This window comes from Phyllostomus hastatus, unplaced genomic scaffold (assembly GCF_019186645.2).
Source record: "Phyllostomus hastatus isolate PE091 unplaced genomic scaffold, TTU_PhHast_1.1 phas_scaffold_216, whole genome shotgun sequence".
Taxonomy (NCBI): domain Eukaryota; kingdom Metazoa; phylum Chordata; class Mammalia; order Chiroptera; family Phyllostomidae; genus Phyllostomus; species Phyllostomus hastatus.
In genome coordinates, this window is record NW_025334018.1 from 15,894,297 (window position 1) to 16,032,934 (window position 138,638).

Here is a 138,638-nt window from a genome sequence, read left to right on the forward strand (position 1 = left end):
GATTGAGGCTGCAGAGTAGGGATACTGTCTCCAACAGGAGCGGGACAGCCACCCACAGGCCCCGCTGTGCAGAGGATAATGAGGCCACGTATGGGACAATACAGAGCAAAGGCCCAGAGCACAGGTGGAGGCCTGCGGTGGGGGGTCCAGGGAGAGCAGGTGGTGAGAGGGAAGAATTCCCAGGCAAGCGATCCGCCTCACTGGCCCCAGGTGCCCTCAGAGGCCTGCAGGGGAGGGAAAGTCAGGAAAGGACGGCCGAGTGGACAGGTGCCGGGCAGGTGAGGCGCCCGGCCCCCGGGCTTGCCCCGGCCCGCTGCAGGATCTCTGCAACCAGGGTCGGGGGAAGGCTGTGCCTGGCTCCCGAACTCAGGGCCTGACCTGCCTGCCTGGGTAGGATGACGGTGGAGGAGTGTGAGGGGCTGCGCTGGGGTTACTTTTGCACATGGGCGTGCGTGCACACTCAAACACACAGGGCTGCTTCTAATGCAGCCTTGGAGGCTACCAGCCAGCACGTAAGTTCGTGAAATGATAGTGCAAACGCTGATACACATACATGTAGCAGTCCTCGGGCACATGCCCAAGGACAGATTCATCACAGACACGCACACAGAGGCACACAGCACACCACACGCCACCCGGGCTGCCAGGAGCTCGCAGACGAAGGGCAGACACAGACTCCAACACGGACAGTGGCCACAGGGTGTGGTCTGAGACACGTCGGGGACAGGGGACGGTGCCCAGCTCAGAGGAACGGGCTCGGGGAGGGTGGGCGTGGGCAGCGCAGGCAGGGACAGCCCGACAGAGGCAGGGACAAGCAAGGGGCAGAGTGTTTCAAAGGCCGGCCGGGCTGGAGGCAGCGGGGCAGTGCTGAGCGCGGCAGCCTGGCGGGGGAGGAGGCTGTGGAGCGGGCAGGGCCTGGTGCAAGGGCCGGGCTCCGGGCTGAGCTCCCCGGGAAGCTAGCAGGGCTCCAAGCAGGGCTAGGGCCTGCACAGAAATACTTTTAACATTCCTCGGATGCCAGGAGGTGGGGGGACTGGAAAAGGAGAGGCGGCTGGTGGCTAGAACCCCAATATATGTGTGCCAGCACCTCAGAACCCCAGGCCACGGAGCACCACGACACCCTTAGCAGACACAGGCTGGAGAACCAGAGTGACTCAGCCTGGAGACTGGAGGGGGTAGTGGGGGGCGCTCTCCCAGGCTCCCCTGGCTCTGAAAACCATGTGGACTGACAAGTTCCTGCCACTCAAGACCCACCTCCGGGAGCCAGCTCCCCACCCTGTGCTCCACGAGCACCAGCTCTCTCCCCAGCCCGCTGTACTCCCCCAGCTGCTCTGTCACCCCTCACCTTCTACCCCCGCCCCCAGGTCTGGTTCCAGAACCGCAGAGCCAAGTGGCGGAAGCGGGAGCGTTATGGGAAGGTCCAGGAGGGGCGGAACCCCTTTACGTCTGCCTATGACATCTCTGCGCTGCCCCGAACAGACAGCCACCCCCAGGTGAGACCCCTCCACGCCCCCAGTCTGGGCTTGACTGCATCCCAGGGGTAGCCAGCAAGAGTGTGAGCTCTGGCCCTGGGGAGCCCCGGAGTGCCTCTGTCCTGTGCAGCCGACTGTGGGCAAATCTCTTCCCCCTCTGCCCAGTGGGCCGGTCTCCCGGTGATGCCTGCAGGGCAGCTGGCACACAGGGATCGTGGGAAGAACCCCATCCTGAGATGCGGCGGGAGGGGCCTCCTGTGAGCACTGGGGGCAGGAGGGTGGCAGATTCTAGACCTGGGCCGAGTGGAGGCCTCTCGGGAAAGTGTTGGGAGCCCCAAGGGCAAAGTGAGCCCCTAGTTAGGGAGGCAGCCCCCGGGGCTACCGATTCACGGGCCTGCTTTGTCTCTCTTCTCAGCTGCAGAGCGCCCTGTGGCCCGGTCCGGGGTCCGGGAGCCCGGCCGGGCCCTGCCTCGTGTCTCCGGAGGGCATCCCCACCCCATGCATGTCCCCGTACTCCCACTCGCACGGGAACGTGGCCGGCTTCGTGGGGGTGCCAGCCTCCCCCGGAGCCCACCCCGGCATCTACTCCCTCCACAGCTTTTCCCCTGCCCTGGGGGACCACAGCTTTGAGCCCTCCCCGGACGCTGACTACAAGTCCCCCAGCCTCGTCTCGCTCAGGGTGAAGCCCAAGGAGCCACCCAGCCTGCTGAACTGGACCACGTGATGATGTGTGTGGGCACGCAGACTCAGCTGCCACCCCCGTCCTGCTCCTGGCTGCTCCCGCCCACCCTGGACCGGACGCCAGAGAGAATGCACCTCGGCCTCCCGCCCCCAGTGGCTCCCAGAGGCGGGCGGAGCAGCTGGGACCCTCGCCTCCTGCCGAGTCTCTGCTCTCAGAATAAGGCGGGGCTGCCCAGGGGGAGAGGGGGCTTCTCTTCCCCCCACACACTAGGTCCCCTCATCCAAACGCTGGGCTGGAGAGAGCTGCCGCCCTGCTTCCTTCTGACCCCATCCAAGGCCCACGGTTATCCCTCCCGCTGATGTAGCTTCGTGGGCTCCTCACTCTGGGACGCAGGAGAACGGGAGGACGACGCAGGTTGAGCCAGGAGTTGTTCTTGTGACTCAGGGGAAACCGGAACCTTTGGAGGTTTCCCTACGGGGCCTCACTCCCTCCTCCCACCACCAGAGGGCGCTCACCAGGGCCTGAAGCTGGAGGTCAAAGGCACCAGGCCTCCCCTTACTTCTCCCCTGTACCCGCCCCGCCCACCCCCCCACACACTGTGGAGTCCTCTCCACCCCGAGGGGGAGGGGGCAGGAATTCCACCAGAAACCACCAAATATTTGGATTCTCCTCCGTGGGACCAGGCCAGAGGTATGCCATGGGAACCCTGGACTCGCTTGGTTTACTCACTGGGCGTTGGTAAGCATAAAACAGATTCCCAGCCTCTGAGCCCGAGATCCCAACCCCCCCTTTTGTAAAAATGCTTCTGTAAAAAAAAAAAAGTGTGCTGCCCAGCATAACAATAAAGGTGGCGGATCTTCAGGGTTTGCCCTCGGGCTGGTCTGCGCTCAGGGTGGTCAGGCCATGGGGGGGTGGCTGCAGGGACCCCTGGGGCCCGGGGAGGGTGGGCCTGCAGCAAAGCCCTTGAGGCCGGTGCATGCCCTGCCCCGGGTCCCTGGGGCTTCGGCAGGCACGGAAGGCAGGGAGAAGGGCCTGGCTCTGGGGCGGCTGGGCTCCCGAGGAAATGCGGGGTGGGGAGGGCAGTGGAACGGGAGGCCGGGCAGCCCGCGGAGGGCTCTGAGCTCCCAGCCGTGGGGGCGGGGCAGATTCCGGCCCCCAGAGGCCCCAGGAGTGTGTCTGAGCCGTGGGGCAGAGACGAAAGCCAGGACTCTTCCCTGCGGTTTCAGAGGATCACCCATCCTATCCTTCATCCCCGCTTTCTGCCTTATCTCCGCAGCCCGGGAGGCAGGGGAAAAGCCGTCCCGGCCTCCCACCCTCCCGGGGGTGTGAATAGCACACCACCACAAGCGCAGCTCAGACCTCGGCCTCTGAGGCTGCCCCGCCACCCCCAGGCACAGGGAAGGCCCAGCAGGCAGACACCAGCACTGGGCTTACTCCCAGAGCGTCACGGCCCCGTCAGATGCGCCTTCCCTCCGGCCCGTCCCTGTGACCGGGCTCACTGTGCCCGAGGAAACCTGTCCTCCTCTTCCCACCCGGTCACTGCCTGGCTCCTGGGCACTTCTCGCCCGGCAGTGCTGCTGCTGGCCGAGCTGCGGCCGAGCCCGGTCTGTAGGAAGGGAAGAGGCCGGGCGGGCGGGAGAGGTGCCCAGCCGCCTCTGGCCCGCTTGTCGGTGATGGCCCGGGGCTAAGACCGCTGCACCAGGTCTTCCCAATTCCGAGAGCAGACAGCGGAGTTCTGGACTTCCTGCCCACCCCCACCCCCAGATCGGGAGAGGTACAGGGACAGCAGCTTGTTCTACGAATGCGCCCACTCTGCTACAGAGAAGGGGCCGTGCTCTGCACGGCTCAGAAAAAGACGGAGAGGGGAGAAGGACATAGCAAAGAGAGCAGAAGCAGGGAAGAGACAGATAAGAAAGGAAAGCCGGGAGACTGCGGCAGCCGGAGCGGGAGAGGCGGGCAGGGGCCAGGCGGGGCCCGCGGGGGAGGGCACCAGCAGGCTGCTGGCTCCCATCCAGGGGCATCTACCCACAGCTCATATTTTTCTGCCCAGTGACAGCTAAATGAAGGGAAAGCTAACTTTACAACCGCCTGCTTCGCACATAATGAATATGAATGGGCATCCCGGAGCCTGTTCCCTGGGATTATCTGTGTGCTGACGGCTCCCCCACTGCCTGGGCCATCCCGGCCGGCCTGTCCCCTGGTGGGGACCCGGGCAGCCCTTCCACCTGCTTCCCATTAGCCCCCCCTCCCTCCCCCTCCTCCACACTCCAGGCATCTCACCACTAAGGCGCAGCCCCCAGCCTCACTCCAGAGGTGACCTCGGCCCTCGGCCCAGGCCCCACGCTTCCCCGAGGCCAGGCTGCAGCTCTGGTCAGCCCTTCTGGACAAGGAGAGGGGAAGTGGCCTCTCCTGGAATCCCAACCTGAGAGTCGCTGGCCTTTGCTAAAGCCCCTCCCTGCCCCAGTGAGGCCACCCAGGGAGGCCTAGGTCTTGGTCCCAGCGAGGGGCCCAGACCCCAGGCCCAGCGTGGAGGGCCCGAGGCGGCAGGCCCTTCAGTCCAGGCTTTGGGTCTCAGCCCGGCACCGGGAGATGTTTCTCATTAGAGGGACTCGATCTCCCTTTCTGCCTCCCCCAGCCGCTCACACAGCGACCTGAGTGGCAGTCCCGCTGAGCCACACTGCCTGCTAAGGCCCCGGACCAGAGCAGGCCCAGTGCCACAGGGCCCTGGGCACCAGGGGGACACTGGCCACGGAGCGTCTGCTCTGGGGCCCTGTTCCTGACGCTGGGGTGCCGCCCACCTAGGCTATTTTCCAGCGGGAGCTGGGGCCAGTGGGACCCGTGGGACCCGTGTGGCCCTGCAGTGTGTGTGCCACATCTTCGCTCCGACTTGCTGTTGTGGCCATCTGTCGACCGCGAGCTCACAAGGGCACCCAGAACGGGGAAGGGGCCTTCGAGGCATGAGGGCAGGGCTGCCGGGTCAGTGGCTGCCCCTTCTGAGAGACTCCTGAATTCACAGCAGAGCGCTAAGGACCAGGGATCTAAGAAGGCCTAAGACGTGCTTCTGGTCCCCGGCGGGGGGGAGGGGTTCTGTCTTCCCAGGGGACACAGGGAATGAGTGCAAACGCACAGGTGGTCAGAGCTGGGAGGGCCCCTAGCAGTGCTGAGGGCAGCTGCCGTCTGTTGATCAGCTGCGTAGCTCCTCGCCAGCCAGGAGCGCAGGCCCGTTATCCCTCCCTCGGGCCCCTCACGACCGTGCTGCCGTTAAACCGGCTTTACCGAGGAGTCAGCAGGCGGAACCTGACGAGCTCAAGTCCCTGCAGCGACCGAGGCTGACAGTGCCCAGCACCAAACAGTGGCATGGCCGCCGCTTCTCTGGGACGCCTGTTCGTTAGGGGACGGCCGGGAAGCCGGCCTCCAGGGAGATGGACCTCACAGGTAGGGCAGAGGCCGCCACGCACGCAGGAGCGCGTGGGACCTGGGGGGGGGCGGGCGGAGAGGACGTGCCGGCCGGGACAGTGAAGAGGAAAAGGTGGCGGCGACAGCCCCCGAGTTACCTCGCAGGGGCGTGCCTCTGGACGCACCAGAGGCCATGCCAAGGCCAGGCTGGGGCAGCCAGTGAGGGCCTACCTCAACGGGCACTTGCCAAGACCCTCTCCAGGGACCGCACCCGAGCAAGTGTGGGGGAGCGAAAGGGGAGATGTGAGCAAACACGCGCTCAGGTGGCGAGCGCTGGGCAGTGGCACGGGCTGTTAGAAGGGAAAGTGGGGGTGGGGCGGGGGTGGGGGGGTCCGGGACGCACATGCACTGCAGGCAGAGACCTGCGTCTGCACCCGGCCCGGCTCTCGTTACGCTGCCACCTCGGGCAGGCCCTTCGCCCTTCCTGTGCCAGTTCCTCGTCTGCAGGGCAGGCCCTGCAGTGACACCGCCTTCCAGGGCTACGCCCAACAGGGAGACTCAGCGCGCACAGCGCTCCCAGCAGCGGCTGCCAGCTGCTGGCTGCCGCGTGGACGATGGGCTCGGGAAGCACCGATACGGGCCCTGAGCCTCCGTGACACCCAGCGCATGGCAAGTGTTGACTAACCAGGAAGGTCCCGTCCTCAAAGCGATGGAAAGAGCACTGGGCCCCGAGCCCGGTAGCAACACTGAGTTTTATGTATCTCAGCCCTTTGCGAGGGGTCACGGAGGGCCCTGCCCAGCCCGTGACCCACACGGGTCACAAAGCCGCAGAGATCGGTGGTCACTGGGTCCACAGGGCCAACCTGCCGCAGGCACCCTCTGGCTGTGCTAGGGCTCACGCCCTGCCGGGAGGGTCACGCCCAGCAGGGTCACGCCCAGACCCTACCTGGCTCTGCGGCCCCTGCGGCTCCCGGTCCGTGTTCCTGTCTGCACAGACTAAGGCAGGTGTCTGGTGCTCACAGACCCCTGCACGCCACGAGGGAAAACGGCCCCTCTGGTGAAGGGAAGCTTCGGGGGGCTGGGGAAATCGGAGGCACAGAGCCCAGACTGCCGGTGGGTAAGAATGAGCAACTCCCTCTCACCCAAACCGACCCCTCACGGCGCCAGCTTCCCGGAGGCCTTGGTGAAAGCCAGCAGAAAGCCCGCCACGCACACACCAGTTGTGTCAAATCCCCACGTCCTATGCGAGCTTCGTTGGGGCAAAACATCAGTCACCCCAGGGGGCGTCCACCTCAGAGGCTGCGTGACTTACGTCAGGAGTGCGCTTGCTGGCTGCCGCCCCGCGGGCACATCAGGGCCTGGGCTCCGTAGGACCCGGGCAGGACAGGTTCTTCTGAACCTGAGCTTCCGCTCAGGCCCAACCGTCTGCCCCAGCGAGGGCCCAGAGCCCCTGACCCCCGACCAGCCCTCCCCTCCAACGCTGAGATCGGCGCGGCCGAGGGCAGCTCAGGAGTGCGACCCGGAGGAGCCCGGGGCTCCCGCCACGGTGCTGTCAAACTCAGGGGTGCAGGACCACGTGCCGTTCCAGCAGCCCGAGGCCTGGAGCTGCGGCAACTCCGGCTGACCGGGGGAGGGGACACTTCGGAGGGGTGCCCGCCCCCGCCCGGAAGGAAAGGGCAGGCAGCTGGGTAGAAGACAAGTGGGGGGCCTACCGATGCGGGCAAGAAAACCCCCTTTCTGGACCTGGAGGAGACACACAGGAGCCTGTGTTCTGCAGACAAGGCCACCGGGATTGTTTTTGCTTCCTTTTAATGTAAACAGAGTACACAAACACGTTAAAAACCCCGAGACGGCACGAGCGCGCACACACAGACTCACGCACAGGTATTCACGGGCCGTGCACACCAGGGGACACGCGGCACCACTGGGGAGGGGACCTCCTCTGCCCACCCCAGCCCCGTCCGGAACCGGAGCGCCCGAGAGCCGCAGGAGCCCCGCTCCTGCTTCGGGGGGACAGCCAGCGGGAGGCTGGGACGGCACCACGAACCCCAAGGCAGGACCAGGACTCCGACTCCCTGGCCCTGACCCTCAGCCCTCCTCCTTGGCAAGCTGACCTGCCGAGGATTTGCACGTCTCAAGAATAGTCGGCATGACCCCCGAAATTTGGATGTAATGGGTTCCCAGCCCATCCCAGCTTTTCCCAGCCTTGGGCTGAATGAGAAATAAGCTGTAACCAACCATGTCCGAGGGAGGGGGTGGGGGGAGGGAAGAGAGAGGGTGCCAAGCAGAGACGGCTGCTCCCAGGAGGCTGGGCATCAACCAGAGGCCTGGCTAATGCTGTCAGGGGAGGGCGCGGTGGGGCTGTGCTGCCACCTGGAGGCGGACGGGCACACTGCAGTGACCAGCGCTGGGCCCTGGGCACCTGGACGTCACCTCTTTCCTCTTCAGTCCCCTAACCAGGAGGCTCACTGCAGCAGCTCCTCCCAGGAGATAGGCTTGGAGAAGACCTCCCTTTCCAGCCAGAGGTCGTAGTTCATCTGGAAATCCTCAGGGAGGTCCACCCGCTGGCCCAGGACGCTCTGCAGGCAGTTGTCCACAGGCAGGAAGTCGGGGTTGCTGTGGGCCCGGTCGTAGCGCCGGGCGTTGAAGCGTTCGATGTTGGCGCGGAGGGCACACTCCTCCGCCTGGAAGTCCCACGGCCGGGCGTCCAGATCTGGGCAGAGCAGGAAGGGAGGTCAGAGCCAGGCCCGCGGGGCAGCGCCCCTGCGATGCTGATCGTCAGCCTCCAGGCCCTGTCCGTCCTCGGGGATGCCAACGGGACTTCTCCCCTAGAGGGCACACGCCAGGGAGGGTCGGGTGAACGGAGGAAGCCAGCTCTGAGGAGCAGGGGCCACCTGCCATCCGCGTGGACGCAGCGAGGACAGACCCAAACCTTCCTCTGAAAGCCACCTTCTCCCTGGCACTCCTCGGCCAGGGGAGGAGCCTGCAGGTCCCCTCCTGAGCCCTTCTCTCCATTCCCTGCCCAGGCACAAACACACAGGGCTCTGGGAATGCAGTCACATGGCCACCGGGGAGAACGCACTCTGCCCAGGAGGCTGAGGCGGCTGCCCAGAGGGGAGGAGACACAGCACACACAGACACGGGACAGACGGGGGGCCCGGGGGAGGCACCTGCTGGGGGAGGGAACAGGAGCGGGGACAGCACAGGCTGACGTGCACGGGCTGAGTGCTGTGTGTGCCCAGAGCCCTGGGCGGGACAGAAGCTGGGCCCGGCCATGGAGGACAGGGAGGGATGGGGTGTGGGCCTCAGCTCAGGTGGTGTGCTTGGGCGCTCGGCTCTAACTCTGAGGGCCACCAGAGGGTGAAGAAGGCCCTGACTAGGGCGGTGCCACCACAGATGCACTTTGGAAAGATCCCTGCAGCACAGTTCCGGGCACTGATGGAGGGCAAGGCCCTGGAGGCGAGAAAGGATCTGTGGCCAGAACCGAGGCAGTTGCAGGGGGAGGGAAGAGACGAGAGCGCCTTGTGACGGCTTCTGGAAAAGGAATGGCTTCCAGGGAGGCGCAGAGGAACGGGGGCTGACCAGACCCTCCAAGTCCTTCCTAGCAGTCCATGCGGCCCCTCAGAGGGCACGGGGCAGAGCGGGAAGGCACCCGCGCCCCGCCCCCTGCCTGCCCCCGCCGCCCCCGGTGCAGGGCCTCACCGTTGCCATAGGCCCAGTCGTCGTTCAGCCGGTGCCGGACCTTCTGGTAGATGGCAGACATGGTCTTCATGTTGCTCTTGCGCCACTGCCGCCCCAGGTACTTGGTCTGCACCTTGAGCAGCTTCAGCACGTACAGCTGCATCATGGCCTGCTTCACCTTCAGCGCCCGCTTCAGGATGGGGGCGGACTTGAACACCACCAGCATCTGCGAGGGGCACGGGCCGGCCCAGTGGAGAGCGGCACGGATGCCTGCGTCAGCACCCGGCCGCTCACTCCCTCTGGGGTCACGGCAGGAGGGCCAACGTCCCAGTCCTCCGCAGACAGAGGTATTTCCTGGGACGTCGGACTTCCGCTGCTAAAACCACCAGAGTCCTAGGCAAACCAGGGCCGCTGGCCACCCTCATTATGAGTCTTTCTGGAATATGAAGAAAGCTACAAATTCCTTCAGAAGTACTGCTATATGCACGGACCTACAATATCAGAGGCTTCATGGACCTACCACCCCAAGGCACCCACACACTCAGGGTTAAGGGAAACCCCCAGAACCCTGGTCAGGCAGAAACCCCTCTGCAAGTGTGAATGATTCCATGCACGACTGAGCTCCAGCCTCCAGCTCATCTCATCAGCAAGCAAGGAATCAGACCTTAAAATGCAAGGATGTGGCTGCAGGGCAGTTAGGAGGGGAGGAGGAAGCCATAGCAGCAAGCCCACCCTGGGGACCCCTGCTCCCCTGTGCAAGGGACGGTACAGGGTGTAGCTAGCACTCAGCTGGGAGCTCCAGGTTCCGGGCCTGCCGCCCGCGCTGACTCACCATCGTCCTGGAATGCTTCCACTTGGTCAGCTTGTTCAAGATCCGAAGAAGATTGATACAGGAGAAGAGGTTCCTCCAGCAAAACTGGTTATTGTCACCTGCTTCCTGCAGGGCAAACCCAGGTGCAACCGTGACGCCCACAGCGGCGGGGGCTCGGCAGCCTCCAGGGCCCTCGTGCACATGATCTCCCAACTGCGGGCCTCTCTGGCCTGTACCAGGAATGCACTCCTCTCCTCAGCCCAGGGGAACTCCACCCCAGAAGCTGGCAGGGGGTGGTGGGGAGCTCCCTAAAATTTTCCTGCAGGAAACAGCATGACAGAGGGGGGTAGGGCCTCGGCCCCCACAAGCTGGGACATCAGGCTCCCCCAGAGCTGTGGACCCAGAGCTGCAGTGCGGGGAGAAAGAAGCAGCTCGGCCCGGTGACCCGCTCCCGAGACAAACTGACCCCCACATCCACATCGTTGTGCCCTTGCACGCATGCAGTGCTGTAAGGGCCAGCCAGACACTTGCCAGTGACCTCGCCTACCCCAGTGTGGGGGAGGCCGGCTCCCAGCCACTGACCCGCACACGGAAGGGACACTGGGGAGGAGCCTCGCCACTCACCAGACTCTCGGCAGTCAGCTCCGGGAGCTCGTGCACCACGCAGTGGGGGTAGTCCAGGACAGAGATGCTGCGGGGGCAGGAGGGGGCCGGCGCCCGCTGTGAGCCATGGCCGGGGTCTGGGCAGCCGCTGTGAGCGGGCTGGCCCCGGGCTCTCCCCCTCACTTGCTGGGACAGAAGGGGGACTCTACCCTGTCGGTACTGCCCTGGTTCCCCCAGCTAAATACCTGCTCCAAGGGGACTTCTAAGGCCCCTCAGGCCAGAGACCAGCTCGTAATCTCACAAGGGATGGAGACCCTGCCTTCCTAGCAGCAACGAATGTGGGACCTGGGGGCTGGGGGACGGGCAGGAGGTGGGGGGGACGTCTCAAGGCACTGAATTTAGGCCAAGCCCCTGCGGGAGACAGTGTCTGGCTGACAGCTCACCCTACGACGCACCGCACTGACATGCAGGCACTGTCGAGTACAGCCGGCACCCAGAGAGAGGGGTGGGGGTTCGAGTCAGCAGACAGGGCCTGGCAGTGCACTCGGCCAGCTGAGCTCCCAGAGAGAACGGGCAGCCTGGCCGGCCTCCTCGAAACAGAAGAGCACAAAAGGGCAGCGAGGGCAGCCCTGGAGCCCAGGACGGGCCCCTTCCCACCCAGGCACAGACTGAATCACCGGTCCCCAGACTAGCTGGGGAGCTGGACTCGGATTTCACGGGGAGGAGCCGTGTCTCACGCTTCTTTGCGCCCTGAAACCCAGAGAGCGCTGGCTTGTGGGTGCCGAGTGGGCTCAGTGGGAGGGGCCTGTGGGGAGCCCTGCCGACTGGCCATGCTCACCCCTCCCGATCCCTGGGCCCTGTCACCTGTTCTTGGCAGTGATGTAGGACATGATGTTTTGATTGAAGAACTTTAGAATCAAAGGGATGCAGTTGGCGAACACCAGGTGCTGGGCCATGTATTCAAACTGAAACCAACAGGAAAAAAGTAAGCATGGCCCTTAGGACCTCACTGTCCTTCCTCCAGTGACAAAGGCCTTGCTTGGAAGCCTGAGTCTTAGAGCATTCACACAGAGCTCAAGGGTGCCCACTCTTCGGGGCTGGAGGAGCAGCACCGCCCAGGGCCCTGGCCCAGAGGACAGGAACAAGGCAGGCCTTACAGGTACCTGGTAGACGTGGTTCAGCTTAAAGTGCTTCAGCAGCAGCAGCAGGACAGCAGAGATGGCCTTAACAATGACCTCTTTGTGGCGGTTCACGTCCACGCCCAGCTTCATGCTCTGCAGCACTGTGGTGCTGGAGGCACAGGCAGCAGGTGAGCCTGCGGAGGGGCAGCGCCCCCACCCACCTCCGGCCCTGCCCCCGTCCCCAGCTCGGAGCGCCGTTCTTCCTCCTTGGGGCGCCCCAGTCACGCTTCTGGCCTATTTCTCTGCTTTTCCTCCAGCACTCCAGCAAGGAACCTCTTTTTCAAGGTCTGCCCTAAGCTTCTGCCACCGTAGAAGCTGTCTTCCTCCAGTGTGTTTCGTGAAATAGCTCCACGCTGAGATATTTCGTGTTATGGGGAGACAGGTTCTGGGGTCAGATAAACTTACGAAGCTTCTAAAACTTATTTTTCAATTATACTTGATATACAGTAGTATATTAGTTTTAGGTGTGTGACATAGTGATTAGACACTTAAATCAGTTTCTGAATTCAGGATTCAGGACTTCTCACTGTCTCTGGCACCCCCGGCCCAAGGGCCATCACGATGGCCCAGTGTTCTGTGCCACCCCCTTCGGTACTAGCCAAGTCCCACCTCCTCCCCCACCTGGCTCTCACACCACACACTAGGGGCCCAGCCGCCAGGGAGCCAGCCGTCTCGGCAGCCCAGCAGGGCACCAGGTCAAGGCCGGGAGAACACGCTCTGGGCTTGTGCTCGCACATCAGAGGTGCAGTCTGTGGCCCAGGGAAGAGCCCCTGAGGATTCCACCATCGCCCTGAGATTCACAAATGCCCTGCGCACCAGCCCACTGGGGAGCAGGAGGGAACCGCTACCCAGCTGAGGTCCAGCTACTGGCTGGCAAGTCATCCAGACGCTGACCCCACTCGCCCGGGATGTCCCAGTCTCACAGCCTTCGAGGGAGGGTCTCGGGACTGTCGGACACAGCCTGATTCACTCTGCAGAGGAGAAACTGCCTCTCCCCAGCACCACCAGGCCTTCGCCTAGTCGCCGAGTCCACGCTCGAGTCCAGGCCAGCTGGACTAGGCCTTCTCCCCAACCAGCAGAACTAAGTATTTAATTCGGTACTTATTTTTTCTGCTGAGCCAGGAACACCCTCAACCTAACCTGCAGAGAAGTTGAGCCCAGAAAAGGAGATAACTAGCAAACACTGGGACCGATCACAAATACCTCCCTGCTCTGCTGCCCCGACCTGCACCCTTCACGGCACCACGGCACTCACGGCATCTCCTCGGGCAGGACGTCCGCCAGGATGTTGATCGAGTCTGTTTTGGCCTTTGAGGTGGGAGCTGCGGCCAGCAGGATCTTCAGCAGCGCGATCTGGGGAGGAGGAGACCCTGAGACAGCCTGCCCCAGAGTGCCTGGGTGCAGGATGAAGCAAGCGGGCGGGCGGTCCTCCTGGAGAGGCTCAGGCAGCTCGGGGAGGGGCCGAAGGACGCACTCCCAAGTCCTGTGTGGCGGGGAGGGCGATCCCACGGCAGGCGCCCACTGCTGGCCCCCGAGGGGCCCAGGGCCAGGGCCCCCTGGAGAGGCACTCACCATGTACTGAGGCAGGCTGGGGAGCAGGCCTTGGTACAGGGTTTCTGCGGGGACTTGCTCGACTTCCTCTTCTCCCTTGCAACACAGTGGGACACATACAAACCCCAGTCCAACCACGGTCTCCCGAGCCAGCTTACTGGCTGGCTGGGGGGGGATCTGTAAGTGTCACTGTCAGTAACAATGCTGGTGGTGACAGCGGGACCTGCCAGGCACTCGCTACCACTCCACTAGTCCTCACTAGCGCTCTGTGAGGAAGGCACTGTTATTATGCCCACTTTACAGGTGAGGACACTGGAGCACAGGGAGACCCGCCTTCTGCTGGGCTGTCACCCACTGAATAGCAGAGCCGGGACTCAGAGGCAGTGGCTGGCTCGGAGTCTGCATTCTCAACCCCTGCACTACACACAGGTCACCCCGACCCCCACCCCCCGGCCACAGGAGTGAGACCGGGCGGGGGCTTTCTGAGGGCAGGGGCCAAGGCAGCTTCGAGGGCTGGGCTCAGCACAGAGCCTGGGAAGGCTGGGGACCCTGCTGGCGGAGGAAGGCTCCCGACTTACCCCCGAGAGAGGAGAGCGCAGGTACTCCTCCTCCATCTGCGCCTGGACCTCCGCGATCGACGTGTACTTGTGCTGGGGGGAGGGGAGAAGGCACTGCGGGCTGCGTCTCAGGCCGGGCTGGCCGCCCACACACTGGCCCAGGGCCCACCCCACCTTCCTCCAACTCAGTCTTCCCCAAGAGGGCTACAGCTCCACCACGATCCCTCACTACCGTCCGAAACCCAAACCATCTTCCTAAGTGAACACTTGCCTTTAAAACCAGTGCAAAAGCACACAAAAGATGAGAAAAAAGCGAATTAAAGGAGAGAAAGGGACTTTCAGGTGCCAACAGCGACAGAAAAACTATTAAAAGCAGAATCAAAGAACTTAAAAGTACTCAGAATCAAGTACCCAGGTACTCAAAAAGCCCAACTACATGGGCCCACTTAGTGCTAAAAACCTTAGAAATGTTTCAAAAACATACACATTTACACCCCAGATACGCTGGGAGGAGAGACCTCTCTTCCTTCCCCACCCCTGGAGCCCCCTCCCAGCTGGAGGGACATGCGAGTGCCCACACCTCAGTCCCTCCCTGCCCTCACACCCGCCCCCCCCAACCCCGCTGGCCCGTGAGTGTGGGAGGAGGAGCAGGGTGTTCTAGGCCCAGCCTCCTTCTCTTCTCTCTCTCACAACCACGGCAAAGCCGCCGCCGTCCAACCGCTCGTCAGCAACAGAGCTGGAGCTGCAACCCTGCTCCTCTATCTCAACTGCCTTAGCACTGGGGCAAGAAAAGGGGGAGGGTGTTTAATGGGCCCCTTAAAACTTCAAGAACTCTCGGGTAATATAATCTTTTTTTTTTTAAGATTTTATTCTCTTTTAGAGAGAGGGGAAGGCAGGGAGAAAGAGAGAGAGAGAAACATCAATGTGTGAGAGATACATTCATCAATTGCCTCTCACACGCTCCCCAACTGGGGACCTGGCCCGCAACCCAGGCATGTGCCCTGCCTGGCGGTCGAACCAGCGACCTTTTGGGCACTCAATCCACCAAGCTGCACCAGCCAGGGCAGGTAACACAATCTCGAGCCACCGGTAAGTCCCCAACAAAAGCTCAGCTACAACAAGTAGGACCTACAAAGCAGAGCTGTCGGAAGGCACAGCCGCAGGCCGCCCATCCCTGGGCCCGGCGCCTCCCTCCAGGCAGAGGCAACCAGGGCAGAACGGCTCCTCCCAGCGGGCCGGGCTCACTTTCCTCGCTGGGGACCAAGCCAGGCCAAAAGCGCACCCGAAGCCACTACCTGTTTCAGAGTCCGGATGCTTTCGTGGATTGGCCTGGGCAGCCCCACCACCGTGCTCGTGTCGCTGGGGAAGAAAGGAGGCCCTGTGTGAGGCCCACATGCCTATCCACCCAGGGCCCCGAACACCGAAGGCCGAGAGGGCGGACCTCTCGCCGCCTCTCCTCAAAGGGACTCAGGTGGCGCTCACCTGCCCAGAGTGTAGCCGATGAACTTGCTGCGGCTGCACTCGAGGAACATCTCGATGTCCTTCTCTCTGCCAAGGAAAGAGAGCAGGGTTTGCAGGGCATGCTACTCCGAGGAGCCCTGGCTAACAGACTCCCGAACGTCCGGGAACTGTGAAGCCGGGAGAAGAAACCTCCCACGACAGTTTCTCTTTATGGGGAAAAAAAAGAAAAAGAAATAAAGAACTGAAACCTTCCATCTACTTTAATGTCCTTCATAATGATGTTGAATCTATAATCTGAAATTGCATGTAACCAGTTTACTTGCAAAATTAATGTTGTAAAATGATTTACAACATTGTCATTGGAACTCCTCAAATAATTAAAATTTTTACAACAGCGAGAGCCATAAGCTACTGCTTTTCTCACGAGTCACATCTCCAGTCCCACACAAGCAGTATATCCTGCCTTTCCTGACGCTCTGCTGTGTATTCCCATCACGGGCCCCTGAAAACTGGGGCTTTACCTGGGTTAAGAAAATGCCTTTAGCCCTGGCTGGCGTAGCTCAGTGGATTGAGCTCGGGCTGTGAACCCAAGGGCTGCTGGTTCGATTCCCAGTCAGGGCACATGCCTGGGTGGCGGGCCAAGTCCCCAGTGGGGGGCACGTGAGAGGCAGCCACACAGTGATGTTTTTCTCCCTTTCCCCTTCCCCTCTCTAAAAATAAATAAAATCTTTAAAAAAAGAAATAAATAAGAAAATGACTTTATATCCTCTCACATGTTTACCTATTTCTTAAGTTAGTGCTTTTTCAAACCGTTACCATCTCTACATGTGCAGGTACCTTCCCATCCACGGGCTCACACACATGTCTCAGATCTGAATTACGGTTCCAAAGGATCTCTTCCTTCACCTAGAATTTTTATGTTAACCATATACGATGCCAGGGCGTGTGGAGATGAGCTCACTGGCACGTCCCTGTTTCCATTTCCCTCCCCCTCCCCCAGCCCGAGCCCAACCAAGAGCCAGCTCCTGTTGCGGACTCAGGAGCACACGAGGGCCCCTCGGCGCAGAGCCAGCAGGGCCAGCACAGGGCCCTGTGAGAGCGTCTCACCCAGGAGCCACGGCCGGCCCAGCCCAGTGGCAGACCTCGCGTGGAGACGCTGGCCAGGCGCCCTGCCGGAGGGTGGGAGGGCTCTGGTTCCAGGAGCCAAGAGCATTCTGAGGGTCCGAGGCTCACCTGACCTTGGGCGCCCATGGAAGCCCCTTCGGGCAGGTGAGCCTGTCGGTCTGGGGGTGCTGGAGCGGGGGAGGCATCACCTCGTCGCGCTCAAGGGGGAACGTCTCCCCTTCCAGACTGTTGTCATCGTCATTCTCCTCCTCCTCTTCTCGGGAGTCGTCGGCCTTGTAGGGGTCCCGCTCGTTGAAGGCATCCAAGTTGTCCTGCTTTATCAGGGCCTGCACACGGGAGGGGAGGGGGGAGCAGACAACAAGCGCCAACTGAGGACCTACAGGGGGCAAGGAAGCTGGCGAGGCTGGAACTCAGAAAGGTGGGAGGTGCAGAGCCAAGGGCAGTGGGAAACAGGAAGTCAAGGTTGGACCCAAATGACATGCCATTTCCTGTCCTAGTCCCTTAAAAATACCATGTCCCAGGTGCCCACTGAACACTGGGCCCCTGGACAGGAGACGCAATGTTCCTGCCCGAAGGCCTTCATTCGGACTAGCTGTTCAGAGACAACTCCCTACCATGCTTGTCCGAGGACCAAGCACCGCATGTGCACCTGCAGAACCCTTGGGAGTGGCCGGGACCCCTGTCGCCCTCACCTTGTGCTCCCGCCGACCCCGCTTCTGCTGCTGCTCGATCAGGTCGGAGGCAGAGGCCGGCGGAGAGGCGGCCCTCATGTTGCGGATCACTTTGATGCTGTCCTCCGGCAGCGGGGGCAGGCCCAGCAGCGTGCGCTTCTCCGCCTTCATGCTCTGCAGCTCCTCGAAGCCACCCAGCGTGCACTGCGTCAGACAGGGAGCAGGGCTGTGTCGGGTTCGAGAGCAGCCGGGACCCGCATCTCTGCAGGACCTCACCACCTCTGCACGAGGGACTCCCTGCACTCCCCGGGGAGTTCAGCGATGTCGGAAAGGGAGAGGAGCAATGGGGGCTGGCTGAGCCTACCAAACACACACACGTAGCGCTCTGTGTACGACTCGCTCTTCGGGTTAATAAAAAACGAACAAAAATGCAGACTGAAGAGCCTAACCCTTCCAGCTCCCAGGAAAACCAGTGAGCCTGTACGCTTCAGAAGGGGCACATGCCACACTTCCAAGTCAGACTGCAAATCCAGCTGACCCTGGAACAATGCAGGGGATGGGGTGCCCACACCCCACGCAGTTCAAAACCCACACAGAGGTGAAGTTGGCCCTCCACCGACTTCAGGGATTTGAAACCGCGAGTCAAAAACACAGCAGACTCTTGAACGTGGGTTTCAACTGCATGGGTCCGCTTGTATTTTAACAACCCACATATAACTGGACCCGCACAGCTTAAACCTGCGTTGTTCACGGGTCACCTGTCTATTGCAGGATATTCCAATTAAAAAAAAAAGCATCATCTAAACATCCCCCTAGAAGCCAGCAGTGCCAGCAATTTTAGGCCAATTACTTCCACTGTTTCTGAGCAACTCAGCTTTCCTCTCTGGCTTCAGGGAGGCTCTGGGAGGAGCGAACAGGATGTGCGGCCAAGACAAAACGTGCAGGCCACTGTGAGGAGGGCATAAGGCCCGGCCCAGGCCCCACAGGGCCGGCCCCTTCTGGAAGGAGGGAGGGAGGGTGAGTCCGAGCCCCAAGCCTGCCCCGTCCCCTGGCACCTGCACTCCTCCTCCTCCAGGAGGTGCTCACCAGCACTGTCTTCCAAAGCAGCAAGAGAACCTTCTTCATGGGGAAGTGAGGGGCGTGGCCACTGCAAAATTTGGTCACCATCCCAAAGAGCATGATGGCGAACGGCTCGTGGTTGTACAGCGGGGAACCTGGAGACAGCACGAAGGTGTCAGGGCCGCAGGCAGGGACAGGCCCCTCCCCGCCCGCCAGCCTCAGCGACCGGGACCCGGGGCCCCACCCAGCTCAGCCCTGAAGGTCTGCCGCATCGCCTTCCACTCAGCCGTGTCCCCCTCGCACTCCTGGTGAACGGTCTCCACAATCAGGTACATGATGTTGAGCAGGACCCTGCGGACGAGAAAACGGGGAGGGCGGGGGGGTCACGGGAGTGCCCGGCTTGCCCATACCCCAGAGGGCGTGAGGAAGCCGGAGCAGGAAGGCGGGCTGACGGGGGCGCTGCGGCGTCCAGGACACTGAGAGCCGCACGGAGCGTGCGGTGCCTCCTGCTCGGCCCCACGCTGCCAGGGCTGGGATCAGGCCTGTTCTGTGCCTCCGGAGTCTCGCCAAGCGCTTACTCAAAGCAGACGCTGGGAAAGTGAGTGCTGAGTGGATTACTGTGAACCAGAATGGCCGAAAGCACTTACTGCCCTGAGCTTCCCGGAATGAAAATGACACAGAGGCAGCAGCGAGCTGTGGAAGTGGGGGCTGGACCTGCCAAGGTAGAGTAGCGTGGCAGTGCGAACAGAGTGTGGGTACCATGGTGAGAGTCAGGGGCACACAGGATGATGCCAGGGACCCTGACTACAGTGGGGGCACCACCAACCCCCCAGTCTGAAAGCTTCGAAGTGCACAAGAAGAGACAGACCCTAACCCTCACAAGGAGGGGAAGGTGGCCTTGCCCTTGAGCAGCTGCTATTCCTTCTGCACAGCCATGAAGCGTCGAGAACGGTCAGGACTAACCGCACACAGACGGCAGTCGAGCTGTGCACGAGAAGGTGGGAGCCCACGGGGTCGCATCGGGCACTTCGTGCAACACGGAATGCCACAGCGAGCTCTCAGAGGCACTGTGGTTCTGTCACGGGTGGCTCCACCTGGGATTTCCTCTGGGAGACTCAGCCCAGAGCCACCCCCCCCCGCCTCCCCCCGAGCACCAGGAGAGCCCTCAGCAGGGCCGACGAACCCCACACGGAGCCCAGCACGCCTGCAGGGTAGCGTGTGAGAAGGAACACGCACACGCACACACACACAGCATGAAAACCCAAGGACGCCCCCCAGGCCCTGCTGCCCTCACCGTGGCCCATGCGGCCTCACCTCAGGTCCGTGCTGTCAGCCAGGGAGATGGCCGGCTTCCTCACCGCACTGCTGCACGCGGCGCTGTTGCTGTAGGAGAGACCGGAGTCAGCGCCTCCCCCAGAGGCAGGAGAGGGGTCCCCCGGCAAGCGCTGCCCCGTTGGGGGAGCACACCACCACAACCTGTGCTTGGATGGCACGGGATGCCACAGGACCAGGGGGTGAGACTTCAGGCCCTGGACCCGATCCTCAAGGCCAGGCAGCTCCGTAAGCCCGGCCCCCGCCCCCGCCCCCGCCCGCCCCTCGGGAGAACTCACTCTATCTCCATGTTCAGAAGCTCCACCAGCGCATGGAACGTGCCCACCTCCAGCAGCAGGAAGACGTTGTAGCGCATCCAGGTCTGCACTTCTGCCTCGGAGCCGCACTCCCCGAAGGTGCCTGCAGGCCCAGCGCACAGCTCACTGAGTCCCTCCCGGGTCTGGCCGGCCCCATCACCCAAGGGGAGGCAGGGGTCCGGGGGCCCACTCCGTACCTTGGGCAACGTAGAGAATGGCCCGGGCCACCTTGAGTCTCTTCTCCCTGGCGGTGACTTCCAGGCCATCCAGGAGCCTCATGGCATGGGTGCGGTGCTGGTTGGTGTCCAGCTCGGTCCACTTCTTGTCTGTCACTGCAGGGCAAGAGGCCAGTGACGCCTGAGCCCAGAAAACCCTCACAATGGACCTGACACCACGTTTGGCCACCAAATTCCGACTGCCACGGGACCAGAGAACTCGGAAAGATCAGTTACTCTCTGCGTAAGGGCAAGGACATACTGCTGCCTTATGAATTTGAATTTCCAGACTGAAAGAAAGAAAGCTGTTTTTGGTGCAAGTTCAATCACATCAAGTGCCCTTTCCCCCCAGCACTCACACCCTGAAAGGCCACCACCAGTGTTTGCAAGCCCACCCTAATGTTGCATCTGGCCTGGAACAATCACAGGTCAGCAGCCTTCGCCGGCCACCCCAGGACAACTGGGGTGTTCAGATACTGTGAGACGCCCTGCGGCCCTCAGGACACGGGCTGAAAGGAACCAAGAAGCGCAGGGCGCCGCTCACCGTGGGTCCGGAAGTCCTCCTCAAAGCACTTCCGGTTCATCAGGAACTCGGGCCCTTCCGTGTAGCTGTAAAGCTCTGTCAAGAACACAGTCTCGTCAGCTCCGTGTCCACACTCCCACCAGGTCCCACGAGCAGCAGAGACTGTGTTTTGTGACTGCTAAGGGGGCCTCAGTGTCCTGACGACCAGGACGGAGAGAAGGCTGGCTTCCCCGGCAGCCGACCACCGGAATGCCGGGCAAGCACACACGGGCATGTCCGGTCTGGGGTGTGTGACCCCCCCCCCCCCACGCCCTGCCGGCACGAGCACGCGTCTCTCACGTGGCGGCCCTCTCCTGGAGAGGACCTGGGCTTTGGGGCTGGAGGGGCAGCTCAGCAAACCCCAAGTCACACACGCGCGGCAGGCGTGCCCAGATGCAGGCACACTTGTGGGCAGTCCGCACGACCACTGCTCTAGGCGAGACCGCTGTCGGGGACAGTGCGCGGCCAAGGAGCCACGTGCACCGAGACACTTCATCAAAGGAAAGGACCAGCCACAGTCATGGGATGCACGAGGCCCGAGCCCAGTAGCTAACCCGTTTGCACACACCATTACTATACTAAGACCCCCCGGGGGGAACGGACTCCCAGATGGCATTCAGTCTTCATTTTATCGAAAACCAATAAGGAGAAAACACCCCTAAGTAACACAAAGGTGCAGGCTTTTTACCCGAGAGCTCTGCGGCCCACTTGTCCGTGTCGGCGTACTCGAACTCCAGGTCTGGGGACTCGGAATAGCCCTGTTGAGAACAGGAGAGAGAGCCGACAGGTTGCCGAGATGCCAGAGACACTGTCGTGTGAAGGGCCGCTGCCTCCACTTCTCCGAAGCTCCACCACAACGCTGAGTCTCCCGAGCCAGCGCAGGCCTGGCAGAGCCCCCGCCCCCACTCACGACTACACACAGAGGCACGTGTACGTGTGAAGCGCCTGCCTCTCCAGGAGACCGCACGTTCCATCAGAGGGGGAACTTGGTCCACTTTGCTCACCCACGGTTTCACAATGCCCGGCACACTATTTGGCATGAATGAATGATGGTTTAAACTTAAAAAAATACATGCTGGGTGAATAACACAAAGCTTCCATGCATTCTGGGCAGTGAATGACCGTTCCACGCAGCGCTGAGATTCCAGAAGCACCCCTTCTGTCTGGCTAGCGGGCTACCAACAGCTCAGGACGGAATGAACGCTGACACCCTCAGTCGTCCTGCCCCTCTCTCAGCGTTCCCTGAGAACTGACAGTCGGAGAAGGCGGCAGCTGAATGGGACGGCTCCCCTCCCAGCACAGGAGAGAATGTGGGCAAAGAGAATCTTTTTATTGCTGCGGACAGGTGATCACTGAGAACACGTTATCTTGGAAGCCTCATTCTCAGAGGAGAGAAGTGGAGAAGGAGGCAAGTCCTCAGGCTTGATTACAAGCCACCGGGGGAGACAAAGACCACCCACAAAGGGACACAGCACAGCCGCAAACACTGAGCAGCACGAGGAGCCCGACCCCCCATTCAGTGGCAACAGAGGTGCACTTGCGCGAGGCCCTGAACTTCAGTTCCGTCTGCGGGATGGGGTGACGGAAATCTGCCTGGAAGGTTTCCAAGCATTAATCACAGCACGGGAGCGCACAGTAGGCTCTCACCAAGTGTCCGCCTCCCTGTCCTCCAGGCCCTGCTCCGGCCCCCAGCCTGCAGATCTCAGCTGGGAGCTGAGACAGCCTTGCTACCTCTAAGAAAACGCATTCAGACAGGGCTCTGGGCTTAAATGTGCCCCTGACCGACTTTCCTGGTGCTGATCCCAGATGGGAAGTAAAGGGTAGAAAGAGAAATTTAAATGCATCAAAGGTTATTTATTTGACCACTCACAGCTACTTAAAAAATTGTAAAATTCCTTCTTCACGGATGTCCCCCACCCTGCCAAAGGGCTCCTTAAGAGGTCGGTTTCTTCCCTTCATCAAATAATTCTCTTAAGAGCTCAAGGAATGTCTGCTTTGGACTTGCCAAGTTTTGACATGTTTTCCCAGGGGTTTGCCCTTGCCAACAAAAACCAAAGCCTGACTTCACACGTCTGAAGGCAGTACCACCAGGTGTTGATATGACCTCGGGCGTTATGCATTCCCTCTCATCAATAAGCCTCTGACTGATGACCCTCTCAACTGCCTCGGGGGAAGGAGAGACCCCCACAGTAAGTACTCTGGGAACAAGAAGCCCTAAATCGCTGCAACGTGAGTGTGTTCATTCATGAATTCCACAATGGGAGGCAGTGGGAGGAATTCTTTAACTCAGGGTGAGGCGACTCACCCAGACTCCAGCCTCTCGAGAAGGGGAGGAACAGCCACGAGCAAGAGAGAAGGGCACGCTGAGCTCTCACTCCTGTTTAAAATGTGTATTTCTGATCTTTCACAAGAGTTCAGCATCGGGCGCACCGGGCGCACCAACCCCCAGGCACTGTCGCACCGTGGCCTGAACCTGCCCTGGCTCGGATCGGATGGAAGGATTCCCCCTCTCCTACTCTCGCAACCTCCTGGCGCCGTAGCACCATTGGTGATAATTACCTCCATCCGGCTTCCATGGCCCTTCCCCACCCGCACACGCCGGCCACCGCGCGCTGTGGCACCCACAGGACCAGAGGCTGAGAGGGTTCGGGACCGAGGGTCTGCCGCCCGGCCCCCTGGAGCGCAAGTGTGCCACCGATTCCTCACCCGCAGAACTGGGGTGGAGGCGGCTTCCCAGAGGCTGGGGCTCCGAGAGCGCATCCACAGCTCCGGTCTCGGAGGAGCCAACGAGCAGCCACCGGCTCCCGGAGGTTCTCCCGGGCGGCGGAGCTCGGGGAGCGGACCCCGGCTTCACGCCCCCGGCCCCGGAGGTGCCAGCCTTACGTCCTGCCCCTTTCGCCCTGAAATGACAACTCCCCTGTCAAACCCTAGCGAACCCTCCGGGAAACCCAGCTGAGACCCGAGAACTGCCGCTGGCCCGGGTCCCCAGACACAGCCCGCCGGTGCTGGCCTCGCCCCCCGAAGCTTCTGACCTCCGAGTCTTTGCGCTGGTTGCGATTGAACTCTCGGGCTTTGCCGCCGGGCAGAAGACCCCCGCCGGCCCGCGGTGCCCCGGGTGGCGGCTGCGCGGCTGCTGGTGGCGGAGGCGGCGGCGGCTGAGGCTGCTTGTTGTTCATGATCAGCGGGCCCGGACCGCCGGCTGCCGGCTCCATCTTGGCTCTTCCACACCCCCGGCTCAACTCCCGTACAGTAGCTGTGATGCAGCTCTCGCGAGATTTCTTCCAGGAACGCTCCTCGGTCGCCATATTAAGTGTGGCGGCAGGTGCTGAAGCCATCTTGGCTGCCCAACGCCTCGCGAGATTCTCTCTGCTTGAGCTCTTACTTTTTTCGGTCTTCTTAGGTTCCTATTTCAAGTCAGTCCCAGTTTAGATGTCCTTGTACCTGTGAGACCTCCCTTAGCCCCTTCAATCATTTTAGTCGTCCCCAACTTCCTTTAACTTGGCTTTGCATCTGTCATAGTGAACAAAATGGACATGTTTCCAGTCTCCAAGGAGTTTACTTTCAAATGTGGCTCAGTGGACTGAGCGCTGCTGGCCTGTGAACCAAAAGGCTGTCACTCGATTCCGACTCAGGGCTCGTGCCTGGGCTGCGGGCCAGGTCCCCGGTTGGGGCACCTGCGAGAGGCAACTGACTGATGTTTCAACCCATCAATGCTTCTCTTGCCCATCAATGTTTCTCTCCCGTTCTCCCTCCTTTCCCCTCTCTGTAAAAATAAATTTCAAAAATCTTAAAAAAAAAAAACCCACACACAATGTGAATGTGTTCAGTACCACTGAACTGTATAGTTAAAAATGCTTCAATGGCAGATTTTGTTACGTGTACTTTTCCACAAAATTTTCTAAATAAAAAAAATCAATTGAACATTTGTGGGGGAAAATGGTAGGGGTTAGAGCTGGTTCCTATTATTTAGTCATATTTGCATATGACATTTGATTTTGAGAGGAAAATTAGAAAAAAGACCTCATTCACTAGGCATGGGAAGCACAGACAAGGAAAAAGCCCCGAGTGCTGATTTGCTCCCATTGTACCAGTGCCAGAGAAAGACAGTACCTTCCGTATCATATCTTAGCATTGGAGTTGAGATGAAAGTCTTTGCTTGAAAAAAATTGGACACAAACCCATCCCCTCTGTTGACAAATTCCCTTGGAAGCAAGAGGGAAGAGCTAGTGCCGCTCAGAGAAGGCAGCTGGCCCTTGTTTGTGCAGCTCAAGCTCCTCACTAGACTTCCCGACTAGGCAAGTGACCCTTCGGAAGTGATGTGCCCAGACAGGAATACAAAGGTGAGAGATATTGAAGAAAATGACCCATTTTTGGTGTGGCGTTTATGCACTGAAATGGTGGAATCAGTGAGTACGTGTGAGAATTTTTGTGGTTGAAAACCGACCAAGTCTGGAGCGCAACGGCCCAGCCACGGCTCATCAGTGAGCCTGGGGGCCCCCGTCGTGGGAAAACTGCAGACTGGCCTGGCTTCCGGAGGCAGGTTCCCTGGGCTGCCAGGACTTGCATTCAAGAAGCGCGAGGAAGGTCATGGCATCTGCAGTTTGGGTCTTCATGCCGATGCCGTTTCTTCTACTGAAAGAGTCTCTGCTGAGAAATGGCACCCCTGGGAAAACTGCCTGAGTACCCTGGGGAGCCTCAGGGTACCTTAGGAGAAGGGCCGCAGGGAGCTGGAAAGACCTGGGGTCTAACCTTAGCTCTACCTCTCAACTGCCCTGCGACAGTGGAGATGTTCCCCTTCCCCACGGCCCTGAGAGTCTGTCTCTCCCTGTAGGGTCTGAGACAGAACACAGGAATTTGCATTTTTTAAAGATTTTATTTGTTTTCAGAAAGAGGAGGAGGGAGGGAGAAAGAGGGGGAGAGAAGTATCAGTCTGTGGTTGCCTCTCACACGCCCCCAACCACGGGCCCGGCCCACAACCCAGGCCTGTGCCCCGACTAGGAATCCAGCCAGTGACCTTTAGATTCTCAGACCGGCACTCAGTCCACTGAGCCACACCAGCTAGGGCAGGAATTTGCATTTTTAACCAACCCCACATGCAACTCCGACACCAGAAACCTGGTTTGGGGCTGTTTCCTACAAGCAATGTTGCCCAGGGTTGAGCATGGACCCTCGAGCCAGACTGCCTGGGTTAATTCCAGCTCCACCAACTTAGGAGCAGAGTACCTTGGGCAAGTTACTTCACCTGCTGCCTCAACGTCCCCATCTGTGACATGGGGACAGCAGCAGTGCCTGTCTCAGGGGGTTACTGTGAGGGTCACGTATGCTAGCTGTGAAGCACACAGGACGGAGCTGGTCACACAACACGATACAAGTGTTATTGTTCTAGAGCCACAAGCCTTTGCAACTTGAAAAAAATTCCAAACAATCAAAAACATGTCCCTGGTTTGGCCAAAACTACTTGGCATCGAAACGTGATCTGAACAGATAGGAGGCTATTAATAGTTGTTACTTATCCCTTTTTCTATAAATATCAATAAACTTACTGAAGAAATACGAGCTTATTGACATTCGATATTGAATGCTACTCCACATCCCCCCAATAGGCATTGCCTAATATACTGTATATTTATCTATTTCCTAATAATCTGAAATATTCTCAATTTCAAAACACAAGGGGTGCCCTGGCTGGCGTAGCTCAGTGGATTGAGCTTGGGCTGCGAACCAGGCATTGAAGGTTCGATTCCGAGTCAGGGCAAATGCCTGGGTTGCAGGCCATGGCCCCCAGCAACCACACATTGATGTTTCCCTCTCTCTCTCTCTATCTCCCTCCCTTCCCTCTGTAAAAATAAATAAATAAAATCTTATTAAAAACAAAACAAAATAAAACACAAGGGGTTCAGAAAAGGGATTGTGAATTTATTTTCCTGTTGGCCAGAACAATGAGAAGATGCGCCATCTGCTGGTTGAAGTGGAGAACCACAGTCACAGGACAGCAGGATGAGGGGAAAAAGCCTGAGGATCAGATAAGCACGTTCCAGAACAATTTTTAGAGCACATTTTAAAATGCCTTCAACGGCTGCTGTGTGGGCAAAGATGACGTCATTTCAGTTTTAAAAAATTCAATTTATTAAAGTAACAAGTTAATAATACTACTCTATGCTTTTTACAGTTCAATTTATAGGTCTTTATTCGTAAATCTAGCAAATGTTAATCACTATTAAGGAGACTCTGAATATCCAATTTATAAACTTAAACTCCTTTAAACATTTCCAAATGCCCTTATACACTTAATATATTTGACTTCCCTTTTTTTGAGCACTTCAATTCCAAACCAAACGCAAACAAAAACACAAAAATACTATTAAAAGTTCTAACAGTGTCTAGTTTCCAATAGTACATATGTGTGTATATATATGCGCATCATTAATTGCAACTTAAAACTGGTCATGAACTCTAAATTTATTAGTTACACATTCTAAATCAAAACCATACATTCCTTCTCAGGTAATTTTTAAGTTGCTTCATCCATTTGCGGAGACTCCCCGACCCCAGAGCAAACCCGGGCCAGGACGCAGGTGGGTTAGCCTCTGCCGCCCGACAGAGCGCTCTCCGCAGTCTCGCCCTCTCAGTGCTCTCGCCCTCTCGGCGTCTGCTCTCACGGACACTCCCTCTGCTTTCCTACTAGCGTGCAGACCCAACGCCTCCAACACGCCTTCCCTTCATCACCATGCCTCCCCATCCAGCCTTCACGCCGGGCTCCACGACCTTTTTTTGTTTAGGGCTGGAGTGAAAACACGTCTGACCTCAAGGGCCGTTGGGCTGGAACGACTCCACTCGGCCGCTCCGGCATGCGGTGGCCACAGACATCACGTCCCGAGCGAGCAGGGCCATGCTCCCAACTTCTGAAATCTGCACTTGGATTTATGTGTGTGGAGAGAGTCTCACGGAATTTAAAAAAACACCCCTTCTACCAGTCTGCACAGAAATTGTCAACACCGGGACCGATTTAACAAAATGGAAAAGGTACTACTTTTGAACAGTTTTTTTTTGGTAAGATTTTATTTATTTTAAACAGAGGGGAAGGGGAGGAGAAAGGGCGGGGAGAGAAACATCAATGTGTGGTTGCCCCTTGTGCATCCCACACTGAGGACCTGGCCCACAACCCAGGCATGCGCCGTGACTGGGAATCGAACTGGCAACCCCCTGGCTCGTGGGCCAGCGGTCCATCCACTGAGTCACACCAGCCAGGGCAGAACAATGTTAATAGATACACGTCACATCAGGAGACAAGGCAATGACTTCGGAGATGGGAGAGGAGCTTAAGCTCACGTGACTCTGGAGACATTCTTCAAGGTAAAGGTTAGGTCCAGGCCTCAGAGGGGGACTACGCAAGTGGGGAGCCCTGAAGTGTAAGCAGCAGGCCTGCTTCTCGAAGACAGTGAGTGTGAAGTGCCCGGCACAGAGCGGGCACTCAGGATACCGAACTGAAGAGATCACTGAGAACTCGGACTCCAGCCCACGGCCCTCCAGGCTGGGTCCTCAGCAAATCTCTGCTAGGTACTGCCGACTGGCCCGTGACCTGCCCCAGCCTAGAAAACAGGTTCTAGCGAAGTTTGCTGTTCAACCAAAAACAACACAGACACCCAGTAAGGTCTCATCATTTTAATTGACTTTAATGATTATTGCTCATCTGCAAGGATTAATATTGCATTCATAAAAATCATTCAATACAAAATAAACTTGATCCTCCCAAGTTGCTCTCCACATGCTCCCTCTGATGCCAGACATTCTTCCACGGTGTCCTTGTTGCATGGCTTGACAGAGACGAAGCCCTTACCTACTGTTCCTATGGACACAGTAACAGACACGGGAGCAGGGGCCGGTCGGAGGGCGGCGGGACCTGGGCCCCCTCCCTCCGGCAGAGCTGACATGATGGACACCCCTGTTGGCCAGGTTACTTCCCCTAAAGGATGTGGTGTTCTGATTGGCTGGTTACCTGCCCTGGGGAAAAGGGCTTGAACCTTTAGCATCTACAGAGAAGCGAGCATGGCCGTACTGGCAAGGAGTGGGAAGGGGCTGGGTGGGGAGAAACAGGAGAGGAAAGGGAAAAAAGTTTGGCAAGACCGTGGTGCCCTGCCGGGGAGCGGCAGGGCGAGCGAGGGCTCTCCTTTCTCATGTTCCGGTTTCCACGTCTGTCTCTCTGGGCAATGGCGGTAGAGAAATGTAAATTCCTAGTACCCAGCACTAACACCTGACCCAGTTCTGAAGGATCACAAGCGCAAACAAGTTGAGGATTTAGGATCCTGGATAATTATACAGGTAAAGCTCAGGAGCACGCAGCTCACGTGACCATGCGGAAGTGCTGGTGAGCGGAGGCAGGGCCAGGGACACGCCCCTCTGACCACTGGGAGCCGCCCTGCGGGATTCCTCCAGAGCGTGAGCCAGGCCGGACTGGCTGCTTTCTCTACACGCACACTTCCCTTTCAGATCCTAGCTCAGAAACGTTTTGTGGCACGTGTCAATCAAAAGTGGTATCACTTCTGTAAAACTAATGTTACGCGGGGCCTGAGGCCCCGGCACGGTCTCCGCAGCTGGCATCCCCTCACCAGGGCCAGGACCTCCTTCCTCCTCCCGCCACACCCACCTCCCTTCACGCAGTTCAGGCTGCAGAAGCACAGCTGTCCAGAAATTTGCTCTTGAGGGATAAATCCTAAAAATAGAGCTCAGTGCTTTATACTGAGTAAAGGCCCGAGGAATTCGCCTTCAGCACAAGCTGTGTGGGGCAGAGCTGACAGAACTGGCGGTTATGACCCCAGTTCATTTTGAAGCTATAAACTGCGGGCTAGGAACAGGGATTTATCCGAGTTTGAGACCAGCACTTCTCCAGACTCAGCTCTGCCCTCTTAGCTCCAAAGCGTTAGAAGAGAAACTGAACCGACTAGCCACCCACGCAGTTCCTCAGCGTTAGGACTAAACATGTGTCTTACGTATTTTTTGAACAACAGAAATAAATGCTGGGGGACGAAATTCAACTTAACAGAGGGCAGTCTGGTTAAAAACCTGAAAAATGAGAGGGTCTGGTGGGAGTGGAGGAAGGGCTGTCCCAATCGGGGGGGCCCCCTGGGTCTGAGCAAACACCACCCACCAGCACGCATCTCTGGGCCAGACGCAGCCCCTCCACACAGGATGCGGGGCGGCGGGGGGCAATCTGGGGGGGAGGGCAACGTAGACCACCTACGTCTGACCCGCCTGGCCGGCAGGTCCCTCCCCTGCTCCTCTGAGGAAGTCAAAGAGCACTGACTTCAGCAGCTACGAAATGGGCTCTTTTAAGGCAATTTAGACACTGCAGATTGTTCCACCTCGAAGGTACCTTACGTTTCCTGCTGATAAGGTACCCAGTTAAGACTAAGTCCCCAGAAACAGTGAAGGAAGAGTCACCTTTCTGGGCTCGGAGAGTAAAACCCTTCTTTAGTGACTAGAGTGAGGACCCCTGAACCCCAGTTTCATCTAAAGAGCCACGAAGCAAGTTCCTGTGCCGTCTGCAGAACTTGGGCAGTGAGATGAGAAACAAGAACGAAATCATAGAAAACACATCGAGAGGAAAGGAACAGGACGAAAATAAAAGTGATCTTTAAAAAGCTTTCTTTGAGAGCTGTGTGGTTCACGTGGGCTGGTCCTCGGGGGTGTGGTCCGTCAGTATCTGGAAGCAGAGAGAGGGCAGCTCAGCCCGGCGCCGCACCTTCCGCGCTCCGAGGGAGGGGAGAGTGCGGAGCAGGCTCGCGTCCAGGGCTCGCTCCAGCCCGGGCTGGGGATCCCTGCCGTCACCTCCCTGTGCTTCCGCAGAGGCTCTGACGCTTCTGACAACGTCACCTCCTGCTCCCTGATAATGAGGGTCAGTGGTTTTCGGCTTGGCCACGCATTCGAGTAATCTGGGGAGCTTTTACAGAATAAGCCTCGGCCCCGTCCCAGACCAATGGTATTAGACTCTCTAGGGGTGGGGCCTAGTCTCCAAAATGGCAGAAAATGTCTACTTCTTCGCATCTGCTGAGAGAGAGAGACTGCCCCTCTGCCTGCCCTGTTAGCTCGGGCGGGCTCTGGAGCGCTTCCGAGCGGGGTGGAATACCAGCTCCGTCCGAGAAAGCTGGCTAGTCGGCCTGGCGTAGTGCCGGGGGAGCGAGAAGAGCTCCTCACTCGCTCTCCCCCAAGTTACCTGTAGTAATTCGGCTTGAATGGCCCGTTTTTGTTGAGTCCCAGATATTTGGCTTGGTCATCTGTCAGCTCTGTCAGGTGGGCGTCGAAGGATGGCAGGTGCAAGCTGGCCACGTACTCGTCTGGGAAGAACAGTGACAGGGGAACAGACTCCACTTCGAACCTGCCTCTGGGGGGTGGCCACTCCCATTTCCATCTGAAGCTTTTCGAGAACGGATGAGGGACGGAAACACTTTGGAAGAACTGACAACTCGAAAATGCGGTTACTTAAAAAAACCTTGACACACTGCCTTTCTAAAGCAGGGTGTTTCTCTCAATTTCCCCCGGGTGCATTTAGAAAGCCACTTGCCAAGGTGATAAACCGGGATGAACTTGCTCCTCCCCAACTTTCTCTGGCAAAGCTTTTGGCTCTACCTCAGTGGCCAACACACCACGCACTACTCTCGCCTTCCGGTGGCAACTTCTTAGCTGGGTCACAGTCACGTTATGCGTCCAAGTGGCCTCTGGGAAGCTCCAAGGGCCTTGTGTCGTTAACATTTATTCAGGATCAGACACAGGCCTCCCATCTTAGGATCAAGGATTTCTAAGCGGCTGGCACAAATTTATTACATTTCCACGGATAAAGTTCTTGGGCTTTACTTTTATGAATGAATTTTTTACAAAAACCAATGTGAGGTAATAAGAACAGTAAGTTTTTCAGCTTTGAGAGGACAGGGCTTTGGGCCGATCAGTTGTAGTTGGGAAGGGGGCGCCACAGAGCAGGAAGGTCAAGAACTGGACGGGCTGTAGTGTACGTCACAGCAGCACAGCACAGCCGTCCCCGAGAATGACGAGAGGTCGTCTGCAAGTCAAACGGCCGATGCACAACCAAGACCACACTTGTTTCTCTGTGTCTCCTTTTGGCCCCGAGCGGTGCTCAGGTGGAGTGGGCAGCGGGAAGGTCACTGAACTTCCCCAGGCCGCACAGAGCCAGCGCATCCCCTCCACCCCTCCCGCTGAGCACTTCCACTCGCCAGCTGCTGTTCTTACTACAGCTCTGAGACCCATGTAGTATTATTCTTGCTTCACTGGCTAAAGAACAAACGGAGGCTCATAGAGATGAGAACTGTCCTGAGGCCCAAAAACGTCAGTGCCAGACCAGGGATTAGAACTCTGACGCTCAATCCCATGCTTTTCGTGCCGCTGCTGCTACCGAACCACGCAATGGGCTGGAGTCAGGAGGGGCTTCTCCTGTTTCCACTCACCCATTTTCTTGGGCAGCAAGTACACATCTTGCTTGTAGCGCCCCTCAGGTGCATTATAGAGCTCTATCAGTGCCAAAGCCTGAGTTGGGAAAAGAGGGTCAGAAAACCCCAAAACCCTTCTTAGTGACACCGCAGGGCCCTCTCCTTGGCGCACGGGTCGAGGCCCAGTTCCACTCATCTCAGGCGGGATGAGCGGGCAGGAGGTCACGTACCTGTGTGGTGGCTGTGATGGACAGGACAAAGGTGGGGACTGTGGAGCAGCTCAGGTTGAGCAGACGGCCCTGAAGAGGGAGAGGGAGCCGGGGTGAGTGGTGCCGTCCCCCTGTCTCATGCCCCAGAGTCATGCCAGTCACACCGGTGCAGGGGGAGCCTTTGTACCCCCGGGCTCAGTGGGCAGAGGAAGAATTAGAGTTCTAGATCGGGTTTCATCTTACTTTCTGCAAGCCCCTGAGCTGACAAGCTGAAGACTCACGTGCAGCCAGGAAGCAGTATGTTACTTGGTGAGAAGTAGGTATTTTTTTGTGTGAGTCTATTTTGGGGACCAGATCATCAGAGAAATGCTGCCACCCAGAGACAGAGGTCAGGGAAGCAGAGGCCCCCACCCCCCACGGGTCTAACTACACAGCCCGGGCTGCGCTGGCGAAGTCCCGCCGTGTGTACCTCTGCCAGGAGGACGACGCGTTTGCCATCGGGCCAGATGACGTGGTCCACCTGAGAACGGACTCGCTCCCACGTCAGCTCCGGGGTGCGGAGGCTGGTCTGAAAGGCACATAGCACGGTGAGGGGCGGGGCCCCCGGAGGCAGAGGGAAAGGCCCAGCCGCCGCAGACGCGCGGGAAGGCTCACCACATCGATCTCCGTGTTGGAGTGGCCCATGTTGCACACGATGCAGCTGTTCTTCATACGGTCCAGGTGCTCCCGCGTCACCACGTTCTTGTTTCCTGCAAGGGAGGGGCGGGCTGAGGACAGCGGTGCTGGGGAGCAAAGGCGCCGGGCAGCTGGCAGTCAGAACACGGGCAGGAGGCCTGCCAGCGCTCCGGAGCGTGGGCACGCTGGGCGCGGAGAAGCGCGCGCCGGGCGACAGCTCTTCGGGCTGTGCTACCTGGCTGTAAGGTGGAGCAGCACAAAGAGCCACCGGGGGAAAAGGCTCTTTGTTCTGGGAAACGTGCGCGGGTTCCGACGGCCTCCTCTAGTTGGGAGGCTCTCACGCGGAGCACGGGTCTCACCTTACGTGAAAGCCGGTCTGAGCTCTTCAAAGGCCCAGCCGAGTGGTCACTGCTCCGGGAGGAGCAGAATGCCGACACTCACCTGTGCAGGTTATCACGACGTCCACCTGCCGGATGACCTCGTTCAGCTTCACCACCCGGAACCCGTCCATGCTGCAGAGAATGGAGGGCGCCGTGAGCACAGCCCGGGGCCAGGGGCAGAGTGCTCACAGGACTAGACGAGCGGACCCCTTTCTGCGGTCAGGCCCGGCGCTCCCCCTCAGGGGCAGGCGGTGAGTGACAAGCCGTGCTGGACTACACGCACCGGCCTCGGACCCCACGCAGGGAGGGGAGGTGCCAAGCAGCTCGAGGAGCGCCCTGGGGTTACATGGAGGGAGAGCAAGCCCAGCCTTCTCCTCCTCCCCAAGGAGCGGTCCCACACCCGACGGCAAACCCAGGAGCTTGGGGTGCGGGCCTGGGCCCGGGCGCTGTGCTCACCAGGCCTGGAGCGCGCAGATGGGGTCGATCTCCGTGATGTAGACGATGGCTCCGAGGGCCTTGAGCGCGGCGCAGCAGCCCTTCCCCACCTGCAGAGCACGGGGAGAGGGCCGGCCGTCAGGCCCCCCGAGGCCTGGGGCCGGGGCTGGGGGCTCCTGGGGAGGCGGGAAGTCCTTGAGACCACCCATCCACTGGCGGCCCGTGCAGGGGGCGCCACCCCAGGCAGGGCAGAAACGGATCCAGATTAGGCTGTGACTTTTCGTCGGACATTCCATGTCTCACAGCGAGGGCTGGGGCTTGGGACAGGAGAAAAGGGACGAAGGGAATGCAAGTGTCACCACTAGGGAAACGAGGCCGGGAAGAGTGACTGCCACCTCTCGTCTCTCGGTCCAGAAGGACCCGCTAGCTCCCTCAGACACACCGCACCCAGCGGCTCCGGAACCCTGGCTGGCCGTCGCCGACAACGGACGACGGACGACGAAGCCCCTGCGCCCGCCCTAGTTCAGAGAGACCCGGCCACACGCCACCTCGGAGTCTGCCCCCGCTCCACGGCCGGTCGCTCGCGGGGCAACGAGGGGGAGTGACGCCAACTCGCCGTCCCACCAGAGCAAGTGGTAAAACCTGGAAACCCCACTCGTTCTGTGTGTCTTTACCCAGGAGTCTGCATGAAGGACTTCTGCTAAATGGAGCACGGTATCTAGGAGATACGTTAAAGCTCGGATCGGCGACGCTCCCTGCGCGCGCCCCCCCGGACAACCCCCAGTGAGTCCGGAGAAGACAGGCACCGGGCGGCTCCTCACCTCGCCGTAGCCGCACACCACCACCTGTTTCCCTCCGAACATCACGTCCGTGGTCCTCTTCAGGCTGCAGGGACAGACAGGGCTCAGTGCGTGCACTACCGGCTTGAACACAGCCCCTCCGCGCACAACGGAAAGACCTCCAAGCGGAAGCTGGCTGGGCTCTGTGTGAAGTGGGCCGCCCCCCCCCCGAAGCCAAAGGAAAACTGGGGGACAGGCCCGGGCCGGCACAGACCGTTCCGCACCGCAGCCCGCGCCCGCCGCGCGTGAGCTCCAACGGCTCCGCGCTCCAACCCACCCGTCCAGGATGGACTCGCGGCAGCAGTACAAGTTATCGAACTTCTGTTTGGTGACGGAGTCGTTGACGTTCATGGCGGGAACACAGAGCTTCCCGGCCTTGGAAAGCTGATACAGCCTGGGGGGGCGGGGGGGGGGCGGTGGGAGGCCACAGAAACAACACAGTCAGCTGGTAGAGCAGCAAAACCCGCCCGTTCTCTTCCGACCCCACGCTGCCCTCCCCGGCCCGGCCACACCCAGGGAGGGGGGTGACCACGACGGCACCCGTGTCATCCCTCCTCACTTCATTTTCTCCACCCCGCCCCCTTTTTATGGAAGGAAAAAAACGTCCTTTCAGTTGAAGAAACTGACCTCCCCCACAACGGGGATGTATCTCCCTAGACCAGCACTTCCCCAGTCTCCACGGAGCCCACGCCTCCGTCCGATAAGCGAGATGACCAGTGACTCTGCCCCGGCTCCCGTGTGCGCGAGGGCCCGGGCCGCGCCCCCAGCGGGCAGAACTCTTCGCAGGGGTCTTTTAGGGGCTCTGACAAGCCAAGGGTATTTTGCCCAGTGTACTTGGTGTAGTATGTCTAAAGTACTGTTTTACAATAGAATTTTTTCCGGTTCCAAATATAAGATTATAATACAATATTGAATCCAGTTTTTCAAGATACACTCACTCCCTGCCTCCCCCGCTGGCTGAGAATCGCAGTGGAGTCGGCGGGAGAGAGAGATGTGTAAACCAGAGCCCAAAGGAACTTCCTCTTAGGGTCTCCTCGGGTGCTCCAGTAGTAAAAACTCAGGCAGCCTCCTCTAACAGAAACACTCAGACTGAGCCCCTGCAGGCCCGAGACGCGGCCCCACAGCTGAAGAGGGACCAGCAGCCCGTGCTGGGGCGAGGGCACGGGGCAGCCGCCGCGGCGCCCGTTACCTGTGAACGCCAGTCACGCTCTCCTCCACGATGCCTCGGATCTTCTTGAACACGTTTGGGTACTTCTTATACACCCAGTGGGTCAAGTCTCCCCCATCGTCCAGGATCTGCAGAACAGCCAGGAGACTTCCGTGGGCATTCCGGCTGCTAGCGCTGGGGGGACTGTGAACCCGCTTTCCGCACTGGGGCGAGAGCCCTGTGTGCTTTGGAGGGGCGCTCCCCGGCGCTCCCGGGAGCAGGTGCAGACAGCGGGAAGAGTCGGGTTTGCTGGTGTAAAACGGCTGGAAGGACTCCTGGGTTTGCTCTAGGCTCCAGCGGCAAGTGTCGGGCTAAGGGCGCACTTGTGTCTAGTGGAGTCCGGACCCGCAAGGCCACGCCGCGCGCAGGAGAGCCCCGCTCCGGGGAGGCACCGCGCCGGGTTCCTGCCTGCCGCCTTGTTCTGCGGCCGAGCCGCACGTGCTCAGTCAGCCTCACCCCGCCCCCCTGCCCACTCGGCGCCCAGACCCTCTCCGAAGGGCCGAGTGCTTCGGTGACAGAGCGCGCGAGGCAGACGGGACGCCCGCGCCACTCAAGGAACCAAGCTCCGAGGGCAAGGAAACGACCCCACCGCCCGAGCGCAGCGGGGCGCGGGGTTACCATGTTGGGCTGCCAGCCGTCCGTGCTCACGCAGCGGTCAATGCACCACCAGAAGTCGTCTTCCGACTCGCCCTTCCATGCGAACACCGCGACCCCTGCACAGACGGACACAGGTCAGCAGCCTCTCCCGTGGGCACGTCCTACGCCAATGGCACTTTCTGAGAGCCCGGTGGAGGGAAAACCACCCCGGAGGTGCAATCACTTGGGCAGGGCAAAGAGTCAAAACAGCGCCTGCAGAAGTGAGATCACACATCCACGTGACCGAGCACGACACAGGACGCTGTCAAAGGGACACAAGAAGCCGCTTCTGACGGCGTTGTGCTTCGGTTGTAAAACTGTGCACGTACTGAGACTTATTTCATTTCTGTCAAATGTGAGTAGAGAAATGAAAAAATCTGTCAAATACTATCATCTCTGTAGCACGCCTATGGTGTTTTATTTCGGAACCCCCTAAGTTTTTTGCAATAAACACCAGAAAAGAGTAAATAACGAAACCTGAAGTGTTACAAAGTTGCTCTCCGAGCATCCCGGGCAGAGGGGAGGTCCTTACGCGGTGCTTTTCTTCTGAACATTTTAACACTAACAACCGTTTCACGTTTAATGGGATTCCCAAGTGGTCCATGTATTTTCGAAGTAACAATGAATACAAAGATCTCACACAGTATCAACCCAGAAGGCACTGCGCGTGTTGTGATGAGACTGGTGGTGAAGGGAGGCCCGCTGAGCGCGTGTTTCTGTATAGCTCATGTGGTTTAACATTCTTCCGCGTTCATTCAACATCAGAATTGGGCACTTCCCCCAGGTAACTGGATTCTTTTCCAAGGTCACTGTTAATGACCCTATGATATATCATCATGGGTCTGAACCTTAATTTTATTATCCGTGTTCTTCCTGCTGCTGCTTTTATTGCCCTCCACATTTTACATGGCACTGTAAAGACAACTCTGATACATAAAAACTACGTTTGGGGCGCTGTTTTGAGGCAGAGCTGGTGATGACGACGACGACAAGAAGCTGAACTCACCGGCCTCGGCCAGCGCTGCAGCCACTTCGTTCTGCGTGGAGTAGATGTTGCAGGCAGACCAGCGGCACTGAGCCCCCAGGGCGCACAGGGTCTCGATCAACACCTGTGTGGGCGCACAGGAGGGCAGGGTGAGGGAGGGGAGGGCCGCCGGGAGCGGCACACCGGAACACCACACCCAGCAACTCTGGCAGGCCCGACACGGGGAGGTCACAGGAGGTGTGATCCAGTGAGACAGCACATTGCTATCTGGCAGCCCCCAAAAGATGTTTCTGAGGTCTCGACATTTTTGTAACAATCCTGTTTATGCAAATAAATAGTAATCTATTTGCATAGATTTATGCAAATCTAGCTCTCCCGATGCCAGGTCTGTGAAAAGCAGGTCACACCCAGACAGACAAAGCAGAAAGCCCCACCACTGTGGACAGGGCAGTTCCATCTGATGGTGAGCAGCATTTGGAGGTTGGATAGACAGGGAAGGAAAAGCAAGTTTAAAAAAAAAGGTGCTCTTTCCCCCTCCTCATCAGAAGTTTCTCCGTTTTCTCCCAGCGAACTCACCGCGGTCTGGGCTGTGATGTGTGTGCAACCCACTATTTTAGCACCAGCCAAGGGCTTCTCCCCCTGAGCGCGTTTCCTGAGTGAAATCAGAGCAGACATGTCTGTGAAAGAACAGAGGGTTTGAGCTGCGCCTGCACGAGCACCAGCAACGATTCCTGCACGAGCATCAGGGAGGGCGGGTCTGGGTCCGGAGCCACGGGTGCGGGGAGTCAGGAAAACCCTGAGCCTGTTTCTGGGGAAACTGGCAGCATCACCAGCAAACAACAGGGAGGCTGTCACCCATTCACTTGGAATGTCTCTCTTCTGCTGTTTCAGACTTACATGCAAAGGACTAAACAGAGAACGAATTCTCAAAACTGATCGAATAGAGGGTGTCTCCTCCTTCCTCTGGGAGGACAGGGGAGCGGCCACAGCGCTGGCTAAAGGGCTCCTACACGTGACCAAACCACAGATCCAGGGGAAAGCCTTCCCCGCAGCGGCAGCCACTTGCCCCCGTTTTTCTCTGCGGTCTAACCCTGTCCTCCCGGTCAGCCTCTCTGGCTCCCATTCCCCTCCCAGGACGGAGCGCGCTTCAGTGGGAAAGCAGCGCAAGGGTACAGAGACGGCACTGGATGTGGGATGGAGAAACCAAGACTTAACTGTCAGTCACTTTTACTCTTGTCCTAGCAGAGGGTGCTCGGGACTGAAGGCCAAACGAGGCCCTAGGTCACCCCGTCCTGCTGAAGACCCCCGCCACCGCAGCTTCTGGGAAAGCCGGGCCCCAGAGACAAGCAGCTATGGCCCCAGAGACAGCAGTGGCCCCAGACTTGCTGACCCCGCAGCCAGGTCCCTAGACGTGGTGCTGTGGGGGTGGGGGGACGGAAACTACTCTCTGTATTATTACCACGTGCTGGGGAAGCAGGGAGGACGAGAACAAGAGCCCGGAGGCCGGGCTCCACACACAGATCTGACTGTACGTGAGCCCCGGATCCTGGCTTTTCCCAGGAGACCTCCAAGTTAGCGTTCCAGCCTCAGGTGGTTTGTTGATCCCCGCCACCAGTAAGAGGCTGCTCCCGGCCCCACCCACGCCCCTCCTTTACCTTGCTCCGCAATCTCAATCTCCCGGCGTCCAAATTCTGCCTGCTTGATGTTCTTCACGCAGAAGTTGCTGCTGCCTTTGGAGTTGGTTTGCTGCTTCTCCCGGGGGGAAACCTCGTCATCAGAGCTGTCTGTGTAGGACGCCGCTAGAGCCGGGAAGGAGAGACGAGGACAGAGAAGCCTCGATGGCCCCGACTCCACCGAGTGCGGGCCCCGCGGGGCTCCCGTTTCCGTTACGCCCACGCTCCTCCGCGCTCCCCCAGGGTCTCATAGACAAGGGGGGGCGGGCAGGGGCGGAACTGCTGGGCCCACTCAGGGCTCTGGCCCTCACGCCCAGCCCACTAGACGGTGCCGTTGGTGCCTCTGATAAGGAGCGACTGACTCCCATCTGGCACCAGTTTCAGTGAATCCCAGATGATGAGGATACTGCGTCCCCACCCGAATTAGAGCCAGACTGTCAAAAATGGGAGACTAATTTAGGGCACCTAAGGAATGCCACTTCTATAAATCACCAGTCTTAAGCATCTAAAGCATCTAGGCCCCACCCCCAGAAATCCCCTTCAGAAGGTCTCAGGTGGGACCCAAGAACTGGCATTTCTGCCATGTCCCCAGGTGTGGGTCGGAGGACCACACTCTGAAACCACGAACACGAAGGAAAGCGGTGAGATAGTCTCACAAGGGCCTCTGCACTAGGCTGCGCCGAGGAACATGGCGGTGGGAAGAAATGACACAGCAGGTGAGCAGCTCTGGCTCTGAAGAGCGGCTTCACGTGAGAGCTGCAAGGTCCTTGCAGAGAGACACGCAGGAGCGCACACAACCATCCCTGCTCGGCTCCCAAACCACGGTGTCCTGTCGGACTCGAGCGTTCCCCCGACCGCCGTCCCTGCCGCTGCGCCGGGCTCTCCTACTCGCTGCCTTCTGCGTACCCCAGCGAACGGACCCTACCGGAGGGGCCTGCCCCCCCAGGACAGCCCGACCACGTCACCAAGCTTTCAGAAATGCTCTCGCAGGTTCCTGTCACACGCGGCCTCTGAAGCCTCTGTTACAGCTTTCTCCGCTCTGTCCATCCTTCCCCCTCCTACGGCTCAGTCCTCCACCACTGGCTCTGTTAGCTATGAGCAGCCAGCCTCCTTGTCACCAACCACCTTTCGTACCCGTCGCTCCAAGACGAGACACCTTTTCATTTATGACAGCCACTACACTGGAACCCCTTCTTGCACACAGGCCCGTGGTGAGTCTGTACGTTCATCTGTCTCAGTACTTAACCTTGGGTACCACCATCTGCCCCTGTCCGCCCATCTTGTCTGTGCTGGGTTATCAGGCACAGGGTGGAAAGTAAGTTTTTAAAAATGTGTTTGTTTGTTTACATTCCTTGCACCTAAAGCCCTGTCTTTAATGTTAACAAGACGATACAAACGATATTCCAGCAAAAGACAATGGCTTCAGTATAAATCTCTTGGTTGCCACTAATCACAGCCTCTGACTGGGGGCGAGCTTCTGAATCTTCGAGCAATGCTTCCTCAGCTGAACGCGGGGGGCCGGACGCGGTGCCCCTGTGCACCTCGCACGTGGGTCCCCCCAGCACGCAGATCCTGAGGGCCTATGTCCTCTCCAAGTCAGTCCTCCAGGGCCCACTGGGACGGCGAGAAGGGCCCAGCAGACCACCCACACGGGGCTGAGGCCAAAGAGAAACAGAGCCAGGGCCGTCTGAGCGGTGGGAATCCTTCCCGCTCCGGGGCGGGCAGCTTCCACAGAAAGGATGACCCAGTAAATGAAAGGAGCAAAGTACTAACGTTTATTGTTACAACCCAAGAAGTCTTGGAGACAAGAAACAAAGAGATAGGAAGCAGGGGATATCTCAAACAAAGAACTCAGGAACTATGCTTTCAGAATGCCCCTCTTTCCAAGGCCAGTTCCGTCAGCCTAAATACCGCTGATCTCCCTCCTCTGGTAGTGTGGCGGATGGACAGACGCACGTGGGAGTGGGGACTGGCCCCGAGCGACCCGCCAGGCCCTGGCCACAGACCACACAGGGAGAAAGCCCGGGGAAGACAGCCTCGTGATGACGGGAGTGTCCCCAGCGACAGGCTGGCTGCGACACTCTGGCTGCCCAAGCGGTCGGAGCGGGCTCCCTGCACACAGCTGGGCGGCGCTGCCAGGAGGCGCTGCTAGGCTGCAGGGAAGGGCCCCGGGCGGGGGCGCTCGCCTACCTGAGCTGTAGCTGTCCGTGGAGGACTGCGAGATGGACCGGGACAGGGACCGGCGGCCCGTCTTGGTGGGGAATTTGGTGAACTCCTGCATGTCATCAGCAAACTGGATTTGCTGTAAGAGGAAAACAAAAACGTTGAAAGCTTACAAGGATTCTGTGAAATGTCCCATTTTTAAAGGCCACAGGGAGTCTTCCCTAGAAGCTGCCATCACGTAGCACCTACCACTGAGCCCACCGCTCTTCCCACCAGAACTGCGGGCGGCAGGGGCCGCCTTCCTGCTGCTCCCAGAGCGACAACCACTGTCTCTGCCCCGCTGTCGCAGCGGAAATGTCGGCACCTGTCCAACTTCCCAAGTTTTCCTTCCTCTTCTAACCTTGGTACATTAAACCCTTTAACCTCCCTCCCAACTCTTTCAAAGCCAGGCATATTCTCCTAGTGCTTCTGCTTGCTTGTTCCTTTTCCAGAACGGTCTCCTGAAGCACATCCTTATCCTGAAGACAGCAGGGGCCCTCCTTCTGGGAAGAATTAGGAGAGGCCCCAGAGCGGCGCTGTGCTCCCGGGTGCCAGCAGTGGGGGCCCATTGCACCCCTCCACTTCACAGCGCCAGTGTGGCATCCCAGAGCCTTGCGTGTGCAGTGACACACCAGGACACACGAATGGAAGAGACATTAGAAAACATCTGCACACCACAGTGAATTCTAACTGCTCAGGACTCGGTGGGAGGGAGGAGAAAGTCACGACCCAGTGAGCTCTGCCTTAAAAACTTCCTTGAGTGAAATGAACCAGAACTCCGTAATTGTTTGAAAGATATTTGGAAAACTGGCTTTAAGCAACAGCAAATAGTTTATAATTAATATTATTTATAGGCAAATTAATGGCTGTTTCTCAAGAGTATGAAGACACCTTCTTCTATAAACCTTCCTCCTGAATTCCTCGTTAAACCCCGATAAACCCTCTTTAAAACTTCGGCCTCCTGACAAACAGCGGGTTGAGAATCTGAACTGAGATTTTCCTCACAGCCCGACTGACCAAATCTGCAAACGTTTCCATGGAGAACCCATTAAGCTAAGTCTTCAGCAAACACCTCTGGAAATGTACGCTATCGCAGGTTAAAATCTCTCCAGCAATGCTAGCAACATGGTCGCAGCCCCTTTGGAGCCAGGACAGTGAACTGCCCATTTGTTACAGCTCCCAGGAGCCCCTCCGCCGTCCCGAGTGCTCTCCAGCCCAGGCCTCGGCTGTGGCCGCGGCGGCCTGCGAATCAGGCCGAAACGTGCAGCCCAGGCAGGAGCGGCTGGTGGGAACAAATCGGTTAGTGAATTAGTAGGTCTCCACGGGGAATAAAGCCGCAGTCAAAGGGAACACAGATATGGGGTTCACACCAGGAACAAAAGCAGAGAATCCCCTCGCAGTAACAGCCACTACGTTAGGGCAGCAGGCCCGACAGAAACACCCACGAGTATTTCCACTTAAACCCCACTCTGGCTCGACATCCGACTGGCTTGTTTTCTTCCGCAGGCCACGCTGCGGAACCAGGGGCGGCGGGGTCCACAGCCTGCTCTGCTGCCGCGGGGCAGAGCGCGGGGGCAGGGAGATCAAGGGCTGCCGGTCCCACCCTGCAGCCCAGGGCCGCGCACACGGAGAGTGTTCAGTAACTCTCTGTAGAATAAGTGAGCCCTGCACCTGTCTTCAAAGATCAATTCAGTAAAATTTCAAAAATAAAAAGTGACTGCCAATAAAGATCCAAGCTAAACCACGTATAGTGCACCACAATTTCTGAAGCATCTTTTTCATTTTAGGTGCTACAACTTTAAATAGCTTGAATGTCTAAAGCAAAACTGCCTTTCCATTAAAAAAAAACAAACAAAAAAACCCCCCAGAACTCAAAAAACAAAAAACACCCCAAACCCACTGAAGTGGCCACAGCTCAGCGCCTACCCTTCCTCCGGGTCCCCAGACAGGACTTCCTGCTGAGTGTTCACGTGACGGCTGCAGTCGGCAAAGCCGGTTTCACCGGACGGACAGATGGACGGATGGGCACGGCATCAAGGTGATGCCGACCCTCGCCCCAGTGCGTGGTCGTGTTGGTGGCAGAAATAAACACACCGTCAGGAGACCACTGGTGCCGTCGGAGCCTCTCTGGAGGCAGCCCTCCCTCCCCGGCCTCCCCGCTCCTCGTGCAGCAGCCTACTCCGAAGCTGCGCTCTCTTCCTGGCTGTTTCGGCTCCCTCCTCCCGTTCACCTCTTTTCAAAAGGTTCTCCGTACATTCCCAGGCACCGCCTACCAGAGGTGGGGGTGGGAACCGCAGTAACATTTGCAGTTTTTTATATAAAAAATAGAGGGGCAGCTGTGGCCAGACGGAGTGTGTTTCTCCTGCACCCTAAGAACTGAGTCACGTTCCACCTCACATTAACACAGGCCATCGGTCGCCTAAAGCTTAGCAGCTCTTTCCCGTCTAAAGACATTAAGCTGTGAAAATAAAAATATCAGACTGTGCTGCAAGCAGCTTATGATCAGTGCAGAGCCCCACCTCGCAAACGATAAACACGCCCCGTACTCCCAGTGGGCGGAGTGGGAGCTCGCGCCGAGACACGGACGGGCGGCTGTCCGTCCCTGTCGCTCTTTGATCTTCTCCCTGCTCATAAATAGGGGACCCAGCGACACAAAGATGCTCGATGACCTCGTCTTCTCTCCCACCGCAGCTAGGAGCCCTGTCCTCCCCCTGGCGAGGTAGCCCCTGGACAGTTGTCACATGGTGAACAACACCACTGTTGCCAAAAGCAACCTTTGGACGTGGCAGGTTTTCTCTGCAGTGAAACCAGAGCTCCGTCACGGCCTGCTAACCAGGCTGGCCGAGCTGCATTTAGGCCAAATATGATCAGCGAGGTAAAAACAAAATCCAAAGCTGTTCTGTTCACATTACTTCCCTTATCACGACTTCTTCCAATCACTCTTAAGTCTTAATTGGTGTCCTTTAGAGTTTCTTCACATCCAGATGGGTAGGGAAATGCTAGGGCTAAATATGGCGTAGGATGGGGAAGTGGAGGAGGGAAAAGGAGATAGGTAGCTGAAGTCCAGAAAGTATCCGAAAATCAAAAAGTCCTGTTAAAGAACTGTCTGTCTGGACACTCGCCACCCACACACCAGCCTTCCTCACAGCACGCACAACGGCGTTCCATTCTTGCACTACTGCCACGGCCGAGACAGGCCAGAAGGTCAGGCAGAGGCACTCTCCAAATAGCTCACCCAAACACAGCAGTCTGCTTGCTGTGCCTTAAAAACTCAGTTAACTGTCAGGCCAGTTTAACGTGCTATTTTAGAGCACCTCTTCGAATGGCTCAGCGGGTACGAGAGCTGACTCTCCTCCATGTGCTGCTGGGGGCGGTACAGGGAAGCCCTGGGGAAGGAAGAACGTGGGGCCCAGCACCGCCGCCACCTCGCGGGGAGGCTGGTGCACAGGGAGCTCGGAGAACCACCAAGGACAAGGGATCGCAGGCAGCCGCAGGAACAGTGGCCCCAGCCTCCAGGGGCGGCAAGTGGCTGTGCACCAGGCACTCGGCTGGCCCTGACCGCTGAGTTACTCTCAGAAGCCGAGCAGCTCACTTCCACAAACACGGCCTCTCCGTGCAGTGCAGACGTTACACCGCTCGGCTTTCCTTCCTGCCCGGCCCCACCCAGCCGTGCCCGGAGCTCCTGAGTCAGAGAGAAGTGACCTGCCCGACCTCCCCTGCCACACGCTGGCCCAGGGACCGGGATCAGGAACCAGGATAACACCCATGGAGCACGTTCCCCAGCCTCCCACTCGCCAGGCACCACCCAAGGACCCAGTGCCAGTCCGGCAGAGACCTGTGGGAGGACACGTGGTCCCTTCCAACCTGCAGGCGTGCCCTGGCCCACCAGGAAGTGAATACTAACACGGGTGGTTTGTCACAGAACGTTCCTGCGTCGTCAGGACCGTGCCACAGGCCGCAGTCTTCACAGCCTCACCTGGTGTTCTTCACCCAGGCCCCCACACACCAGGGAGCAGGCGGACTGCGCATGGAGCCTGTGACTTCACAAGCCTACCTAAGAGCTTTCCATTTGCTCAGGAAGGTTTCCTCCTAAGGGTGAAGACTAAACTCAAGGTAAACAGCAAGTTCTAGGAAAACAAATCATCAAGGGAGCACACTTTAGGAGCGGGCAGAGGGAACGGTCCTTCTCACGGCCGAGGATTCTCTGAAACAGCCAGTACCCTCCTCCATCAGGCACACTGACTCTGAGACAGTCCCAAACTCATTACATCATCTTTCCCACGGCCTCCGCTAGCATACACGTGTGATTTTCCTGCGAAAAAATTACGATCAGTGTCCTCCTCAGCTAACACTCAGCAGCTGAGCCAAGAGTGGCCACCGGGAGCTGGAGGCGCGCACAGGGTCCATCACTGAGCAGTGAGCAGCGTGCTGGCCGGGATGCCCTCGGTCCTGCCGGCCTCTTCGCACACACGTCTCCCAGCTGATGCTCTCCTCCTCTACCGAGCCTCTCCCCCAGCTCCGTTCTCAGTGGGAAGGAAGCGGGGAGGGCCGTCAGCTAAACAGGTGTAGGACCTTTTCTTGGTACTCACCCCCGACCGGCCTGAGTCCCACCTCAGATGCATCCGAAGAAACCGTCACCTACGAGCCCCAACTGCTTGGAAGAACTACGTCAGTCCAAACACCTGCCAGACCTTCACTGAGGTCAAGGAAACGTCCCCAAGAAGCAGGGCACCCCTTCCCAACATGCTGCCTTCAGGTGCGCCACCAGGAAGTGACTCATCTCCGGGACGCAGGCTCACGCCGCAGGGCCGCTCCAGCGCCCGCTCCAGCCATGGCTCCCCATCCCTGCGCAGAAACCAGTCTTCCGAGACACCAGGCCCTCCCTCCCCGTCTCCGGCTTCTCAGGTTCTCAGTTTCCCCAGATGGGGCCTGAGTTTCTGGGGAGGGGGGGGGCCGGCGTGGGCTGGGGGGGCAGGGAATGGGCAAGCTAATCACAGCACACAGGTCCCTCCCCCATGCGCCCGTCTCCACGTCCTGAGAGCAACAGGATGTAACACACACGCTAGAGTCCGATTCCAGGCAGAAGCAGCACGCCTTTCACAATGGGATTCAACTTGATGTTTCACCAGCGCTGGGGGGTGGGGCAGGAGCGACAGGCAGCACCAGGGCCCACGCTGCTGAGTCACTCGATGGTGAGGAAGGAACGTAAAGCCTGAACAACTCCGCAGCCGAAGAGCGAACAGCGGCACCCTTATCAGCTACTCCGATCTCGTCACAACACGCTGCACCGGCTGCTGCTCTCTCCTACAGCGACCTGGCAAAAACGGGTGACCGGGTCCCCAACTGCCAACTGGAGGTGAAATGGGGAGGGTAAAAGCGGCCACAAGCAGGGAGGGAAGGGCTTCCTAACCTTCTGAAAACCACGGTTTACCGCAGAGCGTAACACACGTCTGGACTGCGCTCCGGCGTCCGCTCGGCTACCGACCTGCCCACACTCGTCTCACCCTCGAGCCACTACCAACAAGACACGAAAACTCGCCACTCCTTGCGCCTGGCATTGGGCTGTCACTGACTCTATGTTAAAAAAAAAAACCTTTTTGTATGAGCGACTGAAGAAACCTGAATCACTGGAACAGACCTGTGACTTTAGGAGCCCACCAAAGGTGCCCCCAGTCTCACCCCCAACCATCGCTGCTGCACTTTCTGTCATAATCGTGTTCAACATGCAAAGGGTGTTTTAAAAACAGTGTCATGAAACCTATATACCCTCCACCTAAACGGAAGCTTTCCATTTTCCATACTAGGTTTCTTCCTCTGTACACATCCGGACGTACAAATGCATACTTTCAAACGGTACTGCAAAAGGAAAAAACCAGCGAACACGCTCTAAGAACACTCTGTCCCACAGAACCCAACAGCTCTGTACTCGAGAATATCAGCCCCAGCCCTCCACCATCGAACCCCCAGTCTGCACTCAAATTCTCAGTCACGGCGGCAGACCCACGGCCCCCCCAGCTCGTCCAGCCCAGGATGGAGCCAAGGTTCACCACGTGCACCTGGCCGTGAGGTTCCTTCAGTTTCCGCTCATGGAGAACCCTCCTCCTGCCTCCCCCTGCTCCCCCTGAGATACTGACTTTCCTTGAAGAGTCCAGGCCAGATGCCTTACAGATTCTTCCATATTCTGAATTTTTCATGTTGTTTCCTTCATGTAAACTGGAAGCTGGGCTTTGCGGTTCGATGAGAAAGAGGTTAAAATTCTGGCAGGAATATTTCATAGATGACGTTGTACGAAGACTTCACTTTGCATCTCATCAGGCGACACGCCATCGGCTGGTTCTACCACTGGTGACACAAAACTGGACCCCCGTTTCACGTGAGGCCACCGCAAGCGCAGGTTCGTTTGCGGAGCGACAGTTGTCAGCCTGTGAGTGCCCTGCTCCCTGGTGACTCCACCATCTGCTCCTAATCCCCGCCTGAACTGGTTCTGCTGGGGAGGAGGGTGGCTTATAGGATAATTGTTTTTTCTCATTGTTCTTTCCAAATATATTAGCTGGCATTCTTTGGCAAAGAAAAGCTTTTTCCTCACTCATTATCTTTTTCTTTTTCACTCGTCATGTGTCTTTTTATTTATGCAGTGATACTTTCAATTGCAAGCCAGTGGGAGCCTCCTGCCTGCTCTGATGGCGCCCTGCCTGGGCACTTCCTGCCTGCCCGAGACGACATGCCAGGCTCACCTTGCTCTCTGCTTCGGGCCTGGCAGCAGCCATTTCTCCAGGGAGCCCTGACTCTTCCCCCGTGGAGTGGCCTTTTCAAACCCACACCAGGGCAGAGGGTGGGCTACTGGCTGTCGGGGGTGGGGGGGGCAGCGCTTCAGGTTCATTCGATGGAGAGAAAAATCAGTCTTTCTGTTTCACCCACGAGTTCACATTGACATTTCCACTTCAGATTTAACATGACCACTTTTTAAGACTTTTAATTTTCCTGTTTGAATTGCTTTTCTCATGTTAACAATCTTGGTCTCTGACAGAAGGGAAACTGGCAAACCTTACTGCAAGGTATGCCAGTATGCCCTTGAAGATGCAAACTTGTCACCTGCCTACAAACAGGTAACTCTGTCTTCTTCGGATGGATTTTTAGGTGGGGAAAAAAGTTCCTTCTGAGAGCAAGTGATCAGTGGACAGCTCCGGAAGATGGAGTCTCTCCAGCATTCTGGAAGGTGGCCGTACAGACTGAGTAAATGCCGTACGTATAATATCTCAGCCTACCCAGAAGAAACAAGAGTGGAGACGTGTAAGAATAATTCTTTTTCCCTTGATCTGGAAGTCTAGTTTAAGTGAAGTTGAAAGCTGATTACATCTTACACACTCAAACCCTCTTCACATGCTCGCTGGAGTAAGTCCCACCTGTAAGTCAGCTCAGCACCGGGAAGGCCGTACCCACCTGGAGGTGGGCGACATGCAGGCCCCTGCCAAACTGTGTGTGGCCGAAGAACTACAAACAGCTCCCAACGAGTGGCCACCGAGACCACGCGGTCGGCTCTCTGAGCCCCAGACTAACACCCAACAAGCTCAGGAGACAGAGACTGCATCAGTTTTCCAGCTGGCACCCAACCACAATGGAGAGCCTCAAGAGAGGAAAAGGCCGTCGGGACGCCACACTAGATAAACCACCTGACTTTAAAGACCTGCTGTTAAACAGCAGCTACGTAGAACCAGGTACTGTGAATGGAATGGACCTTTCAGAACCCATCCTGCAGTGAAACTGGGCATCTCCACGGCCAAAGGGCGAGGTGAAATGACTCTGAAGACCAACCAGCTGCAGTTGGTTTTAGTATCCATAGTCCTTAAAAAAAAAAAGCCTCCAGAAGCACAGATTACAGACACAGTACACAGTCGAGAGTCTGCCGAAGACCGTCAGCCACCCCAAAAACGTAACTCTATTTTCCATGCTAAAGAGGCAGTGCCTGCTCCCCTTCTTGACTCTCTAACGTGGTGTGTGTGTGTGTGTGTGTGTCCAATCCTAGGTAACAGTCTCCCCGTAAAGCCCCGATCTCAGACAGCCTGCAGGAAGCAGCTGGCTGACAGGGACCGCCGCCTGCCACCCCTGGGGCCGCTCACAAGGAACAGCACCTCTTGCCCTGGAATGCATCCCGTACACCCCGGCCTCCCGGACCACAGAATACGGAATCTGGGTTTTCTTGATCCAGGACTTTCTGAACTGCCCTTTTTTAATGAGTAAAGTGGACAGACACACGAGGACAAAAGTCTCTTGCTTTAGGCTGTACGGCAAACCAAAAGTCAAAATCAAGTTTTGTGCAGGAAAAGTTATTCAGCATATCTTATCAATAAGTAACACTGCTACACCACCACTGATTTTCAAACCATTTTTGCTTAGATCGGACGTAAAGACAGTGAGTAAAACCACCAGTACACTGGGACTCTCACCGGGGCTGACCAGAGGTGTGAAGCCTGTCCTTACTAGTAAGTGCCGTGAGCACCAAGGCCCCGACGCCCAGGTCCCTCCGACTCTCCAGTTGCAGGTGCTCCGCCTACACTGGCGGCTTACGGCGGTGACTTCCTTATACTAGAGGATCTGTATTTTCCAAAACATTTTGGAACCCTCTGAGTACTGGATCCACCCTTCACAGCACAACAGGGGGCAGGGCCCAGTGATTTGCTCAAGGCAAGAAAGCAAAAAATAAACAGCACTCCCCCAAACCCTACAAGCCCAGTATTATCATCCTTCTTCTGCAAACAGCAGCTTCCCCTTTATCTTCAGGGGTCAGTTTACAACAGTGTACTACTGCACGGCGTTGTACGCAGAAGCCTTCTGAGCTTCTACCACCAGATGAAGATGTGTCAGTTTAGGGAAGAAGCAGCACTGTCTCAGTTCCCAAACCCAGAACCCAGACTGGTGTGGGGAAGGAGGGCAATGACGCACAGAGACGCAGCATCTTTGAGCGGCCAGGGAACTGCCGTTGAGAAGTGCGGCTGCTCAGGCTCGGGAAGGGCCAGGAGGGGAGGACGTCGGGGCCCGAGCCGCACCCCGGCACGCGCTTCCACGCTCTCTGGGGACACAGGGGAGAGGAGAACGTGTGGGTGGTCTAATTCGGACCGTTTTACAGGGTGAAAGAAATGACCAGGGATTTCCTACGCACATCAGAAGCAATTGAGCAATACCACCTGGATTTATTTATCCAAGGTTTTCAGTTTGGTATGCTTCAAATGGGCCAATGACTTTTTTTTTTGGTCCCCTGAAGAAGTGGCTATTTTTGTAAGAAATGACCACCTTTAAAACAGACAACAGAAAATATACTTTGCATGTGGTTTTTAAGGTACTTTATCCTGTGCAGAGTGGTGACAGGCAACTTCTCTTTCACACTAATACTTAGTACAGTCGGACAACATGCCCTTGAACTCAGAGCGTTCCACAAGGTTCCCCTCCCACCTACAGCACACCACTCTAACGGTACCCACTCCAAGTCCCCTGGCACCTTACAACACGTCTAGAAGATCTAGCAAAGGGGTTTTCCCAATACAAGTTATATTAAATTTGGGGACCCCCACATAAATTTTCTTAAAAAAAAAAAACAAAACACCTTTTGTTTCCTACTTTCTGGTACCACTCCTCTGGCTCCACTACAATGAAAGACCATTCTCATACGGTTGTTAATTTACTGAAGCGTGCTGGGTTTAAGTTACATGGTAAGTGATTACTGAGTCTCAGTTTCATATCTGTGACAGTCATTCATTTCAAGTACTCATTTAATGAATGAAGAAAAAAATTCTGGTTACACGGTTTTTGAGACTTTTTCTACAAACTGAGTAGCAGGTTTTAACGATGTAACTTCACGGGCTGAATAGAACCTGTAAGGTTCAGGAAGGAAGGCCTCAAATTCCTTTGATCGTTTGTTATTATTATTTTAATCCTCACCCAAGGATATGTTTATTGATTTTAGAGAGGAAGACGGATAGAAACATCGATGTGAGAAGGGAGCAATGACTGGCTGCCCCCCAGATGCACCATGACTGGGGATCAAACCCGCAACCTAGGTGTACGCCCTGGCTGGGAACTGAACCTGTAGACGTGTGGTGTGTGGGATGACACTCCAACCAGCTGAGCCACATGGCCAGGGCCTCTGATCACTTTAAAGGGCTTCTTTAAAAGCCCAACACGAAGATGACTGGGTGTGATGATCTCCCCCAGATTAGGAGGCGCTGGCGTTAATGCACCACTGAGCAAACAGCGAGACGCCCTCACAGTAACAGCAGGTTGGAAGGTTTCGTGGCAGAACAGCATGTCCACACGCTGCAGGGCAGCTCCAAATGCAACCATCGAGGGCCTCCCGCTCCTCTGGGGAGGGCTGTGGACTCTGCTCTCTAATGGGCTGCGAGTTTATAGCAGCAGCTGACAGCCTTGAACGCGGCACTTAGCCACCCTCGGGGTGGGTGGGTGGGGAACGCTCCCTTCAGGACACAGGCAGGGAAACAAGAACAGCCCTGGGAAGCCCACCTGAAGAGGGCCTGGCCCGGGGTCCCACTCGGGAGCGGACTTCTGGGGGGTTAAAGAGAAATGTCACAGGACTCTGTGCGCCCCTGTGCTCCAGCAGCTACCTCTGGCCCTGCTTGTTCTGTGCCCTTCTTTCCCACAGTGCCCCAGGCTGCACTGTGTTCCCGTCCTGTCCCACACGTCATTCACACACCGTCCTACCCTGAGGCAGGGTCTGCCCTTTGTAAAAGTCAGCACCACCTTTTCCAGGAAGAGAGACTTTACTGTCTGTGTGTGTGAAGCCCTCCCAGTCTTATCCTGAGTTCCATCTGGTAACAAAGCAGTAACAACAGACTTCTTCAGGGCCAAAAAGATTTTTCTTTCCTTTTTTTTTTTTTGCTCTGGGTCTCAAAGCCACTCCCTTTGGCTTAAGAAGGAAGCCACTCTCCTGGCTCCCCGGCTCCCCGGCTTCCCAGCTCGGTCGGCCCTCTCTCGGGGCTCTGCCCGCCATTCCTCCTGTCACTCTTCTCCAATCTGTGCTCCTCGGCTACTTCCTCCGCCTCTCAACCTGCTCCTTCTGTGACTCTGTGTTCTGAAGCCAGAACTTCACGAAAATGCCCTTAAATGGGCTTTATAATTTTACTATCGCTATTAGTACAGGAATTCATAATATAAATTACCACGTTAAGGAAATCTCATATTCTGACCTGATTTTTAATCCACTGAGTCCAAAAAAGCTCAGCCAACCAAAAACCAGGGGTGGGAACTGGGACAGAGAGTCAAACCGTCCCCAGGATTTCAAAGAGAACACAGATTCAAGAAACGCTACTGGTTCAGCGGAGGCCTAGCCACCCCTCATACTGACTTTTTCTAAAGACACCCTCAGGTTCCTTGCAAACTGCCGCGTCTGGACCAGGGGATACGGGCCCCAAACCCTCAGCCCACGGCCTGGCTGTGACCCCATCACCACGTTCTCCATGCTCAGCAAGCATTCTAGGTTGTCAGTCTGGGGTCCGGGAAGGGGCTTGAGGCTGCCAGCGCCCCCTGACATGAGGTTGCTATAGAGCCGTGCACACTGCTGGGGGATGAGCACAGCTCTGAGAGAGCGCCAAAGCCCAAATGATGAAGAGCCGCCACGCGGGACTCATACGACCCAAAGAACCACCCCAGGGGACAGGGTGTGAACCACAGTCTGGTTTGCAGATGTATTCTGAGTGCCCGTCACAGGCCCTGGGACGCAGGCGGCGCTCGACCCTGGGCGGACAGGCTGCGTGATTTCTGGCCACAGCTTACACCGATACCTCAGGAAAGAAGAGTAAGTACAGGTCATTTTCAGGACCTCTCACACTGGGGACACGAGACTTTTCCTCAAGACCACAGTCATCCAAGACAGGTGGCAGCTGCATCACATCCCAATGTCAGATTTTGTAGCCAGTTTGGCCGGCCTCGCTAGGAAATCTGGAAGAGGGGTTCTAAACTGGGGCTCTTCCCAATCCGAGCTGTTTCAAAATGCACACACCATCCCCTTCACCACCTGCCTCTTCCCCTCGACCCCTGCCCCCATTCTGGGTTAGGGCCCTGGGAACAAACATTCTGAAAAAGCTCCCCAGCGGACTGCCACCGTGCACTCCTCCCCACTCCGTGAGAAGTACCGATCTGGGACAGTCTCAGCAGGACCCGAGAAAGCAAACTCAGGCATATGGAGTTTACCAGGCTCTTAAGAAAGAGACTCAAGGCAGGCAGGGAACAGATGGGCTGGCCACGTCTTGCTCAGAGAGGAAACAAAGCGAAGGAAGCAGAGAATCTGCCTGTCATAACACCTCCACCTGCCGAGTACAGAGACGACCCAGCAGATGGGCCCACGGGGTTCGGGAGAACATGACAAAGAGCTCATGGAGGGAGAGACTGTATTTCCACAATGGCCTGGTCCGAACTCAGCAGAAACTGGCGAGGTGCCCTCATTCCACACATGCCCAGCACTTGGCTAATCCCCTCCCTGCGGAGTCAGAGAAGAATGTGCAGAATCCTGAACCCTCTGCTCCCCGGATCGGAGGGCTTCCTTCCTGACTGCAAGGAACCCTCCACTCCTAATTGCAAACGGGAGAGAACGGGGGTGTCTCCCAACACGGATACTCTCCTTCTAACCCTTAGGATTCGGAAACAGCCTTTACCCCATCTCACTGAAAGCCGAGCCTTTGCCAACCTCAATCCAACACCGGCAAACAAGAAGAGAACCACCCCGAGAGAGACGCCTCCCCCGGGAAGTCCTGGGGAAGAGGTGCGACGGGGTCAGCCCCCCTGGCTGGCTTCTCCTCGGACTCACAATACAGTTTGTGGCTCTCAGAACACCGTGTTCCCAGCCAGCTCGGTCCCTTTTCTGTCACAAACGTGAAGTAAACAGATTCTACAGCAGCTACGAGTCTGTTACCAAGGCCACGGTATTGATCAGTATAATTAACATTCACAATTCATCTAACCCAGCACGACAAGCCAACTGGGCTGCTCTCCAGAAGAACGGAACATTGGGACTCTTCATGTCTTGCTTGCTAAGAAGTCTAGCTTCCGAAGCCGGGCACTCAGATCTCTGGATTAGGAACTGGAGACCACCTGGCCATCCCCAGGAAACCGAATCAGTTACCAGAATAAACGAACACATCTGCCATCTCTATGAGGCACCTGTTTTTATTCCCAAAGCTGCAGAATTCTGAAGGTCTCCCCTTCCCCCGAATCCTGCCGAGGTCGCATACTTTAGGGAGCGCCACACGCAGAGCCCTCAGAGCCAGCCAGCGCCTGAGCTCCCGGGTAGGGTGAGCCCTGGCCCGGCTCCCAGAAGGCTGCAGCTCTAAAGAAGGTGTGTTCCAGAGACAAGGGCACATATAGCTTTGGAACACCCAGCTCAGCCTTCGGTCCTGAAGGGCGGCCGGGGCTGCAGGACGAGAAGCATCGGAGGTCTGCCCAGCACTGCTGGGCAGAGCTGCCGCCCGTTCCCTTCAGGACTCCCGACACACACACACACACTCCAAAGTGAAACTGTTCGACTGACTCACCACTGGTCCCCAAATCTCAAACACCCTTACAGTAAGCCTCTGTTCTTTAAATGAAGAGCATGTGAAAATCAGACTACCAGTTCAACTTTGGGCAGTGTCCCTAATGCTAAGACTTTCAAAGTTGATGGGGCCCTGGCCGGCATGGCTCATTTGGCTGGGCGTCGTACGGCAAGCGAAGGATCACCAGTTCGATTCCCGGCCAGGGCACGTGCCTGGACTGTGGGCCAGGTCCCTGGTTGGGGGCGTGCAAGAGGCAACCAATCGATGTTTCTCTCTCACATAGATGTTTCTCGTCTTCTCTTTCTCCTTCCTTTCCCTTCCCTCTAAATAAATAAATAAAATCTTTCAAAAAACAAAAGTTGATGGGAAATTCAAGTTACCATTTCCATTACGTCTAAGGGTATCCCTAAGCTTCCCGCCTCCTGCCCTGCGGCTCTCATGCTACTGAGCCGAGAAGCTGGGGGCCACGTGTTCTCAGGTCTCCCATCTCACCTACTTCCGGCAGTACAGAGGGAGCACTAAGGTGTTGGAGGTTCTCGTCATTTTCCCCCTGCAGTTCCTGGTCCCCCGTCGTCACCCTGCGGGACAGGTCTAAGAAGAACAGCCCGGCCAACCGAAGGGGAGAGTGAGCCACGGCCACCCAGGGAGCCCAGCTCACTCTCTCCGGGGGTGACCACCCCGCAGACTCCGCTCAGAAACCAGGGACTGTGGCACCACGTGCAGGCACTGCATACGACCCGTGTGAGTGAGGCGTGGTCCTCGCCCTCATGTGTCTGGTCTAGAGATACCGACCAAGGACGACGTTCAGATATTAGTCTTTAAAACAGCTTCAGCACAAAGTCTCCCCGAGCTGCTGGCTTCAGTGAGCGTCAGTCCCCGAGGGCAGCCCTCAAGGAGCTGATGAGGAGTCTCTGGGGAAGCTGAGGAGCATCCCAAGGGGGGAGGGGGGGCAAAGAACACCAACCACCTCAGGCTCCTGAACTACTGCAGGTGGAAGAAATACGCTCCTGGACTCAGCCAGCCCAGGGTCTGACAGACGGCCTCGTTCTAAGCATCCTGTGGTGTGGGGTGGGCGTGGGGGCGGGGGCAGGCGATGCGAGGAGCGGTCAGGCAGAGCGGGTCCCACTCCCAGCACAAGCGCCCGGTCCTCCCTTGTCCAGGTGCTGCCTGGGAACCAACAACTCCTTCAGTGTTCGACAGGTGTCAGCGCTGCATAAACACCACTTTGGTCAGGGAACACGTTCCTTCTGTTGGGAACATGTTCCAACAGAAACGTCTTGGCTTGGGCTCTTTAAGGACATCTCAAACAGACCAGGGTACTTTTCAGGGTGTAGGAAGGCACTCACTGAACAGCATACCAGGCTCAGCGGTGCGAGCCAGAGCTGGAGCAGGCAAACCGGGACGCCCGGCCGCACGAGGTGCACGGGAGTGAATACACTAAGGAGCACGTACTGAGTGTCCACCCCCTCGGCCATCCCGCGGTGCTAGCACTACTGCTCCTTTCACAGATGGGAGACCGGAGGCTCCGAATCCCTGCCCTTGGCCACAGTGACACACGGTCGTAAAAAACTTAAAAGTAGCCAGAATAAAAGGGACAGATCACCTGCAAGGAAACAGTTAGAAAGACAGCCGACTTTTACTTGTGATAATTAAGGCCAGCAGATAATGAAAACAAACCTTCAGAGTGCTGAGAAGAATAACTGTCCACCTGAAATTGTGCACCCAGTAGAACTGTCTCACAGTAATGAGAGTGAAATAGTCCTTTACAGACCATGAAAGAAACAAGAAAGAAAGAAAGAAAGAAAGAAAGAAAGAAAGAAAGAAAGAAAGAAAGAAAGAAGGAAGGAAAGAAAGAAAATGAGGCTCAGACAGGTTAAGACACCCGTCCAGTACATTAAAGTGACAAGTCTACCAGACGGTCGAGACTGAGGTGAACTTGACCCCGGGAAACCCGGCGCTGACTCACAGCGTGCTGCTCCTCAGTGTCGGGGACAGAGAGGGAAAGTTAGAGAAGTTTCACTAACAGCCGACCGACAGCGGGACAGTGGGAGAACCCCCCAATGAGCCAGAGGGAGGCGTGACGGCAGAAGACAAGAGGGGACCCGAGTCCGTGCGAATCTCCGACTCCCTCCGGTACTCGAGGTGTTGACAGGAGTCGCGAGGAAACCTTGCGGCAGGAATCTGTCTCTCACTTGGGATTCTCCGACTTCAGGCTGAAACAAACTCCGGCCAGCGCGAACGTGTTGTTCTTCGTGCGTGACGGGGACGCTTCTGACCCGCCTCACCATGACGTGTTCTGAACGACTATGCCCAGCATAATAAGGGTTGCCCTTCTTCATAAAATTTCAATAGTTGGATCCCCAAACTGGATAAGCTGACAGGTATAAGTGAGCCTCCTTCACTGGCAGTTCCCATAAACAACAGCCCAAGACAGCACGGAAGTGCTTGTTTACAGGTCGTACCTACGTGAGGCAGCCAAGTGAACTGATCAGGGTCCCAGGCAGCTAAGGGTCTATCTACATCATATGTACCAAAATGCATTGAAAACTTTGTGAACAACTTTATAGGAACATTACATTGGGCAACACACACTGGATGCAAATGATGCCCTCCTGATAAAACCCATGGTTCCCATTTATAATGTTGTCAGCCAGGGACGCAGACAATGGACAGATCTCTTCCCAGGGACTCGAAGCACTGATGCAAATGCCGTAACACAACCCTGAAGAGGAGGGGACACCCCGGACTCCACCGAACACGTGAGCATCTAAGCAGTTCTCACTGGGGCTCTACCCACTATGCTTCCCAGCTCAGCTGGCCCCTCGGGTACACATTTTCCATTCACATAAAGAATATCCTACAAGCCAAAGTAAGCTCTTTTGTGTTCCTTCTCTCCTTGCCCCTCTTGTGCTGCTTGTAAAGGTCTGACGGACAAATTCCAGGGCAAATTCCTACAGTATTCCTCTGAAGAGCCTCTCCAAATGTTCCGAAGTGCAGAGAAGAGCGAACCTCCTGACAGGCCTTCCAGAGAGACGGGTCTATTTTAGTAAGTTTCATCAACAAGCTGGAGGTTTGGGCTGACCTTATTGGGGGGAAAAAAGTCAACTTGACACCATGCCCATTCCTAAAGGCCCGAGGACGGCTCCTGCCTCCAGGACACGAAGGTGCAGGACGAGAGGGACAAACACCCAGCGATCACGGCGAGCGAGCTGACCTGCCTACTTGTCAGGTTCCGCTGGGAACCGACAACGTTAAACAAGGACCCCCTTCAGTTGTGCTACACTGTACAACGAAAGGGCTCCTTTGTCACTGGAGGTTTCCGGGTCACACCGTCTGAATCAGCAGCCACCACTGGGAGCACGCCTCACCCCGTGAGCCATCTGCAGCTATGACCACCGTCCCACCAGAGTCTCCTCTGGACGTGTTGGCGCCTGCCGTCTTCCCGAGGAATGGGGACGTGCCGTTTCCCGGGCCTGCCAACGAGACCGTAACTCCGGCATTTCCTTCGCCCTCAGGCTACCAGCAAGCTGAGGGCCACATGTGACGGTCAGCCTCCTCAACGGTCTTAGCCCTCAGGGTTAACCTATTTTTTGCTTTTTTCTACAGTTTGGACTTCCTATCTATGGCATATGAGTCCTGTGTTAGAAGTAGCTCGAACGCCCACTAAAGAGACAGAGTATCACGTACTAGTAGACCTCTCTTACTTGTGCTCTATCTTGGTTCCCGCCCCGTGCCTATCTCCACATGCTGCAAACAAAAGCACTTATTTGGCAAAGGAGGCAACCGAGACACAGAAGCTCACCTGCTCAAGGTGCCAGCCACTTAGTTGGCTTCTTGACACCCAGGTCAAGCCTTGAGTCACACCCGTGACTGTCACCTACACAGCACTTCAGCAGACCCTGAGGCACATACAACCGAGTATGTTACAGTTAACAGCGGAAGGCTCTCACTACCTACGGTTTTAATCGAGGGGCACCCACTCTTCCCCAAACAAAGCGGGGTCTGATCTGAGGACCATCAAGGTCACCCTGAAGAAACCTACAGCCTCTGACTGGCATCAGAAATGTCCTCATTTCCCGAGGGGCCTTGGGGCTGGGAATGACCCAAGAATTCCTCGGTCTCCAGCCACGCCGGAACGGTCACAGGTAAAGGACAGCGCCATTTGAAGAGGGCTTTTCCTCACACCATTCAGTGGGTGCCAAGCCACGTTTTTTCTCTGACCATTCTCACGCTTTCTCACGGTACCAACACATGGCAGAGGCACAGAAGGGCCCCCGGTCATGATGCCCAATTCAGCTGAAAAGTTCTGAAAAAAAACAGATCACCAAGGAGGTGCTGCTGCGTGACCTTGACTAGTCCTCAACCCACTCATTAACTAAACAAATGCCTTTTATCATCACTAGGGGAGAGGTAATTAGTTATCATAAAGCACTTTAATATAGTGTTGTGTAAGTGCTAGGCAATAAATCTCAGAGAGAGCAAGATTAATAAGAAACACGGGGACACAGTGACCAGCAAATGGAAACTTCTATGGGCTCTTCCCTCATTCCTAGCCCAGGCTGCTTCCGCCAGCTAAAGGGATATGAGTCTATAAAATCATCAGCACTTGGCCTGACGATAGTACACATGAGCAATATTCCTCCAGGGAGGAAGAGAGGAAAAGGGATACTTATTCCTGGTAAGCAGCCACGCAGACATCTGGGTTACTCGTTAGCCAGGTGGGCAATTAACAGTGGAGTACCCACGAGGGGCAGGGCCAGGCACCACGCATACGATGGTGCGCCAGAGTCCTGCCTTTACGGAGTTACGATCTATAATACAAACTTTATCTTATCAACAGTGGAACTTGCGAGAATAAGGGCCCAGTAAAATAAAGGCCAGTAGGAATAAAGGTGCCTAGTCCCTAAGCAGCCACACAAAAGACAGGCTCGCTCCCGGGGAGAGGATGAGTTCAAGGAGTTAGGGTACCAGGGCTTCCGGCTTCCCGGGTCATCGCAGGTACCTCCCTTAAGCATTCGCCTTACAAAGGCTTTGCCTGCCTCTAAACCACAGATTACAAAGGGTCACTGCCCCAAGGAAGCAGTCCGCTGAAAGGAGAGCACTAAAAACAAGGTTAATCAGGCTCCTTAGAATCAAGGGATCTTCCACAACCTTTTAAAAGGCACTGTATTGGTGAGATCTTAAGTTCGTGGGAAAATGGAGCAAAAGCACACAACAGCGACCTGCCGTTTCAACCCTGCTTTTGATTTCTGGAGGGTTAGATTAATTTCCTTAAAAAAAGAAGTCACCTCTCCCACTTAGGACAGCTTAACTGGTTCACGTGTAGGAGCTTCAAGGACTAGACTGAGTGCTGCAAACCTGGCTCGGTTCAGCGCATGCAAGCACCACACGCATCTAACACCGCAGGCAGAGGCGGCCTTGAAACACTGTTTTTAAACTGGTGGGAAATAATTTACCCAGGTTCTCACGGGTTTGCAAAGATTCCCATCCACTGTTACCTGGGTGCCAGGTATGTGGAAGGAAAGATGTGGTTGGCAGCAAAGGCTCCGAGCGCAGGAGCGATCTGGGTCCCACCACTCTGAGAGCTAATCAGAACGAAAGTTCCAAAGGTCGCCCTTTAATCTCCACGAGACAATCAGAAGGATGTCCTTTGAGCTCAACCCACAGCACAATAGAGGAGACCCGTTCTGCCTCCCTAAAAACAGTCAGGAATGAGCAATCGTGCCTTCCCACCCACCCGTCCGCCGCCACCCCCCGCCCAGCTTCCTTCGCCAGAGATGCCTAAGTGGTCTATTCACACGACTGCGATCAACTTGTATCCATGACAGTGCCTGCCGTCACCAACCCCCAAATGCTAATTGCTTACATCTGTCGAAAGGTGGACACCCGCAGAAGGTGAAAATCCTAGTTTTCTTTATACTCTCCTGCTGTCCTCATCGCTTTCACCTGCCTAGAAGAGCTAACTCCTGGCATTTTTCTCTCCTGCCTCCGGGCTAGCACGCAGTTGTTGGATAAACTGGCCACTGCTCCCAAAGTAGCTCTACCAAATTTGCCCACTCGCCTGGGGAGATTTTGTGCACACCCCCATCCCCTGGGGCTGGTCACAGGGGTCAGCTGAGTCGGTTCACCCCTCCCACTCCCGTCTTCGAGGCCCTCCAGCCAGGAAAAGTCAGCGGCGAATTCAAGGCCCGGCCCTGCCGGGTTTCAAAAAGATCCCGGAGGACTAGGGCCTAGGGACAAAGGAAAGTGAGGTCAGGGGCGGCCGTTCCAGCTCGGGGTAGGCCTGGGACGGCTTACTCGCCACCCTACACCATCCCAGTCGTCCCGATCCCTCGCCCCCGAAGTCGCGACCTAGCTGGAGCGCGGGACTCGCTCGCGCCCCTTCCGCGAGGCCCCGGTCCGGGCCTCCGCCGCCACCCAGAGCCCCCGCACCTTCTTGGGCGCCTTGGTGACGGTGGCCATGAAGGAGTACTTCTCGGCGTCCTCAATCTCCTTGGCCTGCTTCAGCTCCTCCCCGACCCCGGGCAGCGGCATCGCGTCAGGCATCGACATTCCCCGGCCGGCCGGGCCCGCTGCTGCCCCGCCGCCCCCGCCTCCTTCCCTCCCGAGCGCCCCCCTGCCCGCCCGCGCGGCGGCCTCCGACACGCGCTCGCCCACCCTCCCGCCGGGCGCCCTGCCGAGCCGCGTCCGGTGCCGAGGTGCTGGGACGCACGCCGGGTCGGCTCCGCAGTCCGAGAAAGCCGGACAGCGACAGCGGCGGCAGTAGCCCCAGAAGCAGCAGCGCGGAGCTCCGTGCCGCCACCTCCGCCGCACGCACACACGCACGCAAAGTAAGGGTATACGGCGGTGACGCCACGTCGGGTACTGGCAGCTTGGGGGGCGGGGGAAGGGGCGGGGAAAAAAGGCGCTCGGTCCTGACGTCACCACGCTGGACCGAGGCCGAGCCACCCTTTGCACCTCCCAGCTCGCAGGATGAGTCGGAGCCTTTGCGGCGCCAGGTGGCGCTATCAGCCCTGGGAGCGGCTCGTGGTTCCTACAGGGATGCCCCGAACTGGGGCGGTCTCTGGGCTGTGGGGTTCCCAGCAAGGCCTCAGAAGGGCGTAAGGTGGTGCTTGGCAGCAAAGACCAGATCCCCGACACGACTCATCCTGAGGCCATTCGTAGGAAACATCTGCGGCCCAAGGCAGCTCACTCACTTAGTTCCCTTGTCCCAGGACCTTTGGATCAGAAGCCCCTTCTCAAGAGGCAGTGTTCGCCTCCTTGACTCTCTAAGGGCGGACAGACTCAGCATTGTGGTCTCTGCGCAACCCTGTGTGACCTCCTCCACCACCATCTCCCCTTGGGCCTTGCCTTTTTCAGATCTTCAGACCGCGGAGCTGATGTTCTCTGACCTTCGGGATAGGGCTACTGGGTCAGAGGATGGAGGTGGGGGGAGAAGTTTCCAGCCAGAACGGCTTTCCTGCTTCAGTCCGCCCCTCACCCCCAATCTAAACATTCGTCTCTGCTCTCAGTGCCGAGCCCAGGGCGTCCATGGGCCACCCGCATGCGTTTACTGGGCCCTACTGTGTGCTGTCCCCATGCTCGGCCCTGGATAGTAAAGACAGTGTGATACATTCTATGTTTTGCAAGGCTTAGTCCTGCTGGAGAGGCAAAGCCTATTTGTAACCTAATGTCAGCTGAGGTAGTGTGTCCTTTGAAATGCAAAGGACTTTGGCTTGAACTCCTATGTCCTGTGGAAAGTTCAATGCCCTCCCTAGCACTTCTGTGAATTACCGGGGAGGGGGTGGGGGGAGGGCGGCTTTGAATTTGTGGTTACCTCTGGCTCTAGTTTTCTGCCTCATCGAAGTTTTATTCAGTATTCCGGTCTTGTGGCTGTTTCTTTAGTTCCTGCCATCAATTCGCAAAGGGAACACAGCCCCGTTCCTTCCACCCCCACCCCGATTCCAAAACAACCACAAAAATAATGCTGTAACATGTAGCACAACTTTTAATGAAATTTGTTGGCCGCAGGGGAGGGATTACATCACACAGCAAACAATTTAAAGTCACATTTCTGAAATGTTCTGCAAAGTTATTCTGGCTATCCAGTCACCTGGGAATGCTCCCTGGTCACACCACCGCGCAAAGCTCCCCGGCCCATTGTGCCGATCCAACTTCCTTCCCCCTCCTACTCCCTTCATACCCCGCCTTCTTACCTCCCTTCCTTGACTGGCTCTGGGAAGCCAGATTCCTCTCTACTGTGCTGAGAATTCAAATCTTACCAATGCTTTTCTCCTAAATTCCCCCACAAGCCCACCTTTTTATATCCCGAGGTCTCTGACGGGGTCAAGTCTTTAGAGAAAGAAGTTGTGGTTTGAAGCGACATTTTCCCCACTGATCTATGTTCCAGGTTGGGAAGAGTGTGAAACCCTTGCCTCCGGGGCCCCAGAAGTCTTAGTCATAGAAGCCCCCATTCTAACCACCCAGCCCCACTCGGCCATCTATTTGAAGCGGCCCGAGGAAGTGCCTGGAGGGATGCCCTGCTTCTGCAGAGCCCCATCTCAACTGTTAGGATTCTCTCCTCTGCCCACTCTTTCAAGCCCCTTGATTCCTCTCTCGGGGGTACTCCCGTGGCAGAAGGGACAGAGAGAGAGAGGGCACCAGAACACCGGGTTCATCCAGCAGCGCCAGACTGGAACCTTTCTCGTCCTCTCCCAGCTGGGGCCAGGAGCCATGCCTGCCCGCCCAGGGCACTGCAGGCGTGTGGCCCGAAGGAGCTGTCATTCTGTGGGTTTGCAGGGACTGTCGTCAGAGGCCGGGGATCAGAGCTGCCTGCTTGGGGAGCAGAGGCCAAGCCAGTTGAGGCAGAGGTGAGACTCCACATCCTGTGAATAGGAAAACACATGGCTTAAGTTTACTTATTTAAGGATTAAATAAAAGCATAGGTGTGCCTGTCCTTTGGGGTTTTATCTTTAATCCCATTATCAGAGAAGGTAGCATTCAGACAGGGAGGTTCAGCCTCGCTTCTACTCCTGAACCGGAACGGGAGTCCAGGTTTTCCCGAACACGAGGCCCGCCTGTGTGGCGGCTGAGGATGGGAAGACAGGGCCAGGCCTAGAGGCAGCGGTACCTTTGCAGGTTGAGCCAAGAAGGAGACTGACAGGTCCAGCTCCACTTACCTGGCCGTCTGGCCTGCCCACTGCGGTGCTGGGGAGGCTGACCTAAGGGCGTTGGGAGTGCTTCAGCTGGAAGAGGGGTGGGGGTGGGCAGCAGGCCAGGGCCCAGGGCATTCCTGGAAACCAGCCTGCTGTAGAGGACAAAGGTGGCTGCCATCCCTCCCACCCTGTGTGGGCTGGAGTTCAAAGAGCTCACCCAGCCAGAGAGCGTGATGACATAACATCGGTGAGAGCCATCTCACGCTTTCCCCACCGCTCCTAGATGACCCCGCATGGCCCAGCGCAGGGGGCTGCCTCTCCAGGGTGACAAGCCTGACCTGTCTGCGGACCACCGCACCACCTGCCTGACTCAGCACCTCTGCACGGATTCAGGGGATGTGTCAGGGCCCACTTCCCTGAGGAGCACAGTCCGCACGCGGATCAGAGATGGGGGGCAGGTGTGAGAAGAGCAGGGACCCACGGACCGATGCACCTGTTGAGTGTGGTGGAGGCGGACGGGGCGCGGGGGGCGAGGGAGGCCTCAAAGGGCCCTGAGCTGCTCGAGGAAGGAGTGGCTGGAGGGCAGAGATGACTCGGGAAATGTAACCAGAATGTGGTGGGCTTAGCCTGGTTCACCAAATTCACTCTTTTGTCTACCCCCAAAATTACCCTTCACATGCATCCTTTTTATCAATTCATAAAATATGCATCAAATACTGAAGATACGGCTGGAGCAGTGCTGGATATCGGACTGCAGAGAAAAATGAAGCAAGCAGAGCTGTGTACCTGGGGTGGGGTGGGGGTAGGAAGGGATGAGCGAAAAGCTGACCTTGACAGGTCAGCAGCTGGGCCAGGTAGGGAAGGGATTTTAGGCTGAAGGAATAGCACTTGAGAAAGGGCAGGGCAGCCAAACAGCATCTTACGGGAACCATAAATATTTCAGTGCGGGTGGAGCATAGGGTGTGAAGTAGGGTGGAGTGGGAGCTGAAGCCAGGGCCAGTTCTGCAGAACCTGGTGAGCCGCGATGGATGGTGGTGCCAGCCACCAGGACGGTGGACAGAGGAGGAGGAGCAGGTCAGGTGCGGGGGGCAGCTGCTGAGATAAGGGGTCCGGGCTGGACAGGTTGAGTTTGATCTGTCTGTGGAGTGCACTGTCCCTGGGTCCCCCGGGGAGCTGAGGTTGGTGCCTTTCGCACCCTCCTACTCCCTGCAGGCTACCCGCCCCCTCCCAGAACAACACTGCTGTCTGTACACCCTCCACCTCCTGGAGGCCTGGTCCCACTTCAGTCCCCTGAAGCGGAAGGTGCAGAAAGACTGCAGGAGATCTTGCAGGACATCCCATGTCCTTTCTGCCCCAGAACTGCCACGGTGCCCAGCTCTGGGGGGGACCATTGACTTTGCTAATCCGCCCCATGGGCCCCAAGGGGCTCCCAGCGGCAGCTCTGTGGCTCTCTGGGCGCTGGCTCCCCGGGCACGCCTGCCTCTCCATCCCCACAGCTCCGGGCCCCCACCCTCTGCAGTCCCAGCCCTTTCCAGAAGTTGGGCAGTCCCCTGGCGATGGAGGAAGGCTCCTCCTTCTCTGCTTGTTAAGTTATTTATTATTTATTTTGCTATGTGTTATTGTTTTGAGCATAATCCTAATAGGCAAAAAAAAAAAAAAGAGTCCCATGAAGATGAAAGAAATCTCTTTATATCTAAGTCGACTTCTGGTTCTTATGCAGATAACCACTTCGCTACACCTGCCGTCAGCATGTCATTTTGTGTTCCGCTTTGATCAAATCGCAACGTTTCAAAACACATTACCCCACACCGAGATCGTTTACGTACTCGTCAGCGTGGCCCAGCTGACCCCTCCCATTGCCATAGGAGTTTGCTTAGTGGTTTTCCTATTGTTTTCCTCTTTGAGCTGTTTCCAACTTAGCGCGATATAAATAGAGTGTGTGTCGGGGCAGGAACCGGAGGAGGAAAAGCTTTCAGGCAAAGGACTCCACCAGGTTGAGTCACAGCGCCAGGTCCTGCCAGAGAGAAGCAGCAGAGATGTCCGTAGTGGGGCCAGGTGTCCAGGCTGTACAGGCAGGGCCTGGGGGCGGGGACACTCTGTGGCTGCAGCAGGGGTGTCTGGCCCTTTGGCATCTCTGGGCCACACTGGAAGAAGAAGAGTTGTCTTGGGTCAGACATTAAATACATTGCAACATATAATCACACACACACACACGCACACACAGGCACGCAAAATCTCATGTTTTAAATGAATTTACGATTTTGTGTTGGGCCACATTTATAGCCACCCTGGGACACATGTGGCCCGTGGGCTGCAAACTAGACACCCCCTGCTAAGGGGACATGAGGTGCAGCCCCCAGAACTCATGACAGCTGACTCATGGGGAGGCTGCGCACCGTGGAGGGAAGCCAGGACTCTGGGCAGACGGAGATGTGGCCTTGAGTCTCGACTCTGCCCCCAGCTCGGCCCCTGCAAGCCTGGCCCTGTTTCCTGGAGTCTGTTTCCTCGTGCAAAGCCGGGTGACAGCGCTTCTTCTGGGGCTGGAGGTGGTCCCATCTCACAATAGGATGACCATAAAAGAGCTTTGAACAAGTTACAAGTATTGTGCAAATGTAAGTTCCTAAGACGTGAATCGTGCTAAAAATCTGGAGGGAAAGGAGTTCTTGTTGTGCATTTGGAATTCCCTCTGCGCCCTACTTCCCAGAAGGACAAGGAGAAGCAAGGACTCCGCTGGCTGCAGGAGACGGCTGTCGGCTGTCGTTGCTGGTGTGGAGCTGGTCTGTGCTGGGATTGCACTCCCTGGAAGAGGGGGGCCGGGGTTGCCCCAGCCGAGAGCTCCGGCCCCCAGGGCTGGCTCCTGTGTGTCCAGCAGCCCCTCAGAGCGGCCTCGAATGCTTTATTCTGGCTGGTACCAGAAATCCTGATGCCTCTTTCTTCAGTTCTCAAGGCTGCGGCGGGAGAAGTGGAGGCTGAGAAGGCGTCTAGGAATTACGACCCATGTCCAGGGAAGTCTGCTCCTGATGATTCTTTGTGTTCCTTTGTGTATTTTTCTGTGTCTGTGGGTACATGTGTGTGTGTGGTGAGGAGCTGACCACAAAAGCTGACTGACTGATGAAATTGTGAAACCGACCTTGGCCTTCAGCCTCTGCTCGGTTGTTGTCGTCCAGTTATTTATCGAGCGCCGGCTTTGTGTCAGGAGCTGGGCGAGATGCCAGGGAGGCTGCCGTCCACAAGAGAGACGCAGTTCCTGTCCTCACGGGGCTTAGAGTCAATAGCAGGACTTTGTTGCAAAATGTGGGCACCCCCAATACCTTCTCAGAGAGGGGCTCTCTCCTTACCCTCCCCTGTGTCCCACCCTGCAAAGTCCTTCTCAGAAATAAATGGCATGCTCTCCCTGTCCCTGAGACTGCCGGACCCTAAGGTGGGGACACTGGTCCATCTTGAGTGCAGATCAACACATCCACCCTTGGAATGGCTCTGAGTCATTTAGAAGTTTCTGGAATATTGTGATCCTGGCAGATACCCTGTCCCTAGACAATAGAGAGTGGGCTGGTGAGGTGGAGGTGCCGGTATGCCAGGATCGGGCACTGCATTGCCTGTGTGTGCTCCTCATAGGCACCGCACCCCACCCTGCCACCCCGCGCCTGCCACCTGCCCCTAGGGCTGGGACTGGTCCTGGAATTAATTGGCAGAGACGAGAGGTTGGCCCTGCTGATGAGGCACCCTGTTGAGGGCTAGCAGAAGGGTCTGCCTTGACCAGGAAGACGCGGGGGCTGGATGGAGTGGGACAGGCAGACACGGCACCTTCCCGGGTCTTGGGTGGCCAGGGTCTTGCCCGCTGTGGCCCAGAGGCCCTGCCCTGCATCTCGTTTGTTGGGGCTGTTGGTTGTGCAGAGGCTGCCGCTGCTGAGAGGCTCCCACCCGCCTTCCGCACCCTCTCTGGTGTGCAGGGCGGGTCCCATTGCATCACCCCTGGAGCCTCTATTCCTGCCTTTCCAGCCAGCTGGGCCCCTGGAGGAGGGACTCTCCTTGTTTTTCAACAAGCCATTAACCATTTCACCCTCCTAGTCTTTCCTGTGGCCGACCTGGGTTCCCAAGGCTGTCTGTCCCTCACGTCCGTCTGTCCCGATCTCGGAAACTTCACTTCTGCTCCACGGCGGCGCATGGGGCTCCTGCCCGGGCAGCCTTGGGAGGGCTGAGTGCCCCACCTGACCCAGTGCCAGCCTGGCCTCCTGCCCCGGAAAAGGGTTAACCTTCCTCATCCCCACCCTCAGCGCGTGTCCCATTCTGCGGCGGTGAGGGAAGACTCCTCAGCCTGTAGCATGAGCTCATGGCCCTTCCCGGCTCCAAACGGAGCCCAGACAAAGGGTCAACACCGCACGCTAGACCAAGAGCGAGCCCGGGGCCCACGCCAGGGACCAGAAGCTTGGACGTTGGTCTCTCCCCACAGCCCTCTGACTGTTTCCTACAGACCCACATGGACCCCTGCCCTCTGGTCAGGGACCTGGGGACGGAATGGGTGGAGCGAGGGTCCCAGAGGGCCCGAGTCTGATGGAAGAGTGTCCCAAGTACACAGTGTCTCCTGCTCCTGTAGGGGCTGGGTGAGGAGGGGTGGGGCTGGGCGAGGAGGGGGTGGGGCAGGCGAGGAGGGGGTGGGGCAGGCGAGGAGGAGGGGGGCCCAGAGAGGCCTCCAGCCACCGAAGCCTCATTCCTGCTCGCCCTTTCATCTCACAGCCTCAACGCTGCTGCCGCTGCCGCCGCACCACCCTCCAGCTCCAGGGCCTGAAATAGCCTGAGGCTGCATCCAAGCCGAGGCCCAGGGCCCACTTTTAGCTCCACAAACATTTGGCTGCACCTTCACTTGCAGAATCCTGGCCTGGGTCCTGTGGGGGACGCAGAGATGAATGAGGCCCAGCCTCTGCCTGCAGGGAGCTTGCAAAGTACATCCCGTCCATTCGTTCATTCGCTGCCATCAAAGGCATACGCCCCGAGGAGAGAGGTTTTTGTTGAATCTTAAAGGATGATTAGGGCGTCAACAGGCAGAAAAGAGGGGTGCTCATTCTAGGGGAACAGCCAAAGCAAAAACTATGGGGGTGCAAGCACGTTCTGGAACATTGCCTGCAGTCCGATATGACTGGAGCACGTGGGAAGATATTGACCTGCTTATGGTTTCCATGGATATGTCATTTCATCTGCCAGGGAGTTTGTCTAGACTTCCCATAGGCCGAGGGCTCCCAAGGGGCAAAGACCTGCGGGTTCATAGATCTGTCCAGACCAGAGCAGGGAGGCACAGAGCGGTGAAGAAGCTCGCTGGGAGTGTAAAACACATTAGTGATTCAAGCGAGTGATTAGTGATCAGTGACTAAGGACCAGAACCAGGGTCCCCACCCTTGTCTGTCCTGGCTCAGGCCAGGTCCCTAAATCCACAGAGCTGACTGATCCAGCAGAACTTGCCACCCCTAAAAGGCATAGAGGACATTGGAATGAACAGCCAGTGGTGGAGAAGGAACACCGGTTTAGCCACGTGAACGCTCCTCGAGGGGTTGCCTATAAGGAAGGAAGGAAGGAAGGAAGGAATAGCTCCGTGACATTGGATGAGAGAGAAATGCCGACCAGTATTCTTTATTTTTCGAAGCTGGTGAGAAGTTTAATAATACATTATTAGGGCTTTCTCCCTTGGCTTACTGAATTAAAACAGAGCAAAACAAAAACCAGAAATCCCCAGATTCGTAAACAAAGGGCTAGATCTTGTGGAGCTGGGGCAGCTGGTCCTTAATCGGCGCAGATGGCCGGAGTGTGGCTGCTCCTCCCGCGGCGGGGTGAAGGCGGGGCCTTCCTGTCTGCGGGAGCTGCTTGCCCAGGCAGGCTGCTGAGCTGCCCACTCACACTGGCCTCTGCCAGCAGCTGACCACCTAGTGGGTTTTTTTTTTTTCCTCCCAGCCACCTCCATACCAGGTTTTGGCATCCTGAGAGGTGGGCGGGTGTTTGTATTCCAGTGGGACCTCAACCGCCGCCACTTGTGGATGCTGACGATGCCCCGCCCTCTTCTGCGGAGGGAGGCCGCTACCCCACAGGTGAGGCTGCTGCGCTCGCTCCCCATTGGAAAACCAGCTCCATCCGCTTTGACCTCCCGGGCGGAAGCCCTGGCCGCCCTCCTGGGAGGATGTGGGAAAAATACTTCGCATTCTTTTCTCAAGGATTCACAGCTAAGAAAACCAGATAGGGCTGACTTATCAATCAGGCTATTCTGCCACATTCAAATGTCCAATTAACCACCCTGTTCCACTTCCTATAGCAAAAGGAAAGTTCGGCAGGAGGCGACCAAAAATATGGCAATGGCAACCCTGGGCACCCAGGCGGGCGTCTGGACAGGGATGTGGAATCCTGGCCACGACGGAGCTACCCGCTGAAAAGGCGGCCTTGAACACAGCGCTCCAGAGGGAACCGGTTCGGTCACAAATGTGTCAAATTATATATTTAGTCAAAGAAAGAAGAGCTGAGAAAGTACACACCAAAATGCTCTACGACCTCTGGGGGGCGAGGTTACAGGTCATTTTTCTTTACCCATTTGAGCTTGTTCCCATATTGTAAAAACTCTACAGTGAGTGCATAGGACCTTTTCGTGGTGAGTGAAGAAAAGTTAATTTTCAATGGTGAAAATAATGCATACTCATGAAAGATCTAAGCAACAGATGTAGATGCCACAAAAGTGGAAGCGCTCCTTGGAGATTGGACAACCGCTCTTGTGACAGTTCCCCCCCCACACCCCCGGTGAGGTCCAGAGAAGGTACCTGCCTCCCTGGGGGTCACGGTCAGGTGAATTGATACATGAAAGCTCGTAGAGCCGCGCCTGGCCCGTAACAAGCACGCACAAGTTTTAACTCTTCGAATGAAGTTATTGTTTAACCCCCTATTCTACTTCACAGACATCCCTTTACAGCAGGACTACGTCAACTAAACAGGAAAAATTTCAAGTCATTTTTTAAAAAATGAGACAAAATCCATGAATAGCGGACTTTCAGTCCGTTTTTCCCCTCAGGTGGCGAGGGGCTGCCTGGTGGGAAATTCCTCCTTCATTCACTTGCCCACTCGTGACCTGGGCTGGTCTCTTCCGGGGGCCTCAGGTGGACGACATGTTCACCTAATACCTGAACCGCAGTCGTCCCCCCTTATCCGCGGGGAACACGTTCCAAGACCCCCAGGAGATGCCTGAAACCGCGGATGGTACCAAACCCTGTTCACACTGTGTTTTTCCTGTACTTACACACCTCTCCAGGTAGAGGAAGCACTGCACGGCCTCTCTCAGGCGTATTTCAATTCTCATGTTAGTTTGGCTTATTCTGAGTCAGCTTCACCGCGCTCACACTTTGGGGCCATTAGCAGGTAAAATAAGCGGGACTTGGAAACCAGTGAGCGCAGAGACACCGTGACAGTGGACCCGATGACTGAGAGAGCGACTCCTTGAGGCCGGTGGCGCACACTGCACAGAAATGCTGGGGCGGAGTGCTGAATCCTACGCTGGGCAGGACCGAGCTGGGGGGCGCGGGGTTTTGTCACATTGCTCAGAACCGCACGCAATTTAATGCTTATGAATTGTTTATTTCTGGAATTTTCCATTTAATACTTTTGGATCACCACTGACTTGCAGGTAATGGAAACCATGGAAAATAACACCCTGGATTAGGGGACACGACTGCATTCACGCCCTTCCGGAGGAGAAGGACGCAGAAATGCCCTAAATCCCCTAGAAATCTCCGTTAGTTCTGAATTGCACAGAAGCCTTAACTTGCCTGGTCAGCAGATTTTGTCCCATCTGAGGTGTGGCCGAGAAACAGAAGAAGAAAAGAGATCAGGTTGAGACTGCAGCTGTAGAAAACAATGTCAGTCTTTGTTGTGTCTATCACTGAAAATGGCTCAGCAGGGGAGACTAGTTTTATCAATTGGCGATAAGATAGTGAGATTACAAAAGTTGGTTATCACCACAGTTAACATTACTACCATCTGTATTTTGCATTCAGGAGCAAAACATAAATGAAATTATATCCCATTCACAGCAAATGCCACTGGCTCAGAATCCAGAAAATGTCTTAACTGGGATGTTTGCAGGATCGTTATCATTTCTTAGGTTCTATCTTTTTTAAAAAAAGGATTGGGCCCTGGCTGATGCGGCTCAGTGGATTGAGTGCTGGCCTGTGAACCAAAGGGCCACTGGTTCGACTCCCAGTCAGGGCACATGCCTGGCTTGCAGGCCAGGTCCCCAGTAGGGTGCACGTGAGTGGCAACCACACACTGATGTTTCTCTCCCTCTCTTCCTCCCTCCCACCCTTCCCTAAAAATAAATAAATAAAATATTTTAAAAAAATAAAATAAGACTACCATGCCAGTGGGTTTATCCAGGGAGTGTAGGGCTTGTTCAATATTTGAAAACCCATCAGTGTAATTCCCACATACATCATTTGATTAAAAAAAGGAACATGATTATAGCAATTGACACATAAAAAGCATTTGACAAAATTCAACATCTGTTTATAATTCTAAAAAGAAATAAAAAGCATATGAATTGGAAAAAAAGAAGACTGTCCTTATTTACAGAGAAGCCCAAACAATTCACTTACACACACAAAAATACCCAACCTAGAACCAGTAAGTGAGTTTAGCAAGACGATAGAATGTAAGGTCAACTCTTAAAAATCAATCATATTTCACCTGGCTGGCATAGCACAGTGGATTGAGCACAGGCCTGCAAACCAAGAGGCCACTGGTTCGATTCCCAGTCTAGGGCACATGCCTGGGTTGTAGGCCAGGTCCCCAGTAAGGGGGCACCTAAGAGGCAACCACACATTGATGTTTCTCTCCTTCTCTTTCTCTCTCCCTTCCCCTCTCTCTAAAAATAAAAAAAAATAAAATCTTTAAAAAAAAGAATATGCACATGAGCAGATATCTTTAAAAATAAAATAAAAATGATATTTATATATACTAGCAATAAAAATTGGAAACCAAAATTCAAATAAAAAAATAAAAAATAGTATCATTTACAATAGCATAAAATGAAATATTTAGATATAAATCTCCTAAAGCATATACACGCTGTATATGCTGCAAAGCACAAAACACTGATGAAAGAAATACCCTAAATAAAAGAAGAGACATACCATGTTCATGGATTAAATGACTCAATAGGGTATAGATTTGATTCTTTCCAAACTGATAAATGGAATTCAAGTCAACTCACAACTTTAGCAGATTTTTGGTAGATATACATAAACTGATTCTAAAATTTATACCAAAAAGCAAAGGAACTAGAATAGCTAAAACAACTTCAACTTTACCTAACTTATTCCTTCTTGAATGGTCTCCATATTTTAAAATATAGATTTGACTTTTTAATCTATATCATTTTCCTTCTCTCTGAAACTTCTTTTAACATTTCTGGCAAGTCAGATCTACTGGCAATGAATATCCTCAGTTTTTGTTTGTCTGATAAAGTCTTTATCTCTCTTTTCCTTTGAAGGATAATTCCATAAGGTACAGAATTCTAGGTGGACTTTCTTTTTCTCTTTCTCTGTCAACACTTCAAATATTTTGCTCTATTGTCTTCTTGCTTTCATGGTTCCTGAGAAGTCAAATTAATACCTATCTTTTCTTTTCTCAAAGACTTTATTTGCTTATTTTTAGAGAGGGGGGAAGGGAAGGAGAAAGAGAAGGATGGAAACATCAATGTGTGGTTGCCTCTCATGTGCCCCCCTACTGGAGACCTGGCCTGCAACCCAGATATGTGTCCTAGGCTGGGAATCGAACCAGTGACCCTCTGATTTGCAGGCCGGGGCTCAATCCACTGAGCTATACCAGCCAGGGCTGATACATATCCTTAATCCTCTATGGGCAGAGTGTTTTGTTCTCTGTCTCTTACAAGATTTTTTGTATCTTTGCTTTTTATGTAGTTTGAATATGATATGCTTAGGTGTGGGTTTTTGGGCATTTATCCTCCTTGGCATTCTCTAAGCTTCCTGGATCTGTGGTTAGGTATCTGACCTTGATTTGGGGGACATCCTCAGTCATGACTGCTTCAAATATTCCTTCTGTTCTTTTCTTTTTCTTCTTTTGGGATTCCATACATTATGCAAATATAACCCTTTTTATAGTTGTCCCACCATTCCTGGATATTCTGTTCTTTTTTTTTTTTTCAGTATTTTTTCTCTTTGATTTTCAATTTTGGAAGTCTCTATTGACATAGTCTCAAGTGCAGAGATTTTTCCTCAGCAATGTTCATCTACTATTGAGCCCATTGAGTGAATTCTTTATGTCTGTTACTGTGTATTTGACCTATAGCATTAAAAAAATTCTTTCTTAGACCTTCCATCTTTTTTGTTTATATTACCCATCTGTTCTTGCATGTTGTCTACTTTTTCCATTAGCGTGCTTAGCATATTAATCACAGTTGTTTTAAATTCCTTGTCTGATAATTCCCACACTCTCTGCCCTGGATGAGTCTGGTTCTTATGCTTGCTCTGTCTCTTGACACTCTAAGTTCTGCCATCGGTATGCCTTGTCATTTTTTGCTGTTGTTGAACGCCAGACGTGGTACATTGGGAAAAGGAGCTTGGCAAACAGGCCTTTACCCGTGTGTGGTGAGGTGCAGGGGGAGGGGAAGTGTTCTGTAGTCCTATGAGCAGGTCTCAGTTTTTTAGTGAGTCTGGGCTGGAACTTCAGTTTTCTGTCCCCTTAGGTGGGACGAGATGGCTAGAGTGGGCTGGTGTGGGTGTTTTCCTTCTCTAGGTTGATCAAGCTCTGCTAAAACCTCAACAGGTTAGGCTCTGGTAAAATAGTTAATAACTTCTCCTGAAAGCAGGCCTTGTTAAGAAAAACAGGCCTGGCTGGCGTAGCTCAGTGGATTGAGTGTGGGGCTGCAAACCAAAGTTTCGCAGGTTCGATTCCCAGTCAGGGTACATGCCTGGGTTGCAGGCCATGACCCCCAGCAACCACACACTGATGTTTCTCTCTCTCTCTCTCTCTTTCTCCCTCCATTCCCTATCTAAAAATAAAAATAAATAAAATCTTTAAAAAAGAAAGAAAGAAAAAGAAAAACAGAATACTCTGGCATGTTTTATTTTTTAAATTATATTTTATTGATTATGCTATTACAGTTGTCCCATTTTTTTCTCCCCTCTATCACCTTCCACCCTGCACCCCCCTCCCTCCAGCATCCCCCCCTTAGTTTATGTCCATGGGTCGTACATATCAGTTCTTCCGCCTCTCCATTTCCTATACTATTCTTAGCCTTCCCCTGTCGACTTTGTATTTGCCAATTATGCTTCTTATTCCCTGTACCTTTTCCCCCATTCTCACTCCTCCCCCTCTCTGTCGATAACCCACGTGATCTCCACTTCTGTGATGCTGTTCCCGTCTCTGGCTTATTTTAACACTGTCCCTTGTCCCCTCCCACCGCTGGAAGCCTGAGGGCATTTGCTCTGTGAGAACCAGGTGGAGCTCTTGGGGCTAAAATTCACAAAGCTTGGGGATCCCCCTATGACTGACCTGCCCCCACCCCTGGTAGTTTTAAACTCAGACTTGTTCACACTGAGCCCCCAGCCATCTGTCAATGGGAGTTTAGGCTTTTCTGCCCTGCTGCTGGTTCCCACAGAGCTTTCTGCTCAAGAGTCTCTGCTCTGATAAGCCACGACTCTGTGTTTGCCTGTCTGCTTCCCCGACTCTGAGGGCAGGAGTTTGCCCTGTGACCTCACCACTCTGCTGAGTCTGAGAAGAGTTGTTGATTTTCTGTTTGTTCAGCTTTTTTACTTGTTAAAATAGAGCGATGATTTCCAAGCTCTGTACATATGTTGAATGGGAAATTGGAAGTCAACTTTATGCTAATTAAAAATATAATAAAGGACTCTTCAAAATGGTTAAAGGTAAATTTGAGGTTGTGCATATTTGACCACAATAAACATGTTTAAGTAATTTTTTTAAAGAATGAAAAATTGTAAGTGGGGAACAGGGTGTAAGGAATAAGATGATTTTTCCAAATGCCCATAAGATATCTCTATTAACATCAACACATCAAATTCAACATATTTCGAATCCCTTTAACTTACGTTGCTTCCTGTGGTCTTGCCTTTCTCTTCCAGTTCTACGTTCTTGCTTTTCACGACAATGCTACTTCTCCGTGGCTCTCCCACGCACCAACCTTGCCCCATCCTGGACCATGCTCTCTCTCAGCCCGTCTCTCTGTTGCCACGACACGCCAGTTAGGGGCCCATAAATCAGTTGTGCATCCCTTTTCTCTCGTCCTTCCTTCCTGTTCCTCCTCCATTCATCACCGACTGTCAAGACGTCTGCAAGTGCGTCCTAACGGCTCCCTCCCTTGTGAACCAGCGTTGGAGTCAGACCAGCCTGAACTGAAATCCTGGCTCTGCCACTCATTGCCATTTAACCTGGAGCATTTAATATTTAATCCCTTCAAACCTTAGATACCATCTGTAAAAGGGAGGCAATAACAAAACTCAACTCACAAGGCAATTGTGAGGATTGGAAAACACCATGTGCCAGGCCCTGAGTCTTAAATGCACTCTCTATTGCTTTTGTTGGAGGAGACAGTGCGTGGATATACACAGGGCTTGGCACAGTCCTGGTGCAGGGTGAGTCCCCAATCATGGCTGTCTGCTTTATGCGATTATTCTTCTCCATCCAGTCTAGGCACTACTGTCCAATTAATTTCCCTAATGAGCAGCTTTGATAATGTCTGTCTCTTGCTCAAAATCTTTCTGGACTCCCTCTGGCTTGTAGAAACAAGCCTAAACCCCTTTGCCAAGAATTCAACGACTTCTTGATTGGATTCCTGTTATCTTCCAGATTTTATCTACTGAATTCCACTACTCCTCCAGAGCCCATACATACCTCTGGTTTTCCTTCCTCTTTGGCTTTGTTTAAACTGTTCTCTCTCCCTGGAATGCCCTTCCTCTTCCCCTTTTGCTCAGTAAATATTTGCTGAGTAAACAGTCAGAGTCCGTTGGAAAAGCTCCCCCCAGAGGAGCCAGCTCTCATCCCCGCCATATACCGTCCTGTGGTTGGGACGCACAGGACAGGGCAGGTTCATGTTCGGCAGGACTCTGGGTGGGGGAGGCATACATACAAACGGAGAGGTTTTAAAGAAGCCACCCCAGGTCCAGAGCCGCTCAGTCCCTCTGGAATACTAACGCCAAGAGGCGATAGAGCTCAACTCCTGTTCCGTGAACCTCTCTGATTGGGGGATATTCACCGATCACCTGCCAAGTATTCTGCAACGTACCAGGGACTGTGCGGGGTCTGAGCACGTGTAAGACCATATGGGGGGTGGAGAGGAGGCTCATGCCACCATGGCAGACACTGCGTGGGAATTCAGACTCCACCTGCAGGTTCTGTGATGCCAAGGAGAAGTCTTTGGCCGGGAGGAGCCTGAGCACTGGAGAGGGGGTCACAGAGGCTGCGGCCAGGTGAAGCTGGGGCAGCCGTGCCTGGGGCAGTCTCCACGTCTGGCCTGCTTGGATGGAGCAAGCATGGTACGCTAACGCAAACATCTGCTGCGTGCTGGGGAAATGCAAACCAAAGAAACTCTACAGTCGTGTCCTACGCCAGGCAGCTTTCCGAAAACCAGGGGTAACGTGCTGCTGCGCATGGGAGGGGTGCAGGGGAAGCCTGGATTCCCCGAGAACCAGCTCCCCACACCCAGGGTGGTCCATGTGGTCCAGCCCAAGTTCAGTTGTTTAAAACACTAAGACATGTTTAACGACAGTCGGAGCGATAAGCACCAGTCAACAGAAAGACAGACACGTGTAGCCTTATGACTTTATTCAAGAATGTAGCCCAGCTTAACTCGCTGTCTAGGCCCTTGACCAGGTTGAAACTAGGCTTCGTTCCCAGGAGAGCCGCAGGTCCTGGGCCCTCCAGACAGGTTAGGAGTTAAACCTGGAGATGAACACACTTTGAAATCAGGTGGCTTTGGGTTGAACCAAGCTCGGCCACTAGCTTTCTGACCTTGAAAATCACAGAACTGCTCTGAGGTTCTGTTTCTTTGTTTTGACAATTGGGGTGATACCCCTGAGGTTAAGGTTTGTGGTAAGGATTTCATGAAATGATGTGTGTGGAGTTCTGACAGAGCAGGTGTTCAAAATTTGGTGGTTATTTTCACCTGAGCAATTCCCAGGGGTCCCTTTCCCCACAACATGATTCCATGCCCGAACCGTCTCTTCCAAAGCTACCTGGACGCTCAGTTTAGCAGCTTCCTCTGTATTTCCCCTACACCTGCTAATAACAGTAACAGAAATAATAATAATAATAATAATAACAACAACAACAACAACAACAGCGAGAGGACTGGATTGTAGAGGGCTTAACTACATGTCATGCCCTGTGGCGGGACTTCCCACACTTGGTGCACATTACATTTTCTCTAGAGTTGCCGTCATCTCCCTGCCCTCCAGGACCTCAGTGACTTGCTCAGTGGCTTTCCCTGCCCACCACCCAAGTTGCTTTGTCCCCAGCGACCCTGCCCAGCTTGTCCTCCACCAGGATGAAGACTGTGAGAGGACCACGGTCGCCCTGGTGGCCGATCGGGAAGGTGTGACTCTCTCCTCTTCGGGGCTCAGGCGGAGCGCCGTGGCGCGGGACTCGGGCTCTGGCTTCCTCAGCAACTGTGATACCAGCACTGCAGGGCCTCGAACGCCCTGTGGGGAAACGCTGATCTATGAGAGCCAGCAGATGGGAGGAAATGGGCAGCTAAAACCCTCTCCTCCCTATCCCCGCCCCCCTCCTGAACCCAGGGCCCGCTCCATCACAACCACCTTGTCTTTGCTTTCCCTTCTTGGTGGCCCCCCTGCCACGCCCCCCATCACTCCTGCGGTCCCGACACTGCACTCCCCTGGTAAGCGCAAGCACGGGAGCTCTGTCTCAGCCCCTGCGTCCTGGGAATCAGAGCCAAGGCCAACAACCATCCAGAGGCGTAGACAGATGTGAATAAATAGTTCACAGAAAGGCAGCTATCAATACCGCCTTACAAATGCAACAAGATGATTGATCTCACTCCTAACGAGACAAATACGAAGTAAGGTTACAATATACTGTTTCACCCATCAGATCGGAGAGTCCGGTAACAGGCTGTGTCAGCAGGTCAGCACCAGACCGTGGAAAAGCAGGGCTGTCACTGCTGCTGGGGATATGTAACCTCTGTGGAAGGCGATTTAGGATATCTTTAAAAATTAAAAGTTGCGCCCTGGCTGATGTGGCTCATTGGATTGAGTGCTGGCCTGTGAACCAAAGTTTTGCCGGTTCGATTCCCAGTCAGGGCACATGCCTGGGTTGCAGGCCAGGTCCCCAGTAGAGAGTGCATGAGAGGTAACCACACACCGATGTTTCTCTCCCTCTCTTTCTTCCTCCCTCCCCCTCTCCCTAAAAATAAATAAATAAAATCTTTAAAAAAATTGCACAGACTCCTCAGCCAGCAGGGGCGGGAGCTCTAATTGTTCCACACCCTTGTCTGCATCCTTGGTGGTGGTGGTCTTTTAAATTGTATAATGAGTGTATGCTGGTGTATTCCTTACTTTAAAAGATACATTTCAGATTTCAGATTCAGTAAATAATAAATACTTACAGCCTCTGCCTCACCGCCCACCAACGCTCTAAATAATGTGATAACAAGAGAGGCGGGTGTTGGAATTTTGAGAAGGGAGGTGTATTCGTTTTCTAGTGCTGTGCAACAAATTATCACGAACTTGAACAGCTGAAAACAGCAGGCATTTATCATCTTGCGGTGCCTGTGGGTCGGGCAGAGTCCAGGCGAGGCTCTGCTGGGCCTTCTGCCCTGGGGCTCACAAGACTGCGCTCCAGGCGTCAGCCGGGACTGTGCTCTGTGCTCGTCCAAGGAGCTCCGACTCCTCTTCCCGCTCACCTGGCTGTTGGCAGGATTCCCGTCCTGTGACTGTAGGACCAAAGTCCCTGTTTCCTCGCTGGCTGTCACCCAGGGCCTGCTCTCAGCAGCTAGAGGTCACCCACGTTTTCTGGCACGCGGCCCTTTTACAGGCTCTCGCCCCGCGCTGCTTCCTTCTTCAAGGCCGGCGGAGGGGTTTCTGTCTCCGGCCCTCCAAGACCGCCCTAAATAACGTACCGTAATCCCGGGAGTGCCTGATCCATCACCTTTGCCATTTTCTATTGGCTGGATACAGGTCACAGATTCTGCCCACACTACAGGGAGAGGGTCACACGAGAACGTGACTCGAAGACACCCCCTCATGTGTTTGGCCTGGGGGGGCATGCTGTGTCAAACCTGGACAGTGGTTCTCAAACCTAAGTGTGCATAAGAGTCACCTCGGGGGCCTGTTACAGTTACGTGACGATTCCTGGGACCTATCCCCGGAGTCTGACTCAGCAAGTCTGGATGGGGTCCAGGAGACTGTTTTGTTAGTAATTTCTCAGCTATGTCTGAGGCAGGTGGCCCCCAGGTCACATCCACAGAGACTCTGTCGCAGAGTAACAGCATGGCCTTGAGAGGGGCACACCTGGATAGGAGCCCTTGCCAGTACGTAAGTGGGACTGACCAGTTCCGTCTTCTCTTCTTGAAAACCAAAAGGGAGGCTGGATACTACCTACCAGCAGAACCCTACAGAGACACAGACCAACCACAGCCAAGGACAAAGACGTCTACAAAGCAGCACCAGCAGGCGTGGCTTGGTTGGCTGGAGCTTCATCCTGAACACCAAAAGCTTCTGGGTTGATTCCCAGTCAGGGCACAAGAAGGAGACAGCCAATCAATGTTTCTCCCTCACATCAATGTTTCCCTCTCTCTCTCTCTCTCCCCGTCCTTCCTTCCTCTCTTTCTAAAAAGCAATAAAAAAATGTGTTAGGGTCAGGATTAAAAAAAAAGTCTATGAAGCAGGAAAAAAAAACCTTAGGACAAAATAAATCACTAGACCCTGCTGCAGGCAGAGCTAATGAGTCACAATAAAACCACAGGTAACACCCTGTCTAGTAAAGTTAAGTTATGGTTCTAGCACTTACTAGATGTAGAACATCGACAAGCCTCTTAAACTTTCTGAGCCTCAGATCTTCAAAATGAAGATAATGAGACCCACTTCCCAGATTTGTTACCACATATCAATGAGACCCTATAGGCAAAAATCAAAACAAAAAATGCCCCCCCCACACACACACAGAAAAAAACAAAGCCTGCATTCAGATATTTGCTAAATCCTGCCTAAAAACCTTGACTCTCAAACAAGATTCTAGACTGTCAAAACATTACCACAAATGTTGGTCTTTCTGTTTCTTCACAGGGACAAATGAAAGAAAACAGGGAAGTTAAAAAAAAAGATGCAATAAAAATAAAGATAAGGGACAATGAAAGAGCACACAAGTTTATCATTTATATTACATGTCAAGGAGATAAGCTCCCCTATGAGAAGAAAATAAATGTAAAGACCGGATTATAAAATAAATATAACTAGTCACTGCCTGTAAGAACAATAATGAAATTCAGGACTTTAAAAAGTGTACAGTGAGCCCTGGCTGGTGTGGCTCAATGGATTGAGTGTGGGCTGCGAACCAAAGGGTCGCCAGTTTGATTCCCAATCAGGGCACATGCCTGGGTTGTGGGCCAGGTCCCCAGTAGGGGCCATGCAAGAGGCAACCACACACTGATATTTCTCTCTCTCCTTCTCTACCCCTCTCCCTAAGAATGAATAAATAAAAATCTTTTTTAAAAAGTCTACAGTGATGGGACTATTCTGAGTTCTCTCATGAATGTGGTGAAAACATGATATCAAATTTAGTAGATTTTACAGTTACAAATGTTAAGAATGAGAACATACATTGAATAATAAAGGCCTAACAATTTTCAAGTGTGAGGTTCTAAATAATGTAACAATCAAGACATGCCAAAAGCTGGTACAAATGCAAGAGGAAAACAAGAATATAATTGCAATTGGATGCTGGAGCATGTCGTTAACTAGCACATTTTCATTTTTAAAAGAAAACAAAGAAAAAATAAAATCATGAATAAACAAGAAAAGCTATTGTAAAGCTTACAATCACATTTTAAATAGTTATGGAAACACCAGTCAATAAAGTTTAATATTTATTTCTTCTCAAAGCTTTGAAATAAGATGTAGAAGTTTATGTATATATACTTTTCATCCTCATCTGAGGATATGTTTACTTACTGCTTTTTAGAAAGAAGGAAAGGGAAAGAGAGAGAGAAACGTCAATCCATTGCCTCCCGTACACACGCCCAACCAGGGACTGAATCGGCAACCCAGGCATGTGCCCTGATTGGGGATCGAACCCACAGCCTTCTGGTGCACAGGATGACACGCAAACCAACAGAGTCAACCAGCCAGGCCAAGAGATTTTTATTTTTTGATGAAGAGAGCCATGTACTCCCTCTGAAGACCAATGTCACCTGCTGGAGATGTCAGAGTTCCTCGTCTTGAAAGCAGGACCAGAATGTCCAACCAGGACTGTTCTTTTCTTTCCTTTTTTTAAAAATATATTTCATCGATTATGCTACTGCAGTTGTCCCATTTCCCCCCCCCTTCACTCCCCTCCACCCTGCACACCCCCTCCCACCCACATTCCCCCCTTTAGTTCATGTCCATGATTCATACATATAAGTTCTTTGGTTTCTACATTTCCCATACTATTCTTACTCTCTCCCTGTCTATTTTCTACCTACCATCTATGCTACTTATTCTCTGTATCTTTCCCCCTCTCTCCTCCTCCCACTCCCCTGTTGGTAACCCTCCATGTGATCTCCATTTCTGTGGTTCTGTTCCTGTTCTAGTTGTTTGTTTAGTTTGCTTTTGTTTTTGCTTTAGGTGTGGTTGTTAATAATTGTGAGTTTGCTGTCGTTTTACTGTTCATATTTTTTATCTTCTTTTTCTGAGATAAGTCCCTTTAACATTTCATATAATAAGGGCTTGGTGATGATGAACTCTTTTAACTTGACCTTATTTGGGAAGCACTTTCTCTGCCCTTCCATTCTAAACAATAGCTTTGCTGGATAGAGCAATCTTGGATGTAGGTCCTTGCCTTTCATGACTTAGAATACTTCTTTCCAGCACCTTCTTGCCTGCAAGATTTCTTTTGAGAAATCAGCTGACAGTCTTTTGGGTACTCCTTTGTAGGTAACTGTCTCCTTTTCTCTTGCTGCTTCTAGGATTCTCTCCTTAGTTTTAACCTTGGGTAATGTAATTATGATGTGCCTTGGTGTGCTCCTCCTTGGGTCCAACTTCTTTGGGACTCTCTGAGCTTCCTAGACTTCCTAGAAGTCTATTTCCTTTGCCAGATTGGGGAAGTTCTCCTTTATTATTTGTTCAAATAAGTTTTTCACTTGTTGCTCTTCCTCTTCTCCTTCTGGCACCCCTATAATTCGGACATTGGAATGTTTAAAGATGTCCTGGAGGTTCCTAAGCCTCTCCTCATTTTTTTGAATTCTTGTTTCTTCATTCTTTTTGGTTGGATGTTTCTTTCTTCCTTCTGGTCCACACTGTTGATTTGAGTCCCAGTTTCCTCCCCAATACTATTGGTTCCCTGTACATTTCCCTTTATTTCACTTAGCATAGCCTTCATTTTTTCATCTAATTTGCGACCAAATTCAACCAATTCTGTAAGCATCCTGATTATCAGTGTTTTGAACTCTGCATCTGATAGGTTGGCTATCTCTTTGTCACTTAGTTGTATTTTTTCTGGAGCTTTGATCTGTTCTTTCACTTGGGCCATTTTTTTTTTTGTCTTGATGCGTGTTATGCATCACGTGTTATGTCGTGAGGGGTGGAGCCTTAGGTGTTCACCAGGGCGGGGCAACCCAGATGCTGGGTTGTGACGCTGTATGTGGCGGAGGGGTCTGAGAGGGAACAATGGCACTTGTTCTGCTCTCTCCTGGATTTCAGTCCCTTCCCCCGCTTCCCACGAGCAAATTGAGCCCTTCTAGTGCTGGTTCCCAGGTGGGTGGGTTTGTGTACATTCTAGGACCCTGTGGGTCTTTCCAGCAAACTCTCCTGTGAGGCTGGAAGTTTCCTCTGCTACCTCAACCCCCACAGGTGTTTTCAGTCAGAGGTTTGAGGTTTTATTTCCCCATGCTGGGGCCCTGGGTTGTGGAGCCTGTCTCGCTCCCCAGTTGTTCCTCCCAGTTTATCTAAATGTGGGACCGCCTGCTCCATCAGCCGTGACCTCACTGGGTCCGCCAGCCGCTGCCTTGCTGTGCACCCTCTCCGTCTGTCTTGGCCCCTCCTACCGGTCTGAATGAATGTTTCTTCTTTAACTTCTTGGTTGTTGGACTTCCAGACAGTTCGATTTTCTGTCAGTTCTGGTTGTTTTTTTGTTTTTAAACTGTTGTCCTTCTTTTGGTTGTGCAAGGAGGCACAGTGTGTCTACCTACACCTCCATTTTGGCTGGAGGTCTAGGACTGCTCTTTTCAACACAGTATTGAGAATGCTGGTAATAGCTTTTGGGGAAGAACATTAAAATATAGAGATAGCTTTGGCCGGTATAGCTTAGTGGATTGAGCATGGGCTGTGAACCAAAAGGTTACCAGTTCAATTCCCAGTCAGGGCACATGCCTGGGTTGCAGGCCAGGTCCCTAGTAGGGGGCGCATGAGAGGCAACCACACACTGATGTTTCTCTCCCTCTTTTTCTCCTTCCCTTCCCTTCTCTCTAAAAATAAATAAATACAATATATTTTTTTAAAATACTAAATTTAAAATATATAGAGAGATAAAAATTTTTTTGTAGTTGATGATTATATACCCAAAAGTTCCAAGAAAAGCAGCCCCTAAATTACTAGAAATAATAAATGAATTCAGTCAAGACATAGCCAAAAAAACCCACATAGAACAATCGCATTTCTATTTGTCAGTGAAACAGAGCTGCATATTAATAAAAACATAAAATAAAGATAGGGAAAGATTCCATTTATAACCACAAACCAAAAATAAATTTGCTTGAGGATTTTCTTTGAGCCACGAGATTTATTCCAAGACTAGTACGAAACCATAACAGGACAAGTAGAGCAGAATGTGAACAAATAGAGATATATACCAGATCATTATTGAAAAAACAAAACTTAATAAATGTGACAGGGCTTTCAGAGTGAACAGCTGTGATGCAGTGCTAGTTTAAGGCCTTACAGAATAATTACAGAAGCTAAAAATTGCTATCAATGTTATAGAATAATAGGAAAGATAAGGATTCTCTCACAAGATTTCAAATGCATTACAGAAAGTACATTTATCAAAAGTGGAGGTCCACAAACAGAAAAAGAAGTACTAGTGTAGCTACAAAAAGGAGCTATCTTTATTTGGTATAGCATCTTAAGCTTAAAACAGGACCAATTCCAAACTGCAAACGGCTGGCTCTTCCTACAGTCTGAAGCATCTCAGTAAATGGCAAATCCGCCCTGCCAGTGGTCTGGCCAAAGCATGTGGAGCCATCCCAAGGTCAAAAATAGATGCAGAATGGACTGTTCCTCACCACCTCACCTCCTCGGCCCCCACCGGAACCACCATGGCTGCTGGGCTGTACCACTGTCGGGTGGGGTGGGGGAGGGAGGGCTCACAGATGGGGGTTCTGCTTGGTTCCTCCTGCTTTCTCAGCACCACAGCCAGGATGCAACAGGCCCTTTCCTCCCAACGACCTTGACATTCCTTTACAATTATTGTTCCTTGACGATTGTTGTTCTCTTGGTGGGAACCTTCTTCCCCGCCCAGGTGTGTGCACTCTTGCTTCCTCCCTTCCTTCAGGCCTTTGCTCAAATGTCATCTCCTTAAGTTCCAAAGTTGAAAATGTCAATTTTTCACCCCCACATCAGGTTCCCAATCATTCTGTCTTTCGTTACTTGTGATTTATTTATCCATCATCTATCATCTGTTCTTAAAATTGGTCTCTCTTCCTCCTCTCTAACAGGATGTTTGTTTTACTCACAGCTGTATCCTTAGCACCTGGAACAGTGCCTGGCACATCGTATGTGCCTGATAAATATTTGTTGCATGAATGAAACAAAAGAGAAATTCCTGTAGCACATATGTCCTGTCCTACTTTATACATGTAATTTACAACAGAGGAGAAACAATACAATACAGAGAGGTTTCAGTGCTAACTGATTGTTTGGGCAATGGGATCACAGAAGGAAGTTGATTACTCTGGAGTAATATATCACATCCTATGGAATAATATACCGCAGATGGATTAGAGGAAAAACATACACGAGGATTTTTAAGAATGGGAAAAAATAACATGGCTTTCTCATGTTTGAAGGTATGATGGATGTCTGAGTACTTTTCTCTTCTTTATTGACTCTATTGGGGTGACATTGGTTAATAAAATTATCTAGGTTTCAAGTGTACAGTTCTACAGTACATCATCGGGGTATTGTATTGTGTGTTCACCACCCCAAGTCAAGTCTCCTTCCGTCACCATTTGTCCCCTCTCTACCTTCTTCCATCCCCTCACCCCCTTTCCTTCTGCTAATCACCACACTGTTGTCTGTTTCTATGAGGTTTGGTTTTGTTTTTTGCTTGATGCCTCACTGTTGAAGCAATGAGAAATATTATTAAGGACAAGATATGAGTATATAAAGATTACTCTAAAATGTCTGGTAAGGACATATAAAACAAGGCTATAAAAATAAAATTTATGTGAAAAATAGAACTGTTAGGAGTTTATTTTAAAATAGGAAAGAGTTGATACAAATACATAGTTTGTGTCTAGATTCCAAAGGAGATGACTAGTTTATTTCCAAATAAAAAGAAAGAACAAACATCACGTGGAAAAATATACAACCCTCAAAGCAATAAAGAAAAATTTATCTAAATAATGTTAAGATATCATCCTAGAACTGTTAAACTAGGAAAAGTGAATAAAAATGATAAACTCCATGTTAACAGAACTGCGGTTGACAGAAATATGTTGCTGGTGACAATAGGCATCTGTGTAATTCCTTGGACAATTGTAGGTATCAAAAGCTATAAAAACGTTTATATCTTCTGGACTATTTATTGCACTTTGGGAAACTTATCTTCAAAAAAGTGAATAAACCAAAAATTAAGCAAACAAAAAGTAATCTGTTTTATATTGTGCAGTGAAGTGAAAAGTTGGAAACAACCAAAGTACTGAATGATAGAATTTCCAAACAAACTTTCTTGTAATAACACAGTGGACAACTTAAATGGACAATGTGGGGAGTTTTTAATGCGTGAATGTGAAATGTGAGTGTCAGCAGAGCAGAGCAGAGCTACCATTCAAGATGCTGAACGCAAAGCGCGATCTCTCTGTAATCTAGCCGAGGGCACCTTTGGGGTCAGAAACCTCATGTTTGGGACGGTGGCCCAAGGAGGCTGTTTGTACCAGGTGAAGAACCACCTTCCACAGCGTTATGCCAACTCTTCAGGCTGAAAGGTCTAGGAAGCTTCCTGGAGAGGCTTGCGGCTGGAAGTTAGGATTTAACTTCGCTCTCAGGTGCTATGAACTTGGCCTCATGGACACAGTAAGTGGAAGGCAGGAGCGTGGCTGGACAGGGAGGACCGGAAGGTTCAGAGGCTGAGCCCTGACCCAAGCCCTCTGCCTATGAGGCAGGATGCCTGAAAGCCCTACTAGAGCACAGGTCAAGGTGAAGTTTACTTCGCAATCCAGGCAATGAGGAAGATGAGGTGTCTGGCCTGAGAGAGTGCCTGGATATGAGTTCTGACCCCACCACTTATTAGCTATGTGACCTTGGGCAAGTCACTGAAACTCAGAGGGGGTAGGTTTCCCCTGGGAAAGATGTAGGATGACAAGGATACCTAGCTCAGAGGGCTGGCGTGAGGATGAGGTGCAACAAAGCAGGCAAAACTCCTGCCTTGGAACTCCTGCCATTATTATGCACTTGGGGTGACACGCACGCAGAGCCAAGTGCCTGCAAGCGCAGCTTAGAGAACCAGAAAGGGCTGGGTCACTTCCGAGCATCAGGAATTTATAGCGGAGAGTTACTAAACCAAGTGAGATTTCGTCCAGACTCATTTTTCTGGGTTGATGATGTTAATTTGGGAGGAGGAGGAAGGCAAGCGTTCAGGGAGATGCGGGCTGGCTGGCAGAGGCTGGAGGTTCCTGAGCCTCGGGTGGGGTGGGCTCCCAGAGGCCTCGTCAGAGTCGGCCTGGAGCAGCTCCCCTCCAGTGACTTCTTGCGACAGAGAACTGGTCCTAAACATGCTCCAGAAGGGACCACAGGGGACTAGTTATGGATGCCTCCCAGACCCCGCTGTAGCAGATGGATCCAAGAACACACCCAAGAATTGAGGAAGTGGATAGTGCTTTCTTTTTATTTTTTTCTTCTTCCCCATTCCTGATAGACTGCTGATTGGCTGAGAGTGGGTAGTGTCAAAATTAAATCCTGATGCTCCTGCGTTTTTCCTGGGAACAATTACAGTGGTTGGGCAGGCAAGTGGAGAGACTGAGTGAAGTGGTGGGGGGAGGGAGAGATGTCTCCAGGGTACGTTTAGGAAGCTTTGCTGTTTAATGCGCTATGTGACTTCCTTCTCTAGGTCTCCAAGAGAGTTTTGCTAAAGACTGACTCATCTTTCAAGACTTCTTTGAAGTTCAATTTAGATTTCTTTGGAATGTTGTCCTGTGATAGTCTTTTAGGCAGAAGCAATCCATAGACATGGGATTCTTTCTTCATATAATTATTCATTAAGCACTCACTGTATGTGAGGTGCCACGTTAGGAGCTGAAATGCAGAGGTAAATCAGGTACCGTTCTTGCTCTCATGCTGCTGAGAGTGTGCTAGAGAGACAGAAAAATCCACAATTAAAATGTAAATTTTTCCCTTGTTGGTGTGGCTCAGTTAATTGAGCACTGGCCTGTGAACCAAAAGGTCACCGGTTTGATTCCCAGTTAGGGCACATGCCTGGGTTGTGGGCCAGGTCTCTAGTAGGGGGTGCATGAGAGGCAACCACACACTAATTGTGGGAGACTGTTCTGCGTGGCGTGGGCCTAGCTCCCACTTGGGGATGCACAGGACCCACACCCATGGTTAGGTGCTCTCTTGGGGAATCAGGCCTGCAATGTGCCTAGGCCGTTTTGAGTTTTGCTCTTGCTAGAAAACTCCCTCACCCTGAATTGAGGACATTTACTGCAAAGTGACTTCCTAAATTCCATGCTAAACTTTCCAAGGACAAATGTAACCGGTTCAACCACTTTTGCCTTTTCATTTGCAAACATCCCTCTTCTGCGATGTGATTAGCGGCATTGGCTCCTTTGTTTTCTGTAAAAGGGAACCACCTACAGCAAACCTGTGCACAGTAAATGAGGACCATCATGTAATGTGCCGAGAAACCCAATAAAGGCCGGTCACGGCGAGGGCCAAGACTTTTGCTCCCCTTGAGAGAAAAGCCACGCTGTCCCTTTTCCTCCACCGGACTCGGTAGTCCGTGTGAATGTCTTGTTTCATCCATGATGAGTTGGACACTGCGGGCCGGGGTCTGCATCACACTGATGTTTCTCTCTCTTTCTCCTTCCCATCCCCGAGCTCTAAAAATAAATTCAAAAAATTTTAAAAATATTTTTAAAAAATGTAAATTTTGCCCTGACCAGTGTGGCTCAGTGGGTTGGGCATCATTCCACACACCGAAAGGTCGCCAGTTCGATTCCCGGTCAGGACACATGCCTGGGTGGCGGGTTTGGTCCTGGGTCGCGGCGCCTACACATAGAGACCGATTTCTCACATAGATGTTTCTCTCCCTCTCTCTCTCCTTCCCTTCCCCTCTCTCTAAAAATACATTTTTAAAAATCCTTGTAAAAAATGTAAATCTTAAGTGTTACGATAACGGTGGTAGGCTGAAGAATGCCTCCGGAACACGCCCCGCTCCCTGTGACTCCCTGTGAATGTCACCTTATCCGGGTGGACCCGGAGTCACAGGCGTCCGCAGGAGAGAGAGGCAAGCGCGGAGCCGACTGCGGAAGAAAAGGAGGTGACACGAGGGCGGGAGCAGAGCGTAGGGGGGCGCACTTCGAAGGCGGAGGCGGGGCCTCGAGCCGAGGCGCGGAGGTGACCTCTACCAGCTGAAAAGGGCAAAGACAGGGATTCTCCCCGGGAGCCTCCAGGAGGAAGCAGCTCTGTGTGCGCTTGAACTTGAGCCCAGTGGGACCGATTTTGACTTTTGACCTCCAGAACTGTAAAAGAGTCAGTTCGTAGTGTTGGAAGCCGCTGTGTGTGTGCTCACTTGGCACGGCAGCGATGGGAAATGAATGCGGTCTGTTCCGTGGATGAAGGGTTACAGAGCGGGATGGACACCCTGGCTCTTTCCTGCTGGCACAGCGGGGACGGGCGTCAGAAGGGAGGTCGCAGGGGGGTTGCCATCGACTCTTCCGCACAGGGAGGACTGTTAAAGCCGTCTTACCTAGCCCTCTGAAGTGTGGAGAGCGAAGGCACCGTCCAAGGACCTGCCCATTCATTCACTAAGCAAACATTTACGGAGTGTCCGCTGGGAGCTGTGCTGAGTGCGACGGGGCTCTGCGGATGAACTTGGCAGAGGTCTCCTGGAGGAGCGGAGGCCCAGCAGGGTGAAGAACTGGGCACAGACATCCCGGGGTTTCATTACATCAGCTCGACGACTTGACCTCTTCGGGTTCAGCTCCCTTGGTGTACATCATAAAAAGAGCTACCTCACAGATCAAGTGATAAAACATATGCAAAATTGAAAGACTGGCTGGATCCCAGTCTTTGTTCTTGACCTGCAGCTGTCGCTGGGCTGTCCCATCTCCACCAGCGGCATCTCACGAGGCTCCCGGCTCCTCGTGAGGCGTCCAGCGTTGACCCCAGACTGCGCGGGTCAGACATGAAGGGCACCCGCCAGGGCTCACCTCACCATCGGGGCTCTCTCAGCAACAGGCGTGTCTTTATTAGTCCTTTTTTTTTCCTTTAAAAAATTCTGCTCAAGTGAAAAAAGAATTTTTTTAATGGAAAGTCGCTCCTTGTCAAACCATGTGAAAAATGAAGAGAATCGTTTCTGGGCGAGAGGCTGTATCATGGTGAGCCAAAAAGTCGATGCTGTTCAAGCATGTTCTGTTTGGACCGCTGCTGATACCCCTGTATCCTGTTACACTGTGCTGAAAAAATAGTGCAGAATGTTTGCGCTGGAACCAAAGTCCCAGCTCAGGTTCTGGCTCCCGGTTAAAATGAAGGGGCCGTCACTGGTCGAGAAGGGTGGTCATCGTCTCTTTCTGTTTTGTTCCCTGCGGCTGCACGGAGGGGAGCTGAGTGGCTTCTCTGACCATCCCTGGGCCGCGAGGTGGGCAGGCTCTGTGGATGGAGTTCAAGTCCAGTAGGGGGGTGTCAGTCAGATGTGGTTCCTCTCCCTCAGTATTGTAAATCAAAGGGTTGTGATTTTTTTAAAACATTTTATTTATTTATTTTTAGAGAAGGAAGGGAGGGAGAAAGAGAAAGAGAGAGAAATATCAATGTGCGGTTGCTGGGGGCCATGGCCTGCAACCCAGGCATGTACCCTGCCTGGGAATTGAACCTGCAACACTTTGGTTCGCAGCCCGCGCTCAACCCACTGAGCTACGCCAGCCAGGGGTGGGTTGTGATTTTTTTTAAGGAAGGTTCTCAGGCCCATTTCAAATCTCTCCCCTGACCTTTAGCGAGGACATCGGTCTCTGTCTCTCTGTGTTTCTGTCACTCTGTGTCTCTCTCTCTCTGTCTCTTTCTCTGTCGCTCTGTCTCCCTTTCCCACCACCCCTCCCCCAGGCTTCCTCCAAGGGTGGCCTTTATTCTGTGTCTCCCAGGACGGTTCAGATTTCAACTATTTTGCACCATAGTTCCTACATTAGAATGTGCTAGAAATGCAAATATTTTGACAACCAAGCAACAGCTTCTGAAATATTTTGGTAGTCCCCGCCCCCAAATGCTCAAATAGCCAACACTCACATAGTACTCTTTTCTAGGACAGTTCAGATACAAGTACTATTATTGTCCTCCCCGGTTTACAGATGAGGAAACTGAGGCACAGAGAAATGACAAGACTCACGCAAGGTCATGTCGGTCAGATCTTGTAGACCAATTTTCAGCTCAGAAACTCCAGACCCTATAGTCACCGGTCCTGTCTCACCTCTCCTCCTCCCTAGTCCTGGTTGGAGAGCTTTGTACATCTGCATCTCCTTCTCCCAGACAGAAACATTGTAGTCATTTGCCTTCGAATGCTTCGCCATACCTGCTCTGTACATACTGCAAGCTCAGTAAATAATTGTGGATTCTTTAGCTCAGAAATCCATAGCAAATAAAAGAATAAAAGGTTCTCTATGCAGAATTGTAAGGATCTGGGACAGGGTTCCTGACTATGATATGAAGTATAAATTGATATACCACCGTGCATACATTATGATGTAACTCCAGGGAAGTATAAATATACTATCCAAACACTGGAAGGAAATACAACAGAATGTTGACTGTGGTTATTGCGAAAGGGTGTGGGTAAGATAGCGATTTCAATTTTTTTATTTATACTTCTTTTGTATTTTCCCATCATCAGCTTGTGCTAACTTGATAAACAGAAAAGGAAAAGTTTAAAAATACATCATCTGCTCCAAGGGCGCCAGAACGACGTGGAAGAGACTGGTTGACTGGAGGGTCGTCCTAGTAATTTGTGGTCTCCCTGGGAGCTGAGCTGCCCGAGTGGAATTTGGGCTGCGGTGTGATTGCGGCTCGCACACTCTGTGTGTGTGTGTGTGTGTGTGTGTGTGTGTGAGAGAGAGAGAGAGAGAGAGACAGTCAGACAGAGACATCTGCGCCACAACCTGGTGGTATATACATGTGAGGACAAAGTTTAAATAATCACTGAGGACACAAAAGATCTCATCCGCTCTCTTTTTAGCAGAGTTGAAATGGCCCAGAGATTTGAAACTGGTCCCAGGGAGGATTAGTGCCAGAGCAGGACAAGGCCTCGGAGACCTTGAACTCTAACCTTGTCACGTAGATCAGTGTCTGATGCCTGCTTTGTTCAGGATGTTGATCTCGGGCAACCTAGACCCGGGGAAGCAGAAGGTTGAAATCACAAAGGGAGTTCCCACTTCTTTCTTCTTCGTTCAGCTCAGCCCTGCAGTCTGGTGCTGCTGTCCGGGCCGAGGGACCCTCCGGCAGCACGCCTCAGGTCGTGGGCTGCTGTGCTGGTCCAGCCCTGCTCGTCCTTGCGGTGGTCCCCAGTGGTCCAGGCTGCCGGGCAGGTTGTGTCTCTGTGGTGTCAGTGTGAGGTCCTGGGATGGGGGTTTGGAGGAGGGCACAGGGCAGTGGCCCCGGGCTTTCTGAAGACCCATGCCCACCGACCAGGCCCGCTAAACCAAAGGGTCTTCTCTTCTGGCCTTTCTGACAAACCATTCTCTACTCCTGCTAGGAGGGCCCATGGGACCAGCAGGCTGGTCTTTGTGACCAAATCAGCATTCAGAGACATCAGACAGCCAGTGACCAACTGGCCACCGACCAGTAATTTGTCCAGCGGTCAGACTGCGGGTGTGTTTAGACCTTGCCTCAGAAGGTAACAGTCTGTGGTCCTGGGGGCGACTTCAGGAGTTTCACAGTGTGACTTATAGATGTTGTACCGAGCATTTTCAATTATTTTCTCTGATTACAAAAGTAATATGAACATATTACTAAAACTTGAAACAGAAAGAATAAAGAAAGCAATAAATCTCCCACTCTAACCCTTACTTAGCAAAAGCCTCTATTAGCATAATTGTGGGGTTTTTTTCTTGCAATTAGTGGTATCTTCTCATCTTTTTCCTCTGTATAGATATATGGCATTCCATATATATTTTTAATTCCTGCTTTTTTCTTAACATTTGATAAGCATTCCCCTTATCACTCAATATGTTTTGAAAACTATGATTATTTTTTAAAGATTTTATTTATTTATTTTTAGAGAGGGAAGGGAGAGAGAAAGAGAGAGAGAGAGAGAAACATCAATGTGCGGTTGCTGTGGGCCATGGCCTGCAACCTAGGCATATGCCCTCACTGGGAATCGAACCTGTGATGCCTGGTTCACAGCCCGCGCTCAATCCACTGAGCTATGCCAGCCAGGGCCGAAAACTGTGATTATTAACAACTGCATAAAACTCCATAGTAACAATGAAATATCAATATGTAACTTTTCCCCTAGTATCAGACTTTTAAACTATTTCTAAGTTTTGGGTTTTTTTTAAAGATTTTATTTATTTTTAGAGAGGGGAAGGGAAGAGGAGAAACATTAATGTGCGGTTGCCTCTCGCATGATCCCCCCTCCCCCCTGGGAACCTGGCCCGTAACCCAGGCACGTGCCCTGACTAGGAATTGAACTGGCAACCCTTTGGTTTGCAGGCCCATGCTCAATCCACTGAGCCACACCAGCCAGGGCTATTTCTAAGTTTTACAGATAAAAATGTGATGAGGACAAAGGAGATGGTCAGACCTTTATACTTCCTGATCCCAGCATACGGCAGCACCTATGGAGTACGCTTGTCAAAAAATCAAACCTGAATCCGACCAAGTCTTCAGGTTTAACTTCCCACTTATAAGAACAGAGGCCACATCGGTGACACGATGCCATTGCAGAAAAACTCAGATTCTTGGAAACTGTGCAGCACAAATGAATCATTTTTCCCCCCAGCAGATAAACTGCTCAGAGGGGGAGATGAGAGGGGAGGGGGACCTCTAGATGAAAAGAGGTTTAGGAAGTGTGTCTACCCATTGTAAGGTGTGTATAATATTTGGGTCCGGGTTCAAACAAACTCAGAAGGATATTTCAGGGACAGAGAAACTGAAACACTTAGATATTTGATCATATTAAGGAAGTATTAATTTTTCAGAAATGGTAACGGCATTTGTGGTTAAGTTGAAACAACAAATCCTTACCTTTTAGATACATGGATTGAAAAGTTCCCATCTGAAAGGGTATATTTGGGATCGGCTGCAAGATGAAGGGGGGGGCGGGGACAGTGCGCATACAGATGGGTGGAGATTGGCCCTGACTCTTGGAGCTGAGTGATGGGCACAGGGAGGCTCCTTTCACTGTCTCTTTGCTTTGGTATGCAAGTATGTTTGATACTTTATTTTATTTTATTTTATTTTTTTTTAAGATTTTAAAGATATTTTAAAATTTAGAAAAAGAAAATTTACAAAAAGGACAAGGAAGCCAGCGTCTTGGTGCCCGAGTGCAGAGCTGAACTGTGGAGGAAGGAGCCCTGAACTTGAATAAGACCTGGTTTTAAGGCCGCCCTTCACACTTACATCCATCCTCCGGCTATTTACCTAACACTTCAGCGCCTCAGAGCCCTCACTTACAGAACGGATGTTGGAAAGCCTGTCTCCCAGGGTTGTGAGGAGGAAACATTTGAGAAAGCACTTGGACAACCAAGGACTGTTGGCGTTTTACCCTCAGGGAAGGGTGGTGCCGGAGGGCAGGGGGCCAGGACGTGGGCACCTCTCCCCTCCTCAGGGCGTCCCTGACTGCACGGGAGCGAGGCTTTCGAAGAAAGCTACTCAAGCATACCATTTTAATGATCTTGTCGTTTCTTTTATTATATGTTTTCTAAATGGATGCCCCGGGGATTACCATTAGCAACTTAAGTTATAACAATTAGTTTAGATTAACATCAATTTCATTTCGATGCTATAGGAACTCTTTCCTGGGCTCCATCCTAACAGGGGCAACCCGCTCGGCCCCAGGTGCCTGCTGGCAGCAGCGACCCATCAGCGTGGGCCCCGCCCCTGCAGCCCTCGAGCCCCAACTGGGGCGGGGGGGGGGGGGGCGTGTAGAGAGCCTCTCTGTGGTTCCGTCCCTTTGCCCCGGGGATTTCCAGGCTGGTGTGGCCCATCTTGCTCCCTCAGCAGTCCCAGCATCCAGAGCAGCAGGGCCTGCTCACCCAGACACTGGAGTGGAGCCAGGGGAAAAAAGTGTTGCCCTGGCAGAGGGCACTTCACCGGGGTAGGGGAACGTGGGCTCTCTCCCCGGGGCTGCCCAGCAGCGGACTGGGCCTCCTCGGGGCTGCCTGGGCTCTGCCCACACTCCGGTGACCTCCACACCTTGTTCCAGGGGTCTTCAGACACCCATCCGGAGCCCAGACACCCAGCAACCCCTTCCTTGCCCTGGCTGGCAATCTGCACGAGGTTAACCTCAGGCTTCTTCCTGGCCACCTCTGATTCACTTCTCTGTCTCTGGCCGGATAATGGTTTGGGGTTTGGCCGCGCCTTCTGCTTGCATCCTCGAAACCAGAGCTCCCGACCCTGCCTGCTAACAGCACCCGCCGGACACACTCCAGGGCCACCTTCCCCTCTGCTCTCCTACCTGCCCCCTCCCTCCAGCCAGAAATCACTGAGGTAGCTGAATCCTTACCCCCACAGGAAGCGCTCAGCCTGGCCACCTGCCTCTGAGAACAGCCAGGCCCTGGCAGCATCCTGGGTCCCTGGTGCCTACCCGGAGCGGGGCTGTGCTTGGTCTGGGCAACGTGAGACCCGCCGGTGGAGCCAAAACGCACTTGATTTGGGGGCAGACCTTTGGAGTCCACAGGTGTCTCCCTTCACTTAAACCTCAGACCAGGTGTACCTGGCTTGCGTTCTTAAAGCAGTTCTCCATGAGAAACCTGCGGTTCAGAGAGGTGAAATACTTGCCCGAGTTCCCACAGTTAAGCAGTAAGAGATCCACGCCAGCTACCAGAGTCCTCTTGCTCTGGATCCAAAGTGGCTGTTGTTCAAAGGACGCTTCTCAGGCAGGTGGGAAGCCCAGGAGAGGTGTGCTGATCCTGGGGCTCCGGAAAGGGAGGTGAGGGGGAGGGTTTATTTGGTTTGGGGGTGGTTGAGTTTTTGCCAATCCTTGCTCGAAGGCCTCGAACTACCCATTCCATCCACAGCCCAGTGATCGGTCAGGGTTCTACCCTTCTCCATCAGAAGCTGGGAACCCCTTCTGCTGAAAATACCTTCTCTGCTTGGCTAATGAATGGTATTTATTCACTACACATGCCATCAGGTAATACCAGTAAGGCCCCAGAAAAGGCCACCAATGAAATCTGGTCAGAATTTACATGGCCACGCCCCCGTTCGTGCATTCAGACTTGTATCAATCTTTTGACACATTCATTGAGCACTTGCCCTGTGCCAGACCCTCTTAGACACTGGGATGCAAGGAGGGATGCAGTGCAGTTCCTGCCCCAGCTCAGCCTGGTGGGACAGACAGACAAAAAGGCTCTGTGGTGGCCCTCAGGTGCCTGGGTCCGGCTAGGAAGGCTTCTTAGAGGAAGTGACTTTTTTTTTTTTTAGGGGGTGACTTTTAAGATGGGCCTTGGAGGAAGAGATAACGAGTAAGTTTCTTTTCTGAGGGTGATAGGGGACTCAAGAGTTGGAAAATTTTAGCTTAAGGTAAAAAGTTATAAGTCTAGTAAGTAATGTGTATGTTAAAGCTTTTGTTTCAGAAACTACAGATAAGGCCTGTCCTGGCTCCTGGGAAAACAGCTGACCTCCTGGGGCACTGCTGAAGATTACCGCCTGGGGACAACTGGAGGCATCCCGGCCTTTGTGTTCCAGGGAGAGACCGAGGACCACCCGCCCCTGGGCACAGCTGACTGCCCAGGGCAGGAATGTCGCAGCTTCTATCACCCAATCCTCCCTGAATCTCAGAGCCCTCACCCCATCTTGTTTATTCCCCCATTATAAAAAGTCTGGCCTGGAAAGAGAAGGCAAGATGGTCTGTTGGGATATGAACCCACCATCTTCTCAGATCGCCGGCCATCTGAATAAAGCGCCCATAAAGATTCAATGGCTGTCATCACTTATTGGGTTTGGTAGTGACAGGCAACCCAAATACTGGTGTCTTTTCCAGTTTCAAGAGGACTTTGATAAGAAGGGAAGAGCTAGCTAAGGGGGAATAATGAGGACAGGGCAGTAGTGGGGGTCATGGGTACAAGGAAGGGAGATGGAGACACCGGGGAACTCAGATCCCGGCGAAGTTTGCTCGGTGCCAGACCTCGTCCTATCACCTGGGGCCCCTAAGGGCAGGGACCCAATGTCTTGGGCAGCACGGTCCAGCAGGGTTCCTTCATGATGCAGATGTTCTATTTCTGTGCCGTCAGACCAGTGAAACGTGGCCACTGTGGCTGAGGAACTGAATGTTTGCCTCTACTTCGTTTTAACCAAACGTAACCAGCCAGCACCTCGCTTTACATGCTCCACACCCCAGATCACACGGGAATCACTCAGATGTCTTTAAAAACCCCCGATGCCTGGTGTCGGCGTCTCACCCCCAGGTCCTGGTTTTGTTCATCGGGGTGGGCGTGGGTATCAGTGTCTTCTGAAACAACCCAAGTGGTTCTTACAGGAGCCAGCATGGGGAACCAGCAATCCAAAACTTGGCCCACCACACTCCGAGGGGTGGGGAGGCCCCTCCTGTCGCAGCTTGGCCCCAGGCGCACGTTTGGGCTTCAACCGCCCTGCTCCCCACCAACCTCCCTCTGCCAACCCCCCACCAAGCCATCCTTGGCCTCCTCTCCACCGCCAGCAGGATCTCACAGCCTGCTGGCTCGCTCCCCCTCCCATCCTCACCCACTTCCCAGCCCAGACACACTGCCCATTCACCCCGGGGCCATGCCAGGACCTGGCCAGCTCCCTGTCCCCTGGACAGCAGGGGTCAGAGGTCGGGAGCCTGGTCCTCGCAGCCCCTGGCCCTCGGACAGAGCCCACCCAGCCACCTTCCCCGGCTGCACTAGGCTGGGCTGCAGCGGCGGCCGGTGGCCAGGCTGAGGTCGCTGGCTCCTGTCGTTTTCCTGTTAAGCCGACACGCAGACCGGGGTGCTCGGGAGGCACCAGCGCAGGAGGTTTTGGCAAAGGGCTGGGACCTGGGGAGCAGCTTTCTTCCCCGAGCACCTCGGAAAAAGCCACCCACACCCCAAAAACAACGTTTCCCGTGACTCGCGCCTGGCAGCTTGTGCGCTTCTTTTATTATTAAATATATAAGCAGCTTCCTATTTTTTAAATAGACATTTAAATGACTTTATATAAAATAATTCACCACTTCCAAGTATAAAAACAGAATCTCACAGTGTGTGAGCCAATGTTCCCTCTCGGCTTTCTCAGAGAAAAAGAAGGGTTTCCTGTGCGGGTGGCCGGGGCCCTCCCGTTCCTGGGTCAAGAGAGCAAATCCAGCCCCTTGCAGAAGCTCTTTGCTTTCTTGACTTATAAAATACTATAGGTTTAAGGGGCGGGGATGGAGGAGGAATGACTTGTTTCCTTCCACTTTTAAACACACATGTTCTAGCATCAAATCTAGAGTCTGTGGCGAGAAGGAGGAGCCCCAGGGGGAAGTCCTCTGCCTCCTTCCCTCAGCTGGCAGCAGCGGGCGGGCGGGGGAGGCAGGTCGTGGGCCCCAGCCCAGGGCCCAGGCAAGGCGGGGTCTCCAAGTGGAGAGCCCAGGGAGCAGGAGAGGAGGGACACAGCAGCACAAAGGGACCAAGGGCCATTGACAACCCTGTCACCTGCTATTCAGCTCTAGAGCCACAGCCGTGGGCCGGCTAGGAAGCCGAGGCCCTCAAGGCAGACTTGGAGCAGGTGTCCTGGCCCTCCCCCACCCAGGCTGGCCTGGTCCTGGTGGTCGTGGGTGGGTGGCTGGGGTGAGAGCTGGAGGTATCACTGCCTACCAGGCTCCTAACAGGGACCACCTGCCCAGGCCCAGGTCCCTGCGGGCAGTGGCCTTGCAGCTGTGGCTGTGGCAGAGGCCACGGGAGCAGACACCTGCCCCCAACCTCAGGGGCATACCCATAATTTCAAAGACCCTCCCTGTGCTTGTTTCTGCCCTCCCCTCCCTTTTCTCCCTCCCACTAGTCACTTCCCTTTGGGGAACATCAAAGTGCAAAATGCAGAAACCTGGGCCAACAATACAGCCTGGAGACCTGCTCTGGCTGGCGGCCCAGGCAGCTCTCCCGCCCCGATCCACCCCAGGGAGTCACCAGCAGGATCAGCAGAAGGTCAGGGCTCCGGGGCTCCCACGGTCCACGGGCGAGGCCGGCTCGGGCGCTCAGTGCAGAAGCTGGGGAGAGGCTGGAGGGACGGTTGGACGGACGGATGTTCGTTCACGGGATGGACGGGCGGGCCGTACAGCAGGCAGGTTCAGTCTTCACAGTGCAATGGCTTCCTTCAGGCGGGGGGCTCTGGGCAGCCCCCCAGAGGAGCCCTGGCAGATGCTGGCAGGGCGGCAGGGCAGGGCCAGACCTGGTCTTCGCCTTGGCACCTCGAGCCAGGCAGGCACTGAGGGCACCAGCAGAGGACGCTCGGGAGAGCGGAGCCCAGCAGGCCTTCTCTCGCCAACGTCCAGGCCGCACGCCTTTCCGGGAAACCCGGCCGCCGCTGGCCCACCCTGCGAATCGCATGCCTCTTTCTCCGGGACAAGTCCCTGCTTGTTGGGGCAGGGATCCATCCCTTGGCACCAAACAAGTCCCCTGGGCACGAGGGCTCTTCCATTCCTCAGTGCCCACCCTACTGTCCACATCCACGGGCCTCTGGGTCCCTGGCCCAGGGGCCGGCTTGGCAGGGGGGTAGGAGGACAGAGCAGCCCCTGAGGGGCGGAGGGTACTAGGCTGAGCTCGCCAGCCTCCCTCACGTGGGTGGGAGCCTCCAGGGCCCACGATAAATATCAGCAGCTTGGGGGGCATCCTCCGGCTCTCTCCGAGTCAGTCCAGAGTCTGTGGGGCGAGGGCGGAGGGACCCCGGCCTGGCTGCTCTGGTCTCATTGGGCAGGCAAGAGTTCTCGTGGTAGGCAGGCTGTGTCCCCGGGAGAATGGCTGAGGAGGAGGGTGGCGGGCACCCCCCGCCCTTCGGTCTCCTGCCGTGGAGAGACTGTCCTGAGCGCCCAGCTGTAGGGGAGAGAAAGAAAGGCTCATCAGCGGAGTGGGGACGGAGGGAGGGGTCGCTGAGGACACGGGCGGGCGGGCGGGGGAGTCGAGGCGCCCCTGTGGGCTGCCGGCGGCGGCGCTGCAGGCAGGCCTCCCTTCCGTCCTCTCCCTCGTCTTCCCAGCCACCCCAGCCGCCGCAAGGGACCAGGCAGCTTTCTCTGGCAGGAGTCCCAGCCACCGGCCAGACTGCCCTCACCTCCTACCTCCTCCTGGGGACAAGGGGCCACAGAGGGAGGCGACGAGGCCTAGTGGGGGTCTCAGCAGGGGCGAGGGAGGCACTGCTCAAGCAAAGGGGTCTGACAGGGAGGGCAGGGGCACCTGAGTGTCCTGAGACCCCTCCTCAGGCAACACCAGCTCGCTGGCCGTGGTCCAGGGAGCCCAGGGCACCCAGGGCGAAACCTGCTAACTCTAGCAAAGAAGAGAGTTCTCAGACCCGCCTCCACGTCGGTCATCACAGAGGGTCATCACACACAAGCGTCGGGACAGCGGAGCAGGGGCAGCTGAAGAGGAAGCGCTAGAAGTGGCCCGGGACCTGGAAACGCCCTCCTATCACTTGGCGCGCTCCTTCAGGATGGGAGTCAGGGCCCGGCTCCCCCCCACCCCACCCCCATCCTTGTCCCCTTGCCCAGCATCCTCAGGACGCTTTGTTCCCAGACCAGAAATCCCCTGGACTCCATCCAGCACTCCGACTTTGGCCCCTGTGTGGAGCTGCCCTCCCTGACCGTCCACAGGCCCTCCTGGCCAAGCCCGTGATGGGCAAGGGGAAAGATGGGACCACAGCCTCTGGCTCCCAGCCCATTCCCATGCTCTGGAGGGAGAGGACGGGGGAGCCATAAACTGGACAAGAGCCACGCTGGGTGCAGCTGGGCCACAGGCACTGCTGGGGCCGGCAGAGAAGGAGGGCCGAGTGGGCGAGCTCCAGCCTGCCGCCCCGTCTCCTGGTTCCCCGGACTGGAGGGGCTGGTGTCACGTCTTCTTTCTGAGGGGCCCTCTCCCATCTCTTGTCTGAGTGGCAGTCAGTGTGGGGCCGGCCCTAAACCTCCCCGAGTCTCCTAGGGCCTGGCCGGAGCCCACCTAAGGGCTGTAGCCACCGATCCAAGGCGGGCATCTGGATGTGGCCCCTGCCCTGGCTTCCCTCTCTGAGTGAAACCTGGAGGGGAGGAAGGCCTGAGAGGAGGCAGGCGGGGAAAGGAGCGTGAGACTGCACAGGGCAGACGGCCAAGACCCGGGGGGCGGGCTGGCCACCCTCCAGAGGATGAGCCACAGAGTCCCCGGGGACCCCGGTCCACCCTCTGCCCGGCAGTCCCCACGGGTCTGGGCCATCCCCACAGCCCTGCCCATTCCCGCCTGACCCACTCTCCCTACCCACAAGGTTGACCCCAGGATTCCAGCTGCAATAGTTTCGCTCTCTTCTGAATGGGCTCCCCTGGCTTGGAAGACCTGTCAGATTCCCTACCTGCCAGGGAATCTCCCAGACTGTCGCCCTGCACCTGGGAAGGCCCTAGGGGGCTGGCTTGCATTTGGCACAGGGGTGTGACTGAAAAGCCGAATGGGGTGCCCAACTCCTCTGCCAGCCAGCCAGTCAGCCAATCAGGCTCTCAGCCCGCTAGCCAGTGAGCCAATCAACTCCCCGATCAACAACTAACCAGTTAGACGGCTACTAGCTAGTCCATTGGCCAGTCAGTGCCACCCAGCCTGCTGGTCAACCAGTCAGCATCAGTTAGTTAGCCGGCTAACCGGTCAGCCAGAAGGCTGGTCAGTTAGAGACAGCTGGTCAGAGTCAATGGGTCAGTCAGCCCTGAAGCCAGTCGGTCAACATTTATTGAGTTCTTGGCAAGTGCAGAGAAGCCCTCTTTGGTTTAGAACCCGGGACGGGAAAAGCAATGCAAAAACAGCGGGAGGCACAGTCCCTGCCCTCAAGGGGCTTACAGCCTTCTCGGGAGTGCAGAACGTACACATACACGTAAAACAGGAATTGAAATGTATAAAAACAACATCCAAGTCTGTGCAAGTCGATACAGTATTAACCAACTACAAGAGAGCAGAGGGGTGTGAACTGGAGGAGCTACCGGAGGGTGGTGGCGGTATCAGGAAGACTTCCTGGGGCTGGCTGTGGGCGGGGCGGAGGGCGGGGCTACCTGACCCGGGAGCCAGGGAACCAGGGTCTTTTATCAACGACGTGGGTGAGGACCACAGAAGGCGGCCGTCAGCGTGCGGCAGACACGCTTGGAAGGGCCCGGAAGACAGAATTAGGATGGAAACAACTTCTTTAGGTATATGGGGGCGCGGGGGGAGGAAGTGGGCAGACCCCAACGGGGTGGTTTTGACAAGGATGAATATGAACCCCTGCACTTCGGTGAAAACCATCGAGGTGCCCAAGTGCAGGACAGGGGTCTGGCTTGACAGAGGCTGATGGGGCGGGGGTAACTGGGGGTTTAAAAGATCACATGCTCAATATATGACAACGGTATGATGCAGTCGTTTAAAAAAGAAAAAGCTAATGCAATCTTAATCTGTGCGAGTAGCAGAACGCTGTCCAGATCAAGGACCGCAACAGTCCCACTGCACTCTGAGCTGGTCAGACAGGGTCTGGAGCACTGTGTCCAGGGCCGGGCGCCACATTCTCAGGGGGACATTGACAAACGAGTGTGTCCAAAGGAGGGCGACCGGGATGGTGAGGGGTCTGAAAACCACATCATATAAGGAATGTTTGAGGGACTTGGCCACACTTAGCTTAGAGAATTCTTAAAGGGGACGTGGATAACTGACTTTAGATATCAGAGGGCTCTCATGAGAATTGGAGGGAGGACCAGCGTCGGGGGGGCGGCAGGGAGGAGGTGGCCGGAAAGCAGGTTAAAAGCATCACATGAGGAACGACTTCCTCATGGTGCTACTGGCCGATGGCAGGGAGCTGGCCTGGCTCTGGGAGTGTGCGATCGGAAGCTGGGTGGATCCCCGTTAGGAAGGCAGAGAGGGGAGGAGGCCCCTTTGGGGTGGGACGCTAGGCCGCATGACCTCTGAGAGCCCTTCCAAGACTGAGGTTCTACAACTGCATGAATCTGAACGCAGGGAGGCAGGGATGATCTTGGCTGGAGAGACGGGCCCAACCAGGGTGCAAGCGGAGAAGAAAGTGGCAAGAGGCACGTGGGGGGCAGCTGCGGATGGAGCTTGGGAGCCAAGCTGAAAAGAGTGGCTGGAAGTGGCTGGCAATGCACAGCCACTGACATTCTCCAGGAGGGTAGAGACCTCACACAAGAGGATCTGGGTGGCTGTGGCGTGTGGACGGGGGCAGGAGGACTGGAAGCCCGAGGTAGAAATAATGACCCACCACAGACAGAACAGTGCCTGGCCTCAGAGGGGCGGAGGGAACGGAGGGGTCCTGAGGCCCCGGAAAGGGGGCGTCAGCCAGCCCTGGGGACCAATGGAAGGCGGAGCAGGACAGAGGGGCGCGAGTGAGTGAGTGCGTGGGCCTCCAGGGAGCTGGTGGTGTCACCAAGTGAAGGTGACTGGAAAAGGACGCAGCTTGTTTTCAGGGGTAGAGAGAGCTCCAGAGCCAGGGTCTTACCTTAGAATTCCTTCTACACCGGGACGTCCACTTGTCTGTCCTCATCCTGGGTCAGGGGGCTGCGGGCAGAGCACGGGGTGGCGTCAGACCCCACCAGCAGAGGCCGCGCAGTGAGGAAACCCAGAAATTCGCCCCCCACCCCCGCACGGGGGCTCTAACCCTCTCAGGTTTAGAAGACCCCCAAGACCTAACCCTAAGAAAAAATCAGGAAAGATCCCAGATAAATAGGAAAGAAGAGACACCCTTCCCCCTCCCCACCCTCCAATCCTGTTCCGAGCCCCACAGCCTCCGAGCAAGCGGAGGAAAGTCTCCCCCAAACCTAGAGGGGAAAGAGACGCCGAGAAGGCGCCGGCCCTACAGAGCCTCACCTGCCCTCTGGTCGCTCCATGAGAGAGTGCACTGTCTGAGGCTCCCAACGACGACGGCTCTGGGGACAGAGGACAGGGGGCTCACTGAGGAGCTGGAGGGAGCGTGGCCCCACCCCCAGGCAGGGCTAGCTGGGGCGTCTGTGAGAGTTCCCCAAGTCTTCCCCAGCTGCCCAGCAGTGGGGACCAGCCACAGGGCCAGGGAGCTCCCTGGCGGGCCCCTGCCGCTGTCTCCTAGCCTGAGGTCCCCCAGCCCCAGGGAACACCCGGCCCAGGCCCACACAGCCTCACTTTCCTCCAACGTGGGTTCTCAGCCTGCTTCTGGCCCAGGAAGATTCTTTCCCACTCCCTGCTGCCCAGCCCTCCCTGTTGGCCTCACAGCCTGAGCCCTCCCTGTCTTCCCTCCATGTCGACCCCCGCCCCCTCCCGCCTTTGCTCAATCAGCCTCCCGTATCTGTGCATCTGGAGCACCAGGCCGAGCCCCAGCCAGCTGGCTACCAGCTGGACTTGCTCCTCCACCTGTCTGTGCCACTGTCCCCACGAGATGCCCGTCTCTGTCACCGGGCTCCTCTTACCCGGCATCTCCACCCGTAGAACAGCAGGCCGCCCAGGGCCAGCAGGACCAGGATGACGCCGCCCCCGGACGCCAGCGGGCGGATGAGAGGCTCATGGTGCTGGGGTTTGGGGGGCGGCTCAGGGCCTGTGTCAGTCAAAGGAACGGAGTTAAAATGGGCGTGGGACAGGGCCGCCCCCTCAGGAGCTCCTCCTCCTTCCTGCCCTGCAGGGCTCCGCTGTGCCCTGGCGCTCCTGGCGCTCCTGGCGCTCCTGGCGCTCCGCTTGCCCTGCAGCTCCCCGAGGGGCAGCATGCTGCCCCAGGTGTGGCTGCTGGGAAGCCTTGGCTGAGTGGAGAGGGTGGAGGGACGGCTGAGGCCTTTCGGGCGCAGTGACGGGGTCCTGGCAGAACCTGGCTCCGGGTGGTCTCCAGATGGCAGAGTGGGACGGTCTGTCTTCTCAGGTGTGTGACTCCGGGCCTGGCCAGTGGGTCTCACAGGGCCCGACTGGGGCAGGGACGTGCCAGTTCCATCCACTGGTGGCCGGCCCTCCGCTGACCCGGAGGATGGAGATGCTGAAATGATGTCACTGGGTCTGGTGCTCTCTGCCTGGGCACGGCCTCCTCCCAGCCTGGAGGGGGAAGGCTCTGGCCCTTGGCGTCCAAGACCCTCACTAGCTTCTCCAGAGGCCTCTTCTGGGGCCCAGTCCGTACTCAGCACAAAATCGAGAACATCCTCCGACCCGGGGACAGGGTCCCCGGGAGGGGGGTGGGGCTGAGGTGAACCTCCTGTGGGGTCTCCCTCGTCGCCTGGGGTGGTCTCTGATGACTCAAAGCTCTGGCAGGTGCTCCTGGGTGGTCGCTGCTTGGCACTGCCCAGGTCCACTGTGCGAGGGGGCTGCTCGCTGGGCAAGAGGGAACTGTCCTCTGTCCCCTCAGCCTCAGCCCAGGTCAAGCCAGCCAAAGGGGCACTGGAGGGGGCAAGGGGCTGCTGAGGGGAGACAGAGGCCGGGTCACTGCTAGGGGTGGCTTTGGGGTACAGGCAGTTGCAATCAGGCTGGGTCGCCACATCTGAAAGAACCACAGAGAGGGAGAGAGAAAGACGGGGAGGAGATAGAGTCACCAGCTTCTAGCACAGCTCTCCCAGAGGCACTGGAGAGGGGTGGGGGTCTGGGAGGCCCCACGTCCCCCGACTCAGCCCTGGGGCTGAGGACAGGACAGCACCGGAGCCAATGCTCGCGTCACTGGCAGCAGACAGGGAGGGGGCAAGCTGCAGGGCGTTCAGGCAGGCAGGAAGGAGCAGGGTTCAGAGGCACAGGCAGGGGTCGGGTCGGTGAAGAGCAGAGCACAGCCCTCCTGGAGTTCCAGCCAGCCACACGCCAAGCCAGGGGTGAGCCGCGGGTGGCGAGGAGGTTGAGCAGCGGCCTCAAGGACAACACGAGACACCCACAAGCCCCAAAGACACTGAGCCGGCTAGAAGCAGCAAGGTGGTTTCATGCACAGCAAGGGCCACACTGCCATAGCCACGGGCAGGGACAGGCTGGGGCTGGAACGTGGCAAGGACGGAGGCCTCGGGATGGAAACAAGGAGACTGGACTTGGCCATCGGCAGGTGTCAGGGCCGCAGTGTCTGCCTCGGGGAGCAAGGCTGCGTGGAGGAGGGCACACGTGACACAGGACGCAGAGACGAGGACACGCGGGGAACACGTGTGCTGCTGGTGCCAGCACTGGGAGAGTTTGGATGACGTTCAGACTTCCAATCCAGCCTGTCCCTTGAGGGGACACTCAAGGCATCCTGAGGACTTCCGGAGCCAGGGTATCCTGGTGGCTCGCAGCAGGAGCCCCGGGGCAGGGCCCCGACTCCACACGGAGCCTCTGCGCTCTCCACGGAACCCCCTGCACGCTCGGCCAGCCTGCAGAGCCGGTGGGGAAAGCTGCCGTGCCTGCGGGGCTCTCCAAGAGGGCCCCCCTTTCCACTCCCTAGTTTCACAGCCACCAGCACGGTCCTTCTTGATGCCTTCACATGCAGACACATGTAGGTGTACATGCACACACATGTCAGGAGAGACATGTGCTCAAGACCACCCAGAGGTACACAAAGCCATATATGTACACAGGACAAGCACGTCTACACACACAGGAGCACGAGTAGCAGCCAGGCTGCCTCCCTGGAGTCCCTCCAGCCCCATGTCCCACCCCCCAATCCCTGCCCCGGTGCACACGCCCTCCCCCAGCCTCACACTTGCCGGCCCTCTGGTGCTTACCTTGGCTGGAGCATTCAGCAAAGCTGTTGTTGCAATCCTTGCTGAAAATGTTCTGTTTGTCTTTAAGGAGATTCTTCGTTTCACTAAAGACATTCTTGATCTTCTCCAGCAACCAGAGGGGTGACTCAGAGAAATTTTGGACACAGGCCTGGAAGGAGAGTAGGTTCCCCCGCGTGAGAGTGACCACTGACCCCGTGTCTCCAGCTTGTCTGTCAAACTCCCTGGGCTTTTGCCACATCTGCCTCCTTTTCCTCTTTGACTTTCTCCCTCCCCTCTCCCCGGGCTTGCGGCAGAGTCAGCCCCGAGGCCAGGAGGTATGCCCTCCATTCACAGAGACGTGTCAGGCATGTGGTAATTACCTGGGAAGCGTGTCAGGCATGTGGTAATTACCTGGGAAGCATGCAGTGAACGAGAGAGGTGGGCCCTGGCCAAGCTGGACATTGAGTCCCACAAGGCACAGGCGCTAAACCCATTGTTCACAGCACGGGGAGTCCTGTGAAGGGATGCTGAATGGTCCGAGAGTGTAGGGAGAGGGCTCGGGGGCGGGGAATGTCCCTAAGGAGGCACTACAGGATGAGCAAAAGTTAACCAGGAAAGGAGGCGGAGCTGGAGAGAGCTGTCCAGGCAGTGGGAACAGACTGTGCAAAGGTCCTGAGGCAGAAAAGAGCCTGCACTGCCGAAAGAGTACAAGAAGGCTAGACTGACTAGGGTCCTGCCCTCCAGGAGGAGAGGGGCGGGAGATGCGACTGCGAGAGGGCAGCCAGGGCCGGTCCTGCAGCCCCTTGCTGGCCCTGCCAGGAACGGCTGGCCTCCGCCTCAGAGCAAAGAGAACACATGTGAGGGGTTGCTGGGGAGGGGGCGGCGGTGCTGTGGTGTGGAGAAGGGCCTGGGGCGGGCCCTGGCGCTGTTTGTGCTTCTTCCGTGTTGGTGTTTTGGAAGGAGTTCCAAAGCGCCCTCCCCCCTTGTCTTCTACTCGGGGGACACAGGCTCTGCACAGCCACCGGCGCTCTGAGAAACCGCACCCACACTCCCTTCCCTCCTGGCTCTCGGGCAGCTCCTTCTCAGGCTCCTCCTGCCCAGGCTCCTCTCCTGCCCTTGACTTCTGAATGCTGGCACTCCTCCGGGCTCCGTCCTGGGCCCGCCCGGGTGCCACACAGGCCAGACAGCGCCATGCATGCCCGTGGCCTCGTCTACGGCCTCCTTGCTCATGCCTTCCGGACACCAAGCTTCCCCTTAAACTGAGCAGCACGGGGAAGAACTGGACGGGGCTGTGAAGTGGCGGGCATCACTGTGTGCCCGCCCGTGCCTGTGCGTCGTAGGCCCTTCGTCGGTGCTTACCGAGCAGACGACAAAAGGGGTGGGGATGAGAAGACCTGGTCTGTCCTATCACTCGCCAGCTTGGTGACACTGCCCGAAGGGACTACCCAGTTTGGGCCCATTTCCTCCTCTGCAGAGTCAGAACGCCAGTCCCTGCCAGCTTCCCCCAGGGCTGTGTGAGAGCAGAGCTACGCTGGCTCCCGGGCCTTTCTTCATGGGAAAACAGAGTGTCCGCCCCGCTCAGGAGCTCCGAATGCCTGCCCAGCCAAGCCCGCTGGGGAGTAGCTCCTCCCGATTCACAGCTCCGGCCCTCCTGGGCCACCGGCGTTCGTACGTCCCGCTGCAGGGTGGGCGCCTCATTGAAATGCCAGTCCCTGGGCCCACTCACAGACCCAGTGCATCAGACCCTCTACGGGTGCACACTGGGAATCTGCATTTTAAATAAGCTCCCCAAGTGATTCTGAAGCACATTAACATTGGAAAATCACAGATTTAATTCCTCCTTAAAACAGGCTTCCGCCCTCCATCCCACGCTCCCTCTGCTGACCTCTGTCTCGCTCCTTGGAGCCGAGCCCCTCCAGTGTCGCCTCCTCCTTCTGTTCCCCCTGAGACGGCACCACCAGCGCCACTGGCACTGGCCTCTGGGCTCTGCCTGGACCAGGGCCTCCTGCTGCTCTCCCACTCTCCCAGCCTCCAGGCTTCCCCGCTCAGCAGCCAGAGTGTTCTCACACGCAAATTAGGTCAGGTCCCCCGCCTGCTGGCTGCCTCTTCACCAGGGCTGCCCCTCACTCTTTACATCAAACCCCGTGTCGTTAGGACCCAGGGGACCCGGCTCCGGCGCCCTCTCCTCTCCACCCCTCCCGTCCACGCTGCCTGCTGCCTAGCCTCTGGGTCCCCAGCGATTCCACTCCTGCTCACCTCAGGGATCCTCTGACCAGCCTCATTGCTCCCCGACTCGCCCATGGGTGGGCCTCAAATGATTGTTTTCTTACTCAGAAACCTTTCCTCCCCACCCCTTTTAAATCAGAGTCCTGCTTCTCCCTCCCAGGTGGGGCTCCCACCCTCGCCTCCTTCCCACCTTCCCCTCCCTGGTCTCCGCTTCTGCTTCTGCAGCGCAGCCGCCCCCTCCGGAGGCGCACCCCCTATTTGACCTGCTTCCTTCACTGTCTCGCTGCCCCCAAAGCCCCCAACGTAAGCTCCATGAACGTGGGGATTTTTGCTTCTATTTTGTTTCCTGGTGTCTGGACCAGTGCCTGGTACAGAATGGGCGCTCACTAACTATCTGTGGAAGGAAGGAAGGGTCCTCGTGCTTTGTGATTCTGTTTGCTCGTGCTATGGTGTGTTTCGTGGCTGCCCGTCTCTATGCACCACCAGCCCCGTGAGGTTCGGAGCCAGGCAGCTCTTGTTCATGAAGTCACTAGTCAAGGCCTAGCGCTGCGCCTGCGGCCCGGATGTCCAGGGCGAAGGTGAGGGGAATGAAGGCAGGAAGGAGACAGCAAGTGAGCAGTGTGACTCGGGGTGAGGAAGCGCATGCGCTCTGAGCATGTGGGCAGGGAGGGGACCGCCACAGCCACCCTGCGCCCTGACGCAGGGCTCCGGGCTCCAGGCCCCTCCTACCTTGTCCTGCTCTTGGTCGTCGACCTTGGGGAAGCAAACGTTCAGCCTCACGGCAAGTTCCTGGATGCTGGAGAGGGCGTTGGCATTGGAGGTGTTGTCTTTGAAGCTTATGATGTCCTCCAGTATGTCTTGCACCAAGAAAAATGCCTTCTTAATGTAACACACTTGGTCTTTCTGGAAAAGAACCCGGAGTTGATGGTCTGGCTGATGAGGCGCGGACCCATGGCTGTGTGCCTGATGCCCCCACCCCAGCAGAAGGGGGGCTGCAGCCTGCCCTACCCTGACCTCAATCCTGACCCTGAACCTGGCCCTGGCCCTGACCCCGGGGGAGAGGCTAAGGAGGACACTGCCCTTGGTTAGCCTTTCTTTCTCTCTCTCTGGGATCTGGCACTGAGGTGCAGGGGGCAGGTGGGTAGAGGGAGGGAAATATGGGCTCTGGTTAGAGAGAGCTTCGGATTTCTGGAAGGAGCCTAGGAGGGGAGGTTCTGGGGAACTTCTCTCTCTCTCTCTCTCTGCCTCTCTTTTGGCTTGCTTCCACAGAAAGTCCTTTTCCACGTGCTTCCTTCTAACACTGCAGGCCACAGTGGTCCCAGGAAAAACCCCAGGGCCTGGTCTCCCTGCAGGTGGCAGCCACCTCAACGGAGGCTCTGCTTTAGCTCCGTATTCCTAGCACCGGATGAAGGAAATAGAGAGTATTCTCTGGACTGCGAGGTGGTCTCCAGATCCAACAGGAGCGTGTGTGGGTCAGGCACGTGGGAACGAACTCTGGCACCAGGCGAGTTTGTACGAGGCGCAGAGAGGAACACACCCAGAGTCAGGGCTGGGACAGGGGGCGCTGGAAAGGCACTGCAGGCACTGGGAAGAGCTGTGCAAAGGCTTGGGGGCAGGAAGGAGCAGGGAATGGGGGTAGTGGTTGGGGCTGTAGGGTGGAGACTGGCGCTTATAAACCCCAGGCTAAGCTACCTAGTCTGTCTTCTGGAGGGGCGGTGGGGTGGGGGACAGGGGGAGCCCTGACAGGTTGAGGGGAAGGAAGAGGAAGTAGCTGGTTAGGGTTCCGAGAGCTCCCCTTAGTGGTGGGACGAGGGGTGCACTGGCAGCAGTGAGGGCGTTTGGGCAGCTCTTCAAATTGTCCAAACAGCTGATGGGGAGGCCATCACTGGCTGCATCCCTGGCTGCACTCGGTGCCTGCTTTGGGGTGGGGCAGGAGGAAGAGGGAAAGGGCTGGACCGGCCCCCTGGTGACTGGTCTGTCTGCTGGTCGGAGGTGACATCCTTAAGCAAAGAAGTGACCCAGAAGTATGGGTTTGCCTCAGGCCCCAGAGACAGCCTGCCGGCGTTCAAATCGGACCTCCACCACTTACTAGCCGTGCTCCCTTGGTCTCTCTGGGCACAATAAACAGGACGAGTGTACCACACAGTGGTTCCATCAAGACTGAGTTAGGAATGTGCCCGGAACACAGCAAGGTCTTGACACGTGCCAGGAGAAGGGGGCAGCCGGGGACGTGAGCCCCTCCCTCTGCCCAGCCCTGGGCCCTGGCGCCCCATGCTGAGCACCCAGGGGTGCTCACACCTTGGCGCACCCAGCTCTAGGATTACTCCAGCCTGCGTGCTCCCACATGCACCCACCCTGAGAAGAGCACCCCAGCTGGGCGCTGAAAAGAGCCCTCACTCACCACCTTCTCCTGATCTACAAACATAAAGGAGATTTTGCACGAGGTCTCCATCTGACTGTCGATCTGTAAGAGAGAGCAGGCCAGGGGTGGCAGGGCGTCCGCAGCTGGACTGAGCTTGCCTGACAACGGACTCTAGAGTTTCTGGGTGGATCGGGGTTTACTCCTCACCCACCTTCCCACAACCACACCTGGAAAGACAAGCACGGGAGACCTGTGCCTCCCACATGCCCAAGGGAAGGCGCAGAGGGAAAGGAAGTCTCTGCCTCCTACTTCCCACTTCGTGGAATCTGACAGATGCCAACTTGTTCTAGGGAAGACCTATCTAAGAGAGAATACGGGACATAACCTCCTAGAGAGGGAGTGAGCTCCCTGTCACGGCAGGAATTCAAGCAGAGGCTAGACAAATTTTGAGGATTCAGGATCTGTAAGGGCTGGAGTTAATGCCCTGGCTGGCCCCCGGGACAGTGGTTCTGTGATGCAAAGCCTTGGGGAGGGGCTCCCGGTCCCCCTTAGCTTTCTGTGGCAGCTGCATGCAGGAGGAAAGGAGCAGGGGTGGTGCGGGGGAGGTGGTAAGTGAGGCAGGCAGCCCAGCCTGCAGGCTCCAAGCTCAGGGCCCTAGAGCTGGCCTTTGCCAGTGGCACCCCACCCTGTCTGGCTGGCCAGGGAGATGGTCAGTTGTCCCCTGAGCAAGACAGCAGCCATGACAGCAACCTGATTCTGCTTGGCTGAGTCACGTTCAGAACTCTTGGTGACTCTGCTGGCCCAGTCAGAGTGAGGCACAGGCTCCTTCATGGTCAGGGTGAGCAGCCATCCTGGCCCTAGGGCTGGGGCAAGAGCCAGGGCTGCGAGGGCGTAGGGCTGGGAGTTAGGCACAAGCCCGCGCTCCAGGTCTGGCGGAGGGCCTGCCGCCGGGCTGGCGTCACGTTTGGGAATCCGGGAGCGGGAGGCAACATCTGGGCACAGCAGGCAGACTGGGCTGGCCCCTCTGAGGACAAGGACGCATCCCACTGAGGGACTTCAGCGTCCTGGCAAGCGTTCCCCCGGGGAACCAGCTGGCAGCCCACCCTGTCCCCTGCCTGCAGGGGAGTCAGAGGGGGCTTCAGGTTGGCGGTCAGAGGCCTTGACCTTGAGAAGGTCGGTGAGGGGGACCATCAGTGTAGGCACAACCCGCACAGCCCTCCTTCTCTGCCTGCCACCCCTCTCTTCATCCCATTGGCTCCTGCCTCAGTGTCCTCAGAGCAGAAAAAGAGGGGTGGGCGGGGCCACACACTCACCAGCTGCTGCAGGAGCTGCAGGTGTCCGTCACCGATCATTTCGTCACAGCGCTTCAGGTCCTTGGCAATACCACTGCTCACCAGGATAGAGACCAGCAGCCATGTCTGAGAGAGAGACAGCCGTGTTTCTCCCCAGCTCTCACTCTCCCTGGGAACCCCAAAACCCTCGTGCCTGCAGGGCTACCGGCTCTGCCCCTCACCCCAGGACGCAGCGTTCCCCAAATCCAGCTTTCTTCAGGTTGCCTAACAGCCTCGCACAAGCTTGCTCTCCCTCGATGACAACCCAAATGTCACCTTCTCCAAGAAACCTTCCCAGAAGAACTCAGGCCAAGTCTTACTCCACAAGGGCCTGTGATAAGGGCTTGGGTGGCAGGCCTGCTAATCCAAATTCCAGTCATACAGGAAACTCCTTGAGTGTAGGACTTGCTTCTACCCATTTTTCTGTTCTTGCAGCATCGCGCACTGAGCCAGGTATCTTGTGAGCTGCCCATTCCTCTCAAGTTCATGTTCGTGCACCGGCTTCTAGACTCGAAGCCAGAGACATTTCCCTCGGGCTCAGTCTTTCCTTCCGCTTGATTCCACGTGGGTCTGGCTCTGCTACCAAAAAAGCCGGGGGCCCACGCTCAGTTTCCCTGGGCACCTACCCCATGCTAGAGCCCTTTGGAGCCCTGGACGTGTCCATGCATGCGCACTGAAATTAACCAGAGGCGGTGGCGGCAGCGGCGATGGCAGTGGCGCCAGCGCTAGGCCACTCGGCTGGCACCTGCCTGTTGGAGCGCTGTCCGGCTCCGCATCCAGCCAGTCAGCTGTTAACAAGGGCCGGGGTGTTTTCTGAGATCTCTCCCCTCTTCAGCACCCAACTGACCCAGTAGCGGCTGAGCCCCAGAGTGGTGGGACTGGCTCCTGACACGCTGCTGTCCCCTTCCTTCCTCTCTCCTTCCTCCTCGCCCCTCAGCCCTCTCTCTCTGGCCCTGGGCCTCCCCTTCTCCAGCCAGAGATAGAGAAAAACCCACGGGCTTTTCTGTCCCCAGCTGGAGGGCGCCTCCTGGCCGAGGATGCCCTGAGATTCAGGAAATGCTGTCAGGGTGGGGTGAGGGCCGGCACCTTCCTGGGCTCCGGGCTCTGCCTCAGTAATCCAGATAATGAGACAAATATAGCAAGTGAACAGCACGTTGGAAAAACACAAAGAGACTAGGAAACAGCCCACAACGCATGCTGATTTACATATGACTAAAAGCTCAAATGCTGGCCAGCTCTTACCAGGGAGAGGAGGTCCTGGCTGGGCTACCAGGGAGGCTGCAGCCAGGAGGGGCCTCGGTGAGGCCTGGGAAGATGGGGAGGAATTGATGCCCGGGAGGGAAGGGATGACCTGCAGGGAAGAGGCATGGCATGCGCAGTCCCACTGTGCACAGGGATGCCGAGGGGGTCCTGGCCTGACTTGGGGGAGGGAGAATGTGGAGGAGGGAGGAGAGTCATGGTGGTGGGGGCGGCGGGGGAGGTAGCCCTGGGAAGGAGCAACTGTCCAGATCCTCAGGAAACTGGGCCGTGCAGGTGTGGGGGCCCCAGGCCGGCTGCCGCTGAGGCTCCGAGGCCCAGGGGATGCTCAGGAGGACACCCCCGTCGCAGGCACTTCAAGGGAAGGGCAGTGCTCAACCTCCAGGGCTGCCTGGCTTTGGGTGCTTTTTCGGGCATCGGGGTGAGGAGAGTGCAGCCCCCACGGGAGAGGCTGACTTTGAAGATGGCCAAAGGGGGCTGTCCCTGCTCCCGGGAGCCCAGCTTTGCCGCAGAGGGCGATCTGGACGGGCACCCAAGGGTTAACGCTCCAGCTTGCATCTGGCTAGGCTGCCTCTTCTCCCTCCTCCTCTCTCCCTCCCACCCACCGGCCTCAGCTCTAGAGCAGCCAGGGAGGAACCTCTGCGGAGGGCTCAGAGAGATGCAGGACATCTCCTCCCAGCTGTCCATCCTCACGGCCTCCCAGCCCGTTCCATCTTCCCAGCGGACCACTGTCCCTGGAGAGACCTGGGCATAAGCGCACCCTCGGGCTTCCCTGTCTAAAGCCAGCCGCCCCCTTTACTTTCCTCCTCTTGCCTCACGGTCTCCCCTCCGGCTCCTTGTCTCGGTCTTGCAGCCTGTCACCTCGCCCTCCCCGGTTCCCCGCTCGGCCCTATCTCCCCTCCCGGTCGGGCTCTTCCTCCTCTGTGGGTCTGCTCTGCCCTGCCTCTCACCCCACCTGCAACCCCCTCCCTGACCTTCCAAACGCTTTCCTGCTTCTCTTCTTCCAGGTTTCCCCTCCCATTCTCCTCCAGGGCTCCTCAGAAGCGAACCCACTGGGAGGCCACTTATGTTCCTTAACAGTGCCACCCTGCACTTTCTAGGAGCTATGGCAGCTGCTGCCTGCTGTCTCCATTCAGTCCCAAGCAGCCCCTGTCCACCGCTCCCCAACACCTTCCTCCACCCCCGCCAAGCCCAGTGTCTCCCCCGGACAACTGCACCTGAGTTTGCAAAAAAAAGATTCAGAGCTATCCCCAGGCAACTCTGGGGTCTGGTCCCTCCAAAACAGACTTGACTCAGCCACCCAAGTCCCCATCAACTCCGTCTGCAAGCTGGGACAAGTAGCGGCTTGCCCTGTGCCTTCCCTTCTGCCAGCAGTTCCTGGGCACAATTCTATAAGCTGATGACCCCTGAACTTTCTCCATCCAGAAGCGCACTCTCCCCAGCAGAACCTGAAAGCATGTGCGGGGTCGATGGGGAAGGTGCCCCCTGGAGAAGGCGCCACACTCAATGCACTGCCACTCAGCCAGTCCCTCTGCAGCGGTCTGTCAGAAGGGAGAGGCAGGGGCCCCTGGCTGACACGGAGCTGCAAACCCTTCTCTCCGGCCAGCGGGTGGCTCAGTGTAGCCCTCCGTGCAGTAGGATGAGCCGCCTTCCCTTCCCTGGACAAGCGCTGCAGCCCCAGCAGCAGCGGCAGGGCCGCAGTGGATCTCAGCCCGAGCGCCGCCCCCGGGGCCTCGGAGCAGCCTGCACGCAAAGATGGGAAGACCACGACAGGAGCCCACCGAAGAGCCTCTGCAGCGGGCGCGCGCGGGCATTCGGGTCCGAGGGGCCGCGTGGCCGCCGAGCACCAAACCCTGCCCGGCCCTGCGCTACGACCGCCTCTTACCGTGGTAGGGCAGCGCCCGGCGGCGCCCCGCGCGGTCATACGGGCAGCTGGGTCCCGGCCGGGCGCGTCGGCCGCCCTCTCTCGCTTGCTCGCTAGCTAGCCGCCGCGGAGTCTGCGCCCCGCCGAGGGCCGGGCCGCTGTCGCGGGAGTGGGGAGAGCCGGCTACAGCGCGGAGAGCAACAGGCGAACTTTCACTTTCCCCAGCCGGCTCCGCCAGCTCCTCGGCACAGCCTTTTTAAGCGACTTAGGCATGTGGTTTATGGGAAATTACGTTGGACAGGCGCCAGGCGCGCGCGCGCGCGCGCACACACACACACACACACACACACACACTCGCAACACACACACTCCAGAGGCCCACTGAGCCGCCTCCCCGCCCCCACCCTCGGGCTGGGCTTCTCCGCCTGTCTTCCAGTCGCCTGGTCTTCTGTGCTCAACTCGGGAAAGCAATGCGCCCTCCACCGCCTCACGCCCTTCCTCGCTCTCGCTGCGGATTTTCCTTCGTTTCCCTTCCGCGCTCTCCAAGCGGATCCGGTGTTGTCTTTCTAACACTCCTCTCGAGGGACTTTCCCTCTAGGCCTGAAAATTCCCAAATCTGAGCAGGAAACGGTCTGAGAGCTGGGCAAACACTGAAGACTGGGCCTCCCCGCCTGTGCACGACGCAACACCTGGGGAGCTTGAGTCAGCAGGACTGCGGGCAGCTAAGGGCCCCCAAGCAGCCCGCCCGGCCTCTCCAATTTTGGGGGCAGGGTCCAGGCAGGCAGGCAGGCAGGCAGGCAGGCCGGCTCCCGGGCCAGGAGGGGAGGGACTGCGTCCTGGAACAGGGAGCTGGGAGGCTCTGCGTTGTGCCAGGAGACACTCCAGGCACTTGACCTGCGGGTGATATAAGCGCTGACCGGTACCCTGCTCTCTCCTGAAGGCCAAAACCTGGGGCGCTTGCTTGGCACCTGGGCCCTAGATTTCCCTTGGTGCTTTTGGAAATGCATCTACGGAGAAGATTCATCACGTCTTGTCTCTGCACAGAATGGCTCTAAATGGAGCCCAACAGGATGAGTCTATTAATTACAATGCCATTGTCAGGCCACCCACACCCACCTCCTGGGAAATACGGGACACGTGGCCTGGTCCCAAAGGGGCAACTCTAGTCACTTGCTCCAGCCTCAAGCGGGAATTTTACACCTGCACACCCTTGCTCATTAGTGGTTTGCCCCTCTAAGCCTAACCCACCTGCCTTCAGGGCAAACTCTCCATCCTCCAAGGCTGAGATCACACCACCTCCTCTGGGAACAAAGCTTTGTTTGACTCCCCAGGCAGATGAATGGCTCCTTTTCCTGTATTCCCACTGAACTTGGCTCCTTCCTCCTCCGGGGGCTCTGATAAATTGTCATTCATTGATTGATTCATCCTCCACATTATTCTACAACGTATTTAAAGTGGTACTGACACATACATTCGGCCCCCACTCTGGACTGCGACTTCCTCCAGGCTGGTCCATGTTCACTTATCTATCAATCAACGGCGCCTGGCGCCCAATGGGCACCCAGTTCATAGTGATTTCGGGAAGGAGACTACCAGAGAATCATTCATTCCTTCGGCAAATGTGCAGCGTGTGGCGACTGTGTGGGTGGCAGGTGCTAGGCTGGGCCTGGGGATACGATGGTGGACATGCCAACACGGTCCCTGCTTTCACGGGCTTGGGAGCCATCAGAGCGGAGGAGTGCGGGACAGGGACTCGTGCTCGAAGCCTTGAGGAAGGAAGGCGAGAGAGAGAGAACCCAGCCAGAGGGAGGGGGTTTAAGGGTTTACTTCCCCTAGGCATGGCTGCCAAACGGGCCCTGTACAGTAACAATTTAAGGTAACATGTGACACCACCGTTCTCAGGAGTGATAAATCAGCGGCGAGAGGAATAACCGTTGCGTGAGGAAATAAACCTCGTCACTTGTCGGAAAGGAGTTAAATTTTACCTGCTTCCTCCTTCAGCGACCCAGCCCTGCCCCAGACTCGGTGAGGGGCAGGCGGCGTGCCTCTGGGAGGCGGCCGTCTCCCTGTCCGGACAAGGCTCAGGCCCCCATTCCACCGCAGCTGAAATTCTTCACATACCCAGGTTTGAGCCCTGGCTCCACCCTGACTCCACAAGCTGTTTGACCTTGACACTTCTGTCATTTGCTATGTGACTCTGGGCAAGAGTCTGTGGGCCCCAGTATCTTGTTCATCTATGAAATGGAGAAGTTAATTTATCTTTCTCACCAAAGCCCTCAGGAATGAGTGGGGTGATGCCTGAGAAGTGTTAGCACAGAACCTAAGAGTAGTGAGTGTTTTTCTTCTTATTACTATCCGCCCCCTCACATGGGTCTTTTTTTTAAAGATAAGAATCTTTTTTTTAAAGAATTTATTTACTTATTTTTAGAGAGCAGGTGGGAAGGAGAAAGGGAGAGAAGCATCAATGTATAGTTGCCTCTCCAACATCCCCCCCGGGGACCTGGCCTGCAACCCAGGCATGTGCCCTGACTCGGAACCAAACCAGTGACCCTTTGGTTTGCAGCCTGCGCTCAGTCCACTGAGCCACACCAGCCGGGGCCCACTCACATGGGCCTTAAGCAGTGATCCAACATAATGCCGTGGGTTTGGGAGCCCGATGGCAGATTTTAGTCCCCGTTCTGCCGCTCGCTGGCTGTGCGACTTTAGAAAAAGTCCTTCACCTTTCTGCGCCTCTCCTCCATTTGTATGACAGCAACGGTCAGTTTTCTCTTCCCAGAGTGCTGGAGGTCTAACAGATGGCATAGGGGGTCTCCGGGGCAACGGGCAGCGCGGAAGAAGCGCTCAGTTCTAGAGGAACGCTGTGGGACTGGGGGCTGTGGGTCACTGGAGCTGCGGACAGATGACAGGGCCCTGGACAGCCCTGACTGCTCGGTGGGGCCAGCAGCTGCCTCGTCTCCGTTACTGTCAAAGGAGAGGTTGTGAATCTGTTTGACCTCGGGCCAGCTTTACCGCCAAACAAGGGCCATCGAGGCTGGAAAGGCTGATGGTGTGCCTCCTGGGGCTCCCCTGGGCAACACTTTCTGTGCCGAGCAGATGCTCCTAGCCCCTGCCTCTGACTGGCCAGCTGGGAGACCTCGGGCGGGCCGGCCCCGGCCGATCGCAGGGCCGAGCCAGCAGGACCGTGTCATCTGCATGTGGCTCCGGAGCTGTTCACACCACAGCAAGCCAGCGTGTGCCCGGCTGTGGGCAGAGAGTGTTGGAACCAGAGGCTTTTCCTCCCCACATTGCCTCGAGGGGGGGGGTGTGTGAATGGAGGCCCAGACAGGTGAAGCCCCCCCGCCCCCGCCCCCGCGGGGTTATGCAGGACTGGCACAGGCCAGGGTCAGGCCTGGCGTGAACCAAGCCGGGCTCTCCCTGGTCAGATCAGCTGCCGTCCTCTCTGCTGACTACCAGTGGAGTCACGTCCGGACCTGGGTCCCGGGGGAGGCATGGAGGGATTTGGAACGATCTGAGATTTGGGGTTTTGGCGCATTCCTCATGTAGCATCATCCCGAAGGCAGCGCTCAGCTGACCCGGGGGGTGGGCGGGGGGTGGGTAGGGGTACAGAAGGGAGTACCAGAGGGCCCTGCCAGTTCAGAGAAGTGAACCGAGGGCGGGGGCAGAGAGGGACTGGAAAGAGAGAAAATGGAGATGGATGGCAGGAAGTGGGAGGAAAGCCTCATTGGCTGGCTGTCGAGATGTCGTTTCCTTGACATTGTTTGATGGCCCATTTCCCCGGGACGTCTCTTCCTGGGGGCCGAGCTCTGTCACGGAGGGCTTGTTTCTCTTCTTGCTCCCTTGAACCCCCTTCTCTCTCTCCCTCCCCCTCCCCTCTTTCTCTCTCTATTTCTTCCCCCATCTTCTCTCTCTCTTTCTCCTTGCCTTCCTCCCTCCTTCCCTCTCTCCCTCCTTCCCTCGGTCTCTCTCTCTCTTCCACGAGAGCGGCCCATGGCTCCTTGCGCAGCGCACTGGGGTGGGCAGCACACTGGGGTGGGCAGCAGCAGCCACAGGTGCTGCAGAGAGGGCCAGGACGCTCCGAGACCCCTGACTCAGGCACCACCCACCTGCCCGCCTGGGCCTTTGGCACCGCAGGCTGCACTTTTTAGCACTTTTTACTCGTGTCTTTCCCCTTCATAAGGGCTAGCGGGGCGGGGCGGGGGGGGGGGCGGTGCACAGCATGAAAGGTGGTAAAGCAGCTGCACGGGAGGGACCCCGGGACTGGCTTTCTTACTAATTAAGTGGGAACGGTAGCTCCCAGCCAGCTGGCTTCCCCGGGCTGTGGTGAAGACCTTGTGTTTGGAAAACCACCAGCGTAGATGCGGAGACCACCCTTCCCCTGGCGGGAGGTGATCCAGCTGTCCCCCCTTGCCCCTACAGCTGCAGAAACACCTGTGCCGGCTTCAGAGCCATGTCACCAGGAGCCTGGGTGGCTGTCTGTCTCCAAGGCTCAGCTCTGTCCTCCACCCAGAGCTTTCTGCCACTCTCAGGCTGGGCACCGTCCTGGGACTGGGGCAGGCTAGGCCCTCTCAGGTGGCTCCCATGAACCCTCGGAGCTGATCAATGAACCAAAAAATTAAGACGTAGTTTATCCACAGTGAACTTGGCTCCCCGAGTGCCCTGCCCAACCACTAGTCACGACCCCTCGACTGAGGATCCTTCTAGAAGGAAAGTTTGTTCCAACCCTCATCGGAAAAAGAGAGTCACAAACAGGATGTTGTGTCTGCTGGTATCTCAGCAGGCTTACTTCCTATCTTTGGGCTGGTGTGACTTCAGAGCATGTGAGCCCGAGAATTACCTGGAAACGGGAAGTAGGGGCCTGTGCCCTCGGCATTTGTCACACACGCAATACACACTGAGCGCATGCGTCCCGGTCTGTTGAATTACACATCGGGAGTCCCGCTCACAGACCACCGGGGAGACGGGCTTGGCAGACGCAGTCCCACAGGGGCTGAGGAGTGTCAGGCGTGCCCCGGGCTCGAGTGCCCCGGCTTCTGGAAGTCACTGAAGAGGACCACACACTGGGCGCAGGGAAGAGCCTGGGCATCGGAAGGCTCAGGCTGCGGGACACACCCTTCCTACCATGTCTGTCACACGGTTTAAGGTTATTCCCGGCCTGGGTTGTTTATGTTGGTTCGCTTGGTTGCCAGCTGTGAGCACCAGGCTGGGCGGGATGGGAAGAGAAGCCTTCCCAGGGTTGCCCTGCGTGAGGGAAGGAGAGACCGGAGGGGCACCCCCTCTGCAGCCTCCCTAGGCCGCTGGCCAGGGCCCCGGCCCTGGGGGCAGACCTCTTTTCTGTCCGCTGGTGCAGGACACGTCTCCCCGGGTCGCGGGAAGGGTCCGCAGTGAATCATGGGGAGGCTGAGTGTCAGCTCCACGGCCACAGGGCTCGGGTGACAGCCCATCTCTGCCTCCCAGGAGGTCTGTGGCTCTGGGGAAGTTCCTTTACCTTCCCGTGCCTCAGTTTCCTCTTCGGTAAAATGGGGATAATAATGGCATCTTCCCCACAGGGCCTCTACAAAGTTGAGTCATTATGTGTAAAATACTTAGAGCCGTGTCCGGAACACGCTAGGTGCTCTGTAAGCGGTGGAGCCGTCATTGTTAAGGAACCAGAGTGGTACCTGCTGCCTGCCAGGCCCAACCCTAAGAAGGCTGCGGACGGGTGTGGCTGTGCTAACGTGCCTCCTGCACAGCGCCCTAGGCGGGGAACAGTGGGGACAGGGTGGGGGGCACACAGCCAAGGTTCATGCCACCCCTGGAAAGCCCTTTTCCTGTTGTGGGCCTTCCCCAGGGTCCTGTGGGGGGTCAGGAGGGTGGGAGGGCTGGGGTGGGCAGGCTCAGTCCTGGAGCCGGAGGGATGGACGGGGCCAGCACTCACCCCGGGGCGGAGCCCGGAGGTGCTGACAGGGGCAGAAATGAATGCACAGCGCACTGTCCCGAGGAAGTGTCTTCCCTCCCTGCTAACCACAGCTGGCCCACACAACCGCCACAACACACTGGCCGGTCCGTTTGTTAGAAAGCGTCCCAGTGGGAGCCCGCTCACATTCCAGTTCCAGCTCCTGTGATGCTGGGCGGCCTGCCAGTTGAGGGCGGGGGTTGGGGGGGGGTGTTGGGCAGCTGCCTGCCTTCAGGCCTGGAGGGTCCTGCCCCCCCACCCCCGCCCCGTTTTCAGGAACAGGAGTCTGGGGCAGAGTGCTGGCTGGGACACGAGGGCTCTCTGGGGCTCTTTGTTGAGAGCTTTGTTCCTGGAATGTAGTTCCTTCCACAAGACAGCAGTGCCCAGCTCCGTGCTGGAAGTGGGGGGGGGGGGCAGGGGTGGGGAGCGGGAGCGGCAGAAGGAACCCGGGATTGGCTGCCGCTCCAATCTGGTCATGCCTTTTACCAACAGGGACTTCTGGCAACCTGCCGGAATGCTCCGAGCCTCGGTTTCCTCATCTGTCATACGGGGACTGTGGCGGTTTCACAACATTAGTGATAGGACCAAGTGAGAAATTTCTGGGAAAACGCTCTGTTCCCTGGAAGACGCCTGCCGACATTGGCTGTCCCCAGGCGAGGACTCTGGGTTGGGAAGCAGAGGGCCGCCTGCGGACCCTGGATCGGCTAGTTTCTAGCTGGGAGACCGGGGTCCGCGCAGGAGCCTCTTTGGAGCTCCAGGCTCCTCAGCTGGGAGGCGGGGATGGCACTACCTCTCTTAGAGGGTCTGTGAAATGTCGGCGCAGGGTGCGGCGCCCGCCGCGGAGTGGGCGTCCAGGGAGTGTTAGCTGCAGCTGTCCGCCTCAGTGGTAGTTGACCTCGCGGCCGGGAGGCACCGGAAAGGCCACGGAATTCGCGTGCATCTTCTGTTCCCCTCAGCTGCACCTCCCTGTGCTGTAACCACTCAGTAAATACTGGCGGATTGATTGAGGACGCTGGGTCGTGGACTCTCGTGACAACCTGCCTGGAAACAGTGGGAAACGCCAAGCCTCCCCAGGCCAGGCCCCCGGCCTGCTCCACCAGAGGCCCGTCTGCCCTGCGGCCCTCCTCCCTCCCTCCCTTCACCCGCCTTAGGTCAGATATTTATTCCCTGGAAGCTCATAAAACACTATTTCACCAAAGTGTGCTTTCGCTTATGCAAGGAGACTGTCCTGCCAAAGTTATTTTATTATGAAGAGAGCAGAAACCCATCGGAAAAATATTTTTAGAACACAACAATAGAAATCATATTTCAGTTCATTCTTGAATTTAAAAAATAAGGCCACGGAATGCACAGAGCTAGCTTCCAATAGGGGTCCTCCGGGACCTGAGTCTTGGGGGGATCCTGGAATGTGGGCTCACATCGTCTTGGACACTGTGTGTTTCTAGGGGGGTTCACCCCTTTTGGCGGGTGGGAGCCAGGACTCAGGGCAAATTGGAGCTGCGCTTCCGAAATCACTAGCATTTCTCTGTACGCTCACTAACTCGTTCATTTAACCAGCACCCAACACTTCCCCATTGTCGGTCAGTAGGCACGGGGCTAAAATCATTGAGGAAGCCCTCAGGCTTGTGAATACACTGCTCCCACACAGAGCGACGGGGCTCGGGGTGGGAGGAGTCAGGAAGGCTTCCAGGAAGAGGAGACTGTTGAGCCGCCCCGACAGCCGAAGTACGCCAGGTGCAGAAAAGGGGAAGGGACGGTCCAGAGGCTGGGACAGTAGCGGGCCCTGTATGATCATTCTGGAGCGACTGGAGCTGGGAAGGATGAGTAGAAGTGGGAGACAGGCCCTGGCCGGGTGGCTCAGATGGTTAGAGCATTGTCCAGATACGCCAAGGTTGAGGGTTCGGTCCCCCGTCAGGGCACATACAAGAAGAAACCAACGAACGCATCAATAAGTGGAACAGCAGCCGTCCGCTCTGTCAAATCAATAAATAAAATTTTTAAAAAAAATTGAAGGGGGAGAGAGGCCAGACCAGCCTCCTCCCTCAGGTGCCCGTGGGACACACGCCTGCTGTCTGGCTTTACCTGAAGGAGCCACTGAGGAAGACGAGGGTTGTCGGACCTGATTCACCCGTTCACCAGTGTTTTCTGAGCTCAGGGCACTGCCCTTGGGTTCTGAGGGGCCGTGGAGAGGCACGGGTGGTGCTCACACGGACTTCTGTCCTCAGGAAGTGCATCTAGTCAGGGGACTGGGGGCACAGGGGACTGTGCCAGAGGCTTAACCACATGTAACAGCTAAAAGGAAGGAGCCCAGAGCGAAAGGAGCTGAACAGACAGAGAGATAGAGGCCCCTGAAGGAGCAGGGCCCTAGGAGTGGGCAGGGCTAAGATCAAGGGCGCAAGGAACGGCTTGTGGGGTCAGCAGAAGGGATGTTTCTCCTCTGAGGTCAGAGGAGTGGGTTTGGCAGGGGCAACTCAGCGCCGCTGTTGAGAGAAGCTCAGGTGCTCGGTGGCAGGTCCAGGAGGGGGGAGGAGGGGCCAGGAGAAGTTCACTGCTTCATTCAGCAACGGATAGGAAAGATTACTGAGTCGGGGCCAGGGAGGAGCCAGACCCACCGTTCCCACCCCAGGGTCTCTCTCTGCCTGGCCGGCTGCCCCGCCCCAGCGGGCCCCAGTCCTCAGGGTGAAATCGGGCCTTGTAAGGCCACCTGAAATGTCCCCTCCTCGGGAAGTTTGTCACTGCCTCCTCCCTCCTCTGGACTCCAGGGAGCCCTGGTCTCTGTCTCTCCCACGTGCGTGTCTCCCTTCTTCTAGATTCGTTAACTAAACCGTGAGATTCTTGAGGACAAAGGCAAGAACCCTCCCCGGGACCCAAACATGCTGGTGCTCCGTAAAACGTTGTTCAAGGGATGACTTAATAAATGAATGAATTTCAAATAGGTCATTTCCCACCTTGCCTGGCCTGTTCCCGGCCAGGCTCCTCCCTCCCACCCCGCTGCGGTCTGTCCCGGGTTTGGCTGCTGGGTCACATGCATGTCACGGTCCTCTGCACTTGGGTGAGTTCATGGGCTCTGGCAGGAAGTCAGGGCTGCCCTGGGTGAACTCACCGTCGGTGAGCCCAGGTGTGGGCGGCACCTGGGGGCCCGCGCAGGCTCACCAAATGCTCCAGAGACCTGCGTGCCCCCTGGGGTGCCAGAGCCACCCTTAGGCCTTCCTCCCTCACGGTGTCTCCTCTCTCTGCTCTGGCCCTTCTGTCCCTGCAGGGCCATCATGTCAGGAGGCGCCGACAGCCGCCGTGTGGCTGGTGCTCGGGGTCCCCACGCACGTCCCTGTCTGACAGCGGGTCTTCCTCAGGAGGAACCCCCCCACCCGCCACTTCAGCCTGTCTCCTGTCATCCACCACAGGGCCCACAGGAATGGGATCCCCATCCACTCAATAAATCTTTATTCAGTGTTTACTACGGCCTGGCTTAACGCTGGTCGATGGAATTTCCAGAACAGAACACAGTTGGCTCTCAAGGAGCTCACAGTCCAGCAGGGTTGGTGGGGCGGGGAGGCAAGGAAGCCGCTAACTGCAGAGCAACCCTGCCGGTGGCAAGGAGCCCGGGTTGACGTGGGAGCCCCAGGAAGGGCTGGGTGGGGTCAGGAAGGGCTTGCAGGGAAAGGCAGGGGGAGCCGTGGGGAGACAAGCAGGGGAAAGGGGAGGGCGGCCCCGGCAGAGGGGGCAGCCGAGGCAGAGGGGCAGCGGTTCCTGGTAGCCAAGCGTGGGGGACAGGGGGTCTGACAGGAAGGGGGCTGGAGAGGCCAGCAGGGGCAGGGCCCCCAGAACTGTCAGCACCCCACCCCACCCAGGGAGATCAGCTCCCGCCCCCAAGACTTCCTTTTTTAAGGATTTATTTATCTATCTATCTATCTATTTATTTATTTATTTTTAGAGAGCAGGGAAGGGAGGGAGAGAGAGAAGGAAAGAAACATCGCTCAGTTGCCTCTCACACGCACTGCAACTGGGGATCGAACCTGCAACCCAGGCATGTGTCCTGACCCGGAGAAAGCGCCAGCCTTTCACTTTGCGGATGATGCCCAACCAACTGAGCCACACAGGTGGGTCAGGGCAAGGATCCCTCTTCCACCGACCCACATGGCTTCCTCCTCCTCAGAACCCGATGGCATTTGTGTTCCTTTGACGGCCCCTATTTTGACACGCTCTGCAAATATTCAGAAAGGCCCGACTGTGTGCCAGCTTTGGGGTCCTGGGAACGCAGCCAAGACCAAGAGAGACAAATGGAGTCGAATACCTGAGTCCCCACCCAGACCACCTCTGTCGGTATCAGGCTTGCCAGTGGGTCAACAGGAGGTTGCTTGATAAGCAAGGAATGGTCCCCAGGGAGGACAGTTGTCTGGTGCCACTTGCTGTGTGGCTTTTGGCAAATCTACAACCCTTGACAGGGATAACAGTAACTCGGCAAGGCCTTGCCCTGCGCGCAGGAGATAACAGACGAACCGCTAGACGCGCTGGGGAAGCCGAAAAGCAGCCCCAGAGGCCAGAAGTTTGGGAGGGGGGTGTCCCAGACTGCTGTCCCACTGCCACCTGCCGGAGTGCACCTTCCAGAAGGTAGCCAGTCTGGTCCAGGCCTCGCTGCCTGGACCAGGCCCACGGGCTCCGCTCGGCTCCCTCCCCTCTCCTGCTTGCTCCTCCCCGCCCTTGTCTCTCTTTGCATTTCTAATCAGCGAGGAAAAGCTGGCAGCTCTGGGCCAAGTGCGCGGGCCATCGCGTCCAAGGCTGTGGTGTGTCCTCTGATTTGAGACCATCTGCTCCTTGGTTTCTTTAACCTCGGGCCTGAACTGCATCCAAATTCCAACAGCAGAAGAATGGGAGCTTCACAGCCACGTTCAAATGGCGGACCCCCCAGGGGCCAGAGTATATTGTGTGGAACTGGTGGGGGGGAGAGTGTGTGCCGCCTCAAATCCCCCTCACCTGTGCCCCGTCAGTGACCCTTCCAGCCTTGACCCTCACGGAGATGAGCAGCAGCAGGGGTCAGAGGTGGGGACCACAAGTCCCGAGTGGAGAATGTATTACACGCCATCTTCAGGGTGAAGGAAGGGGGTCTTTATTTATGTTTAGGGGTGGCGAGGGGCAGGGGTGCTCCTCCTCCAGAGGACACAATTGGGGATCTCTGGGTCTCAGAGTGGAGCCAGGACTCAAACCAGTGGCCCAGGGTCCTAAGGCCTCGTTGGTCTCCCAGCCAGCTGCCTGTCCTAAGTATCTGTGTTTCATTTCCCTTGCCCTTTGTACAGGCTACCTGCCCCCACAACGCCGAAGGCCCTCGGGGTCCTCCCTCGCCCTCCCCGGCCCTTGCTGGAAAGGACATGGAATGTGGCAACTAGCGGGGAACCTGGGCCTTGGGGCGAGTCTGTCTGGGTTCAAATCCAACCTCTGTGTTCACTAACTGTGTGACCCGGGACAAGTGCTCGTGCCTCAGTTTCCCTACTTGCAGAGCGGCGGTAAGAATAGCCTTGACCTCAGTAGCATTGGCAAGGCTTAAATGAGTTAACGCAGGGGTCAGCAGGCTGTTTCTGTAAAGGGCCGGGCAGTAACTAGTTTGGGTTTGCTGGCCGTGGCGACCCTGCCGCACGGCTCCCCTCAGCTGCCGTGTCGTCAGAGCAGCCATAAACCGTGCCGGGTGGGGCAAAAGTAGGTTCACAGTGGTTCATATGACCAGTAATACATTCACTATTAAACAGTAAGTCAAGAATAAACTCCGGGTGTCACGTACTGGGAACTGTAGCCCTCCTTCGGCCCCACCCTGTGCATAACACCGCCCCACGTGCAGGCAATAAAGCTATTTATAAAAGTAGGCAGGAGCCAGGTCTGCCCTGAGGCCAGTAGTGAGCTGACCCCGACACACTTGAAAAAAGTGCTTGGCGTATAATTATCACTCCATAAATGTTAGCAATTGTTATTAATTTACGAATGCACTAAATATCTGAGCGCCTCTCCTGTGCCGAGCACTGGTCTAGGTGCTGGGGGTACAGCCGTGAGCAACCCAGACAGGGTCCCTGAGCTGGCGGCCCTTACCTCGTAAACGGAGGGACAGGAATAAACAAGGAGACAAGTAACAGAGGGCAGCAAGTGGTGGTCAAGGCCATTATGAGGGTGAATTAGGGGCTGTGGCCGTGATGGGGCAGCCCTACATTAAAGGCGCAGTCCCGTTGGGCGGATGCCTCACTTATCGGCCAGGCCTGACCAATCCCAGAGGCCGTGGTGTTTACGCTCAGACGAGTGGGACGAGGACCCAGCTCCGTGGCAACTGGGAGAAGCGAATCCCAGGCTGAGCGGCACACCAGCTCGGCCTCCTGCTGCCGCCCTGAGCCCCGTGCCCAGCCAGCAGAGCCAACGGCACTGGGAACACCAGGAAGAGGGGGAGAGGGGGACTGGGGGGACAAAGGGAAAATCTCGGGGTCCTGCGGTGACTGGGCACATCTCCTCACCCTCTTGACCCTCAGCCCCTCTCCTGAGCTTGAGTCCTTCTCTCAAGGTCCAGCGGCCCCTCAGCGTCTCTGCTCCCACCTCCTGGCTCAGAGTCCTCGCCTCGCGCCTGGCGCCCCTTTCTGCTCCTCACGTCTGCCTTTGGGGCCCCGGTTTGCTGAAGCCAGCTACCTCTGTAGCCGGGGGTCCCCCTCCTGCCATCCAGCAGGTGAGCAGGAGGGTCTGGATCCTGACTCCCGCTGTGCGGGGGAGGATGGAGTCCCGGCGCGGGGGAGGGGGGCTGCACGGGAGCCCACCAGCGGCGTGGGCCCCACAGCCGGAAGAGGACCTAGAAGTCCCGTCCCCTGGCTCATGGTTGCCAAGTTCTCCGGTTGAGAAAACATCCGTGTGCACAGGGATTCGAGACCCGAGTCCCCTCTCTTCCTACCTCCACACCCAAAGTACAGCTCACTCGCTCTCTCAACATCTTTACGGAGGTATAATGTATATACCCAAAAGCCGGACATATTTAATGTACGCGATTTGACGAGTGTGGACACGTGCATGCACCCGTGAAGCCATCCCCGCAGTCAAGATAACGGCTGTATCCGTCCCCTCCAGAAGCTCCCCTGTGCCCCTTTGTGCTTTGTCTGGCTTGGCCCTGTTTCTGCAGTAGGAGCGACTACCGTGAAACAGACGCTCTGAGCAAAACTGGGAGGTGCTAGAGGCGACGTTGTGAGTGTCGGGCCCTGCGTGCGCTCCCATTGGACACTCTGGCTCACCGAGCTCTGTGGCTGGCCGAGCGTGGGAACTAGACCACCCCGGGTGGGGTCGCCCTTGTTTAGAGCGAATTCTGAACCCCAGTCGCTCCCGGAGTTGGAGCTGGCCTGCCACAGTGATGGCTACCAGGGGGTGGGGGTGGGGGCAAACCCTTGCTAGCTTCTGTGTCAGGGGGACGGATTTCCTGACCTGGTCCCAGCCCCGGCTTACAGAGGTCCAGTAGCCCTCTGTCCCCTCCTTCAGGTCTCGCTTCTTTAAGAAGCTTTGCCAGACTTGGCCTCCACCTCTGATGTCCTCACCAGCTCCAGCAGGCCCCTCAGAAGGCACACCTCAGCGCTCACTCAGCGCTCCAAGACCCTGGCTCCGAGGCCCTCACACCCCCCCAGCTGGCTGTGACAGTGTTTGCCTGAGTCACCGACAACTGGTCTGTCAGGCTGACTGTCATGTGGCACACCGGGTCCCCAGCAAGTAGGTGGGCAGCATGGGTTGGGACAAGGGTGTCCCGGGACCATGCAGGGGACCTCCCTCCCTGTCGCTGTTGTCCTGCGTTGCTGTCTCAGTCAGTGCCCGAGAAGCCAACATGCCCAGGAAGGGACAGTCTGACCTCTCTTCCTGTCAACAATGACTTTCTGCTTGGAGCTGACCCCTCCGGGGTGAGTCACCCACGAGGGCGCGCCTGCCCCCTTCCCTGCACCTCGAAGAGGAAGGGCAGATGTGAGAGCGTTTCTTCCACAGCCGAGGGCAGCCAGCTGCCTCAGCTGGAGGGGGCTCTTCCCGCTGAACGAGGGGTCAGAACAGGCTCCCTGGCCCCCCACGGCGGGGGTGCTCTCCGCATCCTCTGCACTCCCCTAGGCCCCCGCAGTCTGACCTGCAGGCCGCCCGAGACTGATGTCCTCAAACGTGTTCTTAAACGTGGCTTTGACCGTGTCACAGCTTGTTCAGAATCTCTGGAGGTTCCTTGCTGCCTCTGGAGCAAAGTCCAAATGCCTTAGCTGGGCCCCGACCTCCATTTTTAAAAAATATTTTCTTCATTTATTTTTAGAGAGAGAGGAAGGGAAGGAGAAGGAGAGGGAGAGGAACATCCATGTGTGGTTGCCTCATGTGCACCCCCCCAACTGGGCACCCGGCCTGCAACCCAGGCATGTGCCCCAGACTGGGAGTCGAACCAGCAGCCCTTTGGTTTGAAGGCCAGCACTCAACCCCTGAGCCACACCAGCCAGGGCCCAGCCTCCATTTTTTAACTCCGTGGCCCTTCATGTCCCAGGCTCCGATCGGGTGGCCTCGTCACTCCTGGATGAAGACGACGGTGCCTCTGCCATCCCCGCATCTCCGCCCTTGCCGGGCCCCCTTCTCCCTCACTCCCTACGCCGGAACGCCTTCTCCTTCCCAGAGGCCTCTATGCTTGGAGCCCCGTTTCCATTGGCCCATCACCCACCTGTCCATTCAGAAAATACTTGCTGAGCACCTTCTACAAGCCAAGCCCTGCGCCAGGAGCTGAGGCTTCTACCGCCCATGAGCTGGACAGAGTACGCACTCCTGGACGTGCCAGGCTTGTGGACGGAGCAGAGGCATGAGCAGGCCCTCGCCGTGTGGCCAGGCGAGCTCAGGGTTGAGAAGATCGTAGGGGGCTTGTAGGAGGAGGGGACTGCTCCTCTCTCGAGGAGTGACTGGGAGTGGGGTGGGCAAGGGAAGAGGGATGCTGGGACCAGAGGGAGCAGGAGCGGGGAGGCCGGAGCCAGACACGGTGCATTCTAGGAACTGAAAGTTGGTCATAAAGCCCGGACCGAGGGCGTGGGGGGAGCGGTGAGAGGAGAGGCTGGGGATTACCCGGCGGCACTGTGCGCTCTGCACTCTACCCCGAGAGCTGTGGGAAACTGACGAACGGGTGACAGCCGAGGCTGGCAGTGAGCGGACTAAGCCCTAGATGGTCTGGAATGACTGAGTGCGGGCCACAGATTGGAGGAGGGCGAGCAGCAGGCCCCGGGGGCCCATGGAGAGGCAGCGTAGGCCCTGGCTGGTGTGGTTCGGTTGGTTGGAGCATCTTCCCATGGCTAAAGGGCTGGTGGGTTCAATTCCCAGTCAGGGCATGTACTTAGGTTGCAGGTTGGATCCCCTATCTGGGTAAGTAAGGGAGGCAACCAGTTGATGTTCTCCCTTTTGTTGATGTTTCTCTGTCTCCCTCCCTCTCTCTCTAAAAAGCAATGGAAAAAACATCTTTGGGTGAGAAAAATTTTGTTTAGAAAGGTGATTGATGGAGTCTGGGCAGGAGGCAGTGCTGGCTTGAACCAAGGGATGGCGGGGAGCTGAGGCAAAGAGGAGGGGTTCGGAGCCTTTTCCAGCTAACAGGACTTGGCCCTTGCTCAGGCCCAGGGGTGGAAGGCAGAGGAGTCCAGTGCGGCTCCCAGGTTTCTGGTTAAGTGGGTGGTAGTGGGGCCGTTTTACTGAGGGGGCAGGTGTGTGGACAGGGGGACGATGAGGGAAAACTTGGATGTGTTCATTGCGAGCTCCTGGAGGGGCATTCGAGGACACGCAAGTGCCCGAGGGGGTGGACAAAGCTAGATCTCTGGAGAGAGGTCTGTGTTGGGCGGGTAGACCTGGGGCCCCAGCTACACGTGGTCATTGAACTGGGAGAGAATGAGATCGCCTTTTCCATGACGCCCACCCTGCTCTCTCCGGCTCCCTGCACCCAGCCCTAGCCCTCCATGTGACATCCTGCCTTGTGCTTTTTAGCTTTTCTCTAAGTACGTATCATCTTCCTGCTCAGAGAATTACCCGCCTGGGATGGCAGCCTGACCCCGACAGAGAGGAGGCAGATACAAGAAACATCTGAAGAGAAGGTTTAGTGGGACTTGCGATGCCGGAGTGTGTGGGGCGAGGGAGAAAGAGGAGCTGCAGCCATGCCCAGCTCACCCACCAGCCCGGGGACAGTTCAGACCAGAGGACAAGGGGAGGAGCGGGTTTGGGGAGGAAGCATCACCACCGAGTTTGCGGTGACGCCGGCAGAACCTCGAGCTGGGGGCGCCCAGTAGGTCACAGGACATTGGAGTCTGAGGCGGAGAGAAGAGTCTGGGGCTACACACGCGCGGTCTCCTCCACCAGCCCCTCCGGGTAATGCGGCTCCAGCCGCATTAGCCTTCTTTACAAGCTCGGGTCTCACTCGGGGCCCTGGCACGTGCTCTGTCCTTCAACATTCACATGGCTGTGCCCTCCAATAATTCAGGCTTTTGTCTGGAGTAGCTCCTGACCCCATCACTCCATTTGCTCTCTTCGCTTCAACTTGCAACATAGCATTTATCACTCCCCAACATTCTCCCGGAAAGTTGCTTACTTGCTCTTCTGCTCCCGCCAATGGAATGGGACTTCCTGGAGGCATTGGTGTTTGCGCCGGAGCCCAGGTAGTGCGGGCAGAGCTGGGACGCGCAGGCGCCGAGAGACCCGGCAGGCGGAGGAATAGGCCACGGGTGGCAGTTTCCGTGCAGGGTGTGCAGCCTCGGGCGTGCTGGGGAGTGAACCCGCAGCCTGGAGGAGGGGAGACGGGAGAGGAGCGGATGCTGAGCCCCGGGCTCTGGGAGGGTAACCGGGGGTGGTGGCGGGGACGGAGCTGCAGGGGAGTGGGTCCTGGATGAGGATCACAGCCTGCGAACCGCTCTCCCGGCTCCGCTTTGGCAGTGAACTCCCAATACGGGGTGATCTGAAAAGCCTAAATCAGATCGAGTCACTCCCCTACTCCAACCCACTTGTCAGAACAAAACCCGAACTCCTTCACACGATAAACAAGGCCCTGCGGGCCCTGGCCCAGCTTCTTATCTGCCCTCGCGGCCTGCTCACTCCCTCTGGCCCAACAGGCTCCGCCGGCCCTTGAGCCAAGCGCCTCCCTGGCTCCTGGCAGCCTGGCGGCTGTCCCTTCTTCCTTGCAGCTGTCCCGCTCTCCCTCGCTGTGTCCAGGTCTCTGTGCACATGTCACCACCTCCCTCTTACAGCCTTCCCCGAGCCTCCTACGATGGGACTATTCCCCCTCTGTCGCCTTACCCTGCTTTGTTTTTCTGCATGGCAGTACATTATAGTCACAGTATATTAAGTATTGATTTATTTGTCTGTTAGCTCCCGGGAACTCTGGTCTGCTTTGTTCGCGCCGCCGCCCCCTGAGTGCGAGCAGAGCCGGCATCCGGAAACGCCGTGGGGGACTCGAACCAGCGACACTACTTCACAAAGGGCCCTTCACAGCGGCTTTGCCCGGTCACCCCATGTTCCAGCAGAGCGAGCCTAGGCTGGGAGCACTCTGGGGGCTCGCCCGGGGTGGGGATCTGGGATCGGGGATCTGGTGCCTCGACCCCTGCAGATAGGTGAGCACAGAGCGGTCGGCAGTGAGCCCTGCGGACCGTCTGCAGGGAGGGCAAACCTGGACCCTCCCCACCTTTGCCCTAGTCCAGTGGGGAGATGAGAGAAAGCTGGAGAGAAATGGAGTTGTACCAGGGAGGAGGGCTGGGACGGAGGAGGAGGAGGAAGAGGAAGCTTCAGGAGCCAGGAAGGATGGGGAGGGCTGGAGGGCGTGGGGTGTGGAACACAGCGTCCCAAGTCTGGAGCCTGGAAAAGGCGCCTTAGATGGCAGCATTCCACTGCTACCTCCAGGGGACAAGACGGGACTTGCCTCAGGAGGGGATGCCCTTGATCACGAAGTCTTGACCTGCTGGTGTCTTTTCCCTTCTGTCCACCCTCACCCCCGCCCCCCACCCCCAGAGCTGCTGGGAATTCCCCACTTCCTGGTTAGAGCCCTAGCGGGATTTTCCTCCGCCCAGGAATTTAGGACACTTTCCAGCTTTCTCCGTGACTTCACACTCCACCCCCCCACCCCCCTACCCCCCCCCCACCCCGCATACCAGTGCCCCTACTCACACAAACGGTGATGGGGGGACTGGGAGGAGGGGTTGGAAGGGGAGGAGAGGGTCTCCTGCAGACCTTGGCAGGAGGAGTAGACCCTCTCTCTGCACATCCCCCCAAACACAGGGAACAGGTCCCCTCTGTCCCCTCTTTAATGCGGGGGACTCAGTGGTTGATGCTGCCACTCTCGAACACATAGCCTCCACAGCAGAGTGGGGTCCAACCCGCAGCCGAGGAGGAGGCTTCTGCTGGTGCAGCTCAGCCCTCCCCTCCGGAGATCCAGTGAGTCCCACCTCCTGCCTCTGCTCGCAAGAGGTAGCGCCCCTTCCCTGCGCCCGGCCCTGCGCCGGAGAGAGTATCTGCAGGCGTGGGCTGGGAGGGCTTGGCCAGTGGGCCAGCCGGGGCCCCCGCAGGGATGAGCAGTGAATGATGCTCCGGTGTCTGGGTCTCGACAGCAGTCACATGGATCGCCAGCACTTGCCTGGTCTGGGACATATCCCAGGCAGCTGTTTGCTCACGGGTCCCCAGGGCACCTGCCAGTTCCCAGCAACTCTTTCTCTTAATTCGTTTCAGTAAATGTTGACTCCGCCGGCCTCGTGCAAGGCACGGGAAGGGAGAGGGATGGAGAGTGAAGAAGACACAGCTCCGACCCCGCGGGAGCCTGAGGCTCACACTAACAAACACACGGGCGCGTTGGTGGCTTGGCGGGCTCTGGGCAGACCGGGGCGTGGGGACTCGGAGGTAAAGAAGACATCTTCCTGAATGCAACGGACTCGGGTTCTAGCTGGGGACACCGACATGGCCTGGGAACTACATGGTGGAATTGCCCAGTCCTCCCCTATCTAGCCGCGTGCCACAAACGGGGTCATGCTTTGTCACCGCCTGTCAGCTCCCAGCACCCCCGTCAGAACAGGACCTTGAAGGCAGGGACTCCGCATGGTCTCTCGTATCCTCAGCATCTCACACAGCTAAACATACTTGCGGAAGCGTTGCGTAAACGACTTTTAAACAGTTCACCAACATTACCAGACTGAAAACACATGCTGAACAGAGATGCTGGTGACCGAGGTCCCACCGTGTTGCAGAGAAAGAACTCTGCAGTTCTTTCAGAGCGGGGCGGGGGGGGGGGGTGTGGGGAGGCACTGGGGAGAAGGCATGGCTGCCGCAAAGCCCTGCAGGTGGCCTGTGGGGCACAGCGGGAGGACCTCGCAAGCCGACGAGGGGACAGCAGATGTGAAGTCTCAGAGTCAGGAAAGAACATGTCTTATCCCAGCCCACAGGGAGGGAGGGGTAGAAGATGTGGGTGGCGAGAACCGCGGGACCAGGTCAAGAGCAGTCATGAATACCATGCTAAGGAGTTTGATCTTTGGCCTGTAGACGCAGAGCCCCCTGGGAAATGTTGAGGATGGGAGTCACATGAACTAAGCAGCGTTTTAGGGAGGCGACACTGATGGCTGCGTGAAGGCTCTACTTTGACAAGGCATTCAGGGGTGTCCTGTCCTTGGCCTTGGCTTCTTAGGAAGTGGGAGATGCTGGGGAAAATCAGGGCGGGGCGGGGAGGGAGTGCCGAGAGCAGAGACATCACTTAGGGAGCGATGGTAATGTTAAAAAACATATGACAACAATATGAATCAGAAAGAGGCAGAATCGGTGACCAATTTCATATGGGAAGTGAGACTGAAATTTCTCTCACCTTAGTGGCTGAGAGAACACAAGAGAAGGGACAGGTTGTGGGGGTGGGAGGGGGACGATGAGGCACAGCATTCTGGGTTGCTACCAGGCCACAGAAGGAAGCAATCATAGAAGATTCAGTCCTGATGTGTCTGGATGACAGACTATGGATGTCCGCAGCCTCGGGGGACCAGAGGGCTCCGCTTTAAAGCTTACACGTGACCCCTTCCTACTGTGGTGACGTCCACAGCCCCCACACCCAGTTCCCCCCCACCCACCTCTCCTCCTCCCGCCCACCACCATGGCAATCCCTGTGGCCTGACACACAGGCTGGCGTTGCCAGGAGAGGTGAGTTGCGTGGAGGACATCGTGGATGACTTCAGTGTCCAGAAGTGACCTAACCACCTCTCAGTTGTCTGGTTGCCCCATTTCTGACAACATTCCCTCCCACCACGTCTTGGCCACCCACTGCTGTCACCACCGTCCAGACTGAGTCACCACCCAGCACTCTCTGAAATTACTAATTCTGACAGCGTTCCACTGTCTCTGCTTGTTCATTTGGCCTACACCCGTCCACTCGCCCCTCTTCTGTCTCCCAGTGCAGCACCCCCCTCCTTCCTCTGCCCCCCTCTCACGGGTCAGATTGCCCAGCTGGGAGTCCCATTCATTCTCCTCCACAGTGTAGCACATGGCAACGCCCCCCGTGGTGGATGGGCCAGCTCCCCTCTCCCTCTGAACTGTGCTTACGTGGCAGGTGGTCCTTGCTGGAGAAGACCACACCAGCAAGCTGCCTGGGTCCCCATCACCGTGGTCACCAAGCCTGACTGGGTCCTCAGCACTGCCTGCTGTGTTTTCCTTAATTGTCGCCTGTTCAAATCCTTGTACGGCCACGTTTGCAAGCCCTACCCCCTGTCTTCACACCCTCACATACTTGCTTCCATCTGAATGCTCAACCAATGATGTCACCTCTCCCTTCAAAGATAACGTATGAGCCTTGAGGCAGGAAATCTTTCAAGGTCCTGCCTCCCCTTCCGCCAGCCTACCTGCGCCTTCCTCTCCGCTTCGCCTCCTGTTAAAGGGGCTCCCTCTAATCTCACCACTGAGGCTCTGGGTTCCAGCCCTTCCCGCCACCTCAGGGACCCTGCCTGTCCCCTCTTTTCCTTCATCTTCCGCTTCTCCCTCTCTATTCCTGCCTTCCCACCAACACTGAAACATGTTCACATTTCTAACGCTAAATCAAGCCCTCCCTTGATTCTGCTCCTTTCCCCAACTACCCGCCTTCTCTTTTATAAGAAAACATCTCAAATCCCCCCAATCGCCCCTTCATTCACGGTGACACGTGTTCCTCCGTAACAAAACATACAGAAGCTGCCGTCACTGAGACCACTACTGGCTTCTCCATACATTCAGGGAATGGGCTGAGCCCTTGCGTGGTTGGTTTTTCTGCTGCGGGTCATTTTTCTTCCTACTAGCCTTAGCTTCCGGGGCACTCCCCTGTTCTCCCTCCTCCTTTCTCCTCGACCCAAGCCCTACACGCTGGAGTTAATCAGGCTCTGCGCTAGGCCTTGCCTCCCCTCTATGCTGAGCCTAAGCACCATGCATTTCTGACACTTCCCGGGCTGCTCCCTGCTGACAATTGTCAAGCATACACCTCTGCCTAGACCTGTCCCTTGAGCTTCGGATCCGTATATACAATTGCCTGCGGGGTTGTTAGATTTAACAAATAAAAATATAGGACCCCAGTTAAATTTGAATTTTAGATAAATAATGAAAAAAAGTTAGTATGAGTATATCCCATGAAATTGTAGGACAGATTTATACCACGCAAAAAAGGTATCTGTTGTTTAATCTGAAATTCAGTCTCATGCTTCTCTTTTGGGACATCTGTCGCCCTCTGGTCCCCTGCTGGTTGCCTGGTCCTCTGTGAGACCGTGAGCTCCCCGAGGGCAGGACCCTGTCTGTCTCGTCCGTTGTATCCTGAGCCCCTAACACCATCCCTGGCCCAGAGAAGGAGCCCAGTTAATGTCTCATGGATGAATAAGAGAGAAGCTTTTCTCCCCATCGGGCCCAGGAGGTCTCCTCTTATCTCCCTGTGCGATCTCAGCACAGAACACTTCCTGGAACGGGATGGTTTCGGGAGAGACTTAGATTTACCCCCCACTGTGTTGCCCTGCCCTCCAGGTCCCGCAGTGGAAACCCAGACCCTGTCGGGGTTGTCTTCACCCCGCATGTCAACAGGGGAAAGCAGAGACGAGAGG

At 55.9% G+C, this 138,638-nt stretch overlaps 4 protein-coding genes and 1 long non-coding RNA gene across 9 annotated transcripts in view; 1 reads left to right on the forward strand and 4 right to left on the reverse strand.

Annotated features, from left to right (window-relative positions):
* ALX3 (ALX homeobox 3) overlaps positions 1–2,329 on the forward strand; it is a 9,420-nt gene extending 7,091 nt beyond the window's left edge. The window contains exons 3-4 of the mRNA XM_045817085.1: positions 1,365–1,493; positions 1,888–2,329. Coding sequence (XP_045673041.1) covers positions 1,365–1,493; positions 1,888–2,196 — 438 coding nt within the window. The 3' untranslated portion in view covers positions 2,197–2,329. The remainder of the gene's footprint in view (positions 1–1,364; positions 1,494–1,887) is intronic.
* A 5,013-nt stretch (positions 2,330–7,342) lies between these two features.
* On the reverse strand, positions 7,343–23,893 carry STRIP1 (striatin interacting protein 1). The gene is made up of 21 exons (XM_045817073.1): positions 23,688–23,893; positions 21,344–21,413; positions 20,638–20,712; positions 20,076–20,210; positions 19,861–19,981; positions 19,565–19,633; positions 18,495–18,601; positions 18,278–18,405; positions 17,213–17,395; positions 16,629–16,846; positions 15,417–15,482; positions 15,230–15,293; positions 13,956–14,027; positions 13,399–13,473; positions 13,082–13,179; positions 11,809–11,935; positions 11,510–11,610; positions 10,667–10,733; positions 10,064–10,168; positions 9,253–9,457; positions 7,343–8,263 (listed from the first exon to the last, which is right to left on the reverse strand). The coding sequence occupies exons 1-21, from the start codon at positions 23,865–23,867 to the stop codon at positions 8,016–8,018; spliced, it is 2,514 nt and encodes an 837-aa protein (XP_045673029.1). The 5' UTR covers positions 23,868–23,893; the 3' UTR covers positions 7,343–8,015.
* A 4,409-nt stretch (positions 23,894–28,302) lies between these two features.
* Positions 28,303–61,680, reverse strand: AHCYL1 (adenosylhomocysteinase like 1). Of its 2 annotated transcripts, XM_045817083.1 has the most exons (17): positions 61,299–61,679; positions 41,320–41,431; positions 39,112–39,255; positions 38,033–38,133; positions 37,478–37,580; positions 36,454–36,548; positions 35,818–35,924; positions 34,906–35,022; positions 34,611–34,674; positions 33,811–33,899; positions 33,416–33,486; positions 32,954–33,048; positions 32,769–32,867; positions 32,321–32,389; positions 32,109–32,187; positions 30,866–30,986; positions 28,303–30,355 (listed from the first exon to the last, which is right to left on the reverse strand). In XM_045817083.1, exons 1-17 carry the CDS (start codon positions 61,416–61,418, stop codon positions 30,349–30,351), a joined length of 1,593 nt encoding a protein of 530 aa, XP_045673039.1. In that variant the 5' UTR covers positions 61,419–61,679; the 3' UTR covers positions 28,303–30,348. The 2 variants fall into 2 exon arrangements, with proteins under 2 accessions (XP_045673039.1, XP_045673040.1); XM_045817084.1 differs by lacking the exon at positions 28,303–30,355 and having other exon boundaries at positions 30,862–30,986; positions 61,299–61,680.
* A 1,163-nt stretch (positions 61,681–62,843) lies between these two features.
* Positions 62,844–76,374, reverse strand: LOC123804686. The gene is made up of 3 exons (XR_006783190.1): positions 76,093–76,374; positions 65,827–66,144; positions 62,844–63,730 (listed from the first exon to the last, which is right to left on the reverse strand). It is a non-coding gene; the product is annotated as an uncharacterized LOC123804686 (long non-coding RNA).
* A 22,552-nt stretch (positions 76,375–98,926) lies between these two features.
* Positions 98,927–117,083, reverse strand: CSF1 (colony stimulating factor 1). 4 transcript variants are annotated; one of them, XM_045817081.1, is made up of 10 exons: positions 116,679–117,081; positions 113,519–113,623; positions 112,245–112,307; positions 110,573–110,746; positions 107,639–107,786; positions 105,790–106,446; positions 105,401–105,525; positions 104,829–104,887; positions 104,461–104,519; positions 98,927–100,856 (listed from the first exon to the last, which is right to left on the reverse strand). In XM_045817081.1, the coding sequence occupies exons 1-9, from the start codon at positions 116,715–116,717 to the stop codon at positions 104,474–104,476; spliced, it is 1,416 nt and encodes a 471-aa protein (XP_045673037.1). In that variant the 5' UTR covers positions 116,718–117,081; the 3' UTR covers positions 98,927–100,856; positions 104,461–104,473. The 4 variants fall into 4 exon arrangements, with proteins under 4 accessions (XP_045673037.1, XP_045673035.1, XP_045673038.1 ...); XM_045817079.1 differs by having other exon boundaries at positions 105,401–106,446; positions 116,679–117,080; XM_045817082.1 differs by lacking the exon at positions 105,790–106,446 and having other exon boundaries at positions 116,679–117,078.
* Between the last annotated feature and the right edge of the window lie 21,555 nt (positions 117,084–138,638).

Excerpts from the sequence above, each read along its gene's own strand:
- STRIP1 (XM_045817073.1), bottom strand. The coding sequence starts at position 23,867 with ATGGAGCCGGCAGCCGGCGGTCCGGGCCCGCTGATCATGAACAACAAG. Across the intron at positions 21,414-23,687 it reads ACCAGCGCAAAGACTCGGAG|GGCTATTCCGAGTCCCCAGA; the intron begins GTCAGAAGCTTC and ends TGTTCTCAACAG. Across the intron at positions 10,734-11,509 it reads TACATCACTGCCAAGAACAG|CATCTCTGTCCTGGACTACC; the intron begins GTGACAGGGCCC and ends CTGCCCCCGCAG.
- AHCYL1 (XM_045817083.1), bottom strand. The coding sequence starts at position 61,418 with ATGTCGATGCCTGACGCGATGCCGCTGCCCGGGGTCGGGGAGGAGCTG. Across the intron at positions 39,256-41,319 it reads CACGGACAGCTACAGCTCAG|CGGCGTCCTACACAGACAGC; the intron begins GTAGGCGAGCGC and ends TCCCGGCTCTAG. Across the intron at positions 32,390-32,768 it reads GCGTCGTCCTCCTGGCAGAG|GGCCGTCTGCTCAACCTGAG; the intron begins GTACACACGGCG and ends CTCCCTCTTCAG.
- CSF1 (XM_045817079.1), bottom strand. The coding sequence starts at position 116,717 with ATGACCGCGCGGGGCGCCGCCGGGCGCTGCCCTACCACG. Across the intron at positions 106,447-107,638 it reads TGCTGAATGCTCCAGCCAAG|ATGTGGCGACCCAGCCTGAT; the intron begins GTAAGCACCAGA and ends TGGTTCTTTCAG. Across the intron at positions 104,520-104,828 it reads ATGGAGCGACCAGAGGGCAG|CCCCCTGACCCAGGATGAGG; the intron begins GTGAGGCTCTGT and ends CTCTGCCCGCAG.